The 138776-nt window shown below is 41.3% G+C and overlaps 9 protein-coding genes across 13 annotated transcripts; 2 read left to right on the forward strand and 7 right to left on the reverse strand.

Moving 5' to 3' along the window:
- Positions 1 to 5401: 5401 nt before the first annotated feature.
- On the reverse strand, positions 5402 to 6561 carry LOC108074402 (probable pseudouridine-5'-phosphatase). Its single transcript, XM_017166429.3, has 2 exons — positions 6357 to 6561; positions 5402 to 6286 (listed from the first exon to the last, which is right to left on the reverse strand). The coding sequence occupies exons 1-2, from the start codon at positions 6472 to 6474 to the stop codon at positions 5505 to 5507; spliced, it is 900 nt and encodes a 299-aa protein (XP_017021918.1). The 5' UTR covers positions 6475 to 6561; the 3' UTR covers positions 5402 to 5504.
- A 163-nt stretch (positions 6562 to 6724) lies between these two features.
- LOC108074399 (probable pseudouridine-5'-phosphatase) lies at positions 6725 to 7514 on the reverse strand. Its single transcript, XM_017166426.3, has one exon. The coding sequence runs from the start codon at positions 7512 to 7514 to the stop codon at positions 6780 to 6782; it is 735 nt and encodes a 244-aa protein (XP_017021915.1). The 3' UTR covers positions 6725 to 6779.
- LOC108074400 (pseudouridine-5'-phosphatase) lies at positions 7483 to 8595 on the reverse strand. The gene is made up of 2 exons (XM_017166427.3): positions 8355 to 8595; positions 7483 to 8232 (listed from the first exon to the last, which is right to left on the reverse strand). The coding sequence occupies exons 1-2, from the start codon at positions 8416 to 8418 to the stop codon at positions 7577 to 7579; spliced, it is 720 nt and encodes a 239-aa protein (XP_017021916.1). The 5' UTR covers positions 8419 to 8595; the 3' UTR covers positions 7483 to 7576.
- Positions 8596 to 10128: 1533 nt separating this feature from the next.
- On the reverse strand, positions 10129 to 12586 carry LOC108074396 (insecticyanin-B). Of its 3 annotated transcripts, none has more exons than XM_017166423.3 (6): positions 12451 to 12586; positions 12172 to 12399; positions 12032 to 12117; positions 11893 to 11978; positions 11741 to 11821; positions 10129 to 11097 (listed from the first exon to the last, which is right to left on the reverse strand). In XM_017166423.3, exons 1-6 carry the CDS (start codon positions 12468 to 12470, stop codon positions 10798 to 10800), a joined length of 801 nt encoding a protein of 266 aa, XP_017021912.2. In that variant the 5' UTR covers positions 12471 to 12586; the 3' UTR covers positions 10129 to 10797. The 3 variants fall into 3 exon arrangements, with proteins under 3 accessions (XP_017021912.2, XP_070140283.1, XP_017021911.1); XM_070284182.1 differs by having other exon boundaries at positions 11015 to 11097; positions 11880 to 11978; XM_017166422.3 differs by lacking the exon at positions 10129 to 11097 and having other exon boundaries at positions 11626 to 11821; positions 11880 to 11978.
- Positions 12587 to 12772: 186 nt separating this feature from the next.
- Positions 12773 to 14638, reverse strand: NLaz (Neural Lazarillo). The gene is made up of 6 exons (XM_017166424.3): positions 14515 to 14638; positions 14327 to 14447; positions 13572 to 13702; positions 13431 to 13510; positions 13263 to 13361; positions 12773 to 13168 (listed from the first exon to the last, which is right to left on the reverse strand). Exons 1-6 carry the CDS (start codon positions 14613 to 14615, stop codon positions 12942 to 12944), a joined length of 759 nt encoding a protein of 252 aa, XP_017021913.2. The 5' UTR covers positions 14616 to 14638; the 3' UTR covers positions 12773 to 12941.
- Positions 14639 to 22867: 8229 nt separating this feature from the next.
- LOC108074410 (uncharacterized) lies at positions 22868 to 23790 on the forward strand. Its single transcript, XM_017166438.3, has 3 exons — positions 22868 to 23027; positions 23105 to 23218; positions 23273 to 23790. Exons 1-3 carry the CDS (start codon positions 22956 to 22958, stop codon positions 23714 to 23716), a joined length of 630 nt encoding a protein of 209 aa, XP_017021927.1. The 5' UTR covers positions 22868 to 22955; the 3' UTR covers positions 23717 to 23790.
- A 7854-nt stretch (positions 23791 to 31644) lies between these two features.
- On the forward strand, positions 31645 to 33446 carry LOC108074401 (uncharacterized). Its single transcript, XM_070284604.1, has 2 exons — positions 31645 to 31707; positions 31775 to 33446. Exon 2 carries the CDS (start codon positions 31886 to 31888, stop codon positions 33320 to 33322), a length of 1437 nt encoding a protein of 478 aa, XP_070140705.1. The 5' UTR covers positions 31645 to 31707; positions 31775 to 31885; the 3' UTR covers positions 33323 to 33446.
- Positions 33447 to 36971: 3525 nt separating this feature from the next.
- robo2 (roundabout 2) lies at positions 36972 to 81575 on the reverse strand. 3 transcript variants are annotated; one of them, XM_017166443.3, is made up of 14 exons: positions 81081 to 81575; positions 55012 to 55202; positions 53776 to 53878; positions 52407 to 52691; positions 52136 to 52276; positions 50497 to 50628; positions 49354 to 50291; positions 49131 to 49250; positions 48628 to 49045; positions 44959 to 45054; positions 44635 to 44881; positions 44379 to 44542; positions 42060 to 42351; positions 36972 to 39566 (listed from the first exon to the last, which is right to left on the reverse strand). In XM_017166443.3, the coding sequence occupies exons 1-14, from the start codon at positions 81322 to 81324 to the stop codon at positions 38537 to 38539; spliced, it is 4401 nt and encodes a 1466-aa protein (XP_017021932.1). In that variant the 5' UTR covers positions 81325 to 81575; the 3' UTR covers positions 36972 to 38536. The 3 variants fall into 3 exon arrangements, with proteins under 3 accessions (XP_017021932.1, XP_070140323.1, XP_070140321.1); XM_070284222.1 differs by lacking the exons at positions 55012 to 55202; positions 81081 to 81575 and adding an exon at positions 54254 to 54460; XM_070284220.1 differs by lacking the exons at positions 55012 to 55202; positions 81081 to 81575 and adding an exon at positions 54224 to 54460.
- A 28819-nt stretch (positions 81576 to 110394) lies between these two features.
- Positions 110395 to 113352, reverse strand: LOC108077980 (larval serum protein 1 gamma chain-like). Its single transcript, XM_017171523.2, has 2 exons — positions 112657 to 113352; positions 110395 to 112588 (listed from the first exon to the last, which is right to left on the reverse strand). The coding sequence occupies exons 1-2, from the start codon at positions 112861 to 112863 to the stop codon at positions 110477 to 110479; spliced, it is 2319 nt and encodes a 772-aa protein (XP_017027012.1). The 5' UTR covers positions 112864 to 113352; the 3' UTR covers positions 110395 to 110476.
- Positions 113353 to 138776: the final 25424 nt, after the last annotated feature.

Raw genomic sequence — 138776 nt, forward strand, 5'->3', positions numbered from 1 at the left:
CCCAAACCAACCACAGAAACATACGCACATGGTCATGTAAACTTTTTGTGACCTCAGCTATAATTATTGCCATTTTTTTTTGCTGTTAAGGCACACGGACCACATGTATCCATATGCATATATGAGCCAGCAAAACGGGTCAGTCCAAAGTCAACATTAGTTTTATCACAGTCCGGAGTCGAGAGGAGCAAATTCTCGACAATGACAAAAAATCTTAATGAAACACAAACAAGACAGGAAGCGGAGGGCGTTGGTGGCGTAGGGAAAGGCCAACACACAACAGGCAAACAATAAAAACTGCTCGGTAAAAAAAAGACAGAAAAATCCTCATTAAGCAAAAAATAAATGTCACGAATTTGTACCGAAAATTAAAATGAAAGAAATAATGTTATACCCTCTCAACAGAAATGGGGTTTTACGCTGTAAAATAAATAGTGTAAGAAAATATTTTTAATATAAATAAATACATTTTAAAGTAAAATAATTTATTCAGACTTCAGTCGAAACTATATTTAATCTTATATTAATTTTAGATAATTTTAAAAATAATCCAAAGTCACTAACAACGGCTTTGTTTTTAGATTTTTAATTCATGAATTCCTAATTCCCTATCCTAAGCCCCAATACCTTCATTTTGACAAGGGTATTTTACCGACACACAATCTAATTTGACCTTTTTACTGGCCTTGCGGTATTGTTGATTGGTACAAACAAAATCTTTTTGGAGCCTTTTCGAAGCCTTTCACGCATGAATATTGTGTAGGCGTGGTCAGTATAATTCCACGTAACCATTGTACCGGATAATCTACCCACATAAAGAAAAAGAATCGCAAGACTAAAAGAGGAGAACCTCGGACATCCCCACTGATGAAAGTAGAACCGTTTTTTTTTTCGTGGAGTGTGACGAATGTGGCTGCAAGGAGTCGGAAGGACACATGAAGAATGCACCCACTTGGGAGCCGATTTTTCATTTGGCTTACGAATCATCAACCAGAGCTCTTTCAGTTTCCTTTCTCGTCTTCTTTTCTCACTATCTACAGCTTCAACGCTGGGCTTTCATCACTTTTTACCACTTTTGGTACTTTACCACTTCTAAGTCCTTGTCCTGGCTTGGTCTCGGATTTGTGCGTCTATCAGTAACTAGCGTTGCTTCCCTTTATCCCTTTGAAACTGTTACTGTTAAAGATGTGTCTTAATTTCTTCTATTTAACTTATGATGTTCAATACTGTAATAGTTTTCCTATTTAAGATGTAAACTATACTTTCTATACGTCTTCTCTCTAGGTAGTCTCTCTAGGTAGTCTTTCCAGGTAGACTTCTCTAGTTAGTGATCGCTCCTCTTCGATCATGCACAGTTCCTTATCGACATTTACATTCGATAGTTTCTTATATATTATTTATACTATTTACAAAAATATAGTTACATTAATCTAGAATTTATATAAAAAGTATCTCAAAGCCGGAAACTGCTTTCTGGTTTCTTTTATTGTTGCCTTCATTGTTTCCTCTTCAGATCTCTGTGCTTTTGCTGGTTTTATTTTGGCTATTGTTGCCTTTGATAAATTGTGCGCTTTTCGTTTTGACACATGTCGGCGTTTGTCTGCCCAATGCGGCTGAGTCTGGGAAGGAAAGGGGGGTCCTTGTCTAGGCTGGTCTGAATAGCCTCAGAGGTTATCGCACTTTTTTAATATCCGCATGCTTTTTCTTACATTAAATTCGGTCCGAACCTTTAACCTTTGCCTGATCTTTGGCTTGCGAAATGTTTTTCCTGCCGCCCGTTGCAACTAAACTTGTTGACATTTTCAGGCCTGTCACATGACTCTGAAGGCCTGCGACTGAGAACCCGAACCTGTGTCCTCCTGTCAGTCTCCGGGTCCCGAGTCCTGTGTGCTCCTAGTGCCGTGTCCTGCGTCCATGTTCGTGTCCGTGTCAGGCGTCACTTTATGTCCCTGACAGCGGCAACAATTTTATTTACTTAATTTGGCTTTAGTTTGTCATTTATTTACTTGTTTGCCACAACAGCAGTTGGTCAAAGTGTCCACCTCACGTGTCCCGCCTCCGATTCCAGGGCCACATCTCCAGGGCTCGGATGGATCTGGGCAGAGTTTTTCGTGTGCGTCTGTTGTTGTCACTTTGACGCTGACGTTGATGTTTTCCTACTTTGGGTTTCAGCTAACCTTGGAGTATGGAGAAATTACTATAAGCTTGGCAGCAGTTGTTATATATTTCCTAAAAAACAGATCCTGCAATGCAGATTATTTGTATCTATCCATAATATGCAAATCTCATTTATTATCTAAAATTAAATAGAATTACTCGTATACAATTTATTATGAATTCCGTAAGTGCTTTTGATACACTTACTTTATATTCTATAGAAGTTTTTTTACAAGTCAATTTTCTGTTATATTTATTAATTTTTTTTAACTCGAATATATGTTTGTATAACCTTTCTTAAAGGTACAATGTTTACATAAACTTAGTAATACTGAAATTAACAATAACTGCATGCTTTTCGCAAGAGTATCTTTTGTTCGTATAATATCATCACCTTACCATTTGGTTTTATTTGTAACACGGTGACACATTTTCCTGCCCGCACTTTATTGCATATCGTTGTCGGAACGTGGCATTGAATTTTTTATGAAAATTTAGAGCAAAGTTGCTGTTTTTCTTTGTTTTGGCTGCCGCTGATGCTGCTGCTGTTGCACTTTGGTACCTTAATTAAATATTTATTTCAATCATTTTCGGCAAATGGATGGACACCGTGCCAGAGAGGCACGAAAATCCATTCAACGCCGAAGTGAGATCTCACACAGGGACGACGGGGCAGGCGCGCCAGAAAGGGGGGCACTAACATTTGTCATTACACATTAATAGCGCACCATTAATCTTTTTCGTGAGCCGGGAGCGTGAGGGTCAGAATGAATGCCAGGCTGGGTCCTGGACCTGAATCTGAACCTGGATCTGGACCCGAGTCGTCGTCTGTCGCACAAAACCGTTAATTAATGTATGCCATTTAGCTGGAAAATTGCAAAAGGGACTCACACACGTACACAAATCGGTATAAGAGGTAGAGATGGCAGCGTGAATTAGGGAAAAGTCGGGAAAATATCGTATAAACTTGATCAACGTCAAGGAACCTCGAAGGAAACCTTATCAAACAAATTTCAATATATTTATAAACTATTTTACATATATAGATTCACCTCTATTATCACCTAAAGCTCCTACAAATAGTTACTTCTTGTACATTTTTTATAATTAACATCTACGTAGAGGATATACATATATATTGTGAATGCAGGGAATTCTCTTAACTTTAAATCCACTTAGAAATAGGAATTGTTTTTGTATAAAGAAAACCTTTTTGGAAATTTTATTTTATTATTATTAGTATTCTTAATAATTAGCAACTTTCTCCAAAAGCACGATCTCACCACTCTCGCATATGTGTTTTGCCAGCCCATCATAATGAGCGGCAATTTAGTGCCCTTTTGAATGGTGCCGGTCGGTGGGTGGCTGAGCCACTGGACGGGTGGTTGGTGGGGCGGTTACGTGGCTAGATGGGTCGCCGTTGTCGCCACCGCAAACAAGCAAAGGCAGCGGCCACAGCAGCAGGGGGAAGGGATTGGGACTTGTCTGGGACTGGGGGTGGGGCTGGGTCTCGGGATTGGGCTTGCCCAGCAGGTATGCTTGATTAATGCTTTATAACAAGGCTCGCACAAAGCGCGCTCTGAATGCACACCCACGCCCACACAAACCACCAACTGGCGGTCCACACACACACACACACACACCCTCATTCATGTGTCGCCTTCGTCCTTGCATTTTAACATTAATTTAGTGGAATGCCGCCGAGGACTATGGAAAGCCTTTCAGCATACGTTGACACACGTTAATCCATGTTTTTGTAATTGCTTTGCTTGTTTCCAGGAGAAGTTCTGGAAAACACTAGTACTTAGAAATAATGGAACTGCTTCGATAGAGCCTAGAGCCAGCCATCAAATATAAGAAAACTAGATTTCAAATTCAACAAAACTTTTCCTATGTAAGATGCCTTTGGGGCCATTAGTGGGCCTAATTAAATTAGGAAATTAATCGCGGCCAGATCTCGTTTGGGCATTGTGCTTCTGACATGGCCAACTATTATTACTTCTAGTCCGTTTCGCTGCACTTTCCCTTTTTCATAATTAATTAATTCTTTTTTGATATTTTTTCTTTACTTTTCCATTTCTGCAGAGCTTTTTGCGCGTGAGTGCTTCCTGTGGCGTTCGTTCATTAGGCAAAGGCGGAAGAAAAGCCAGTGGAAAAGTTGAGAAAAAAAATTAAATAAAATAAAATGATGCTAAAAAATGTGTCTAAAGAGTTAAAAGGTTTATTCACTTTGCGCCATCCGACGGGTTTCAGGCAGGGGTGTGTGGGTGGGAGTGTTAAACCGAGTTTCGGGGTTGGAGACACATTTTCCGAGTTGAACATTAAGTAATTATAAGTTGCCCAGGAGTTGGCTGAAAGTTGCAAGTTGGCATCTGCAGCTAGGCAAACATATTGCATGTCTACGCCCTTGTAGACACACATTCACACTGTTAGAGCCGGCGCACACTGCGTATGCGTAATGTGTTGAATAATTAAATTGTCAAACAATTGGCTTTTGGCAGAGAGACAGTGCAGAGATGACGCCAAGAAAATGTTGAAAGTAACTGGGATTTATTGTCTAGCAGTTGCCTCATCCTGCGTACGGAAAACGCTTAATCATCTTTAATTGAAAGCACTTGATGAGCTAGCCAAATGCCAATGAACAATGGCGGAGTCGAGCGCACAATCGGCATTATTTATAATGCTTTTTAATCTCCATCTGAATTTGCATTTGGTTTTTGCTGTGCTAGAAGAGGAGGAATGTGTGCTGTCAAATTCATTTGCTGGCTGATAGGATTCAATTTCCTTGTCATCATCAAAACGTTTTCAATTAAAATGTATTTATTATTCAGCAGATAAAGCAACAACAAAATCAAATAATGCTAAGTCGGCTTATCACTGCCTAAAGTTCTCGGGATCAATGTCGGTTCGAGCGAATGTGTCAAGAACTAAGATCAAATTAAAACGAAACTCAAATAAATGTAATTAAATAAATAAAATAATGAAGTCTGTGAATATATGTATATGTGACTTTATAGTAGTTCATATTGTTTTGTTTGCCTGCGAATTGCTCTGTTTCCATTTTGCCATGAATGAAATTCAGTTGTAAAAGCTTTTAGGCTGATTGCCAGGATTTGCCATTGAGTAGTTGAAATATTTAACCGCAAATCTGTTGAGTTGTTAAATACGAATGAAAATCGATAGAAAGACCCTCATCATACAAAAATGGATGGACATGAGAACAAGAAATAGTATTGCTGTGAAGTTTTGTAAAGTAAAATTGGATTTATTTTCGTTGTAATTTAAATTTTGGTAAAATTCCAATGATATTGACAACACGAATGCCCTTGTTACCTGGACAATGTCACCTAGGCCGCTTCCTCGCCCTCCTCCGCCTCCTCTTCCTCATCGGCCGCCGCCTTCTCTTCCGCTTCTCTTTGCAGTGCCGAGCTCCTTCGGCTAGCACCAGACTTCTGGGAGCTTCGGCGACTCGATCGCTGTGACTTACGAGGCTCCGGTGACTCGGTTCTGCTGTACGGCGGCATATCGAACTCCTCCGGATTGAATTCCTCCAGCGTCTCCAGGCGCAGAGTGGCCAATTCCGACCAGCAGCACGGCAGCTCTGGTTCGGCCAGCATCACGACGGGAAGACGGGCATCCCTGGCCGCTTGAACGCCCTTGGCGGTGCCATCGAAAACGAGGGTGCAGTCGGGGCCAGCGTCTCCCAGTCGAGCCATGGCAATCAAGTACACATCCGGTTCCGGCTTGAAGGCCCGCAACTCCGTATCATCCGCACAGAGAACGGTGCAGAAGGTCTCGAAAAACTGCTCCCGACCGCGGATCTTGGAGCAGTACAGTGACTCGGAGCAGGAGGTGACCAGTCCCAGTCCCACGCAGCACTTACTCAGGTGGGTCACCAATCGCTCCACTCCCGGCATCAAAGGTGGATTCGCGATCAGTTCGGAGGTTCGTTCATTTAGCTCAGAGCGAAACTGTTCCCAGCCGATGGGAAGTTTACATTTTCGGCAAATCAACTCGGCCATCTCTCCCGTTTCCATTGGTCCGCTTTGGATCAGCAAATGCTCTGGGACTATTCTATTATAGCTCGAAGCGAGTTCCAGGAGGGCCCTCCTGTATATGTGACGGGTATCTGTTGGAGGAGCGTAGATGGATCAGCACGGAACGCTCGACTCTTTTGCTTCTAAAGGTCAAAACCTCACCGAAGACGGCACTCTCCAGATCAAAGATGCAGAAGCTGATTCCCGGACTGCAGCACATGGGTGGACATCGGGCGCATTCCGGTGGAGTTTTAGGTATGTTACAGGGAGGGCTGCACATTCTCAGGACTTGTCAAAGAACTTTTTAATGAATTTTTACCTGAACTCTCCTAAAATTTTGAGTTTTTGTCATTACAAGCAATGTCAACGTGTCTATTTACAAATTCTTTTAAATTGGATTTTTCACAGCTTAGAAACAGGATACCATGACGCCAGGAGTGCCTAAAGTTATCAAGATCTGATTAAACCACCACACTCCCTAAAAATATGCGCGTAAATACAGCTACACAAGAAAATTATTTTACCAAACTATATTCATTTAATTTGTTGTATTTTCTTCCCTGCATTTTTGTCACAAATCAATTTCTAAGAAGACCCTAATAATGGCGGCAGTCCAAAATACTGGGGTCTGAAGGCCTCCAAAGATCTCAGCCTCAAAGTGGCCGGAGCACTCGTCCGGATGGAGACCAGGGGATCGGGAACGAGAACCACTTGCATACCTGCGGCCAGAGCAGCCTCCATTCCCAACAGTGATGACTCGAAAACGAGGCACTTGGCGGGCTCTGGTCTCTCATCAAATCGTGAGGCCGTTGTGAGGAAGATGTCTGGGGCGGGCTTTCCCCTCTTAACCTCTTCGTCGGACCCACTGAGAACCACGTGGTGGAAGACGTCAAACAGTTTGGGGTGGCGAAGTGTCTTAGCATTAAATGAGTTCCGACAGCTGCTACTCCCGATGGCCATAGGGATATTAAAGTCATGTAGATGCTTCAAGAGGCGCTCTACGCCAGGCAGCACCTTGATGCGCCCGAGGTCGCCGCGACTCAACAGCTTGAGCCGATGCTCAAACTCTGTGCGATTCAGGGGCAGGTTATAGTTGGCCACAATGAGGTCGGCCTGTTGGGACAACGGCTTGCCCATGCAGCGCATCTTCAGATCGAAGCCAAAGGTGTGCCCAAAGGGATCGAGGATCTTCTGGATGGACTCACTTCGCAATCTTTCGCTGTTTATCAACAAGCCATCCAATTCGAAGATGCAGTGGGTTACCGGCTGAAATAAACAGTGCCTCGAATTCGGCTTTATACTCTGGTCTTCGAGAGACATTTCAGAATTATTTATTTTGGAAAACTGTGAAAATTGGGAGAGATAAATTTGGGGTGCTTATGTCAGCCAAACTCGAATTTTGAGCACTTGCCAAAGGCTGGCAGTCCGAAAAGCTGTGGCCTGAACTCTGCCATCGATTCGAGCACTAAAGTGGCGCCTTTTCTTTGTTGCTCGGTCACATCATCCTCGGGTATCATAACCACCTGCATGCCAGCCGCTACGCCGGCCTTCAGTCCATTCGGAGAATCCTCGAAAACCAGGCAAGACTTGGGATCTGCTGGGGGATTGAAACGAGAGGCAGCCAGGAGGAAGATGTCCGGCATCGGCTTCCCTCTGTCCGGCTTTAGGCTAGGATCATTTCCGCACACGACATGATGGAAGGCCAGCATGATATCCTTATGAGCCGATGCCTTCAAATCGAATACTTTTTTGCCAGAACTAGTGGCAATGCAGAAGGGTATTCGGAACTCGTGAAGGTGGAGAATCAGCTCCCTGACCCCCGGTAGCAGGGCGCAGTGGGTCATATGTTTTGCGGCAGCTGCCTCGTAAGCGTTACACAAATCTTCGGTCTTCACTGTAAGGTTGAATTCCTTGATAAGGACAGCACACGCTTGTAAGGCCGGCATGCCCATATGCCGCCTCTGACACTCCCGGGTGTAACTTTTTCCATATGAAGCCAATATTTCTAGCATAGATTGGAAGTATATCTTCTCAGTATCTTAAATCGAAAGAAATGTTATATAGGTAAGTTTAGGTTAAAAAATTTGATCTTAATATGAGGAAAAGTAAAACAGATCTGATATCAAATATGGCTTTAAGCAGTTTCCGATTTTTAACTACCCAGTAAGGTTCCATCGAGGTCGAAGATGACATGGGTGACTGGACAATAGCATTTGGGAGCCATTTTTAATACGGTCTCTTCATGCGAATCAAGATCAGTGCATATTCATAATTTTGCGTAATTAATTTTGAGCTTAAAACGAGAAAAGTCTGAAAAGAAAGTTACAAATGTGTTCCGAAATATATAAATGATTTTCTAATTTTGAAACTGGGGAGAAAAGCCTGACATGATGAACAGAATATGATGCTTTGATCATACAATACTTGATGAAATTTAATATATCGTCCATATTTTGGTTCTTTGATGCCAAGCACCCAAACTTTGAGCAGCTGCATTGCTCGTGTTCAGCTGTCATTTCCGTTTCCGTTTTATATATTTGGCTAAGTCTAATGCATGCGGTGCACGGCTTTCAGCCAAGACCCCGCCGCCTTTCGCCAGTTGTTGCAAAGTTGCGTAATTGATTAAGCAGTTGCCAGGCCAGGCCACCAGAGACGTTTTCAGCAACGCGTCGCCCAAAGTTTTACTTTGGCCAAAACGTGCCCCACGCTTCGGATGGAGGGGGCGTGTGGGTGACGGTAGTTCCAGGATGTGGCGTTGCGGAACAAAAGCTTCCACGGTGGGTTTGGAGCACGGCATGTCAAAGGTGAGTGCATCGCGATGCTTGATCTTGGGTGGAGTTTAACAGCCAAGCGCTCAGGGCTCACAGCAAAAGAGATTTCGGAAGAACTTGGCTATACCTATGCGATATCTGATGGTCTAGTATGGTAAATTCCTAGTATGGTAAATTCCTTTCAAGATTAAACTTAATATACTTTTTCAATGGATAATTGATGCTTGTCCCTTCAGAAAAGTACAACTAAGCCAACCCCATAGTCTATCCAACGAAGTGTGCACTTTTATTACCTTTTATTGGCACCATCTCCCTCTGCAGTCAGAACCATTGACCGTAACGCATTAATGTCGTCCTGTGGTGGCCAAAAACGAACCAGAAGTTGGTTCGATGGCTGCTTCGGTGACTGAATGGCTAACTGGTTCGCTGAGCTTGCATATTTTATGGCCAAGTCCAACTTTAATTGGAACAATACCAATAAATGCCAAATGCAGATGGCCAAAGGGGAGCCAAAAAGTTTGATGTGCATTGACCGGGATATCGGAGGACCCCGCACAAATCGCCGCTGTCCGCAACGGTGGAAATCAGCTCAAGGCAACACATGCACACACACAGACACAGACAAACCGCGACCGCAAGGATAACAACGGCTTTGGCCGCCGCAACGCGTCGTCGTCGCTGCAAGTTTGCGGTTTTTGCGGACTAAAATTCAGGGAGCAGGCTAGCAGACCGGTTAACAATTCAATGAACGCAATTACTGCACCCAGATTTGAGGCAGGTGGACACCCAACGTTGCCACGACAGCGATTAGAGACGCGCTCAAATTAAGCGTTTACAACATGCTGTTGTTGGTCAACGAAGTGGGGATTCCCCTCATTCAACGTGCAGAAAAATTATAAAAGTCGAGTATTTGGAACGACAGATCACTCATTACATTACAAATAGCACCTAAGGAAGGTTCGTGGATATAAAAAAATATTTATCCGACTTTATGGCAAACCAAACACAGTTCGTTTTTGTTAAAAGATTGGAAATTTTATGAAATTTTCGTGAGAAAATTGCAAGGCAAAAGGACCCCTTAACGGGACACTAAGTAGCCTTGCCTTTCTATTACAGGGTAACAAAAAATGAAACAGTAAAAGCATTAGGGGATCCCAAATGGTTGGCTGCATAATTTATGCGCACAATTCGTCGCTGCATGAATGTCCTCTTCTCGAGTCCCGTTCTCAGTTGGCTGCCACAATGCACAGCTGACGCACAGCGTCCGGACAAGTGTCCGTCCGACCAAGCGTCCTGTCCGATTAATTAAAAGGCATTTTATTGACTGGGAGGAGGAGGAAGAGGAGGGCGGTGGGTGGCACATGGAACGGCGTGGGTCACTTTTATTGCCAGTACCTTGGTGCGAGGCTGATTGCTCTAGCTGATTTGGCATTTTCCATTGAGTCAATAGGAAATGAAAATGCGACTGCATGAGTCGGCCATTGTTAAGTTAGAACAAAGTAAAGTCAATTTCGATCGGAACAAGAAGGAATCCGCAAGGTGGCCAGAAGGAGCGGTGGTACGGAAGGTCGTAAAGCATGTCTTGATATAGATGTTGTAATGAAATTACTCCCATTAAATTGTTACAAAATAACGGGCCAAAAGGGCTATCAGTTGCCCCTGGGTTCGTCTCAAAGAAGACCATCAAATTGAATAAATAGTATATTCCGTATAATCTGGCAAAGAGTAACCCAATAGCTGGCGGGCAAGCCGCAAAATCTACCAAGCGAATTCAGCCTTTCGGCACTCAATAAAGGCTATCCATCTATGGACAGAGAGGGCTCAAGTGTCAGTCACATATTCCTACAATCCTCACGGCGCTCTCTTGAGCGATTTCCCCAAGGATCGCAGTGCAACAATGTGTGCCGGAGAGGGGAGGCTTGGGGAGCAAACATGGGCACAAAGTCCAATTTGTTTGTAATGGCATTACTTTGTTTACAAAACAAATTTTGTATGCATAGCGAGTAGTCTTCGGCGGAGCCTCCAACTCCGAGAAAAGAGGTGGGAGTCGCTGGTTGGGGATTCCTACGATTTCTCGACCCTTGCAGCAAGCGTTGCACACCCAACTCGAACTGCCGCGCAGTCTGGGAGAACTGGAAAACAAAAATAGAAGGACGGACAAATAAAATATAGACATAGATATAGATATATATATACTTTTGTATTTGTGTGCAGCTTCTAAAAATCGTTGTACCATAAAATTTCCCCAATGGACCCTCAGAGTTTTCAGTTTCGAAGGACTCTCCGTGCTGCCCTTTCGCTGTTTAATTTTACAATTGTCCCTTTTCTTTATTTCTGCCGAGGGAATGAGGTGGTGGGGCAGGGTTTATCTATGCCCATCCGTTCCAAGTGCGGTTTTGTGATTTATGTCAGTTTCTGTTGGCCAACATTTGTTTTGCTAACAGAGAACAAACACCAAGGCCAAGCAAATGGAGGAGTTTTTGGTAAAAGCAGGCTAATATGGCTTCCTGGCATTTCAGGCTCTATTCCTACAGGTGTCGTATATTTGGAATTTGATATTATTTCTGGCTATTAATGTGAAACCTGGTTTTAAAATAAGTGAAATATAAATTTACCCGAATATTAAACAGCAGCTTACAATTAAATTAAATTATTCATGGTTGTCAAAGCATTACAAATCAATTTTTAATGCTTACAGTCTTACAGATACAGTTCCTCAGGTATCAGGGGGACAGGCAAGCTGCTGTATTTTCTCGAAATTACCTATCTTAATACCTTTGTCTCTGGCTGCTTTCTGTGCATCGTATACAACTTCAGCATTGGGAACACGCTGGCGAAACTGAAGGACTGCCCAATCTGAAAAAACCGTAGGAAGATAATATCTTATTGATTTCACAGGTAAATCAGCACTCACGAAAGCTAATTACTTTGTTGGTTTCGAAACACATAAAGCGGATGGCAAAGTTCTCGTAATCCGTATCCAGTATATAAATCTGAATGCCTTCAGGAAATACTAAAATAAAAACTAAACTAGTGATTTTGCCAATGATTTTATCCCTTTTCTACCTTTAATTTTTGTATCTTGAACATAGCTTCCTGCTGCGACATCCACATGTTTAATTTGAGCTTTTCTGAACACCACTGTATCGGTTCTGTGAGCAAGATAATTGTAGATCGAAATAGTATATATATTTGCATATGCTTACTGGCTGCTTAACTTTCGCTTCTCAACGTATAGTTTTGTGCCGATCTGTTTGAAATCCACCGACTGACATCTGGCAACCTTTTCCGGTATTGGTGGGTATTTTGAGTGTATGTACCACTTTCCCTTAAATTTTTCCATGTCAAAATCTTTTAAGCCCGTTACATTTTGAGGACAACGTGCCCGAAAAAACTTCACCGCTCCTGCCAGTTGAAGCGTGAGCAGTGAAAATCTATTAAAAGATGTTAATTGAATGACTTTAGGTATTGAATGTTTTACTTACACAAAAAACATACACTTCATTATGCTAGATAAACTAAAGGCAAAACTCTGGCTTTGTTCATTTGCAGCTTGAGAGAGTTTAACAAAAACTAATCAACAATATGCGGTGGCGGTTAACAATTAAAAGTGTGAAAAATATAGGGAAACTAAAGTATTTAGCTGCACTCATTACTTATTTTATTTTATTCACAAGCCTTGTGAAGAGAATTTCTGCTACTTAATTATGGATTTATTTCTGTAGCTGTAGAGACTAGAATTATATTTCATTTCAGACTAAGAAGATTAGGGTCGAGGACAATTTTGACTGTGATTCTAAAGGTATATTCTTTTTACATGATCGTCATCTTCGATTTTATTTCTCGCAATAACAAGCTAATTAACAATGGTATAATAACTATAAAAACATTCCAATGATAATCTTTTTATGGATTAGTAGTTAAAAAAGTTCATGAATATGTCGTAGAGACGCTCATAGAAGCGTCGCAGCCATTCTCATGCCTTCTCAATGGCATTTGGCACTGCCGTGGTTACAAAGTCATCCAAATCAAGGTCATCTTCATTAGCAAATTCTGTGCCATTACCACCCAGTTGAGGGCACTTGGTCTGGATCGTATCGATGAGGAATGCCTGGGTTATGTTATTGTCTTCCAAAATGTTTTTGGCATCCTCAATGGTCTTTGCCGAAGGTTGGCGCTCTCTTGTTAATATCCAAACGATTTCTGTAATTTAAATTTAAATTTACTGCTTAGTTCAACTCTTATTCTGTCAACAATAGGTGCCACAGTTCGGGCGTGGACTTTTTTAATGACTTACTGAAATTCGCCAAGGGGGTTACGCTGGTGCAGCTATAGACAACGGCATAAGATTCATAGTCGGTGCCCAAAACCTGGTAGTTGGCCTTGGTTAATTGCTCTGCAAGGTGTGAGATACACAAATAAGAAACATAGTTAAGATATAACACCAAATTTGTAAGCTACTTACGGCTGGGGTAAAAGGCCACGGCCAACTGAGCAGGTGCGATCACCTTTGCCTTTCCAGTTACATTAGTGGGGAGTCCAGTGCTATTTGGATTTTACATTTATAATTATTATTTTAAAGAATATAGAGTAGTATATTACTTACAATCGATTGATGGCCGCATTAACAACTGATATAGTGCTATTATCTATGATACTATAGTTGGCATATATGCATTTTTTGCCGATCTCAAAGGCAAATGGATATTTGGAGTACTCGTACCAGATGCCCATATACTAGAGGGTTAGAGATATGAATTAATTAACAATATTTGTATTGATGTTATATATATTTAGTTTATAATAAACTTAAATTAAATAAGCTGCTTCAAGTGTTTACTTATCATATGCATTCTTTACGTAAATAACATAAGTTTTATAGTAAACATTACGTTACAAGTGCTGAGAGTGTTTACTTATTGGATGAGTTCTTTAACAAACAATGGGTAAATATAAACATGATTAGATTTCTTTTTAATTAAGATAAGGTTTGATTACAAAATATTAATAGGAAAAAGTTATGAATGGATGACAATTAAATGCCTACTGATGTACAAATTAGTTAAGTATATAGTATTTTAATAACTTTTTAACATTTACAACTTTAGATTGTCATTACTCTTAGCTTAACTTATCTGAGATCACAAAATCAATACACTACAATATCGTTTTCTTAAAAAAAAATTATTATTTATAAACATTTTAATACAATTCCCCAAAACCAGCACTTAAGTTTAACAAATCTTATTACATATTGTTACTAACTTAAAGATGACTATTAATCCGTATTATTAAAATAATTCGCTTCTATACCTTCGCCCAATATTCTATTTGTCATGATCATTTAGAGGAACTACTCACCGCCTCCGCATCGAAGCTATCCATTACTTTGACATCCGGACACTTGCCGGGAAATGGCACCTGAGCGTTTCCCAGATAAACTCCATTAGCCGCCAGCAAGACAAGCAGCGCCAGATGCGAACTGTAACGATGATGGAGTAGAATGCAAATAATTGCTCGGAGCTCAAGAACTACTAAGTGGAGCCCACCTCGACCGATGATTCATTGCAGAATAGAACTGATGATAGATACTCTCCCACTGATTCTGTCGTACTTCTGGCCTAGAACTGCTGTTCGAGTGCAGCTGCATCGCAACTTATATATGCGAGTCGAGAGAGCTTTATTGTTATAGCTCGGAGCTTTTCCAGTGCGCCGACTCCGGTCGCCAATGTAAACAAAAGTGAAATGCAGACGATCTGGATGAAAGTTCAATGTGGAGGGGCGACACCCGGGGGGTGGCTTGGGTGGCGAGGGCACTTCTCCCTATATGACCGCCGCTCCTCTCGTCACAATCACTAGACACAAATGAAAAGCAAATGGAATATGTGCAGCGAAATTATAATTACATTATTTACATAATTTTAGCATGCACTTGGCGATAAGTCGACATCGATAAGGGCTTCCGCATGCTAAGCGGAACGATTTGGTTTGTAATCGACTGAGATCGCGGCGGGAATCAGTTCAATGTCCTAAGTATTGCATTATATATCCAGAAATATGTCACGATTGCAGGGTGGAATTTCAAGTTATGGTAACCGGAAGTATCCGAAAATGTAAAACAAATCTATTTATACCTTTGGCTAACTCTTATAAGTATTAATATTAGATGTTCCTGTGATTTGTTTTATTAAAATCATTGAAAAAGTAAGAAAAAATAAAATCAAATAGCAATAAAAATATAAAATAAACAAAACCTAAAACGTTATTTTATATGATGAAACTTACATTTATTCCCTTAACTTCATTTTGATTAGCAATTTCTTACAAATACAAAAATTATGCACATCATGGTGTTGAAAATACATAATAAATTAAGACAATGTACTTGTTAAGGCTTAGGATAAGTTTCGCTTAGCAAATACAACATAGTTATTCGAGAAAGAAAATCTATATAAAACTTATTGCTTAAGGTGGTGTTTATAATTTTAAATGTATATTTTGCTGCACCTATTCGATTTAAGATATATTTATCTGTATTTTGCCCCAAGTTGCAACTCGTTAATAACTAAAAAATAATTATGTTAGCTTAGTAATAATTTTCCAGCAAGGGGAAGAGCTTAGTTCCACACTGTGGATTGTATTTGTGGCGCCACCTATACAGTGTGTGTAACCAACGCCATCTATTGAGCGCTTTGCCGTTCGCCTGCTAACCAGATACAATTTTCGTATCTCAAGGATTTCGGCAGCTCTTAACCTTTATGTCGGGAAATCCCGTTGACAGAGTCCAGATTTCTGTGGGATTTCCTCTTTGCTGCGGAGAAGTAGAGAAATTACATTTCCCCACATATATGCATAATTAAATTAATTAAATGTAAACCACAAATTGAGTTAAATGTGCAAAAATGTCCGCAGGACCATCGTCTGCAGGTGGAAACGAAGCGGTATTCAAGTGAAATATGTTCCAGCAAGGGTTGATTTTAAAGTTTGAGGGAAATGAAGAAGAACATTGTAACCAGGATTTAAAGTTAAACCTGAAACCACTTTTAGGAAATTTAAATTTTCAATATTATAACGAATTACCATGCTCCTATAATATTATAACTATTTTTGAAATCTTTATGTTTAACCCTCTCTGAAACACACATATTTTTTTAACCATATGCGGCTAGCGCAGATTCTGAATGGCCAGCCAACTATTTGGGAACGGGGATTTATGGCGCATTGCCCCGTGAAAGGACTGTGCCTGCCAGGTTCGGATGGATGGATGGATGGCTTCTGCTTGGATTTGCTGTGGCTGCCACTGTTTGTTGCATGCAGGGTGTAGTAATTAAATTTAAAATATGTACGCATTTGCCGGACATCTGAGCTTAAAAACAGGTGCAAGGCTTGAGGGCCGCCAGTGGAGTGGGCCCGGGATAATTTGATCAAAGGCAACCATAAGCCGGTAGCTGGTGAGTTGAGAGCCGGTAGTCTGAGCCGACTGGTTATTACAGGCCGTAAATGCAGCCTTATGGACATATCCACAACAGGAGACAGGACAGAGGCGCACTTTGGGCATATTTCTCCGGGGTCATGCACAATACCTTAAGGAGATTTTCTGGCTATAGCTCTTAAACACATTTAAATTAATTTATTACATTTTATATCACCAAGTTCCCAATTAGATTCTGGCGGGGTTTGGGTATTTAATATTTTGTGCGGTTGGTCCCCATTGGTGCCTGTCACTGTTTTGCGAATGCGGTTCCAGTGCATTAAATGTCAGAGATGTTTCCGTGTTTTTAAACAGGATAACATACTAGTTATATGCCTTATGATAAGTTGATACAACAGCCTTAAAGAAACTCATTTAATAACAAATATAATGCAGTAGTTGTGCGACTTAAATGTTTCCTTTTGAAAATATATTTTATACTTACAAAAATATATTAATCTTCGTGTCACGATTCCATCTCTGAAACGGTCGCACACAGCTCAATCACTTTGCCATTTTAAGTGCTTGGATATTTTGCGGTTATTCATTCGCTTTATGCGAATTTTGTTGAATGTAATTTGATTTAAACTGAATTTTGTCCGATATATAAAAATCAGTGCCGTGTCCAGGCCACAGGATATGCATGTATTTATGGGAGAGAATGCATGTGGCTATTTAATTAAGTGGCTACCTTTAAAGCCAGCCACCAAAATTGAATTAATTCTGATTATTGTTGCAGTTCAGTTGCGTTTGGCCCTCGTTCGGGGTTTTTGGCGACTGCTGCAATCAACAGTTGACATAAAAAAGGACTCGCACTAAACTGTCGGCTAAATAACATCCCAGCGAGGACAGCTGGAGCAGCAACATCAAGTGGGTGGAGACACACTCCGGCGACCTTTAACCCGAGCCTGGCAATCGCCTGGTGGGGGCTGCAGGCTGGCAGGAGTGTGAGGATGCTCCGCCGAATGCGTGGGAATTGCAAAACATGACGCAATTTGTGCTCGCTTTTGTTGCTTGTCCCTTTTGCATGCCACTCTCCTAGGATATTACCAACTGCTCGTGTTCTCCTACACACGCAAAGCGTCATATATTAGGATGTTGGAGGGGGGATACTGCTGCCATTAAACAGAGATATGGCTAAGAACTCCAAGAAAATGGCCACAGCTATAAGCTTCTGAGAAAGGTTACATGAAAAGAAAATCCCGAAAATATAAATTGATATCTCTTCTACAAAGTGTTTAAATTTCAACACCATTTCAAGTTAATAATAGAAAAATTAACTTAAATTATTTTAAACCTAATTTTAATTTATTAAAATTGCAAAATGGTTCTTATATTGAGTAAGTATTTCCAAGAGTCATGCTCATGTGTCGCGTATGATACATTCATATATTTATCATCGAAAATGTTATTTCATTCATAACTTTCACCTGATCACCTGCCACATCGTAAAAGCTTACGACTCACACAATCATAGCACAAGTTTTTCCACCTCCATTTGATGTTGCAATCTTGGACAAATTTATTTATTTAGCACATTGTTTTTCGCATCGCTCCTTTGGGCATCAGTTGCGCCCGCACCAAAAATAAAAAAGAAAACGCGGAAAACTCTGGCACACAAGAAGCCAACATCAAGGACAATAACAATAACAACTCGTGGCAGACAACAAAGGATAGGGGAATAGGGGTTAGAACAAAAAGGACAAGGACAGGGGCGAACCCTCGAAAGTATTTTGATTTGTGAAATGCTCGTAAGTATTGTCGTTTTTGGCGCTGGCGCTGGTAGCAATTTCTTAAATTTTTTATAGCGCATAACCTGTCTGGCACACATGTGCCACCTCCTCCCCTGAAATCGCAGCCCGCTTTCGCAGGACCACCCACAAAACGCAGTTCGCAGGACGAAGACGTTGGGCGCTTGTTGGCAACGCTTATTGCATTATCCTCGGCTAGAGTCAGTCAGTTCGGGATATATGTACATGTACATGTATAGGTGTGGGAAGATATATCCGCGCCAACTGCCGCAGCTGATGCCACTTTTGGCTCGTGGCAGCCGCGAGCTGTTTGCCTGTTTGTTGTTATCCTGGTTATGGCCAAAGCCAAGGCAAACTCCCAGGCAGTGGGCACCAAGCTGCGATTTCTACCAAGGATTCCCAACGAATACTTGGTACACTCCATGGGGAGATCTCGCAGACTAATGGCCTTTAGGGTTTTATAAAGGAAAGATCCTTTAATAATCTTGGCAAAGAAAAATTTTAAAAACACTTTAAGGAGTTCTTTTTTAAATGCGTTGCACACTTAATTTGGCATAATTAAATTAAGTAATAATAAAAATTGTGGTCAAAAGTAAAATGTTCCTTTTTATTTTGATTCCTAAGCTTCCTACAAGAACTCTCAGTTATGTCATATTCCCATCGAAAAAATAAAGGAATTATGAAAATTGGCACGGCTACAGCTGGGCTCCTTGCAATCCCCGTCTCATAGACACCTCATACCCCAAGCTCCACCAATCCCCGCTCTAATGCCTGCCGAGAAATGTTAATACCGAAAAAAGCGAACCATTTGCCGCAATGAAAATCGCGTAAATTTCATACTGATTGTAAGTGTCGCCGTTTTCTTGACGTTGCCATGAAGGCAAAAGCTAGACGGACAATGCACTGGAAAAAAATCAAAGGTTTTATTAACTCAAGCAATTTTTGAACTCTATTTTTATGGTATCCAAAATATAATGAATAATAAAACGTACACAATGTATGTATATTGAGATCATACATTTTTTAAATGCTCACATGGAAATACCCTATTTTTCTGTGCATTGAGGAGAAAATAGGAGATGCAGACGGAACTGCCATTGCCGTCTGTTTCCCCTCATCCTTCAGATTCCCGTTTTCCCCGTCTACCGCCTGGGCTCTGGTGTTGGCTGTCGCCTGCAGATTGTCAGCATTGTCACAATTGCAATTTTTAGGATGGCATGGGGACTCGCTGATTTGGTTGCCATTTCACTATTTGAGCGTTTCAAACATTTTGCGGGCATTTACCATAAAGAGGGAAGCGAATCGAAGTCGGAATCCGAGCCAAGAACGTCATTCGATTGCGTTAATAGCCGAGAGTGGCGACCAATGCCAGCTGCAGATCTTTGAAATTGCAAAAGTTTTCTTTAGCATTTTCTTCGGTTGCCTTTCTTTGTCGTTTTTATGTTTTATGAGTGTCGATGTGCTCTTTACATGTATAGTTGTCATTTCCTTTTTTTTTGTGAGAGAAGCTGACAATGTATTTAGCATAGTAGAATTAAACAAGGTAGTCCAGTCTGGTCCCAAATGTTCGAGTTTTAGGGCTTATTTTGACAGCTCGTGTTTATTCATTGAGATAAACTCAATGGGTTGAGTAGATTGTGTGCACAAATATTATTCCTGTCAATCTGAGTAAATAAAAAAATAAAATAAAATGTCTTACTGCAATTTTTTTCTTTAAGACAAGAATATATTTTAGAATTTAGAACTTAAACAAAAGACTAGCCATACATAAACAAAAACAACGCATTATGTCAAACACAAAATTATTAAAATTTAAGTTATAAAAAAGACAACTGGTTTAATGAAATGGAAAACGTTTAATTTGGGACCTTTATTTATAAAACTCCACTTCAGCAACAACTTTAAAGAGATTGAACAATTTAAGCCCCAATGTACAATCTTATAAACATAGTGTGTTTAACACACATACTATTGACATTTCACTCAAACTTTGAGACTATACCCGTCTCACGCATACTTTGATGAGTCGAACTAGGGCTTATTTTTTTCGACTGGACTACCTTGTATAATTCTACTATGGTATTTAGTAACTTGATTTTTACAATTGTTTATAGTTTATGGTAATGATTAGATTTTCATACCTTCAACTCTTCATCGAATATATTCACAGTAATAACGAACACCTGTTTTCAGTTGATAATATATGAAAAAAAATCGCGACGCCAATATTTTCAGTAATATTTTATCCAAACACTAAAGTAAATACATAAATATGTATGACAATTTATTATAAATTACCCATAAAAAGCTTCAAAAAAATAAAGGAAATTACCTTACAATTTCTATTTGCACATCCAATTGGGCTTCTATCTCTTCTTTTACGGTCAACATTTGGTTGGCTTCTGTCGAAACTATGATTAAAAAACAATTTTGCAAAAATATTGAATCACGTCGCGCTTTTTGGCAGCTACTCGCAGTCGAAGGAAACGAATTCGTGAAGACGGATGGCGCTTTTTGATGGCCGAAAATCAAGTTTGTTTTTACGTGCCATGTAGTTGGCCCTCGAACGTGGCCGACTTGGGCCTGGGGGATGTCAAAGGTCGCAGCTGCTGCAAATGGCTGGTGCTTTGGCGAAATGAGCGGCCCCCGACCAAAACTCACTTTTGGCTATGAGAAATCGCTCGTCATCATCGACGCCTGCGAAAATCCGACGGCGGCTCAGACACCCACCCACCGACAGGCGAAGGCGCCATAAATTATGCTCCTTCCCATACGTATATGTAGATACATATATAGATGTGTATATAGACATCTGGAGCTGTGAAAAATCGTGCCCCAAAAACTTTGACCCAACCCCAGGAACACGAACAGAACTCGCAACTTATTGAAAATCACTTAGACACACATGTGACGCTCTCTAGTTCGTGAGCATGAAAATGAAGCTCGAACCGAAGGAATTTTCGGGGCTATAATTTATGTCTTAGAATTTCGCAGGATATAGAGGGTGGGGGTTGAGCCACCAAAAGGAGCACCTCCTCATACACACATATGTAGTAGGTAAGGTAAACAATTTTGGCTAACAAAGCGGTGACCAAACGCTGCCTCAAAAATGCACTTGATAAAGGCCGAGATGTCCGGCCAAGGGATTGGGAAATAAGCCCCAGTTGAGTCTAAAACTGGACAGGAACAGAGTCGGTGGCTTCAAAGGCTACTTAATAGACATGACCACCGGCTAAGACCGCCAGCATGTGACGACAAACTCATAATTTATGGCCACATCCCGGCCAGACGCCGAATGCTATCTCTTCCTGATCCACCACTCCGGCTCTACTTCGGCCACTAGGATGTGTCCGGACGGCATCTCAGTTTCGGTCTGCATTTTGGGCCTGTCAGTGTCGTCTGTAATTGTTTTCCTAATGGTGGGTAGCCGGAGCTAGAGCTGAACCCCAAAAACATGACCGCACTTAAGTTGTCAGCCCAGTTATGGGCGTGGACGAATTTATGGGGCTCGGGGCAAACAAGATAATCGCCTTGGAAATGGACAGAGTCCCCTTAGTAGATTTAAATGGAGCTCTTGGTCCTTGCACTATCAATTGCGAAATGCAACCTTGAAGTTCAAGTGCAGGAATCAAGGAATTTTTAAATGAAGAAAATATAGAAAAGCAATTATTACTTAACCATTTACTGGGACACATCCAAGTGGCCAGATTTTTTTGAATCTGTTCCCATCCATTCCAGATTTCCGTTTCCTGTAAGCCTACAAAATAATCAAATCAATTGGCAGACAGGAAAAGTGCGGACACTTGGCCCAGCCAACTGCGACTAATGCGTCGCCATCAGATATGCAAACAATCGTCGAGCCAGACGAATAATTGAGAGTCCAAAGTTTATTAACCGGACTATGCACTTGAGGGAACTCCAGATCTCCTTAATTTTTCTCGGCTAATCTCGTCGTCAACGGAAAACCCAGAGTGTGACTCTTTCAAAGTAGAGCTGGGAAAGTATTGATAGTGGCACCTTTCGATGTTTTCAGAGCGAAATGTCGACACGACCGATAGAAGCGTTTCTATTAGGAATTCTAAGAAAAATGAAATTCCTGGAATAGCGAAATATGTCGCTATGCTTTTTCTCCTGAAGTTTTCGTGCAAACAATATAGACACTCCAGAAGTATTGATCCAATTATAGTCTTTTGCCTTTATTATTTCTTTATTAGCACTGAACTTGGTTCTTTTTAAACTTCTAGATTTACAAAACACGACCACTCCGTTTTGTTGGTAGAAAGAAGAGAGCGGAAACGAGCGAAACGCTAATAATAGTGTTATATAATACGAATATATTGTTTTGCTTAATATCGATGTTTATAACGATATTTATATCGATATCTTAACAGTTTCCACTACAATCCTTTAAATTAACAGCTTTAACTATAACTTTACCAACTTAAACTTCAAAGCAAACTAGCAGTGTGAAAAATTTGTGGACAAATAAAACATGCCGATTTGATCAAATGGAAAGGACGAATTCTGTGATTATGTGCATTGGTTGAAATTTGCAACAATGTGAAAAGATAATTAAGTGAATTGTATGGTGTAAGCCGTCCATTAATCACGTAAAGTTAAAAGTTATCGAAAGTTACCAACGCCAACTTAACACTATACTTCTCAATGCAAGTGTGCTTTAAAATTTATGTCACACTAGCAAGTGCAAAATTTTAATTGAAGTGGAAATTGGCGGAAGGCAGCCAAAAGTTAAAAAAAAAAACTAGACATGTTTCTGGATGCTTTTGGAAACCCAAAGGAGGTGACACCCGACAATCTTCACGAATATTCATATGATCTGGTGAGAAATCCTTGCACTTGAAATTTGTATATGAATTTCAAATACATTTGTACATCAATGAAATGTAATTTATGTAGCATGAGACTATGCTGCTGACATCGGCTGACCACGAGGTTTACATTCCGCCCAAATGGCACGGCACCATTTACAGCACTGAAGAGCTGCTGCAAAATTACAAAAAGCGATATAATGTGAGTAGAAATTAAGTTTGGTAGAATGTCATTATAATTCTGATGTTTTGCTAGCCGGATCCCACCCTGCTGACCTTCCACGCCCTTCAACCGTATGAACCGGAGTTCATTTGCTGCGAGAATGTCGTCGTGGAGCTGACAGCTTTGCCGGCTGGGCAGAGCCTCTTTAGCGAAATGGAGATAGTGGTTTTCCTGGTCAAGCTGACGGCAAGTGGGTCTAACATGCTGATCACAAAGGAGCTGGGCAGCGACTTGAACTTCTTTCCGCACAACCATCACTACCATGCCCGGATCTTGAACGAGGGCATAGATGTGGTCTACGTGGACGATAAGATCTATTCTGGTGCTGGTGGCTCGCCCGCCAACTATCAGCACCAGCGTCTGTTCAGTTTGCTGAGCAACATCCAGCCCGGCATGGTGAAGAGTCTTTCGGGTGGTCCCCTGCCCGAGGTCCTCCGCATGGCTTGCAGGAAACCCGTCACCGTTGAGAAAAACTAAAAAGATCTGGAGTTCCCCCAAGTGCATAGTCCGGTTAATAAACTTTGCGACTCTCGGATGTTCGTCTAGCTCGACGATTGTTTGCATATCTGATGGCGGCACATTAGTCGCAGTTGGCTGGGCCAAGTGTCCGCACTTTTCCTGTCTGCCAATTGATTTGATTATTTTGTAGGCTTACAGGAAACGGAAAACTCGAAGAAGGTTCGACTGTTACTAATAATCTGGACAACGAAAAAAACATAACTCCCTAAATCCTCTCAAGAGAAGGGAACCTCGTCTCCTTTCCACAACCCAATATCGAGTAAATATGTATATTTGTGGACTATGCAAAGCAGTCTTTGGCATAAACTTTTAAGTTACCCCATCGGATGGTAAGCCGAGAGGACCCTGCCCCGGTCCAGTTCACATTAGTATTCATAACCAAATGTCATATATAATATTTTTGGGTGTACCAATGGCCAAATCCCCTTGGGCAACGCACTGCGTGACATCTTTGTTTGTGGTCTGACCTCCTGTGCGGCCAAAAAATAATCTCCTTCCTTTCTTGATCCCTTCCTCTTCGAATACGGCCTTCAGCTATTTGATGGCTTTGCAATCGCTCCACTCTTTTGTTTTGTGCTCGGAATATCTAATGGATGCGTGCAACTAATTGAGTTGCCAGCAAAGGGATTTGGCTCTGCTCCTTGAATTGCAAATCCTTTTGCCAGGGATAAATGGTTTTGGTTGCCCTTGTTCCCCAGGACTTAATGAATCGGATCTTGAGGATTTTGTAAAATTCAAAAAACAAATTTCAAGCAAGCAAGCCAGGCGATGTGTGCATACCCGAGGCTTAGATGTGGTCTTAATATGTACAATTTTATTTGTTTATAATATTATGGAAGAAATATTTCTTTAAGTGAAGTAATTAAGTATCACAATAAATGTTTTGTTGGAATATTATTAATAAACATTCTAAGCCATTTCATAGTTGCTTTCTCATGTGATTATACCTTCTTTTGTGGATTTTGTTATTCAGTTTTAATCTTAAATAACTTTACTATGAAAAGTGGTAAATAGTAATGCACATTATTTGCTTGTTGTTGTTTAATAAATGCCAACATTTTATAGAATATTTTGCCAATTCAATCTCATCTGCACTGCTTTCCAACCCCGAGCAACATGTTACCTGCACCTGTTCAATAATTGATGTAAATCTGTCAGCACTGAGAAGTGTCACACTCGTTTTAACCAGTCCGGACTGCTGGTGCTGAGTGCCTTGTTGATCCCTTTTATTCCTGTTCCTGTTGTTGTTTCAAACCGGCAACTTGTTCACAACTTTTGATGGCACTTGCAAAAAAGGAAACAAAACTCCATGGAAACTCCGCAGATGTTGGGTGAAAGGCAGATGAGGAGGGGGACTCACCTGGTAACCCAGGACTACGAAATGCAGAGGCCTATGGGCAGACTTAAACTTATGTATAAGCTCTTGGGAATGATAAATAGCCGGGCTCAAGTGGCCGCCCAGGCACAAAGCGACCTGCAGGCCAAAAGAGCTTCTCACCTTTTGGCACAAGACGGAGGGAATCCTGGAGAAAAGCAAGCCCGGAAAGGCGGCAGGGATAAGCCCGAAACCGTAATGAAAATGAGATGAAAATTATTGCAACGTAAATCAGGCGCCCAGCTGGGAATATCCCCCAGTGTCTGGCTTCTGGTTATCCAGCATCGCCAACTCCCCACATTATCCCCCGTTTTCCACTGCTTAATTTGGCTTTCATTGCTTTGGTTCGTTTCTTCCCATTTTTTCCCTCCATTTTCCGATTTGCGAGCGGCCTGACATGAATTATTTAACGATCTCCAGCTGTGTTGATGCGATTTTCGCCGAGGATGCCTCTAAATTAAAGCCCTAACCAGCTTAATGCAATGACAACCGCAAAGGGGAAGAGCGAATATAGGAGCGCAAAAAAAGAATCCTTCATTTAATACAACAATGTGTGGGTCAGAACAATAAGCGATTCCCCCTCAGGAGTCCCTTTCACTTCTCGGTCTGCCAGGACTTAACTCTTTGTGCCGACGTCGACTTTCCAATTTCTAGTGAAAAATCCCGCGAATGAACCTGTAAACAACACACTAGGTGGACCTATGAAAGCCTGCACAGGAGGGACTACGGCAGCCAAGAGAGAGACAGACAGGAAAAACAAAGGGAAAACCCAAAAATGCAAAGAAAAATCGACTAAGAATGATGGCGGTTAGGGAGAGTATACCCTCGAATAAATGATGACCTGGAATCATGTCAAAAAAAAAACATTGTAGATTTAAGTATTACAAAAGCTTATTGGTTTTTAATAAAGCTAAACATTTCAATGAGGAAATGAAAAGCTTAAAATTGTAGATTTTCAAGAAAGTTACCGTATACATATATAAATCTTAAGTTATTTAAATTTAGGTTCACAATAATATATATTTAATAATGAAATATACTGTAATCTATATATTTTTAATACATTTATACATTCTTTGCAATGGAAATTGTTCTGTTCTAATATTCCCCTCAATTCCGAATAACAAACTTTCCCTGATGGAATTCTCACTCGGCCAAAAACCAAATGAAATCTTCTCTGCGGGAGGTCGAGGAAAGCTAGTATCTGTATCTGCGGATGCAAACTGCAATGGCCCCAATGTATCTATATCCGCAGTGCCAATGTGTCTGCGAGGCCATGTGAGTGTGTGTCCGAAACAGTTTGCAACAAACTCGTGTGCATTGCCGGGCGAAAAATCCTAAAACCAAATAAAATCCGCTCCGCAGTTGAACCCACTTGAAATATATATATTTTTGGCAATGAAAATAACCCCCACAACGCAGGAGAAATGGAATAAAAAAGTTGTTATAATAAATGGAATGAAGAGCCAAAGCGTGTTGGGCGGCGAGGGAATGTTGCAACAGCGGCAGTGGCAGCAGCACCAACAAAGTGCAGTCAGAGCATCCTAGCAGATAATCCCTGGGAAATTTGTCTAACTTTCCTATTTCCCCCGAGCCCGCTTCGAGTTTCCCCACACCCGCTAAGGCTGATGAATGACGCCGCTGCTGTGCAAATTATAAGAGCAATTTGCATTATGTGGGTGGCGCTCGTCTTTAGCGCCCTGATCCCCCAAATTTCCATCGCCCTTTTCCGCTGCGGATTAAGCATCGCACATTGTTACCAGCTGCGTGGCGAATGAAATTTTAGATTGCCGAGTTAGTTATGGCGGTTAAGTGGGGCACAATATATTAGGAGGCCACTCGGCTAATGATGGCAGCTTTAAAACCTTACAAAATTTATGATAAAAAATAAGCTAATGTACCTACTTTATGATTAATATTTTGCTTTGCAATTTCAATTCAAACCTTTTTTTTCGAATCCATTGAAATGCTTCTGCTTTGATCTCTGCTCATAAATGTAAGCGCAAAGTTCGACCTAAAACAATTCTCCCCCATTGAGCAGTTCCGCTGACATCATCGCTTTTCCAACTTGTTTCCCCCATAAAAATATCCTCACATCCCGGCAATCATCTAATTGAAATCGAGATGAGATCAACCGTACTAACTCTCACACCGAGCCCACTACGAAAACCATTCAATAGTAGACTTGGAACGAAATCCGCTTCCACCCCCGTGATGGAATAATTGCAAATACATAAATAAGTTGATGGTGGATCGGGCTTTAAAGCGTAATAAATTTTGAATGCGCCATTAGCATGATTTATGCCCATTTAATTTTTCATAACAATGAAAAAAGCACAACGGCAACACACAGGACACACGGGATGACAAACAGGACAGGCCGGCATTAGCAGGACAATAGAGCAGGAAGTTCGAGCGAGGGGAACTCTCATCATAAACAAGAGTGCATAAAAAATGCTGCGAACGAGGCGACAAGCGGCAACATAATTGAATAGTAAAAGCGTTGCACTGAAATTAACCACCACAAAATGACGCAAATAATGTTAAAAGGTTGGGTGGAGTGGGCAGGAGGTTGGCATGGTCACTGCCATGTACGGACGATTAAGTTTCATTGAAATTGAATTACATTAAAAAAGAGGAAATGGCAAAGGCGAGAAGGAAAGTGCAAAAGGCAAACGTTTCATTCAGCGGGTCCTGCCAGGACAATAGTGCACAAATTAACTTACAAAAGCTAAATAAAAATTGCCAACGCGGCAGCCAACGTGTGGACGTTCTGACTGGACGCATTTCCCTTTTATCCTTGCAGCCTGCCATCTGCCTTAATTTCAGTCCTGCCTCGCCCTCTGTAGTTTACGGCTTTGGGCTTGTTTATGCCAAGTTCTTATCGCGCTTATTGTCATCCAACCAACCAGACCGGGCCACCCCGAGCAAACAAAATAAGCAGCCCGAAAACGAGTTGCTTATAAAGTAATTTGCGGATTTATTAAAAGTTTTCAGCGCCTCCAGACGCACTCTTTGTCTGACTGGAAAAGGCTGTTTTCCCTTAGCCACTGCCATCATCTCCTTGGCTCCCAGCGACTGCGGCCAATTAGTTTGCCTAATTCCTGAGGTGAAACGCAAAACGCTTTAATTGAATTCTGCGGTTCACGGCGGGAAACCCCACTTGAGAGGTATTTAATCAGTTGAAAAAGTTTTAGCAACTAAATGGAACCTCTTAGATGGCATTTTTTAAAGTATTGATATAAGAGTCCAATGTATTTTCATCTCCTTAACTTTATTATCTTCCCTACTTCAAAATCCAAAACTCGTTAGACCTACATTTTTCCTCTTTCAACTTTAGTCTATGATTTAAATATTATCCCAGCAGATGTTTCATTTTTCCCCGGGTGGGTTAACGGCACTTCCTTTGTCTAAGTTTTCTTCGCACAAATAAATCAAAAAGGAACTCATCACCACACGACAAAATAGCAGCAGCCACATAAATCTACTTGACGCAGCAAGACCCCAACTTCGTACAGACCCCCCTGGCAGTGGGTGAGATTTATGAAACAGTCAAGTATTTTCTATTTAAGTTAATAACAATCATAATAATGGCAACGGCAAAATTGATGCAGCCCAAGCTGTGAGGGCGCAGGAAACGTTGCAGGGGGAAGTACGGGAGTGGAGCACACACACAACCTGATGATAGATGATAGATGATGTGCATATAAGCGCAAATAAACACAAGATTCGCTCTTGTCTACGAAAATAAGTTCCATTTTTCCTGCGGGGAGTCCTTGAAGCGGGGCCAGGAACCTTCTTGGCAGAGCGAACGTAATAAGCCATAAGGTGTCCTGCATGTCGGCGTCTGCTTGGGGTAAAAGTCTTTGCATATTTGAGCAGCTTGTTGTTTCATTGTACTTTGTGCATTTCTGTGACATTCGCTTAAAAATTCCATTACACTAAGCTCGAATTACAAACATCAGCATTGGATACGAAGCTGTTAGCAAGGAAAATGTCTTAAAAAGGAGGAGGCTCGATACCCTGCATTCATAAAACTGGCTTGTATATTTCTTGTTTACTTGTTTGAAACCCAATTATTGATGTATTTATATTCATAACAAATATATTACTTTGACAGTCTTATAGAACTCTGACCTAAACCCCAGCACCCCCTTCAAAGGGTATCGCAAATCTCATTTCAGGCAGCGTTGAACACACAAAATATGAAATATATCAGACTGGCAGTGGAAAATATTTGGCTTTTAGGGAGAGTCCTGGCCTGGGCTTTCTCCTTTCACCCAGAAATATCATTTCACTTTTCATTAGGCTGCAGAGAGCACTCGAGCAGCTGTCGGGCTTGTGATTTTCAGTAGCCTGCGGCTGCACTTACCCAACACCTTGAGATATTCTCAAATTCGGCGAAAACTTTGCACAAAATACGTTCTAATGCCGTTCCAGGAACTTTGTAATCAAATTAAATTTGTGTATTTAGCAACAAGTTAAACAACAAATTTCCATAGTTCCCCAGGCAGCAGCCAGAACTACGACGAGGGTCAAATAAAAATGCCCGCCGGCAGTCAAATATCTTTGATTTTTCTCTGAACTCTGGCAAAAGTACGGCACTGATGGATTGTGGTTAGCCCCCAGGAAATGGCCCAACCAATCCTCCCCCTCAGACTCATTAAATTTTTAATCATCCTGTTGTTTGTAGCCTAACCATAACTGTCAATAGCAATTAGTGGAGGGGCCAAAATGAATGTGTCTCCGCAGCACTTGGGTTAAGTGTATGGTTCTCGTCTCGTGGATGCCGGGTCAGGATTTTGAGGTCAAGAGAAGTCAATTATGCCGGAGGCGTGACTGTGCGTACATCAATTTAATTATAACTTCTAAGCTGCCTTTTTGCCAGCGCTCTATATATCTGAGGTATATCTAAAGATATATTGTTTCTATTCAGTTTAAATTTCACTTTATAGATATATAGTTATACCACATTTCTTCAACTGTTAGTGACTAGCCTAAGATCTTGCAAATATCCTTAAACAAGACAATGCCAATTTCAACGCTTAATTAGGCAAAGACTGCAGTAAGTTCCACGCCTTGTTGAAATAAGCTGGGAAGCCTTTAAGCGGCTCCCAGACAGACAATGGCCAAAACAAGAAAACTATTTATGTCTGTCCAGGTATTCGCCATTCAGGGGTAATTTCCCTAATGCGATTTGGGCCCAGAACGAAACGAAACTCGCCCCAGCTCGAGTCTCCGCACAGATGGTCATAATTAACACACGTTGTCAGTCGTCAGTCTGGCAGGAGGAAAAGCAGAGGAGCTGGAAAGATGAGTGCCAGACAGACGGCAAACCAAACCGAAAACCCAAACGAAAGTTTCCCAGTGCCGCCAGATGATAGTGGGGAGAAGTTTTCTGGGAAGCAAAATACACACATGACAATAATAATTATTGTCTTGATTATGCTCCCGTGCATGTTTTACTTGGCCAAGTTTGCCATTTAGCCAAATTGCCAGACATTTGTCTTCCTCTCGGCTTGGTCTGGTTATCCTGCTTATATCCCATTTATCTCTGGCATTTTTATGCTCCATCTTCACCTTGAGCGGCGCCTGGAGCTCCTCGCTTAAGAGCTTTTCATTTAGCTTAATTAACTTATAACAATTTTTATGCTGGTTTATCGTCTTAATTAATAACCGCCAGGCATAAATCGTGAGAGGGATTACACTTTAAGTGTATTTTGTGACAGTTTTGTTGATGATTTGGTGAGGTTCTTTAAACCTTAAACTTGCTTGGAATATTATAATGATGTTTTATGCAATGAAACAATATTTCCTTTGATTTAATTTTCTGTTTATAAGATTCTGAAAATATATGACCAATTTCTTACAGAGCTTGTACGATTCGCATTTAATTTTCTTCAAGTGTTCGCTTTGATTTATAGTGAGCTAATCAAAGGACTCAATCAGGCCAAAAGAAATGCGTCTCGAATACAACTAATTTATTTAAAATGCTCATTCATGTCATGCCGAATTCTTGGCCATTCATCAAAAGTCAAACGCAAGGGAAGGACACGGGTCAGTCGACGCGTCGCGTCCTTTGTGCTGGTTCGACTTGACCTGACCCCAGACCCACCGCCATCTTATCCGTCTTCGTCTGCCCTCCGAAGCTCCGCAATTAATATTGAAAAGCTCAAGAACTCCGGCACCGGCATCAACATAAGGATCGGGATAAGGGTAACGAATGGTTGAATGAATGGCCGTCCAAATCAAGATGATGATGGAGCTGGTGAAAGCGAGCGTGTGACAAATGTCCTGCTGCCAGTTCTGAAAAGATTTTCTTGAATTCTGACAAAACATTTTGGACGTTGGTACGGTGGGTGTGGGTAATTAATTGAACTCCTAGCAGATAGTTACTGCCCGAAGGCTTCTTTGAAGTCAAATGAAGTTTTGGGACAATGACGAGGGTCGAAAAAAATGTTTCCTCACCATTTTAGTTCTGTTAACTATAAATTGAGTTAGCACAAACTGTTGTTAGTTCTATTAAAACAAAGTAGGAATGATGCTGCACTCAAAACAATAAAAGTTCAAAAATGTAAGCCTGATAATGACAGTCATAATCGATATATGAGATCATAGACTCAGCTGATACAACTACTCAGCTTCGGCGAGGACAACAACAGCTGCCACATCCTGGCCATCGCCATCGAGAAGAACGAAAGCGAGGCGGCAGTTCTGGTTCCCCAACAGATTCAGACATCAGTGAAGCCGACATGGACACCGCGAGTACATCAAAGTCTTCGAAGTCGTCGAAGGGGTTAAAGTCTTCGAAGTCTTCCTTAAAGCGCTCGTCGCTTTCTTGCAGTGACAACGACAGCAAAGCCAAAAAATTTATGAAAGGGGTTACCTGCTCGTCCAGTCCCAAGGATGTCACCCGGAGCGGTCGTGTGGTACGAAGGCGCCTGGAAAAACAGTTTGACTACTTATCCTCGCAGTCGGAGGACTCTTTGAGTTTATCATCGCTGGACAGTGACGATGAGTTCCAGTTGAACTCCTGCAACAAGGAGCCGAATTGGTCAAGTCGCAAGCGACGCCGCTCCACTCACAGAAGCAGCGGCAAGCTGATCACTAAACTTATCTACCTAGATATGGAGCCACCATTGGCAACTATTATGCATGAACCATTCGCCGATTTAGACCTGAACAATGATGCCGATCTTAAGACCCGGATTCACAAGTTCCTGGGCCTGATACCACCTCGGCGCAAGTTGTACAATCTTGAGGATCAAGATTACCTGGAGCCAGATGGGCGCAAGGACAAGACGCAGGACGATACGATGACGCTCGTCAATGCTTTTACAATGGAGACCGACACACCAGACTACATCAAGGCCCCGATCGATCTGACTCACCTGCCCAGCGAGAAGTGGCGGGCAAACAACTGTCGCCGGCACAAGGGCTGCCTCAGCTGCCTGGAGGAGCATCCGCTCTCCTACAGCTTCCTAGATTCGTTTAACCCCGCATCTTCTATCAAACTGTGCCATCCTCAGGCGCTGGAATATCGCAAGAGCGACTTCAAGAGCTGCAAGCGGGAGCTGGCTAAGCTCCTGTTCAACGTTTTCAATCATGCCGTCTTCCACTGCGCCCTGCAGCCGGACATAGTTTGGAAGCGCAGTTTGAAAAAGCCCTGTTCTTGCGAAATGTCCATTGATTCGACCGGTCGGCGCTCGGCCCGCCTGCTTTTGTGGGAGAATATCAAGCATCCGGGCAATCTGATCAAACCCCTTCTCCACGAAATGTGCCATGCCGCAGCCTTTGTCTTAAACCGTGAGACGGGTCATGGCAAGGCTTGTCGCCAGTGGGCCTACAAGGCCTATCAACAGCTGATGGAGCTGCCGCTAATAGAGGTTTGCAGTGCCCGGTTCAAGTACCTGTGCTCCATGTGCGGTCGCAGGTCCTACGGCCTCATGGACTTTGCTGGGGCCAAGGAGATGCTGCGCTGTCACTACTGCCAGTTCGAGGTGGTAGTGGAGCCGTGGAGCGTACACGACGGCATCCATAAGGTCACGACAATGACGGAGTTCAAGACTTTTGTTTTGGGTAAATACCAGCAGTTGGAGAAGCAGGAAGGGAGCAGCTCGCATAGCTCCAAGATGGGATGCTTGAACCAACAGTATCTGGAGACGAAACTAAAGGCGGCCTGTGATTAATCCAAAGTCCAATACCTTTCTATTCATATTTTCTTTCTTTGTTTTAGTTTTTCTTTTAAGTGTTGCATATTTATAAATTTGTTCTGTTGCTTAATGTAGTTATATTCAATAGCTAAATATTAACATCAATTCTTAGGTTAAACACAAGTTGGTTGATATTTTATATAAAACTGAACTCAAACTTCTTTAAAACAATTGTAAAAGCTGTCCATTATAGTTTCTTTCAAGCTGGCAAATTCCCTCGTCTTCAAGGCAAAATATCCCCCAAGCTAATTGAACTTTTCAGCCGAGTTTAATAAGCGTTGAGCTGTGAAAATTTGTCAGTCAGTCAGTCGGTCCGCAGCGGCTTAGCCATTATGTGGGCGTGGCGTGACTGGGCAATTATTTTGGGCCCGATGCCAGGGTGCCATGCTTAATGAGCTATAAGTATCTGAAAACTGTCGAGGCATTTGCATGATGATGTGGCAATATCTCCGGCTTGTATATCGCATGTATATCTGGCTGCCACTAAGTATGCAACAAAGTTTTTGACAAACGACGCCGACTGTCGCGGGGGCGGCGCTGGCAATTAATTGCCCAACTTGATGAGACAGCACAGTGAGAGCGATCCATGAGTGGCCAACTGAGAAATGAGAACGCAGAATCATTCCCGTCATGGCCATCGCATTACGTCTCATTAATGTTTTGAATGCATCGCGGAAATCAGTCATTTCCACCCGCAAAACGAGAATGAGCACAATTTTTGTTGAACTCTGTAAACTTTCCAAGTGATTTTTCAGCTAACAAAAAAGCACCGATGACATCGCAGACTAGCCAAAAAAAAAAAAAAAAGAAAAAACACAGAGCAAAAGTCAACCCTCACAAAAAAAAAAAGGAAGAGAGTGGGAAAAACAGGAGAGGAAAATGTTTTTCAATTGAATTGATTTTGAATGCGCTCCGTCTGACTTGTGTCTGTATTTGGTCCATTGAAAAGTGCGTACTTTACTACAACTGAACACAACCACCCACTACACTGAGGGAAAAATAAGGTTAAACTGAAATAGATTTGGAAAAAATTGGATTAAAATTGCAGTGAGCTATTAAAATTTAAAATGTAACATTAAGAAGAGATTTCTTATTTACAAAACATTTATTAAGAACTGAAAAATACCCCTTCAAAATTAAAAAAAATTGTATTAAAAATTTATTTCAAGTGCATCCTCCCTGGCTTTTGTCTGGTCTCGTGTCTGCCACGCCTACAGCAGCATCCTCCTCCCCTGGGGACAAAGTCCCACCCCTGACTCCACTCATCTGCTCAGCATCCAATGCATTGATTGACTTTTGCGTTGACATTTGCGCCGGGTTATCACTTCTTTGGGGGATTCCCCAGCTGGTGCCCCTCCCCAATTCGACATTGTGTCCCCCACAATAAACGCATTATGTTGCCATTAGTTGAGTGCCAGAAGAGCCTTCCGCTTGTTTGCCAGCTTCCGCTTTTGTCCTGCGTCTGTCGTGCGTTTGTTCGCTTGTTTATTTGTTTGTTTGTTTGCCTTTCCACCTAACAATAAAAAATTTCCACTCAATGGGGGCGGCTCGAAGGAAAAACTTGAAAAGTTTTCATGCCTCGGATTGTTAATTTAGTTAAACAGTTCTCAAGTTGAACATCGCGGTGCTGCACATTAAAGTTGATTGAATGGGGAATATCGTTTAGTTAAGCTTTAAAATTTAAAAAACCTTCCAAGGCAGTCATAAAGATATATAGGTTCTATATTTAATTTACGTAGACACACCTTCAAATATATTTAATGTACTGTAGAATTAATAGCCTTATAATAGGGTGCATAAAGTCAATAAGTTTGAAGTGCCATATGACTCTCTCGCAAGCTTAAAGTTAAACTAGAATAGAATATATATGTTATTCATCTAGTGGGTTCTGTCAAACTTTCCCACTTTTCATACTCCCTTGAGCTTAATTTAAGCCACTTCAATTATGTAAACGATCAAACATAAATGGCTTCACTGTCCATTAAAAGTTGCGATTAACATGTAAACAATCATGGGCAATTGCTGGCTGAGCAGGAGCCCTGCGAGTCCCCTTATGCGTATCCTTCCGCTGACAGCATAAAAATAACACATAATCATTTTATTAGCTCAAGGAGAACGGTGCAGTGAAGCATGGGAGTCGTTACGCCGGATGGTCCATCCTGTTGCTATATCGCCAGTTCGCCGGAATCAAGTCGACTGAAAGGAGCCCAGCCCTGCGTCGTCCTCGATGTCCTCGATGCTGTTGTTACAGTTGCTCCTGCTACTTGGGTTAACATGCTGCATTGGTGGCTCCGCTCCAATCATGGGCCATGTGTGTGCGTGGGCCGAGCAAGCCAGTGGAAGTTTTCTCGTTAGCGAAACTAATTATCCGTTGTCGCTGTCAGCAAATTTATCGTTAAACGCTAGGTGACAAGTTGAAGCCGAACGCATCTGTTACCCCAACAAAGCCCCATCTGTCTGCCAAAACCCCATGCGAGAGTTCTTTAAGAGGACATTGCCTGACTTGGCGATTTGCTTTGCTAAGAACACAAGATAAACAATGACTATGGCTATTGCCTCTTGAGCTATCAAATGATAATACATTTGGGCAAGAGACGAGGTCGCCTTGTTTCTCTCCTCAAATTTGTTACTTAATTCTTTGGTGTTCGATTTTAAATGAATCAAAAAGGATTTAAATTTTTAGTTAGTTTAATTTTCATTTAAATACCATTTTTACTTACTTTCTCCTTCTCCTCTAGATAATTAAATTATAATTTAACATTGCGATGGTTTCTTTTTCCCATTAAAAAACCGCAACTCACAAATGTTGTTCCGCTTTCCTTACTCACTCTCCAGCCGCCTCACTCTCCATTATTTTGTGCACCGGAAATGGTTGTCGATTTGCAACAAATGGCCTCCGGATGTTGCCACATGGCGCACGTGGAAGCTTGGAGCGGGAAAAAATTTGCGGGATTTTTGTAACTCTAACCCCTTGGGGCCATTAATTGCCTAGCACGTAATTATTTTGTAGTTAAAACGGGCGCGGTCTCCCCGTTTTAACCCTTCCTCTGCCGAAAAGCACACTCGGTTGCATGGAGGAGTCATGCATAATTTGGGTCTCGGAGTTTGCAGCTAATTAAAAGCGCGTCGCCCGTCTGAAATTAGTTGGGCGAAAGGGGTGAGCAGATGGGGGATGGGGTTGTAAATGGATTGGGGATGCGTGGCCGAGCATTCACAGGTGGCAACTTGTGACATTTCAATTAGCGGAGCCAGAGTAAAGGCGATACTGGAAATTGTATGTTTGCCGTTGTGTTTTCTTCGGATTTTCTCTTTAAAATATATAAATTTAGATTTTAAATTAATTAAAAAGGTTTTCTGCAAGACCACAAGCGATTTCAAATCACATAAAAAGATGCCTAAAAATATGCAACACTTTATGCCTGCAACTTTAATATTAATTTCGTGAGAAATATTCAACGATTATTAAAACCCCATCCCAAGAGATAAATTCAATTGCAATAAAACAGCAACAGATCAAATCAGTTTCCATCATTCCAGCTGTGGAATATTTACCGAAGAAAATCAACAAAAGCCAAACCGTAAATAGCAGTAAAAAAACAAAGCTTTCGCAAACGTTTTTGCTTGTTTTAATTTCATAATTATGGCATTTTTATTTTCGCTTTTGTAATTGCTACATTGTAAATACGTATTCAATATCAATAATTACAATTACGCATAGACACACATACGAAACGCACTTAATTACCATCATTTTGGGTGCGATAAACAACATGCTAAATGAACTTGTGTGTGCTGAACGTCCTTTCAGCCGAGATTTCGGCACAAATCGTTGGATATATCTATAAATAATTGTCTGCGTTTGAGTACAGTTCATTAGTGCGAACCAAAGAAGTCAACAAAATGCTTTTTGTTTTGCTTTCTGGCTCGAAATTGAAGGATTTTTTTTGTATATATGCCTTGGTGGTATTTTTTTTAATGCAGTTTCTATTACTATGCTGGTTATATAGGTCTATATGTATGTATGTATGTATAGGGTAGTTAAACAACAACTAATTAATGGGGTTGGGGGGTGAGGGGCTGCTATGATTATTACATTTTAAATTACTATATGCACAATTTATTCACTTGTCTGTAATTCTTTATGTTTATATATTATTTGTTATGTCTACTCATTTGTGTTCACATTTGCATAATTGGATTGAATAATTCATTTGATATTTATAGAGATATATATACGTATAATTACCTACAGCTAGGGCATTACAATATGTACACTTAGCGGATAAACATTCACGGGCATCTGTCCGTATGCTTAGCCTAATTACGAACCCCTTAAGTAGCTAACAAATGCGGCCCCATCGATCTATCTAAATCGGTTTACATATCCTAGAGCTAAAGCAGAGTTTTGGCTATCATCGTCTGCATACTTGGAGGAACTTATCATACGTTCGTTATAAACATTTACAGTGATCTGGCTACAGCTATCCTTAGTCTACGGTGTAACGAAAGCAGTTTCTTAGTCAGAGATTTAGCGCGAGATAGAGATAGATAGAGCAGGAGAGATGTCGAAGGGGGTAATATGTCTATCACTAGCATAGGGCCGAAGGCTCATAGATAAGTGAGCTCGGCTTTTCTTTAAATAGAAAAGAAATCTTGTAATACTAATCAAACTATAAGTAAACTCATGCAATCCTCGCACTCTGTCAGTCTCAGTCTTGGTCACAAATTCAACATGTGACAAATGCAGCAAAAGGAACGAGCGAACATGTGACTTCTTCCAAGAGTAAACTCCTTTCAAATTTTACATTTTATAAGAAATAAATATGCAGTATCCTCTTTTACTTAAATCAAGATTACTGATAATAATAATCAAAGTAATGGCCTCAATCGATAACCGAAAAGGGTAAAGTCGTTCACTGCTTCGCTCGTTCCAATGTCGCTCCTTACTCTTAACTCTCCAACCCTTTCCCAGCAAAAATCCTTTCCTTTCGCCTTTCCCATATCCTGTTTCCCTTTCTACTCAAAATTCTCCACTCCTCCGTTGTTGAAGCGTTCGCACCAAGCCAGCAACTCCCGCACCTCCCTGGCATAGAGCTGCTCCTGGGAGGGAGACTCCAGCTGGCTCTGCGATTGGGATCGGGACTTGGATTGAGATTGAGATTGGCCCAGGGATGAACCGCCGGGCAGGGGTCAGACATTGTGGCAAGCTGGCTGACTGCTGCTGCCGCTTCCCGAGTTGCTGAGCAGGCTCCTCTCGCTGGCCACACTGCCGGGGGCATAGATCAGCTCGTTGGGCTCCTTGCTGGACTCCTGGCCATTCTTCCGACTGCCTCGAGTGCTCTGGTTCCGCCAGGATTGGAGGTGCGGCGAGGGTTGCATCAGTTCTGCCGGATGCTGTGGCACCAGGGGAAGCAACTGCTGCTGCTGTTGCTGCTGCAAGGGCGGCTGTTGCTCGTCCACCTTAACGTACAGTCTCTCCATATCATCCAGATCCCCATCCGCCGTGTGGTACAGAGCGTGCTCATCCTCGTGTGACATCAACATGGCCATGGGAGAAGGCGATCCGCCGCAACCGGAATCGGCGAGGCCGTTGTAGCACAAGGAGGAGCCATCCAAGTCGAGCAGATTCTGCTGGTTCTTACCCTGGTCCGTGTTGAGGACCTTGAAGCGAGCACTGTCCCTGCCGATACTGCAATTTGGCGGCAACTGCTGACGCCTCACACTGGCAAACTGCGAGGATATCGGCGAGGATTGCTTGGCTCCGGGGGCAGCCTCGTACGTGTGGCAGTTGCTCAACTTGTTCTCGGTGATGTGAATGTGCCGCTGCTTGTCCTTCGGGTAATAATACTGCTCGGAGTACACGGAGCGCGGGGCTCCCGAATTGCTGGGGTAGATCTCGCTGGTGGTGGACATCTGCTGATAGATGTTACCCGGAGGCAGTTGCTGCTGCTGCTGGTGAGCCTGATGTTGCTGGAGTTGCTGCTGCTGCTGCTGCTGCTGGTAGTGGGGATGCATTGGCCTTTGGAGGCCATAACCGGGAACTGGTCGCTGTTGATAACGCGGCTGCTGCTGCTGCTGTTGCTGGTGGGGATTCACGATCGAGGAGGTGGCGTATGGGGCGGGCGAGGCATTGCCATGACGGCCGTACTCGCTGGGCGCTTTGCCGAAACTGGACACTTCCGCGTAGTCCGTGGGAATGTTGGAATACTCGCCCACGTACCTGCAAATGAACAGATAAAAACAAACACAGAGTTGAAAAAAGGCAGACTCGGTTATTACTCGGCTTGTTTATTACAATATTTCTGACCCGGTGGTTCTCCCACTTTGGTTATAAATTTGTGCGATTTATGGCGCGGCGGAAATTTGCATTTTTGGTCCTGCTGCTAGCTGCTGGATGCTGGCTGCTGGTGCGTGTTTTTCCAAGCGGAAAAATGTGAATTTAGTTGGGATTTCCCGTACATTCATATATCTCATGCACTCCCCCCCAAACACACACACACATGGCCAAGATCAGGTGAGAAAATAGTGCTAGAGACGGTTATCCTTACATCCATTAAATAAATTACCAGCTTAAAACAAAAGGCGAAAACGTTGGCGGGAATTCCCAAAAGCATCCCCAATTTCCGTACCCCCAGCCACGGCTCCCCCTCATTCTCACATTTTTAGCATTATTTTCGTATTTAAATACTGAAAGCGGATTAACCTGGCGGAGCCATCGCGAACCGAACTCACAAACCGCCCAACAAAAAAAGGAAGAGAACGAGAACATTTTTAAAACTCTGAAATGCTTGTAAAAATATACGGCGCATTGATGGAGTTGCCATGGCGAAGGGGATAAAGCGAGGGCACTCCACATAGAAGGCTTTTAATGCCCTTAATGAGTGGCGCTGTGGAATGAAAGTTGGTCCTGTACATGGAATAGTAATGAGCTTGTCAATGTCCGCCTGAGCGTGGCATAAAAAACATTTAAACTTATTAAACGAATTAATTCTGATAAATCTAAAGACAGCTCCACTTAATCCCTAAAAAAAGGAGTCATAGTCAAGTGTAAAATTCTCCGTTCCTGTATAATATTCTCCAAAATTGGTCAGAGAGTAAACCCAGTTTCCCTTGCACATATGACACTCATTATTGTGCGATTACTTTTATTGTTATGGTTATTATTATTTTGTTGCAATACTTATTAAAATTTCTGTTAAATTGCAACTGAAATTGCAGGGGGGAAAGCAGGGAAAGATGAGACTCATTTTCAATTTGCGTTTTAATGGCTAATTAAGTGTGCAAAAATAATTATAATTATCTGGGCGCCGTATTTATTTACAGTAGTCGCTTGGAAAAACATTCTCGTTTAATATTCGAGCAGGCCAGCGCATTTTTAAATTAAATAATTTCGGTTTTGCCTTCCTCAACTTTTTAAAAATATTTTTTTTAGCATGACTCTTTGGCTTTTGATGCCTGATTGGCATTTAATTGCCATCGGATGGACAGCAGCTGGGCTGCCGGGACACACAATAAATATATATTTTTTTATTAAGTAGATTTTTCATAATATTTTTCCGGTAAAGCGATTATGTTTTAAGAGGTTTGCGAATTTACCAAAGTGAGGGTCAAATTGCATTTTAATAATTGAATAGACTAACAATTGTTAGCGCACAATTGTTGTGCACAATTTTTCTTAAATTTAAAGAGTTTGGCTTTCGTTTTTCACACCACTTAAAACAATTTGGTATAATTTGTGGCCAACGCAATATTAGCCGCAAATAAATAACAATTACAATTCGATGCCAGAAACATTGCGCCAAAACATTTTCGAGCCTAAACAATATTTTTTCAGCCCCATTCGCTGGCTCTCCTGCATTTGCCAGGGGCCAGACAAATAAATTAGATCGCCCTAGGCCAGATTCTGGCCGCTAAATGGATTTAGCTTTGATTTGCCATCTACCGCAAAACTAATTGCAAATGCGTGGCCAAAATTATGCATAGCATATTTTATTCCAGCCCTGAAACCCTTCCCGTTTCCTAACAAACTTAAAGCTGCCTTAAAGCCGACCCTCTGAGCCATTGGTAATTGCATTGCTCTTTTTTGGCGGCGCAAACTCAACTGGGCATTGGCCAAAAATCAACATAAATAGCGTGGCCAACATTTCTATTCCTAACTTGATTTTGCCTATGACCCAGGGGAGAGCGAAAGAAAAACTCGACTGAAAAGTGAGCTTTTTGGTGTGTTTTCCTTTTTTGAGTTTCCTTTTTTTGTTCTTTGTGTTTTCGGAATTTTCTTCCTTTCTTTTTTTTGGTAGTCGCCGCGGCAGAAAAATGCAATTTCACAGTTTGGTGAATTTTTATTGTCGTCGCTTTGAGCTGTCAGGTTGTAAGAATACTCTATACTCTACTCGACTCAAAAGGTGGTTGGTTGGGTTTTATGACTAAATTAGAAAACTAAGGACAGTAAAAACAATTAAAGCAAATACAGGAGTTTGAAAATAAGATTGTTTTATATATTCCTAAATGTTTTTAAGCTTAAGAAAACATTTGTACAATTAATATATTTGCTACAAAAGCAATTCTTTCTTATTTTTTGTTTCAAGAATTAAAAAATTAAAAACAAGGGAGTCCTTACAATGATTTTCTCAAGAGCATTCCAAACCGAGTATTTATTTTAGTCTCTTCCTCCCCCCACTTATTGTTGGATTGGTTTTTTCGGGGTAAAACTTACCGCTGCTGATTGCGTTCACTGCCGTGTCCTCCATGAATGTCATCGACGCCACTGGCACCGCTGCCCGCACCGCCAGAGCCACCGGAACCGGCACCACCACCACCGCCGGCCGGTGAGCCCGGGGCACCGCACACCGGCGCGTAGTCCGCTATGTGATCCTTTTGCATCTCCAGCGAGTCGCCGCTGGGCGAGGGACGCCACACCATTCCGCCGGTGGAGGAGTCCAGCCAGTAGCCATTCCCGTTGCGAGTCGATAGGTTCGGCATTTTGAGCACGTCGTTCGTGTGATTGCCTGCAGGTGAGACGAGGAGAGAGGGACAAATGGGAGACAGTCAGTCAGAGCAATTAAATGTGGTGCAACAAATTGTGAGCCGAATAAATTGCATTCCGGAAATTAAACAAAAACATACAAAAGAGAGTTCAGTTCAACTGAGCAGCCTAGACAGACGGGTGTTCCCACAAAGGGATTCGCTGGATGAAATCGAAGAGATTTCTGGTGGTATTTGCAATCAAGTAACTTGTATAATACACTAAAATAATCAATGAATGTTGACTAAGTTGTAAAGAAAGCTTTATAATTTTATATTCTAAGATATTCTAAGGAATGCTAGTTTTTAAAAAGAATCCTTAGTAAAAAGTATACTGAAAAGATCACGTTCATTTACACATTTATATAGTATTCAGTTTTTAACGACCATTTTCATTGCTGGAATCAAAAAATTCCCCCTTCTATAAACTGAACGCATTAAAACAATATTATCTCCATCCAGCAAAGTCGCGGATGAAATTTTCCCAGTCTCTGCGGCAACCAAATCAAATAAATTATTGTCAATTTTCCACTTGCATTGCCTGCTCACAAAACGCATCAGCACAGCAGCACAGCAACTGCAACTGCAACAAAATGGGCTGCATAAAAAATGCAACCAATTAAACTGTCCCCGGGTTATAACTGAGCATCAAGCAAGTGTTTTATAGCCCGCCACCTCCTGTCTACTGTTCTCGTATATTTTTGCATTTTTTTTTCAGTTGGTTGCAGGTATTTCTGAACCCCTTTTCCCATTCTTTGTTCTCCCTCTCTGCTGCTTAGTTTATGGTAAATGGCGCCCATGAATATGCAACGCGTTTTTGTTGCCTTTTTTCAGGCCATTTTGGATTTTTTGGCTTTGACTTGTCTGCGCAATTGTTGAGCGCTGAGTTGTGACAGCACAATGTGTTGCTTCACTGGCAATATTTTAGGATTAAAGTAGTAGCTATCTGATGGTAAAATTCGTTAGAAATAAATAAATATATATATATAGCATTTGCCGTCGCATCGAAGCTTAGGATTCCCAACGGGTTTAAGCTTAGATCGAAGGGTAAGATAATGAAACGATCTATTAACAAGTTCTTTTTGTTGTTTTTGGCTCCAGTTTTTGGTGTTCATTAAATCGAAGCCGACTGAGACCTCAAGTCCTGCAATTACGAATGTTATATCACTTTAAGTTAGGCCCATTTGATTTCATTTCACTTTCCATTTCCACTCTATTTCTATTCCCTTTTCGAAAGCTTAGTATGCCCAAAAAATCTCCACAATTTCCCAGGCCCCCATGACAACCATTTGGGGTAATCGTCTAAGCCAAAATGCCCAATTCCCCAGTCAACAGGCCACTACCTGCTCTCCTCACTTTACCGCTCACCTCGTAATGCTGCTAATTTCAATTAGACCACAAGGTGTCCCCTATAGCCCTCCCTTCTCCATTTGCACATATGTATATGTATCTATGCATAGTTATGTATACTGGTAGGTAGCTGGCCGGCACACACAACTTGTTGGTTAATAATGCACACAAAACTAAATGCATAATTGCAATGGCAGCCATTAGGGGGTTGAGCCGAGGAATTCCGGAGGGCGAGCGGAAGGGGAAGTCAACTAGGGAAAGTCGGCGCCGTCACGTGCAAAATGTTAATTTCTATTATGTGTGCGGCATGTCAGCGTTAGTGTGTGTGTATGTGCCTGGTGCTCTGCTTCCTCCCTGCCTGCTAAAATATTTATTCGCACCTATTTTGGACTTTTTATTTCAGCCCGTGCCTGTTGTTGTTGTTGTTGTTGTGTCCAGCAATGGGAAATTAGCGTTATTTATATATGCAAATGTGTGTGTGGCATGTCTGGCGAGGAAGGAAACGAAAACTAGCAGCTCGCAACGGATGCAGAGCTCGAGGGCTGCAGCAACTCCCTATCACTATACGGAGCATGTACAGTAAAAGAAATGAAAATATATTCAGCCTATCCTAGCAGAAGCTATTTATAATCTAACAATTAACATTTTGCAGTGTACTTACCACGCATGGTATTCAGGGCCGACTGCTTCATCATCATGTGCTTGCGCTTCACAAAGACCATTGCGCCAAAGGACAGCATAAGGATGGCCAGAATGGCGCCCAGGAGTATTATGAACCAGGGCTGTGTCAGCACATCGTTAACATGGTCCTGATTGATGGGATAGCTAAGGGACGAGACCAAAAATTTATAAATAGAAAGTAAGTATTTTCTATTAAAGACCTAAAATAGACAGGCCGTGCAGGTCCTTAAACTTACCGCTGATTGATGAACGGATCCAGGCGCTTCGTGATGGGATCCAAACGCAATGTGGCCGGGACACAATAGGGACCGATTCCGGCATTGTTTCCCGCTGCCACGCCCACCGTGTACATGACTCCCTCGGTGAGATTGGCCAAAACCAAGGTCGGTGAAGCAGCATCGATGGTGACATTGGTCAGAATTCTGGAGAAATTATGAGCGGTGTCAATGCCCCGCACTATGACGTGGTAGTTCAAGAGAATGCCTGAAAAAGTGCATCGAATTTATGTTAATTACACTATTTTGCAATATCTTAGTGTTGGTTTAAACTCTTAAACTCACCATGCCGATCCTTCAGCTCAGGTGCCTTCCATTTCAAAAACACCGCCGAGGAATTGAGCAGCAGTGCCTCCATTCCATATGGCGCTTCATTGGGAACTGCAAAGGAAAACGAATTGGTGCGGGTTAGATTGGGATTCGTGCCTGGGTAGAGATTGAGAAGCAAAGTTAAATGGCTTTTTGATTGTGGTGCGTGATGTCACCCAACTGACGTCCGCTCTAATGAGATTTGGTGGCCGTAATTAATTAGCATTTAGTGTGTGGGACCTGGCTGGGAAAGCTCTGGAAACACCGGCCACTAGTTCCGGGTGTTGACTCCAGGGGCTCAGACACATCCTGCCTGCACATTCGAGTGCGTATAAAAAGGGGGAGCTAAAGAGTTGAATACCAACAATGCTATCCTTTCCATTCTCACAGTTGCAGCTCACTTCACTCATAGTACTGGCATCCCTTCTTCATTTGTTTATTTATTTCCTGCTGTCGCTTTTTACAAGTGGCTACACCTAAAACAACGGGATGTTTTTAATCGTTCTTTACGATAAACTAAACTAAACTTTGTAGAAAATCTATGGACTTCCCAAACCTTTAGTGAGGCTCTTTCTTGAGTTTGAAAATTAATTTAACTCATTTTCATTATTGTAAATTTGTTGTATAATTTCCTAGATTTTCCAGCATTTTCCCAAGTGCAACCCTTATCGCCTTCATGCTCCTTTCCATTCCTTTCCCTTCCCCAGACCCGGTATCTTTTTGTGTGTGCGACTGAGTGAAGCAATTTCTTTAAATAAACACACACGTGCAAAATTCTCAACGAGACAAAAGTGGGAGACCGGGAAAACAAAGCGGAGAATGAGCGAAATCTCTAAATAGGCAACGTCTAGCGAATCTAGCGGAGTGTGAAGTGGAGTGCAGTTCTTCTTCTGTGTTTTTTTTTTTTGGCTTTGTTGTCACCCAAACCCTCTACTGTCCTCCAAGTCCCCTTCCTCCAGGGACATTGCGACATGCTAAAGTGCTTGTCGTGCTTTTGTCTATGCGGGCGCTGTTTTTTTCTCCTTCTTGTACCCCTCTTTGCTTTCTTCCTGGTGCTTTCTACTCCTGGATTCGCCGTCGCCGTCGTCTTCGCCTTTTCTTCCGCTGATGAGGCACCGCGATGCTTAACACGTAGCTGCCATTGTGTGGCATAAATGACCCCCGGGCGCTCGAGATTCAGGAATTGTCTCAGACACACACGGGCAAGCAATTGAAAAGCTCCAAATTGGCTATGTGATCACTTGGAGTGCAGCTGCAACCAACGACAGCTTATCTAAATGCTGCTTCGGAGGCTTTATTCTATAGTCTGTGCTAAAAATATGACTCATCTCGTTTCGGGGGTTAATTTGATAGTGGCAAAGTGACTCAGATTGGGTTGCATGTGACTGAAGGGATAAGTGACCACTCCTTATTCGCCATTTTTGTGTCGGTGTGCAATATATCAAATTGAAATTCTCCTGAACGGACAGCGTACAACGGACAAACTGGAATGTATTTCATTTTTTATATAAGCAGTGAAACGCTTCAAGAGGGGAAATGTTAGCATACTCTAAAGAAAAGTTAAACTCAACTTAGTTGATTGTCATTTAAAATCCTTCAAGGGTTCCCTTAAACCCAAAGCTCCTGCAGAGCATTCCCCAGTCGCCAAGTCCCCGTAGAAACTTTTACTGTAGAGTATACCTTCTAACATTCACCAGGCGGAGTAAAGCACACCTTTATTTGCCAACTTCCGACGTGGGTAAAAATGTTTCCTGTCGCCCGGGAAAAAGGACTCGCTGGGACTGCCTGTTCTCCCCGTTTAAGGCAAACGCGCATCAAATTTGCATTGCCAGCACTGCACATTTTTGTGGCTCACTGTAGGGGCGGAGGAGCAGGCACTGAGTGCTTCATATAGCAGCAATAATTGTTGTTTATCTTTACACAATTGCGTTGGCAATTTCTTTGAGTTGCTCCCACCGCCGAGCAGCAGTGTTGCCTTGGATGTTGTTGTCAGCAAAAGTCAGACGACGCTCAAGTGAAAATGTGATGCATACGAAATGAGTTTTGATTTGACGACAGCAGGGAGCAGAAAGGGACTAGCAGGTGGACCTGGACCGGCAGAGAGCGCAACGTTTGTGCATTTTATATTGCTGCGGTTGCTGCTACGTCTGTTGACTTATTTGCGGCACTGTGAGAGGTCTCCCAGAGTCTCCTTCTCCCACTGCTTACCCTTTGCAGCTTGCAGCTTAGCGTGGCTTTTGTTTTTAATTATTTTCTTTTCAATTTTGCTCCTTTTTCGGGTCCTTTTCTCATTGAGACTTGTTCACTTTTTGGTGCACTTTCGGTGGTGCTGCTGCCGGAAGTTTTTATATCTCAACAGCTTCACCGGTGATGGAATGAAGTGATAAACCTGTCTGGAAAGTTTCCTTCCTTTTTTTTCTCGTCGAGTTTGCATTTTTCCTGGCTGGCAGCAAGTTTTCCGTTTCCGTTTAAAACAATCTTATCTGACATACTCCCCGACTGTCAATGATATTTTTGGATGGCCTAATCCTTTGGATTCGCTCCGCGGAATCCTCTAACCGCCCCGCAATACAACACATGTAAATCGCCAACATCAAGTATTCCGCACACAAACCGCATTTGATTTGGAACTCTTTTTGATTCCCCAACTGGAAATGTTATCCACGTGGATTTGACATCCTTACCTTGCTGCGGATATCGCCGGTTGGGCGCTCCCGACATTGTTCGGGATTTAAGTACGCATGATTTGCTTTTTGTCGGTGCTCAGTGATTGACATACATACTTTCCATTATTCGCCCTATAACGTGACCCCCTAAAAAAATAAGTAACCAAAAAACCTACCGAGCTGCCTACGCCCTTTTTTTCGCTTATGCGACCCAGGCAAAAATAATTTGCGATTATGCGGCCCGCATTGAGCGCAGCTGATGTCCGCCAAGGATAAAGGCTCCCTCCCTCTCGCTTTATGTTCTGACATTTTCCTTTTACCGCTCATATCCTTTTATTGAATTTAGGTTATTGTTGCAATGCAAAAAGTGCCCTGTAACCCGCCGCCTTCTGCATTTGTCACATGAGGCTCAGGCTCAGGCTTGGGGTTGGGTTGGGGGTTGCTCTGGCACACAGCTACAAGGGGTAGTTTGTTGTAAAGGTATTTTTACGGTTTGTTGGATTGCGCTGGATTTGATGCACATGCTTCATTAGATCTGGCGGGAGAAGGTCCCGCGACTACAGTGCAGACAATTGGATATAAATCCTGAGTGACAGAACGTAGCAACAGTCTATATAAAGCTGGAAATGGAATTTCATAAGTCCGACTGCGAAGATAGCAATCGAAAGATATCCTATATGTTTAGTAAAGATCTAATCTTAAGCTATATGTATTATTTCCTATTTCTAAAAGTTTTGTTTAACTGTAAATGTTTCCAAGACTTCTAAATTTAGTTTTGAATGACTTAATTGAAGGAAGACTGATAGAACTTGACTTGACTGAACAATCCGTGTTTCCCTTAGCGAGAGCTCACTGCTATTCGGCACTGTACTTTACTGTAAGGAGTGTTTACAAATTCAAATATCCAAATCCCATATCAAAGTGGCTAAGAATCAGTGTAAGAACCCTCTGTGTATCCCTTAAATGTTGTTCAACTTACCATCTTCAAGGGTGCGGGCGATGCGCGAGTTCGACGGCTTGCCCTCGACGGATTTGTAAAATGGCACAATGAAAAATTCATACAGCGTGTACTGGACGAGACCGGTGATGGTGCAGGATGAGGCTCCACCTCCATTCAGAATCGTCAGCATGCGGTATTTGGTGCTCAGTGCGGCCGGGGTTGATGAGGACGATGATGCCGGGGAAGCTCCTCCACCCTGGCTGGTGTCCCCATCACGTTTGCCGGCAGCGGCAATATTTGGTTTTGTCGAAATCAATGCGGATGCCGAGGCGGACGCGGAGGCGGAGCCCAGCAACGGATTGGTATTGGCCGTAACAGGCGCCGGATTGTTGACTATTGGATTTGGCAACTGTCTAGCGTAGACATAGAAGCCCTCGACGTATTTGCCATTGATGATCTGCATGAATAAGGCAGGCGGCGCATGAGGTGACGATGAGCAATGGGATGAGGGGGACACAGAGGCCCGTGAGTCGATTACTTACCTGCCAGGTGAGCTTCATGCTGGTGGAGTCCACCACGCTGGCGTTGCTCAGCTCGACAACATCTCCGGACAGGAGGCTGGCACGAGCCTCGCTCAGATCCAGGCCACTGTTGAAGTATCGCTGTAAAACCGAAGTATAGAAAATAATAAATAATAATTGGGAATTTATTATGAAGATATACACTAATTGGTGTAAAATCTCTTTTGTAGCATTCTCAACTTACCGTTCCCACAGTTATGGGCTCCGACATCGGACTGGGCAATGAGAGGCCATGGGAGTTCTCCGCTCGGATCAGGAAGAAGTAATTTACGCCCGGCAGCAGGCCTGTTTGGGTAAATGTCGTGTTCTGCACCCTGGTGCCCACAGCCACCCAGCCGTCCGTTTCGTTTTTGCCAAACATCTCGATTACATAGCCCACCAGGCTGGAGCCACCCACTTTGTTGCTCCTCGTCCAGCTGAGCGTCACTGAGTTTTCGCCCTTCTCCACCATCTGTGGTTTCCCCGGGGGCCCGGGATAGGTGGAAAGCTCCGCAGCTCGGTAGAATTTAATATTCGGATTGGTGGGCGTGTCCAGGCGAAGGTAGCCGCTCCAGGAGGATTTGCCATTTCGATTGCTGGCCACACAGGTGTATAAGCCCTCGTCCTCGTGCCGCTGAAGATCGGAAATGGTCAGGGCACCAGCATCCGAGAGATTCCTGCGCTCGTGCTCCTGCACATCGATGGGTATGCCATCTAGGTACCACGAGACTTGTGGCACAGGCGTGCCCAGCGTCCGGCAAGGCAGCACCACAATTGACTTAACGGGCAACGTCTGATTCACGGGGCCCTGTTCAATAATCGGCGGCGGGAGCTCGAATTGCGTATCGACATTGACCACAGTCCTGCTGCTGACACTGCCGACGGCGTTCAGGGCATTGCAGGTGACCACCTTGCCAGAATCCTCGCGGGCAAATCGAGCTATCGAGAGCACTGAGCGACCCTCGGGCGTGAGGGTAACTTCCATGCGTCCGTCCCGGTAGCCGGGCAGGAGCAGGGAGCTATTGCCCTCCACCGACCAGTAGAGGGTCGGCCTGGGGTGTCCATTCGCCTGGCATTCGAACAGCACTTCATCACCGATCTCCACTAGTTGATTCTTGGGGCGTATCACAAATTTGGGGGGCGCTGAAAGAAGCGGGTTAATGTTAGCACAGGGAGAAATAATGCGAAATTATGAAGAAAACCAAGCAATATAAAAAGCAGTATATCTTTTCTTAATATTCGCAACTATTTACAACATGAAATTATTTGGATTTTATGTTTGCTTGACCGGTTTTTCTATCAGTGCACTCCTTGAGCAGTTGGCGCTGCTTTCAGGCAATTAACTTACCGTGAACGGTGAGGATGCCCGTGGCAGTGATGCCGCCCACCGCATTGTCCGCCTCGCAACTGTACTCGCCCATGTCCTCCAGCGTGACGTCGTCCAGCTTGAGACTCCGGTCCTCAAGTACGTGCACACGACCTGTCGAATCAACGTAGAAATAGGGGAAATGAATCTCATGTGTGTGTGTGGGTGGGAGGCTTCTCTATCCCGCCCAGACTCGACTCCATTCGAAAGAAAAACAAACTTTGTGGCTGTCTGTCCCTGTGCTTCTGAGCTCTGGGTTCTGGGTTCTGGGCTCTGCTTCTACTTCGTTAGTAGTTCAAGTGGCGTAAAAATGGCCAAGCCGTATTCTCCGCAGCCGGAGAGCCAAATAACCGCAGCAAAGTAAGCCAAGACAAGATACGACTACGACATACAAAAGTACCTCTCTTTCCGCCGCCTTCCTTCCCAGGAGTAGCACCTTTTGTGGTTTTTCCTCACAATAAACAGAAAGAAAAGACAACGGAGGGGGTCGGCCGACTGCCTCTGCTTGTGCTTTCTTTTTGGTTGGTTGACTGCGAAATAGGTTTTAAATGTGGGTGCCAGTGCTACTCCACCTTATCCCTGCTCACCTCGCCTGGCCACTGTGCCAATTGTTTGCTTAACAAAAGTTTAGGACAACAACCGAGGCAGCCAGCTCGCTCTCCGGTGGAATCTTTTCTGCTGCTACTATTTTCTTTGAGGTCTTTAAAGAAGCGTAAACTAGGTAGGGGTTGGCTGGTGGTGATGTCTCCCCGAGTGAGGGGTTAGTTGCACTTCCCCCGGGGTTGCCAACTGACTCTGTCTGAAGGACAACATTGCAACAGTCGAGTGTTGTGCAAGCAAAATTGTTGATTGCTGCCAACAGAGATTGGCAATTAACGGAATTAAAAGTTACAGTTGTGTTTGCCCAGCTAGGGCGGAGTGAGAGGGCGTGGCCAGGGGTCGAGTCTGGGGTGGTGGCTATAAGGGGGTGTGCCCGCAAACCGCACCACCCAAACTAACAACAACAAGCGAAATTGGTGGGGAGACCTGGGATGTTTTTGAGGTGTTTGCTCCACTGAAAATATTTTATATTTATTGAGAATTAAGGGTTGGTTGTTTCTCTATTAATTTAGCAAGTTTTTAAATATTTTAATCCCTTTTATTACAAGAAAATTAAGCTATTAATGAAGAATTCAATAAGAAAATTGGTATCAAAAGTTTTTTTCTTTTTTTTTTTAGCAAACTGGGAAACTGAACTAATGGTTAAATTAATTAATAAAATAGTGTATTTATTTAACTAAAAATATATTTTTCTATATTCCCTAAGCTAATACTTCCCAGTGCATCCCGTAAACACTGCCAATTGGCAACACGAAAAGCCACAGGCCAAAGCAACCGCATAAACTAACTTTTTGTTTTGTTTTCTTTATTTTTTCCCTGTGCTACATGTGTGTGTGTGTGTGTAACGAACCCTCGACTCTACTTGAGCCATGGGTAAACAAAGAGCTTTAATTTCATTTGAAATTGCGGCCTCTGTATGTGTGAATAACTGCCCCAGTAAGAGAGCCACTAACGGCGGCAACATGGCTGCCCGGGCATTTCCGGTTAATTGAAGCTGAATGACGAAGCCAAGGAAACTTACGCAGTGGCATATTGCCGCCGGAGGCAGTGCGTCGCCACAAGACATCTGGCAGGGGATCGCCTCCGATGCGACACTGGAAAACCACCGAGCTGCCCACGACAGCCGTCTGGTTCTGGGGTCCACGGATTAGGAAGGGGCGAACTGGAATAAGAAAAAAATATATATTTAAAAAAAATACACAAAAATTACTTCAAGTTTATTGTTTAAAACTATGTAAACTATACTTCATACATATTTATCCTTTAGAAATCATTATTTTTTGTTTACTTACCATGCACTTTGAGGAAGGCCGTCGCCGATTCCCTGGTGCCAACGACATTCTTGACCACACACTGATACCGGCCATCGTCGGACTGACGGGCATCCTGGATGGCCAGATTGCCGCCATCGACAATGCGAATGCGCTTGTTTCCACCCAGATTCAGGGTCTGTCCGTTTTTGCGCCACGAGATTTGCGGATCCGGGGATCCTCGGGGGGCCCCGCATTCCATCAGGGCCACTTCGCCCTGGGCCACACGGGTATTTGCCGGCTCCAAACGGAATTCGTCGCGGAGAACTAGCGGGGAGGGCGGGAGAAACGGTGAGAAATGTCAGTGAGAATGAGACGAGTGGGTGGGGGAAAATGGCCCGCAGTAAGAGCTTTGATTGATTCAATATTAATAACTGTCAGGTGTACAGGCAACGTCCACTTTGCCCGGCTAGAGCTATACTCCTCCATATTTTATAAGCCAGTCCCCGGCACCCGGACCCTCCACCTCCTTCTATCCCAGCTATCCCTGCTATACCTGCTTCAATATGCCAATAAAAGCTCGGTAATGATGCCCGGGTTTAAGGCTTTGAACGGACAACTCTCTCGGACACGGCCAACAGAAATATTAATAAGCTTTGGCATTTGCAATGCTTATTTTTATTTATTCGCCCGCGTTTCTTGCATCTCCTTCGCCTCACTTTTTATGGAGCGAAAATGCAAAATGCCCGGCGTATACAAAATGTAAAATGCGAAATGCAAAATGCACTTCAATAAACGCATAATGCGCTCCACTGAACGCCAAAGGCACCGAAATAAAAACAGACAGAGCCTGACTTCTCTTTGCCAACTCGGTTATCAGGCAGAATACGTAAGTGGGATAGGATGCCAGCGTATGGTCAAGCTTTTATGGCTTTAAGCGGCGCTGAAATGGAATCCTTCATGCTAAACCCGATTAATTAATACCACCTCAAATCTGGGCACCTCTCATGAGCTGGCTATCGATTACAAAGCAAGGGGATTTCTATAATTACTCGTTATTTTATTAATTAGAAGAACTCTTGTCAGAGAAATCGAGAACTGGACGAGGTAGATGCAGCTGCCCAGCTTGGGGTAAATTTCACGAAATGCAACCCTCCAATTAGCAGAATATTTGCCGCTGGACCCATCGATCAATGTCGTATCCGTGACTGGCTTTCCCATTTAAAGCATGAATGAAATAAATTAAAACTAATTTTTGAATAAGAAACAGTTCCCTTTCTCTATACATACTAAGAACACTATTTTTAATCTCTTTAGCCTGTTATTAAATTGAATCCATTAAGCACTTTTTAGTAATAATTGAGCCAATATAAAAGTAAATGGCATTTTAGCCAAATAGGGAGATACTTACATGCCACTTGCAACGTTGCATTTCTGGAGCGAGCCACTCCAAACTCGTTTTTGGCCTGGCACCAATAGGTGCCCGCATCGCTCTCTCTACGTGAGTGGATGACCTGGACGGAGGGAGGGCGGTAGATGTGGGGAAAAAGAGATTATTAGATACAAGAGTTAAAAGATTTAAGTAGTTTTTGGACGGCTTAGGCCGGGTCACGTGTCAGATCAAAAAGTCTCAAAATTGCTCATCCGAAATCAAATAAAAGGGAAACGTGCCTTGGCCGTTCCCCCACTCGCTGCGCTGTTGTCCAGCCTGCGTATACGCAATTTAATTTAATTAAAAAATACATTCAAGCCCAAGGGGTAGCATCCTCCGCATGAGTCTGCCCGGGCCTTAATCACTCGGCCACTTCAGTTTTAATTGGCAACAAACCGAGTATCGCCCTTGGATGGGGTTGACTTACCCCCAAAGGCGGACCCGAAAAAATACATACAAATTGGAGAAGAAATTGTTATGGACAATAATAAAAGTAAATTGTTGGACTTGAGCTTCTGCACCGCGGGGCTCAACTTGAAAATTCGTGTGGAATGACTTAAGAGTGTCTGGCTTTCGCCGCTGGCCACCACCCCGCTTTATTTCTGTATTTTTTTAACATTTCAATTTAAATTTTTTTAACACAAATCCAGGGCTCACTGAGCCATTAATAATTTGCGGAAAAACAATAACAAAAGGAGCGAATTTGTTGCATTTAATGAAAATAACAGGGAGTTTGGAAAAACGACCAGGAATTTAATATAAACAAGGTCCGAGGATATTGCAATGTCTGACAGACGACGACACCCCTTTCCTCGGTGGAGTTTGGGGACTTTGAGGAGTCTCGTTAGCTGAAATTGCGAAATGTGCACGCACGAAATGATATAGGGGTTGCTCGGAGTTCTAACCCCAAACAACATCTCTTTTTTGTTCATCAGGTTGTTTTCCCTATCAACTAAAATGCAACCAGACGGAAGCCCATAAAATAATATGGGCAGGCCGAAAAAACAAAGAAAAAATGAAGATACGGAATTGCTTATGCACAAATGTTGCGTTTCACATGGCGCAGGAGGCGAAGAACCGCTGGGCCTGGGAACCCAAATAAAGGAATTCTACGCCTCCGTTCGCGTTCGCGTTCGCCATCGTCCTCATCGACAGCTGTAAAACCCATAATGATGGAGTTGGAATCGGAATGAGTTGATTGGCTATGATGTGTACCTTGAGAAAGAATAAACCACCGGCGGGCAGCATTATGCGATGCGAGCCCGTATCCGTCTTCAGTTCGCGCCCGTCCTTAAACCATTGTATGCTTGGTGTTGGATTGCCCTCGGCTTGGCAATTAAACGTAAATGGATCATTTTTTGGCACCGTCGTGTCCATGGGATGTTCGATGATGCGTGGATTTTCACCTGGAAAGAGAGCAAAGGAAGCGTTTTTTATTATTTCATTCATTTTGGCGTGTATTCCTTTATTCTTCTTCCTCCTCCTGTGGGGCATGTAAGAGTAACCCTACACTGAGACAGCCACTTGAGTGCGTGTTCTATTTCATTTCGGCCAAAGGGGAATAGGAAAAGGATCCTTCATCCCACACACACACACAGACAATATAAATATGTGCCGCCAATGATCGTCTCCGGGGACTTCCCTAAAACGAAATTCATCTTTGACGGCTAAACAAGTTTTGTCACTTAATGCAGCGGCAATTAAGAGGCCATTAAGTAGTCTGGTGCAGGAGGAGGACCCCCGCGGAAGGGAAATCCAGGCAGAAATTATGCTAAGCAGCAACGAAATTCTACTTGGGGCGGCTGCTCCTCTCAAATTCAATTAACTTCATGAAAATATTTGCCCGCCCACGGCTCCGCGCACAAAGGCAGAGACGCGAGCAAGGACCAAGGACTAAACATAAATTTAGCGCATGTCGATAAGGATGAAACAAAGGACAACGCTAGATAAACTTTATTAAAAGCAACAGCGGAGCCGGAGTTGGAGTCGGAGCCAGGGCAAAGCGAGATTTGCGGAGAAAGCAGTTGGAACGGCAGTGCGAACAGTTGGGAAACAACTGAAATGTAATTACAAAAAGCGCTTAAAGGTGAAAAATGTGTGTTTGTGTGTGTGTGTGTGTGTGTGCCGGCCACAGAGAGGGCGAGAGACGGAACGAGGATGTAAATCGCTGGACAGAGATGGGAAGCCTTTGGTTAGTAACATCATTCAGCCGGAAATTAAGTTTTCCAGATTTATTGAAAGCGGATAGTAATGAGAGCTCCCGGCGCAGAAGAGGAGGTACTGGAAGGCCAAAGCAGGCAGTGATAGAGATGGGCAAATATATCACTGTTTGGAAGTGTAGGGAGTACATATATCAAGGCAGGTTTTGTGAGTTTTTCAAAGTAATATTTGGGGTTCTCAACTTTAGTATGTAAGTTTATAGATAAAAGAAATAATAAATCCATTATAGCCTTAATTTATGGAGTAATAATTGAGAAACCCCTCTCCTTGAATTAAACTAAACTGCAACCTGGCTATTCAGATCCTCAAACCATCTCCTGTTTCAGCAAGGTAACCAGATCTGCTCGCAATTCGACACCCAAGGCGTGACCTCTGAACCCCTGGCAATGCGAATATGCAAATCGAATGGCATCGTGACACTGTTATCACTCTGGGAAATCACTGAATCAGCAGCATCCAGTGATTTCTATTTTAGTCCAGCAGCAGCAGCAGCAGCCGATGAACGATGACATTTGTCAAATGTGTTTAAGCAAAAAAGAGAGGGGAGAGACCGAAGGACGAACCGAGTTTGGACTGCAACTTGGACATTTGTCAAATGCTGTTGTGCTTGGCTTTTGATGTTGCTGCTGCTACCTTTGTGATTGCCACCCGGCGCCAGCAGCCTTTTGTTGTATTTGCACTGAAGTGAGAAGGAAGCTGAAAGCTTTGAGCCATTGTCTGATTTTAGCCATGTCCACAGGCTTTGTCCCTGCCCCCTTTGTTCGGCACCCGCGTCGTCATGGCTACCTCCTATTTCTATGCTTCTGTGTGCTAATTTAAATGATGAAATACTTCAATATACATAGTTTTGTCATGCCAACGCTGTTCTTATTAAGGACACCTGCCACGAAGACCACACCCCTTTGGGCTTTATCTTAAAACCCACAACTGCAGGACGAAATAAAATATTTAATTAAGCAAATTTCTTTTGCTGTTAAAAAAATGTTTTGGAATTTTGTTTGCTATCCTCAGCCAGAGAGAAAACGAAACCACACGGAAAAGCAAAGCGATATCCTAGAGTGAAAATAATAATCAGGTAAAATGTGTAAACTTTCCGGCAAGAATTTTCCACATGCACACTTGTTAGTAGAGTGGAAGAGTGGAAACTGAATTTTCTCATAATAATATGCAAAAAATTGAGAGAGAAAGCCACAGCCACAAGAAACAATAACATGAAGTAAACTCTGACTAAAATTATTTGTAAAGTTAAGGAAAATAGATTTAAATATAGAAATATTGAGGTATTTTTTAATATTACAGAATTTTAATTTTTATAGAATATTGTTATATATTTCATAACTGAAAATATGCTACAAATATGTATTATTCTTGTAAAATTTCCCAGTTTAATCACACACTTCTCCTCAGCACTTAATTACTCTCATTTGGCGTATGTGTATGTGTGTTTGGTCTTCATTTGTTGTGCGTGTGTGTGTGCGGGTGGCTTGGAAATTTATGCAGCAAAGAGCTCCAGAGAGAAATGTAAAAGAAGTTTCGAGTAAATAAACAGCCACAGGAACACCGGGGAAAAAGTGCTGCCGGCGATGAAATCATGCAAGCATGCACCTAAGCAAACAATGCGCACACACATGTGTGTGTGTGCCGTGTGGGATGGAAAGAGACGGCTAGGCTCGGGGGGAGAGAGAGATAGAACTGCAGAACTCATAATGCGCCACTAACGTGTTGTGGGGAGTTCTGCGGAGGAGCAGCAGCGGCAATAATAACAGGAAATGCATTTCGTAGTCGCTGTTAAGAAATCGCAGGGCTGCTGTCTGTTATCTTAGCTCATGTTGCTGGTGTTGTTCCCGCTGTTGTTTTTGTTTGCCGCCGTTTTTGTATGTTTGTCCAATAAAAGCATAAAAGAAATTGTGTGTAGCCCGGGAGCAAGACATGGTAACGTAAACCCATATGTAGGATCCCTCGACTGCGAGTTACCTAATATTATATTATAAGTCACAAAATATTTCTTAAGCAAACATGGCAGCCTCTTTTCGCACCATTTCAACTAATTTATTAACTCTTTTCGAAAATAAATAAACAAAAAAGATGTATTAATCAAAATATTATCCTTAGCAACTTGTAGGTATTCAATAATATAACTCCCTGTAATTATTTAAGTGATCTGAGTCTCAGTCCATTATACCTTTATGTAGGGTATCAAGGAACACAAGAAGCAACTACAACTTCAGCTGCTGTTTGAAGCTGTTGCATTTCTGCTAATTTGCTGTTGCACCGTTGTTTGACTTTCGGCCAGTAGGTGCTAAAAGAGACTCCAGACTCCGGAGGTTCTCAAGCATCTTATGCCAATATGCATCATTATTAGCATGTCAACAACATACACACCCATGCACACATACACACGGTGACAACAAAAATCACAACTTTCCCAACTGACGGCAACATTAAACGTGTATCCGAGCAGCTGCTCAAAATGCATCCATACATATATGCAAATAACTTGGCCAGTTTCCCAGCCTCTTCCATTGCCTCCCCCATATTATATCGCACCCACAAGACAGACTTGTAATCAAACAAGGAATAGCCGCAATTTGGGGAGGGAAGGCCAGTAAACAGGTGAAGTTGTCGGGAGCAGCCTGCTGGAAAACCATCATCTATGCTACATGTGTTTAGGTAATTGAAGATGTTCGAATTGCAGATTGGACATTAAAGTTGGCTTTGCTTATGGCAGAGTTAAAGAAAGGATTTGAGATATTTTCCTTTTGATTTGGTTTTACTTCCATCCAAATTTCCACTTGACTTTTAACCCAAGTGATAAATACTATCTTTCATCCTGAGCAACTTTAGTTATTTTTACTATTATTTCGCAAGCCTTCATAAATATGCAATTTTCATGCTTAAAATTCCATTATTCAAATTATTTAATTCAATTTAAATGCCACCAAATTTGGCTCGTCCCTCGTCAGAAAGTAAAAGTTTATTTTACTCGCCGGTCTCACAAATCACAGAATGTCAAACTGTGGCAGGTTGAGTACTGCTGCAGCCATTTTTTGTGTGCGCCGCTTGGCTCTTCTATTTAAAAAATGGGGGAAAGCGACAGGTTGGAAAGTCCTTGATGTGAACTGTGACGTCAGGAAGGACGGACGGACGACTAGGAGGGTCTGTTAAAAAATTAACAGCGCTTGAGCTAGTCCTTTTCCTGCTGTAGTGCCATTTTGATTTCCTCCCGCCGCCCACATCCCTTGCGCTCCTTATTGTTGCTGCTTGCTGTGGGGCTCGACAATAATTTATAAGCTTTTAGTGCAACGCGACTTCTCGAGCAACAACAAAGCCTGAAGTTTTTGATTTGCCGCCAGCTGATTGAGGTAGATGTTGTTGCTGCTATTTCAACTTTCTGCTACCATTTATTTATTTATGCTGAAATGTTAAATTTTTAATGTGCATGCAACTCGCCAACCGGCATCCGAAGGGGACGGAACGGGATTGGGGGGCTCTTATTTGGGGCGCGTTTTGTCTGAAAGCTTGAGGAGGAGTTCGTAAGCCTTTTGCACAACTTTTGCCACTTAAGCTTTTGTACAAGTAAATGGCACGGAGTGTGGGAGTGTGTTTGCATGATTCTGTGTGTTGTGTGTGTATTGCAGATTTGTGTATACCGACTGTTGTTGTTTTTTCGGTGGAGCTAAATACGCGAAGGCGCTTATAATTTTGCACCCGCTTTTTAAGCCGAATGTTGAAGGGAAAAGTGTAAATTAGGGATGCTTGGCAAAGGCTATTAGGACCGACTTTAACTTATATTTAAAAAAATAGAAATAGAAATTCATTTTTAAAATCAATTGCTATTTTCTATTATTTTAAACATTTCTTTCTTGAAACAATATAAACTCAGAGCTTAGAGAAATTCCAAGTCGGCCTTATTTTCCAAAAAGACAATGTTTCAGGAAATCTTTTACGTATTTTTGTTTTTATTTGTTTGCTTTTGTGTTTGCGCGCCTTGCCGCTGCGTCTTGGCCTCCTGCTCATTGTTGTTTTTTGTTTGCTTAGACGGTTGGGAGGGAAAACATGAGGAGGGAGGGAGTAAAAGACGAAGGGGAGGCTGAACAACAACAACAACATCCTGGAGCGGAAGTTGCCTGGTTGCCAATTATTTAAATGCTGGTATTTACCTACCAACACGGCGGATGTGGGCCAACACCGAGACACTAAGACACACAAGCGCTGAGAGTGAGAACGAAAGAAAGCCGACTTTTCTTTGGCAGCATAAATCATTATCACATTTATGTAATATGCACGGCAGGCCAGGGAAACTCGGCTGGTAATGGTAACGAAAGCCAGCCCCGACAGCCAGAAGAGCGGCCAAATATTTGCCCGAAAAAGGACCCGAGGGCAGCAATAAAAACCGCAATAAACCAACAGGGATTATGGTCCATAATGTGAGGATTTTCAACAAGCTTCGGGAAACTCATACGATATATGCACGTATGTATATCCCTCTGCCTTCATTCCCCCTTCGATGACTTTGACTTTTATTGTTTTGTATTATTACCAGCGACAGCCACAAAAAGTGCGCAAGAAATCAAAAAATCAAATAAATTATTCAAAATGTTGTTTGGGCTACACGCATATTAATAGAACAGAAACATATTGCCTATTCCTGGACCGGTCCAGAACAAGAACCCTCAAGAACCTTTGCGCTCTTCCCATCTGGAGTCAATCCCGTTGGGCTAACCATTTGATTAGGCAAAACAAGAGACGAGAAACCGCAGGCGCCTCCCCTGCCGAGAGCTCTGGAGATACATATAAGAGGAAGGCCCACAGTGGGCAAAACATGACTCAAGTACTGGGAAAATATCACGTAGTACATAGCTTAGTAAAAATAAGTTTGGAAGATCTGGTATTGGGAATATATTAAAATAAATGTTGGTTGAATGTACATTTTATAGATGATGCAGCGCAATAAATCTAGAAAACTAAGAAATAAATCGTAGGAAATGATTTAAAAATTACTAATCATTTTTTAAAATTCAATTCAAAATATAATTGAATACTGTACTTATTGACTTGTCATGACATTTAAAGTTATTTCCCATTTTCTTGTCAATATATTCATTCAGTTTTGTGTATAAAATCGAACATATTTCCCATTTTTCATGTACAAACTTTCACCACTGTTTCTAGATCCATTCGTCTAGTCCAGAGCATTTTCCTCTCGCATTTTCAATGTCAAATTTATGCCAGAGCACGCCGCCGACTCGAGTCTGGCAGAGTCGCTAATGAGCCAAATCGCCCGAAGGTGCCAAAGAAAATGCTTCAGACTGAGACTCAGACAGTCGGTCTTTATGTCTGTTCCATCTTGGGTTTTGGTCTTGGCTCTGCGATTTTTTTTTTCGCACATTGTACGCATATTGTTAATTTGGCGCCACAGGGTACAAAATTCCCAGACCGCCAACCCCCCGGAGCCCCTCTTTCTTTTTTTTTTTTTGGTTTGGTTTTCCGCCCAACCCTCGCCAGAAGAACTTTTCCATTGCACTATGGTCCAGAATCCGTTTTTTTTGGCATAAAGTCGAAAAATGGAGCTACAGGGTTTAAACTTCGCAGATTTTATTGTTGTGGCATTAACAACTTGTGTACAAAAAATTTTGCCAGTACGACCACGCCCACTCTTGCCGCCCTTGCAAACTGATTGATATTTAATTTATAATTTTTATATATGTACATAATTACCATTTATTATATACATAATTAACGCATATATAATGAAAAAGTTGTTAAAAAAAAAAGAGATATTTTTCCGAATTTATAATTAGAATTATTGGAAGAAATTAACCGTTCAAGAACGTATTTACATTTGGGAAGATATTTATGAATATCACTATAAAAATTACTGCATTTTTAATCTATTTCCTTCATTTTCTTGGATTTCACAGTGTCTTTATTAATTTTGGTGCATAGTCACTTCGATACAGATTGAATTTTTCGATTGTTGCTGCTCCATAATTTAAAAAGTTCGCTGTGAATAAACTATGTATATTACCAAAATATTAGAAAAGGGGGACGAACGGGGATGAGTTTTTTGTTTGTGGTTAAAGACAACATCCAGGAGTACAATCTGGACCAATTAGTTGCTGTCAGCATGGAGAAGCTTATTAGTTATACTCCACGAAACATGGAGAACGCATGATAGTTTTCTAAAAACATACACATAAATTTGACATTACACAACACTAAATACGTAGAACTACACAAAAAATTACAATATACATTAAATAGTGCATACCTTGAAGATTATTTTCCATATTTTAGTTGATTTTTTTGAACCAAAATAACACGTCTGACACAACATAAAGTAACTAAATATTTTGGCGCGAATTTCTATTCGGAAATGAGCTGATCGCAATCGCATTTTTAAAAGCTCTCAATAGGCTTTGGTGGCACATTTAAAGCTTTTAGTTAACATTTTTATAACGTATGATGAATTTACTTTAAGATTAAAATAAGAAAACAACGATATATTAACATAAAAAAATCGACTTTATGCCAAAACAAGAAAGGAAGCTAACTTCGGCACGCCGAAGTTTGTATACCCTTGCAGATTGGTTTCGATGTTTATATTATAGATTTAAATGCTGAAAAGACTCACAAAACAGTGTTTCATTACATTTTACCTATACTTATTATGTTTACAGTTTGACAGTTATAGTTTTACATTCCCAGCTTTACATATTTTATACATTTACCGATCGCTTCTATGGCAGCTATAAGATATAGTTGTCCGATTTTTATAAAATTTATACCAAAATTCTAGAATAATAAAAAAAGCTTATATCTCAGAGTAGATAAACATACGTTGAAAAACAACGAAGCAATAATTTTTTCCCTATTAATTTCCCGATCGTTCCTATGGCAGCTATATCATATAGTCGTCCGATTTTCATAAAATTTTTACCAAAATTCAGAAATAATATATAATGGCCATATCTAAAAAATGGTGTAAAAATATTGAAAAACAGCAAAGTTATAATTTTTTTTCGAAAAATATATCGAACATTTGTATGGCAGCTATACGATATAGTCGTCCGATCCGGCCCGTTCCGACATATATAGCAGTGAGAGCATATAGAAGACTATAAGCAAAGTTTCATTCAGATAGCTTTAAAACTGAGGGACTAGTTTGCGTAGAAACAGACAGACAGACAGACGGACAGACGGACAGACGGACAGACAGACAGACGGACAGACGGACAGACGGACAGACGGACATGGCTAGATCGACTCGGCTGTTGATGCTGATCAAGAATATATATAATTTATAGGGTCGGAAACGTCTCCTTCACTGCGTTGCAAACTTCTGACTGAAATTATAATACCCTGCAAGGGTATAAAAAACGGATTCTGGACCATAGTGCATTGTCTGAAGGGGTTCTTCGTCCGCTTTGTTTCCTTTTTGCTCGGATCCATTTTTGTGCGACTTTTGCGCTGTTAATTAAATTCGACATTCAAGTCTCATGTGTGAGAGGAGGGATGGAAACCACTTTCCGCCAAAGGGATTTTGGGATCCAAGTTTCCTCTCACTCGCTTCGCTTATCAGCAAAATATGCATTTTGCTAAAGAAAAAGAGCGCCGCCACAAAAACGTCGCCAGTTCGCCCCGGCTCTTATCAATAATTTCATAAATGAAAAAACACTGAAATCCTTTTAAAGGTTCCACCAGAATATGTGTACAATCCAGTCCCCAGTCATAAATATATATGAGAGGTGCTTGCTGCACGCAAAAAAGGGACACATATGGCTGGAAAAGGCGGCTATCAATGTCATATTTTTTACACAGCTTTTTTATCAACTCTTTTATAGTTTATATCTTTGTTTTCTATCTGCTCCATCCTTTCGGGCTCCATTTAAGCGAACGGAAAGGGGTCTAAGTGGGGAAACTGTCGGGTTTATTGGGAACTTGCATTGGCCAAGGAGAATGTTTATCTGGACTGCTGATGTAACCAAAAGTTCGGTCTTTTATGAAGTCAGCTAAGAGCTATGCTAATCCGAAATCTGCATTATAATGTGAGATCATTTGTCAAAAGATGAAGCGATAAAGATGATATATGATGAATACTGTGCATAATGAAGGTGCGAATGGTAAAAGGAGATACTCTACAGATGAAGACATTATGGTTTTGAAGAGAAGATTTTATATTAATAAAATAAACGTACTTTAATTTAATTTTCGCATCTGTTTCTAAACCAACAAGATCCCTCTGAGTGCCACACCCTCACCAATTATAATATATTTTCGTTTGAAACCCTCGACTCAGTAAAGTGCCTCATCATCCCACCCTCGATAAAAATAAATAATCCCATCAAGTCTGTCATTATCACCTGCCAAAAGTTCATTTCATTTATCGAAACCCATATGCCCGGCTCTCAACAAAAGTAGAGTATATGCATTGTGACAACTAAATAATAGATGGAAAAATGGCTGCGCGGAAAAAAGAAGTTTGGAACCAAAGCCAAAATCCAATTAATCATTCAGCCTAATCTCTTAATTGTATTTTATGTAGATTTTAATTTGCTTATTTCATAAGCCGATTTGAACAATTTCACAGTTTGCACAAAGTGGTAAACGAAACCCGAAACCAAACCCAAACCGAAACCAGAATAAATTCATTTGGATGATGTAAAAGCCCCCAAAGTTCATAATTTGTCTATTTTTCTTGTGGCTTCAAATTAATTACATTTGTCATGCCCATTGACATTTCGACAAGTTTTCTATTAATTATTTTTGATAGATGTTGGAACTGTTAAAAATACAAGGCGCACAACAAAAATGCTTTAAAGCTCGAGGAAATGTGTCAATGGCTCGTCTGATTTATGACACAGTTTCCAAAACGAAAATGCTCCACATTATTTTTTCGTCTCGGAAAGTTTTGGAATTCGGCTGTTAGGTAGCCCCATCTTTTCGCTCCGATCGTTTTGGAATTTTTGCTTACCTAGAAAGAGAAAAGAGAAATATAAAATTTATTAGTGAATCATGTGGTGCATGGAAAATAAGGTAGCAGGGCCAGATTTTTCGGGGAAATCTTGTGAAGAACGAGAAAACGGTAGCGCCGAGAAAAGACTGAAAACCAGGCCTATAAACAATTGCACATAAACCTCGTTTATGGGACGGACTGTCGCATGTGCAGCATAAATTATGTTTTGTCGTTTTGACATCCCTGACAGATATGCATCTGTAACCCCTGGCTCCGGGATAGCCAAGCCAGCCAGCTGCCTGCCTCTCATTCCCCCTCCCCATCCTGGCAGGCAGGCCAACAAAGAGATCATTATCGAGCAGGGTAAGGGTCGACTTGGAGCAACAAAAACCCGACAAGCCAGAGAAGCAGAGCTCGAAAAAATGCTCACAGATGTCGTTTATTGAATATCGATTTACGCCGACTTCGTTAGAGAAAAACGCATGTTAAATGTAAATATGAATAAATGAGCTGAAAAACGGCAGCAATAGCCGTCGACTACGATCATAAATAAAGGCAGCGAGGGTTCCGACATACCGACTTGAAGTGCCTACTAATAAAAGCAGACTTGGAGTCGAAGCGAGCGGCTCTCAATGTCACATGTTGCATGTCCTGCGGCCAGACGAGAAATCCAGATCCGCATCCAGATCCAGGGCCACTCGAAGCGCGAAACTCAACACTGACCCAAGGAAAGGGGGCTTGGAAAAGGATGCTGGATTGACTGAAGTCGAAGGGCCAATACCCTTAGTATGGGGATGGTATTGAAGCCATATTTAATTGTCTACAGATTTTTCTAGCCGACTGGGTTTCGGTGATAAAGTTGTATTGTTATTCGTCCTTTCAATAACTTAATGTTTTGCCAGCGCATCATTTCAAAAGATAAAATTGCAGGGCTTTCATGACTTGGTATTTTTTAAGCAAAGAACGATTTAAAGTAATTACTAATAGTACACTCTTGAGTAATTTTCATAATACCCTTCATTTAGGGTATCCATTTAGCGATGGAACACAGAGCGAAAAAATAAACAGCCTCATCGGCCCTGGGCAAAGATTTTCAAAACGGATAAGCGAGAGGCAGGACAACGGCGAGACTTGAACCAAAAAATGGGAAAAAATATAGCAGGAGAAGAAAGAAGGGTTGCCGTCTCCTGCGATGATTGATTTCATGCCAAAGTTGATTTCAATCAGCAATGTTTATGCAGTTTTTTTTTTATTCGCTCGCCGCGTTTTTCTGTCGTCGTCGTCGTCGTCGTCTGTGGACTTTAGTCGCTTGGGGGTTGGCTTTTGACAAGAATTATGACACTAGCCATATTTGGAGTCAGTGCCAGAGAAGGGCAGCCAGGCAGGGGGCGGGGAGGCTGTCGTTTAATTGCCAAAAGCGCATAATTATCGGGCGGACAAGAAGCGTTCAGTGAACCTCCGTCGGAGCCCCGGGCCGAGAGAAGAAAAGAGGAAATCAAAAAGCTAATAGGCTTTTTGGCACTGGCCCATTGTCCAAAGCTGAAACCGAAACCGAGACCGAAAATTGGAGTACCAGCAGCTAAAGCGACACAAAACCAACCAGAAACAACGTTAATCAAGAGCCATGAAATCGCATTGAAAGAGAAAACGAGAAGGAAGGAAGGCATCAACGCAATAAGCAGAAGCAAATCAACAAATTCTAAGCGTTATTATTGGAGTCCAGAGAGCAGACTTGATGATGATACAAATTGCTGTTATTATGGCGCGAGCGGAAGGAGATACAAAGTAAGGAGATTGACCAGCAGCGAGATAGTGAGATACTTTTTAAATGATATGAGATGCCTTGAGGGGAGATCTGAGAGTAAGCTTGAGAGCTTGGATGCCTTCCATAATTATGCTTGTAAATGGTTTTAAAAAGGCATATCTTTAATTTTTAAATGAAGGAAAATTGTTATTTTTTATTTGAAATAAAAAATGTTGTGCCCAAAATAATATTACCAAAAAGTAAAACCTGTTAGCCAACAGAACCCTAAAAACTCTTCTACCCTTGGGCTGCCTTTCGGGGGCGCAAAAAGCCATTAAAACGAACCCTTATTATCCTCAACTAATGTCCATCTCAGTGCCCTGGCCCATGGCAAACTGATTTAAGCTTCTCTGGCACACACAGCACACACACACACAACATTTAATAAACGTTAAAAGTAAATGTCATTAGAGAGATGCCTTCTCCTTGGCCGTCCGCAGCATTCTGCGCTGACACTTGATGAGCTGTCATAACATTAGATCATGGAGGTCTCCCACTCTCGGCCCTCATTAGTCTTGGCAGCGACTGTTTACTCTGCTTATTATGATAAACACTAAGAGTCCGGCGCTGGGCGAAGACTTTAATGCACTTTAACTTGGCTTTTCCCCAAAAGAAAACGCCTCTAATTGATTGATGGATGGACGAATTGGGTGATTGACTGGCTGGCCATATGCCGGAGTCGAAGGTGTCAAGCGATGCTTTTATTTTTCCTCCTTTGAGTAAACAGATGATATATTTATTTAACTTGCTGAAATATTTCTAGCTTTTTTGAGTTTATTTTGGGAAAATTGTGTTTAATATTTCTAATAGCAGCTGCTGTCATCGCGAGAGGGGAAATTCGATGCGCTTAATAGAAGTGACACTCGGGAAAACTGAGACTGGGAAATGCTCGACTTTTCTTGTACTCGTTGCCTGACTAATCAAAAAATTATGAGACGATTTGTTACAGAAAAATACATGCATATGCAGCTTCTATGGGGTCTAATGAGTGCGATTGCTAGGGGGACAAGGGAAAATCTCCAAGAATAAGCACTTGATTGAGATGTGGGTTGTCATAAAGCCTGAGCGTGAATGATTTTCGAATGGAATAAGGAGGATTTAATGGAGGCGTATATAGTATCTGCCATATCCCAAAGGCTTTGCTCTAGCCCAGGCGATGCTCTTTGATTGCCCGTTTCTGTTGCAGTTTTTTCTTTAGTCCCACAAATGACTTCCGCCACAGACACAAATTATAATGTAAATCGATGCAACATGAACATGAAATATAATTGAATTGAAAATGTTGCCACACACAGCAGCAACAGCAACCACTGACAGGCGACAGGAGCAACATCAGCAGCAGCAAGTAAAGGGCAAAATGCTAATAAATGCAAACAAAAAATTCAAGTCGCTGCTGAGCCACTCTAAGCACACAGCAGCAACATCAGCAGAGACAACAGCAACATCAGAGGCCGGGAGACAACGAGTTGTGGACAGAGCCACGTCATGTAACTTGTAACTTGTAACTGGGCATCAAATATGGCCAGGCAAACGGGGGAAAAGAATGTTACTTGGGCGGCAATATATCATCAAAGTGGATGGTAGTCGACGGATCATGAGCGCCGGGAAGGAGGCCCAGCTCGGTATACAACAACCCCCGGCCAGCAGCAGCCTCAAATCAATGCAATTTCCATTTGTAAATGACCAAAATGAGCAACAACAAACGAATGTTTCGTTTTTTCTTCTCTTTTTTTTTTTGGCTGGCTGGGGGACAAGCAGCATGTTGCTCATGGGGACCACCTGGAAGAGCCACTGATAGAGTTCTTAGAGCCGCTCCGCCACCTCCTCTGGATCCCTTCTCCATGCCCGATCTGACATTCCATTTTCGCTATAATTAATAAACACATGGCAAAACAATTTATCAGTTGCTGCTGGCGCCCAAGTCATGGCAAATCGATTAAGCAATCTCTCGCTAAAAAAAAAAATGAATTAAAAATTACAACAAAAAATGGGCAGTAAAACTGCGACTCATGTGAGTGCAGAAAATATGAAAAACGACGCCGACTTTGGTGATGCATGTTGCCAAAGGGCAGCAGCAGCCACTGCGAGTCCGCCAGAGACTTGCCCCCCAGGCAACTATCGTTGGCAGGAAAAGGGGGGGAAAAACCTCAAGAAAACTTGTCTGCTCTTTGGGCAGATTTGTTTGCTTTTGCTTTACTTTGGCGGCAACGGACAGGAAAAAAATTCAATTTAAAAATTATTGCTGCACTTTGCTTGTTGCACGGCAGCAACATGTGCCTCTGCTGCTGCCTCCGCTGGAAATGCCTCGCCTCTCGCGGTCTTGGCCCCCAAAAAGATGTTGATTATTTTAAAAGGCACACATGGGAAAAGTTTTACACTTTTGTGTTGTATTTTAAAACCTAAAAGGTTGCTTTTAAACCTTGATTGATTTATAATAGATGACTTTTTAAGTCCTAAATATAAGGCTACTTAAAAATTTTAATTTCTAGCTTGAACATTTTTAAAGAATAGAATTTTTCGAGTGGTATAATAATGGTAATTTTTTAGAGCACTCATCCGTATTGTTTTCTTTAAGTGTATCAAGAAAAATGGGATTCCAGAGGAGCTGCCTGGAAAGAAGTAGAGGCAGCAACATAATTTGTTGCCAGCAACATGTCCAAGTTCCTGTGTTCGCGATGGCAGCCTAAAAGTTTAATTTCGCATTTCGCATTTGGCATTCGGCTCATTTGCATTTTACTGTCAAATTAATCCAATTTAACACAAGCTCCGCGACTGCGGGGAATTTCAATCCATTCGAGGGCTACGCAAAATGCGGCCTGCCAAAACGAACAACATAATTACCGTTAAGAATTGCGAGCAGCAACATCAGCGGCAACAGCAACAGCAGCAACAATAACAGACATGCCTCGGACAGGCAGCAACACAGAACGTTTTGGGCTCCTTAATTGCCATTGGGAGACTCCATTTGGCATGGCAAAGGAGTCGGAGTCGGAGTTGGAGTCTCCACAGAGTCCGAGTTCCAAGGCAGCTGCCCGTGGCCAAGAGCACGATTTTCTGCCCGGATCCTCGCATTAGCAATATGGGAAACGAATCGCGTTGACCACAGGTAAACGCAGGCATAGGCAGCAGCAGCAGCAACTAAAGCAGCAGCAGCAGCAACATTGCGGCATGTGCAACATGTTGCTGCCTGCTCCCTGTTGCACGTATCGATCGCATTCCGCGTTCCTAATTCGCTAGCATTTTACCAAAGCTTCTTTACCATATTCAGCAGCAACAGGAGGAAAAGGCAGCAGATAGCGCGACTTGACTTGACTTGACTGTCGCAAATCAGATACAAGCAGAGGTCTTGACTGAAGAGGGGCACGGAGAGGAGACTGCGCTGGCACTGGGAGAGACAATGCCGGACCCTGTGTTTAGCATATGCAGATAGATGGGTCTGCAGCTCCCATCTAGGCACTGAGAACAAAATATCACGCTCGGGGCAAGGGATATCTGAAGCACATAGTATTATTACTATTATATTGAGGGGAAACGTGACTTGATGGAGGTGAAATTGGCAAAGTTTTCTAAAGATAGTATACTCCGATCACTGGTAACTTTAATTCGCAATTTATTTCTCAGTGTACCATCTCCTGTCTCTCCCTGGTTACGCACGCTGGATTTGCAGCTTAAAATATTTGCATACGTTAGCGCTCCGTGGCACTCTACCTCAATCTCCCCGCTCCTCCACAGGTACGAAATATATTAAATTTAAAACGGACCTCGAAACGAAACGAAAATATGTTAAACGCGTGACTAATGTGAGAACGTTCCATGAGATACATTTGGTTCGTTAGCCTTGGCTCTGGCCTGGCTCTCAGTGCTGATCAATGATCAAACACCGACAACGGGAACGGCAACTCCGGTGCTGAAGTTGGCTAATTAGCTATGCAAACTATGAGATACACAGCACAAGATACCATGTATCTCAAAATGCCTCGGGCCTCATGCGTGCAATTCGCGGCGTTTTTTTTTCGGCTTAGCGAAAGAAAGTTTAACTCGATTTACTTCCAATTAGCTGCCATTTTCGGCTATTTGTGTCTGTGTATCTGTGTGGGCGCCAAATTTGTAGCTCAAAATTGCACAGATACGGATTCGAGATCGGGGAGAATGGGAACGGCTTAGCCGAGTCCCCAGCTCCAGCTCCAGCTCCAAATCCGCATCCCAAAGAGTCTGTAATTTGACTAAAGACTGAAATTTGAATGATCGCTTTGGCTAAGTGGAGTCTGCAGTCTGGAGTTTTGGGCTCGGGGTTTTCGCAGAGGAAGTATCTCTTTGAGGAGCCTGCGAATTAATACGGTTCGGGGCTGGTCGAATGCGTTCGTTTAGCGATCGTTTAAGTGCCTGGCCACAAAGTGTATTAAGTCTCGGCTGTAGCATTTTGAATGCCGTTCGCTTTGAATGAACGTATATATACGGAAGTATGTGCTGAATACTGTGTGGGTTTTAATTTTATTAAAGGGGAGTTATAAGAAACTGTCGGGAGTGAGAAAGTTGCCAAAGTTTATTGTAATTTAAATTGCATTTTCAACTACACAAACTTACAAATAATAATAATTCCAACAGAAAAAACACACTTGTTACTCTTACCTAAAAGTATATAATATATAAACAATAGGTTTTCCGGTTAGTTGCACCTTCCAGAAATTAGTTTTCAAAAACCTTTTCCTTTCTTCCATCTATATAAAGGATCTTAAGACCCTGTCAGATCCTCAAATATCTTATCCTAATACAGTCTCCTTTCCCATTTCCTCCAGCATATGTTTTTTGTGTCTTTCGTTCCGAGCCAATCTTTCGAATAAATACTATGCCCCGATTGTCCCTGCGGCCAAATGACACCTGCATACTTCTACCTAGGCCAGAAACCTACTTAAGATACTTTAGATACTTGCCCGGCCCACGAGTGCAGTTATCTATCCATCGAATAGTGCTGCCTGCCGCCTACCTACGATGCACACTCTTCTGATTCCCTGCCTCCGGAGGAACCTTTTCAGGCTCTTTATTTCTGAGTTCTTGGACTATTTGCTTTTCAATGCTGCTTCGATTCGTGTTCTCCTTTTGTTGGGCTCGTTTTTATTGTTTTTCTGGGTTTTTTTTCGGGGAAAATTTATGACTTGCTGGCTGTTCTCTCATGTCGGGAATGCGTTTCTTGTTTTTCCTTTGTTTGACTTGGTTCGGTTCGGCTCGATTTTCTTTTCTTTGAGCTGTGAGATGCTGCCATTGCTGCTGCACCATCGGAATTCTCTACCTACGCAGTTTTCCAGCGGCGGGGAAAAAGAAAAACAGAAACAGACACCGACACTGACTTTCCTCCGCTCCTTGAGAGCGGCTCGAATTGCCTCTGACCTTGTGTTTGCGGCCATTTTCTGGCAAATAGATTTTTCCCGCCACAATTAGGCAACTTCTTGGTCTCGCATTAAACGAAATTGTAAATGGAAATTGTTGCTCCGGCGAGTCAGTCCTCCAGAAAGTAGAGATAATCATAAAAACTGTAGCGGGGAATTGTTAAATTTTATTGCCAAAACTTTGGCGCCCAACCCAAAGCCCAAATTTAATTTGTTCAAAAAGAAAACATCAAAAGCAGCTGGTTTTTGGCCAACGAAAGGAATAACAAAAATATATATAATAATCATAAATACTTTTGGTCCCTCACTCTTCTGGTCTCCCCAGGTCTTCTGGGGGATTTAGGTGTGCGATTGTGTGTGGGTTCCTACCTGGTGGTGGTGGGATTAGACCTGCCAATGCGAAATTATACAACTTTTATGTCTGGTCTTTGTTTCGCTTACTTATTGCTTTTCCAAGTCTTACTCTCGTGCGCTGTGTGTGGGAGAGCGTGAAAATTTCGCTAAGCCAAGTTAAGGCAACTTCTTTATTGGCAATTCTTGTTATTGCTACGTCTCCCCTACGCATTGGGGGTCTTGACCTCTCTTGTACGTATCGTACCAGCATCGCCACTAATAGAGATACGAGTGTGTAAGCCTGGCCTTGCGAGTGCAAAAATTTAATTTATACATTAACCCTTTGGGGCATCGTGTCACACGATTTGCATTGCATGTTGTCACGTCATGCTGTCAACAGTCACCCAGCAGCAACATAGACAGCAGCAGCAGCAGCAGCATCAGTCGCAGCAGCAGCAACACAAACTGTCGCGCGCAAGTTTGCACCTTGAATGGTATAAACTCCCCTCTGGCCAAGACAACAGGAGAAAAAAAAAAAAGAGGGAAAAGATATTTTCTGCCTTCTGGCTACTGTGAGTAATTAAGCCGCATGCCTTTTGCCTGTCGTTGTCCCTTTGGGCCAGCTTCAAACATCCCGCTGGCCGCCCAATTAAAGCCCTATAAAATCACTTAAGGGCCAAGCATTTGACAATCAACTTTAATAATAACACAAGAAATTATGCCGCCGCCGCCCTTGTTGCCCCCTTTTACTCACTCAACCTTGACCTGGCCAGAAAGTCGGGATACATTTTCACAAAACATTGCCAAGTCAATGGCGGCGTCAGGAGGGGAAAACGATGGCGAACAAGTTGCGATAACAACAACAGCAGCAGCAGCAGCAAAAAAGGGGCGCAAAAAAATTATGAAAAATTAATTTCTGCCCGACGGCAGATTTTCGCTTTTTTTTCGTGTTTTTTTTTTTCTGTGTGGCAGACAGACAGAAAATTGATGCCGGTTCGAGGGGGGATCAGGGAGGTTGCATTGAGGTTTATGCGTTGGATGAAAAAGGATTCGTTAATAAAAATGAAAGGCATAAAGATATGGAAGGAGATGCGTAGGATTAAAGGCTGATGTTCAGAGGGGATTAACTTTTCTTAGCACTAAGCAAAAATGTTATGGATTGATTTGGGATAAAATATAACTTAAAGATTGAGTAAAATTCAGTTTTTAAAACAATTAATATTTTAAATTGAATACAAAACTGTGATTATTAATTTTCATAAAGTTGTACTTGGCTTCGTGACTTTGCATCTACGCATAAACATGATTATCACACATTCCTCAAATACAAATTCTCCCATCATCGCCATTGGGAATCGTTTTTTACCCTCACTTAGCTGCAATTGCTGCTGTTCATTGCCGTTCCATGTGCTTGCTCTTTTGTGCGGATGTTTTACAATGTGCTCCACTGTGTTGTGGTAACGATGACGATTGCTGTCGATTGCGAAAGCGACAGGGAGCAGCAGCAGCACCAGGAGCAACAACAACCACCAACAAGCAACAGCGGTGGCAAGTTTGGCCTGCAGCCTGGACCTGCGAAGCCTTCGATTTGTTGGTCTGTCATCATGCCTCATCATTGTCAGGCAACAGCGGCTCATCCTGGTTCCCCGGCATGTGCAACATTTTCATCATCATTATTTTATGTTGCAGAAGGCCAACCCCAAAGGCCTGTGTCTACTCTCCACCTTTCGTTCCCATGTTCCTTTAATTTTTCCTCCTTTTTTAGTTTGTTTCCCCGTATTTATGCATTATTGAATTTTTGTTTATAACACAAAACGACATGTTTGGGTGTCTGCTGTCTCAAAAGCCTGAGAATGTTTACAGAACAACTATGTTTACTATCCGAAAGGAGAGGCTCCCGCAACGATATCCGTTGAGATTCATCAAATGAAGTTATCACATCGGCCAGGCAATTGGCAATTGTCACAGTGGAACCGAATCAGAGCCAAGTCGAGTGCCAAACACTGTCACTCAATCCTCGCAGTTGATCCTCGTGTTGATTTCAGCCATCTCCAAGAGAAAAGGAGATATTTTCCTCCTCCTCCTGATGCTGTCCGTCTCCCGCCTCGTTTCCCCAGAACGCTGACTTGGCAGATCCCCGATCGCAGATCGCTGGACGTTGATGCCTATTGACAGCTCACAGCGGTTTATTAATGATCATGCTGCGGCTGCCCAGAGATCGCGATATGGTCCCTGTGGATCGGATCTGTGGCTGAATGTTTTTCCCTGCACGCGATGCGCATCAATCTCAGATAAAGAAAGATCACTCAGCCGTCAGATGATCACTTTGCGATCGCCGAACGCCGAACGTTCTATGCAAATTCCATGCCCTCGTCCTTCTCTCACTTGATTAATTGCCGCTGCAATTTTAATTAATTTTTTTTAAGACAGCGCAGATTCCTTTGCTCCCTTCAGCGGTTAATAATTGTTGGAAATTCTGGCTAACTCTGGCCTGGCGTTGGGTTTTTAGCATTTCCCAGAAATCCGAGAGACCCACACACTCCAAATCATTTCCCACAAGGTGCGTCTGCTAATTAAATATTTACTCCCCCGGCCACACCCGCTCCGCCCCGGTCTAACCCAGTTCTAAATTCTGATTGCAATGTTTACCAACTTCTCTGGCGTTTCCCAAAACTGTAAACAATTCCACAGACAAATGTCAGAGTTGGAGTTGGAGTTCTGTAATTCGAAACGATCCCTGGGATAGACAGAAGAAAAAACGAATGCAGGCCGCTCGCTTGATGTCTTTCGAGAGTCTTCAAAATGTAAATAATGCCATGCTAAAAAACAAAGAAGAATCGGCTCGAGTTGAAGTGGAAATACCGAAAGGCGACAAGTGAGGCCTTATCTTAAATGCATGCCCCGCCGATGGGAAGACACACGCAGTGAAATGCGGAGAGCTGGGAAAGTGTCGCCGCACTCTCGAGTGATTGGCATATCGCATTTCCCCATTTGCCGTCGTCGCAAAAGTGCAATAAATTAGCTTGGTGAAAAGAAAGAAAAACCAAAAGCAAAATCAACAACGCACGGGGCAAATGTAGAGGGAAAACCAGTAAAGATCTCAGTCCACACAGCAGAGCAGGTTGCCCAGGCTGAGGACCATCATCCTCATCAGCAGCTAGCCAACTAAAAACCAAATTAATTTTATGACAAACTTGTTGAATGGCAAAAGCTACCAAATCTTCAGACGAACGTGGGCAGCCTACCAGCCCACTCCCAAACGACTGAGGAGAACAAACTAACAAAAAAAAAGGAATTATAAAAATAATACGATACGGCGATACCTGGAATTAAAAGTGTCTAACTTTAGTGGGACAACGACGGCTTTGGTTACCCAAGAAACCTCGTTGGAAATTTATGCGTAATTTGTTCGAGAGGTTTATGGAAAATGGATTGAAATGAAGTTGTTGAATATTTGATATGGCCTCATCAAACTTAGGGGAATCAATGTTATACAATTCTATTCACTTGGAATTAAAATAGGCATACAAATTAAGTGGTTAAGTTTGTAAAAAGCCTTAACATTTTATTTATTTTATGTAGTTGAATAAATAAAATACTCAAAACTGAATTAGTTCAATCAGTATTTTGTTATTCTCTATTCAGTTATAAATTTAAAAAGTCTCATCTCATATTTAATAACAAAATTCAATGAAAAGACACTTAAAAGTCAAAGGCGTTTTGACATTTATTTGACAGTTTAAAAATGAATTGAAAATATGGTTCCTGTCTCGATTGCATATTATTACTTTAAGGACGTGCTTACATCTTTTCCTAATTTTTATTACGACGGCATTTGCCATAATTTAGCAACCACTCTGCAACCCCGCACCGCCGTCTGAATTCCTTCTATGATCCCTAACTAAATGCTTTTTTGCTTTATGGCACTGGCAATGCCACCGCAATATCAATATCAAGTTTATTTTAGCTTTTTAGCATATTTTAGTGTCTTATCAGCGGCCCGCCAATGGCAGCAAATGAGTCTGGGTCTCCGCCGTGGCGGAGGAGGGGCGGCGGCGAGTCCAGGAGAACTGAGTGCCGGAGCGGTTGGATGGCTGGCAACATGTTGCTGCTGCAAGAACAAGACTCCATTGTAGGTTTCGCCTGGGTTGACAGTCATTTAGATTTATGGCTGATTGTCTGCAACGGCAGCGCCTTTTTATAGCCAACTTGAGCTGGTTGTTGTTGCCTTATTTGCACGCAGAGTCAGCAATCCAATTTTTGCATGTTTGTTGTCGTTGTTGCTGCTGTTGTTGTTGCTGTTGTCGTCGTACGCAGGTGAGTACAAGCCACAAAAGCAACAACCGCGAAACTTGTTTAGCAACATTGGCCAATTTGCATGTGTCGCACTCGCTGGCAAAGACTTGAAACACGGCACTTGGACTTGGTCTCGGCGCGACTGGAACTCCAAGTCGCAGTCCCAGTCCCAGTCCAAGTCCTCATCCGATATTAGATATCCCGAATGCGATAAACGTCCAGGCGATCGACGAGACTCGCTGCTTTATTGATTTAAATGCCGGGCGTCTCATCTTCTGTGATTCGAAGATCGCACAGCAAGTCCCCGATTGAGATTAAGCCGTTTGTCAACTTGTCATAATTGCCCGGACTCAGCGGCGCCGATCTCTTTGGGCTTGTTAACAAATTATAAAGTTTTCCCTCCTCCTACCCCTTCCCCCAATCGCAGAGAGACAGAGAGACAAAAATGCAACGCCAACGTTGTGGCAACTGACTGCAAACGATGACTCAAGGCGATTCTTTGAAAATTTTTCATAATTTCCTCGCCGCGCGTAGGCAGCCGCGGAGCCAAACTCAAAGCCAAACTCAAATGGCGATTGCTGGCGGGTATGTCTGCAACAGCAGCAACTTGCAACGTGCAACTTGCAACCAGGCTCAGCTTCAACATCATCAAGTGCAAATATGCAAATCTCTGCCGACGACTTGCTTAAGGATAAATGACAATGACAAAGACAAACCTCTTTTCGGGGCAGCCGGAAATTTCAGATTTGTGTAATTAAATACATATTAGCCACGGAGACTTGTTGATCTTCCAGCTAACTCATTTCGCTTAACTGTAAAATGTGTATGCTGCAGCATAAGGTTTAGAATCTGGTGTAGATGGTAAGTAAATTAATTTAAAACTAATAACTTTCAAAATGCTGCCTCTTAGAGCCTGTTTCTAATAAATATCAAAAGATAAGCCAGGCCAATCTCCCTCACGGCTTTTCCCATAACTTGTGAATCAAATTTCCATGTTGATTGACCTCTCCAGAATTGCATATCCTCCTCCGGTTACAGTTACACCCCTCCGTTGGCTCCTTTCTCCCATTTCTCGCCGTGCGATTCCCCACCCCTTCACACATAGCATTTCCAATGCAATTTGCAAACCTTTTTCTCACCAAGCTCAGATTTGCTCCGAGCTAACCACCACGAACGAATATAAACGGGCAGCAAGCAACACAACCCAAAAAAAAAAAAAAAAACGCTTTTCGGAAAATCCAGTAACGCCTTCTCAAAAAAGAAATAACCATTTTCCAGGCGCATTGCATGCAAAAATGTGGCCAGAAACTGCAACAAAAACGGCAACAGCAACAGTAACAACGGCTTTAAACGCCAACTGGCATAACTGCAACATTTCGGATGCAAGTTTGCATTTTACGCGGCTGCCAGGCTTAATTTTCCTTTATTTTTAATATCACAACCAAAGCAACGGCTACAAAATGTACATAAAACCCACGGCTATATCAAGTACGGCCCGACTCCAGCTCGGCCCCGGCTCCAGCATGGCGATTTGGACTGGCTGTCAAGCTGGGTCCCAGATCTCCAGGAAGCAAGAAATAACAAAAATCTTTGCGTAGGCAAAACTTGGCTCAGACCACGTCGCTGTGCTGTGCTGACCATGTCCAGCTCGCCGCCTCTCAGCCTTTCTTTGGCCATGTTGCTGCTGTTGCTGCTGTGTTCTGTGTTGCCCAGCCCGGATTGTTGTTTTAAATAATTAATTATTGTTTGGTTGGCAAATAGCCGACCCAAGATCGAATGGCCGCAGCAAGAAGAGCTACAGCTATGGTTAGTAGCAATTAGTAGTCAAATGATTTTCCCAGTGGAGGGAGGGCATATTTGCTTTGCTATAAGAAGCTTTGGGATCATCTATGGAAGTTAGAAATGTATCTCCCTTACAGGATAAATATTGTTTGAGATGCTAATCATAATTTAGGGTATTTATTTTAATTTTATTTACTTCTTTATCAATAATACCTTTAGCATGTTTTATATTCACTGTATTGTTATAATGTACTGCATTACATTATGTTTTAATTTGTATGTCCTGCTTAGTTTTCTACGAACAGTATATGAAAGATATATCTTCATATTTAATACCTTTTCCCAGTTGAAAACCCCATTTTCCACCCACATCGGCCCGCCTTTCAATCACAATCCTGCCCCCAAACTCTATGCCAACATATCGGTGCAAGACCGAGACAGAGACCCCCCTCATTATGTAGCCTGCAGCTGGGAGCAAATGGGAGATCTTGTTGAGTGCCGGGCGATTGGTAGGGCAATCATGTGATTGAACAAATAACATACTACGGAGCTGCCACAGCACTTGACTCCATTTCTATCGCCCGGGAAAGGAAAGTAAGCCGGAGACCGCTACTTAGCCCAATTTTCGCATAATGCACATGAGAAAATTGCACAAGAGCCGAGAGGCAGCAGCAGCAGGCACACAAAAAACAGAAAAATGCTAACAGAAATTGCCAAGACAAAGGCGAAACCCAAACCTAGAGAGCCCTGCCACCCCCGGAGACACAAAAAAAAAAAAACAAAAAGGAGAAAAAGTGCAGTGAGTCCAGTTAGCTGGAAAAACGCTCCCCAGAGTGGCATTAGAAGGTTGCTGCTGGCTGCCTCCTCACTGTCAACCCTGCAACTTTGTTGAGGGCGATAATTTTTATGACCCCGACAGATTCTCAAGCCGACTGCGATTGACCCACCACCACCCAAAAGCAAGAGTCGCTGGTCACACACCACCAGAACCCGTTGCTCCTTGACTGGGGCAGGGAAAAATCCTGTCGTGTGCCAGTGCAGATAATTTTATACAATTTATTATATGAAACGAGCGACGTCGCCAAGCGTCGCGTGCAACACTTGCCACATCACATGGGAGGAGCGGAGAAGAACTGGGATACAGATACTCGTCTTGCCCGCTCTACAGCCTCAGGTTGCGTGCTAAATGTTTACTGAAATCCGAAATCCAACTTCAAAAATCCGAATTGCGTGTGTCCACGCCGATATCGGTGGAATGGGAATCGTTGGTTTGGCATTAAAAAGCGTTTAATAAGCATTAGATTACAACATTCTCAGCGTAGCAGCGTTGCAAAGGGGTGTGACGGCTTAAGCTCATTTAGATATATGTTTTATCTGAGGATTTGTCGAGCCATGAAATCGCCGAAGGGAGCATTGCTTTTAACCTCAAGCTCAAACCATTTTGCTTTAGTTTTCTCTCCAAACTTCCATTTCAAAACCACAAAAGCCGCAAACTCTATTCTTTGTTTGATTTTCTTGTAATCAGCTGTAAGATTGGTTGGGGAAACCTATCTCTGTGTATACGCGCTTGATTAGTCTTTCGTGGCGAACGAACGAACTGCAAACTCATTACTCATTTATCTAAAGTTCGGTTTCTGGTGAGTGATCTTTCCCGTGATCCTCCCTTAGGGGTATACAGTTTTTTCTGTTTCGAGTTACCCTCATCTGTCTATGTTTTCTACATGTCTTTCTACACATGCATTTAGGTTCGTTTCAGTCCGGACTCTGGAGTTCGATTTGTAATTCGATCCGTGTATTCTTTGGAAATTGTATTTAGTTTGCCCAAATGCGATCCCTAAGTGGGTTCACTGGGTTAACATTATCTTTGTTTTCTTTTTTGTTGATTATGATAAAGAAATATCATTTGGGTGGGCCTAAGGGCTAAATTATAAGTTAGTAAATGTGTAGTAAATAGAGTTTTGGGAAGCTGCTTCAGGTTTATGAAAACAAAGCTCACATACTCTCTCTACCTCAATGATTTGACACTCGGTGCCCCGACCCTGCTTTAAGAGATACGTCCGAATCGGCTATATCTGCCCATAATGTTCATCTCTAATGAGAATGAGAGAATAGGAAGCACTATCATAGAGAGAGAGGCATGAATAATGGGTCTATGAACAGAGTCGATGTCGCGTTGTCTATAAAGCGGCCTTAAAATCCATTAGCGAACGTTGCAGGCATAAATAAACCGCAGTGCCTTAATTTCACTTCGTTGCTGGTGTGTTGTTGCAACCAAAAATAGCCAGAAAGATGGAGACGAAAAAACGTAAATGGAAACAAATGAGGCTAATAAATAAACGGGGGAGTGCATTGTAGACTCGGGCGGAGGAAGTCATATGCATAGGCATAGTCACAAAGGATTTTCGCTTTGGCTCCGAGAGGAAATAGTTTGTCATAATGCCCTTCAAATGGTGTCTTTGTAGCTTTTATGCATGCAGCTCTAGTTGCAGAGGCATCTGTTGACACTTACCCTTGAGCGCTCCAACTTGTGTTAATCCATTTAATCCCGCGAGGAGCAGCGGGAGCAGTGGGAAAATCGGGAAATTCACCAGCGGCCGACTCCTGCGATCGAGTTTGATTATTTTTAGACTGTCGCCAAGAGCTCCTCGATTGTTTCTATTTTTGTTTTTATTTCTGATTTTTATTTCGCTTTCATTAGATAAACGGTGAGGCTGCAACCGCCGCGGCATGCCACGCATCTCGCACGAATGCATTTTGTCAAGTATTTTTCTTCCCCTTCCCCTAATTGCACACCATTTAAAATAGATTTGCACTCATTTCGCGATTTTCGGTTAGCACACACCGCCTGAGACTAGGCTGTTTCGTTTGAATTCTTCTATTCACCAGAATATCTGAGTCCACGGCGCCACTTTGATCCGCTACCCGGAACGAACGAACCATCCACATCCACCGAAGAACACAAACGTCCACCGGTACGGTACGGTACGACCTAGCACATGCGACCCGACCGACGAAAAAATCGCGACTGAACACGAATTCTTGTTTCGTTTCCGCTTGCCCGAAGTCCACTTCGGCGGCGGGTTCGGCTGCGCTTCGTGCGGCTGCTTCGGGTGTTCCGTTTCTCACTCGTCACCGCTTGTTGCATGCTGTGGAACGCATTGGCGTTTGTTTACGCGCCGCCTCGGTTTGTTGTGGTCCAATTCCGCCCGTTTTGAGTGTAGACCGGGAACGGCACGGAATTTGTTGATGCATCTTCTTTATCAACATTTAAGATCATACTTTTATTAACAAAAAATTATTGACAAAAAATCATCATATTTATATTCATCAACATCTATTTATCGCCATTTCATCAAGGCAAAGCAAATTTTGTTTTGTTTCTTAGTTTATGTTTTACATTGAATACAAATATTAGCTGTTAACTGGATTCTTTAGTTTGTAATTATTAATATTAATTATTAATAAAAATCTTTATTTCTTTGTATAGTATTTACTTGTGAATTGGAACGTTTAAGTTGAAACACAAATGACAAAATTAGCATATTCACACATTGCACCATAAATAATGCTACTTCTGTCTTGAAAAGAAATGCACATTTAATAAAGGGTATTTTTCAATTAATGAATAATTAAAATATTAAATTTAGAATAATCGAAGAAAGTTTAAGGTAAAAGCCTGCTTATCAGTTATGTAAACAAAAATTTAAAACCAACACACTACAATAAGTTAATATTGAAAACTAACAAATGTTTTTAAGCTGACTGATAGTTTTTCTAACGACAAAGTCACATCATTTGGATTAGTGAAAAATGAGCTTAAATTCGGGCTGCGCTTTATTGACACAAAAAGTCTCCAATCGAATCGATATAAAACCGAATCGCAGTCCATTTTCTATGTTCAAAATGTTTATCCACCAACTCTTCTTAATGTTGCTTTATTTGTCCATAATTTAAGCTCTTTTTCAGGTTGTCAAGCCAACAAATTGCCAACCTTTGTGCTGCTTAGCTCGGATAGTTTCCATTGGAACTTGAAAACATCTCGAGCCCCAGATAATCCCTACTTGTTGCATCTGATTGCCCCCTTGGATCCATTGTACCCTCCAACTCCCTCGGATGCCTAGAAGGGGACGACGACCATTTGCTATCTAATCTGCTCGAGTGCCGCACTCACTCTCCAGCTGTTAGCTCATCTATTTCCAAACTGCAATAAAGCCAGACACAGTTCTGGGCCAAGAATAAAAAAAAAAAGAATAGAAATGGGAATATGCGTTTCCCAATGCGATGAATAGAAATCAAAGTGGAGACCCCGATATTGGACACTGTCCCTATATCATAGACGCCTCCGTTGCTCCGCTAGTCCGTTACCGGCGCGCTAATGAATTTCGAAATCAATTGAATGGCCAGCCCAGACGATATTGTATTAATTTATCAAAGTGCATATCCGAAAGGGCTTTCCTCTATAAATCGCTGCCTAATTTCCCAGCGTTTGTTAAATAATCAATAACTTTTCTACCCCAGGTAGTTTTTCGAGTGTGAAGTCGGTTCATTAATGCCGGTGCTCAGAAAAGATATACATTCGGGAAGTGTAAAATAAAGGTGTGTATCTTTTTTTTCTATAAAGGAATTGTGCGTGCATTTAGGAGCGGGCAGGTGTGGACGCTGCATCTCTCTCCCACTTGCAGACAATGTGCATTGTCTTTGCCAGCAAAGGAAAGGTCAAAGTGCGTTTGTCGCTGGATATATATACATATATATGTATATTTATGTGTATATATATGTGTTGCCTTCTCAAGTCCCGATTCTCGATGCCGCTTGCTCACCGCTGGCTCACCTTTTATGGCCAAGGAATGCAGGTAGAGGAGAAGGGAGAATTGTGGCAGGTAAACCATATTTCAAATGCTGATAATTGGCCAATTTACAGTCGGGGCGAGTTGCTCTGCTTGAGAGGTGAGATATCCGTCCATTGCCCGGTTGCCACGCTTCATTAGCACTCTGAGTGAAGTGCGGCAACTGCGCAGGGTTTCTAAATGGGACTAGTAATGGGTCAAATTAAACCAGGCTCTAAATTACATATATTAAATTAAATAAATGAGCACCAAAGAATGTAATTATCAAGTATTCTTTGTACAAATTCATGTAATTTATAGTGGCGAAAAGTTAATTTCTAAATACCATCAATAACCTGAAAACTATGTGACCCATACTCATTGATCCACATATTGTTTACCCAAATTGTTTACTATTTTACAACTTAAGCTGGCCTGATTAAAGATGCCGAGCCGAGTTCACATTACTGGCCACCTCAAGAAGTTTGGCAACCTTGCAGTGCATTCGGCATTATCTAGGCGGGAATGTTGACATTGGCTTTGTCGATTCCTGGCCCTATCTCCCTCTACCGCCCCACCCACACCCCCTCTCTGTCACTCACGACTGACTGACTGCCTGTTTGACTGTCATGTCGTTTGGCTTAAGCCTTGTTAATGACATGTAAGTTGCGTCTCAATTGCGGATTTGCGAGCTTCCCAAACGAAATGAAATGACATTTTGATTGTCAAGCCAAAGCCGAAAAAGATGAGGAGGCCAAGGGAATCACGAAACTTATAAATGCACTTTAATGTACGTGTTTAACTTTATTGGAAGGATGCGGATGCGTTGCCCTTGCCTTCTTTTCACTCGCTTCGCCGGGACGATTGTGCGCTCAAAAGTAAACAAATTACGTATACGTGCACACTCAAGATAATTGAAATTAGCGACTGTGACAGCATGATTACCTTCCCCAACATCTCCAGGGATCCGGATCCGCCCAGGCCACAAATCTCATGGACAAACACATGGAGGCACAGATACGGCGCTCAGATACAGAAACACACGCAGTTATCCAAAGACCCAAGACGCCCACTCACCGAAGTACCAAACCCCTATATTGAGTGGGTTTTTTGGACAGGCCACGAGTGTGGATGCTTCTGCCTTCCCCGCTGTCTATCCTCCACACTGGGAAAAATAATGTTTAATAAAAACAACTTCATTAACTTAAATCAAGCTAAATAATCCCATAAACTTTTTGTAAAACTACTAAATAGACTTTTAGTAACAATATTTTTAATTATAAATAATATTTTGAATGTAGTTAGCATTATACTGAATGCATAAGTTCTGTTATTATAATATTTTGCAGTATTTCTTTTTTTAATGCCCTTCTTTCAGTGCATCCTTATGCTTGAGGTTCCCCAAAACTTCAAAAACCCAACCCAGAACGCATTGGGTTTGGGCCTGGGGTTTTTGTACAATTGCTGGGATATATGATAATGAGCAGGAAATGAGTTGAGTGTGAAATTTATGAGCAGGAGTGCTGTCCTATGATTCCACAATGACTTATGATTGTAATTAAAAAATTTCCAGCGTTTGTAAATAAAATATTATGCCTTTCAAAGGTGTCGGGTTGAAAGTGTAAATCCATCCCTTTCACACATCATCTATCACCACGCACGGCACACTCTAATCCAGTCGGTCCTAAAAATATGCACAGATGGCACTCGAATTGGAAAAGCCACAACTCTCCCATAAAATTGTAATCCCATTAGCATAAACTAAATACGGCAAATGAAATTAAAAGTCAATAAAAGTTTAACTAGCGCAAACAATAAAAATCAATGGCTACTACATTCCAATGATCGTGAAATAAATCAGGACAGGGAACAAAAAACAAAAATATTTATAAAATGGCAAGCGATATAATTACGTTACTGGGATATGGCCAGCATAATTACCACACAAATACAAAATGTTTGTGTTTCAAATTACCAAATTAAATATTCTAATTTAGTGAAGTGTAATGAAGAAAAATCTAGATAAATATAAACTATCACAGGGTTAATAAAAATGATGAATAAAATAAAAAGGAAATATTTAAGCATTGCGTAAAATAAAACAAGCAAAGAGAAAACTATTTACATCCGTGAAGGGTATTATAATTTCAGTGAAGGAGACATTTGCGACCCTATAAAGTATATATTATTGATTGGCATCAACAGCCGAGTTGATCTAGAAATGTTCGTCTCTACGCAAACTAGTCTCTCAGTTTTAAAGCTATCTGAATGAAACTTTGCATATAAGTCTTATAAATACTCTCAATGCTATAGAAGTTTAGGTTTATAATCTAGACGATTTAATTAGGTTTTTCTTAATATTAATTACTATCTGGGTAAAGCAAACGACCTAACATTATTCCCCAAAATTTGGAGCTCACCTTTTAGCAAATTCTTCGTAAAATTTGCATTTGCTTTAATTTTCATTTGAATTTCGAGTTGAAAATGCACGGGATGGTAGCTGCTTATTAACATTTTGTTGGGTTTATGGCTTTTAATTAATATTTTCAGTAGTTTGCCGACGAAACGACCACCAGGCGAGACGGCAGCAGACGACAGAGATAGGGATAGCGATAACTCTTCATGCATTCATGCATTTATATATGCTTTTGTTATTGTTTTTATATTTGTTGTTAGCTATGGGCTGAGTGGGCGTGAGTATATCATTTGAATGGTTTATTTGTGTGGCGCTTTTTTTTTGGGAACTATTTCGTAATCAAGATAATCATAGAGTGGATTCATTAAAATCGAAATATGAGCAGCAACAAAAAAACGAAAAACACAAAAAAGCGACGCTTTTCAAGCTGCTGGCGGTCCCCTCAGCCCCCAAAACTCCAAACTTCGCCTCTGCCAGTGTGTGGCAAATAGTTTTGTAGATTTCTATCGAAAAAATGTTTGTTGTTTTTCGGTTTTTGGTTTTCGGCTTTCGTTTTTTGTTCGATGTTGTTGTTGTTTTCTGGTAGCAGAAAAATAAACAGCAGGCGACCACCGCCTATGGGCATAATTAATTACATATTTCAATTGTGCGACATTCGGGGATTACGAAACGGTTCGAATTGTCATTTGTTTGTTTTATGCCTGCCCTTTTCATATGGGGATTTTCTCGAGTACTACCATTGGGTATGGAAAATGAAAAGTTCATCGAATTTAGCTGTGGCTAATCCCATAACAAGCCACTTCGATCGATTCGTTGAGTCCCCTCTCTATCTAATCACTTAATGCCCGCCAGTAAGCCATTGTTTAAGATCCAGACGGGTCAGTCAATTTAACAGCCATCTATCATTAAATAATTTGTTAAATTTTTTACCAAACCAAAAGCGCCATGAAGACCCTCGGGAACCGCTGTTTAGTCTCTTTTCGATGTTCTTTTTCACTTTTAATTAGCTGTGCAGTCGATAAAAATGCGCTAAAAATGAACCGAAGCGGCTCCGGCCTCAAATACAACAATGGGAACTCTTCGGGGGCAGCAAACGATGGGGTTAAAGGCGGCAGGGGGGATCACGGACACACTAAGCCGGCCAAGAGATTCGCACGCAGGCGAATTGGAGAGACGGGGACAGCAAGGGGTTAACACAGAAATGGCAACGGAAATAGAAAAGAAACAGGGATCACTGCTCAGATTAACGAATCAATTCAAAATCAAATCCGAAATAAGAAGGTTTTCCTTTAAACGAAATCGTCTCAATAAAAGCGTTATGATTCCCAAAGGGTTTTGGCAAGTCTGCTTGATAAAAAATTATGTTTAAGCCTTAAGAAATTCGATTTACGGTAGTTTAATTTCCTAGAATATTATTGATTTGCAATATTACATTCACTTTTAATTTTATTTAACAAAGAAATCAATAACTTACTGTAGCCAAAGTTTCCTTTAAACGAGTGCTCACTGTAGCATCTGAGAATGAGGGACAGATTTTTAGCAGAGCCGTTGGCATTGGCAGAGGCGCTGGCGAAATGATCGCGTCTGAATGGTTAGTACGTGATCGGTTCATAAAACTAAAGGCGGCCATAAACTGATAATTTGAGAATTTATAAAAAAAAAAAAATTCGAAATGGGGATGCAGACATTGGGGTCTTATGGGTTTCGGACGATTGATCGACTCGAGTAGCCCAAACGAAGGCAGGAAGCCCCGACAATCATTAGTGATCCGAGTGATGATGATCTTCATGGAGACCTCTATGTTTTCTTGGAAGTTTTGATTAGGAAGCTTATAAGCCACCCAAGTAAACAGTGAATATTTTAAAATAGAAAGATTAATCATCTACTTCAAACTGAGTAAATAAAACTAAGAATCAAATACAAATAAAGACAAATATTATTAAATTCTATTTATTTCTTAAAAGGGAACAAAAGACCAAAATAACAAGAAAGGAAGCTAACTTCGGCACGCCGAAGTTTGTATACCCTTGCAGATTGTTTTTGATGTTTATATTATAGATTATAATACTGAAAACACTCACAAAACAGAGTTTCATTACATTTTACATATACTTATTATGTTTACAGTTTGACAGTTACAGTTTTACATTCCCAGCTATACATTTTCTCTACATTTACTGATCGTTTATATGGCAGCTGTATGATATAGTTGTCCGATTTTCATAAAACTTTTACCACAATTCTGAAATAATAAAAGAAGCTCATTTCTAAAAGTAGATAAGAATATGTCGAAAAACAACGAAGTTATAATTTTTTTCCTACTCATTTTCCGATCGTTCCTATGGCAGCTATAAGATATAGTCGTCCGATTTTCATAAAGCTTTTACCAAAATTCTGGAATAATATAAAATGGCCAAATCCCAAAAATGATGCAAAAATTTTGAAAAACAGCCAAGTTATAATTTTTTTTCTACAAATTTATCGAACATTTGTATGGCAGCTATATGATATAGTCGTCCGATCCGGCCCGTTCCGACATATATAGCAGTGAGAGTATATAGAAGACTATATGCAAAGTTTCATTCAGATAGCTTTAAAACTGAGGGACTAGTTTGCGTAGAAACGGACAGGTAGACAGACGGACAGACGGACATGGCTAGATCGACTCGGCTGTTGATGCTGATCAAGAATATATATACTTTATAGGGTCGGAAACGTCTCCTTCACTGCGTTGCAAACTTCTGACTGAAATTATAATACCCTGCAAGGGTATAAAAATGGGATACTTACCTACGAGAACTCAAATCACCTCCCCCTTGTTTTAGGTCCTCTGACTTTTACCGCTTTCTATTGATTTAAAACCTATTTGCAAAGAGCTCAAAGGCAAAAACTCTCCACAAAAAGTAGTAAACCTGAAATGTTTGTTGACTAATCTCTTTGCAGTCCTAAAAGAATGTGTTTCGAATTTCATTGCCGAACTTGATCCGTGATCCCTGTTTATGTTCCAGTTAGGCGAGAGCGAGTTCATGATTAAAATTTAATGCGTTTTCGTTTTAAGGCCTTCCATTGTGCAAACTCTTTCGACACAAGAACACAACTACAACAAACACACTACTACTGCCGAGTGGAGCTGCTGCTTCTGGCAGATCGTAAAACGACACAGTTTCCCCTCCCGGGTTTTATGATCGTCGAAGCTAATTAAAATATTTAGCTGGGGCGTTGCAACGGAACCGCGCTGCAAATGCACACACAAATGAAATTCGTGTTAATTTTTTTACGGCCCCGATTTGCAATTTGCCATAATTAAGCATTAGCTTTTGTGGCGTGTCATAAGTCGGGACAGACTGCGGGGAGAACGAATCGTTATCTTGCACCCAGCGGCAGGTCAAGAGTGCTGGCGACCCAAGACGACGACTATAAAAATTGAAAAAATTACCAACGCAACGAGATCGGCGCTCAGATAGAGATACGGGGATGCACAGATACAGATACTAGAAACCAACAAATACAAGTGAAGCATCTCGAATCGCAGCCATGAATGAAATGCGTACTGAATGAAATGGGTCTGGGAATTGTGTATCCCGGCGATCTCAGCTCGACTCATTGCCATGGCAAATTCGAGCTAAAAGATACAAAAAACAAAAAAAGAGAACTCTGCTCTTCCTCTCGCCCCATTATCATTATTATATAGTTTTTGTTTAGCTGTGACATCGCCGGATTCCCGTGTCTTTCATACGTATTTCAATCGTCGAAGAAGGGAGAAAACCGAATCAGGGTTGTGTGTCGCAGAGGCGTCGATAAAACCGCAGGGGGTCATAAATTTTTCGAGCTTCTTGCGTTTTGTTTGCCTGAGATATCAATTGAAGAAGCCGCCGCCGGGCAGTCCAGTCCAAAGTTATCGCCAAAAAAAGAGAAAGAATGCTCCACAGGGAGATACAAGTTCTGTTTCTGTTCTCTGTTTGGTTGCTGCAACCTTTTCGACTGCATTTCTGGGGTACGTTGTTTTTTTTATATATTATGGTATGTAAGAGTGTAAGAGTGGAATTATCGGTGAAGGGTATTTCCGATGGGGGCTTAATGGTATGACAACTGCAGCTGAAGGGCTTTGGAGACTTGAAATAATACAAATAACATTTCTATATAATTTAAGAGGTAGGTAAAAGTAACTTTACGCATACTTAGTTTGAGATACAAGGACCCTGATGAGTATCTTTCGAAAATATTAGTTTTCTTCATAACAAAGAGCTCTTCGTTTATACTTTAAGGAATCTGGGATTACGAATTTTCGAAAATATATCCCGAAATTATAGGAAATTTCTTCGTGTACCCCTTTTCATTTCTTGGATCTTACTTGCTGCTATCGCATACGATTTAGTGTCGTCTTTGCTGCTTATCTGCGGTGGCTTTCTTTCAGCGGACGAGGCCGTCAGATCCACCTCTCCGGCTATCTCTTCCAGTTCCCTGTATACCCCTCTCCTGGAAGACGTCTTGGGAGCGTGTGTCATCGCAGTTAAGTGGCGCGGCAAAGAGTTAATCTCGTCGATAATTATAATTTATGGCTCGCTGTGGGTTCACCTTCTTCAAAAATACTCCAACTAAGTCTGGATGCAGTCCTCTCTTTTCGTTTTATTTTTCTTTGATTTTGTTTGGGCGCTTCTTTGCCGTCTTTGCTGTGCTTCATCATAATCACAATTTTAATTGGAGTTTCGGCATAAAGGAAAAATTCAACGCATTGAGTCGTTGTTTATTTTCTGTTGTACTCTTTTTTTTTCTGCTGCCGTCAAACTGACAATATTTATGATTCAGATTGCTCATTGTAATTGATCATTGTCTGTGGCGATCATAAACTATGAGGTGTGCGTGTGTGCGCCTTTATGGTGCGCCCAATTATGTCAATCACAGTCAGGGGCTACTGTGCTTTTTCGTTGACCGCAGTTGTTACCCCCGTCACTGGCTCACTCACCTAGATAGATACTGGAACTGCCATTGTATCTATATCGTAATTTATCAAGTTGATAAGGGCCCGGGAGAAGGAGATAGCGTCTCCGCGATGTCTGGAGGTGGAATGATCAATGGCTGCCTATGATCGCAGCTAGTCCTTAATCTCGGCCGCATTAACTCAATTTGCGTGATAAATAATAAGCGCAGTTCAACGAGCAAATCGTCTGCCCAGCCACAATCATAATTTATCAGTTTTACGTTAGCACAGTGGTTGGAAACATTACTAAAACTAAGTTATCAAATATAAAAATTGGGTTTATTTTAAGTATTTTTATAAATAAAATGCAGCTTGATTTTATAAATAAATTTGTAGATATGTCAAGTGAAATTCCCTAGGTGATATACATAGATTTATACCACAGTCACAGCTTCAAAGCCTGGACAGAACGAATCTATTTAAAGACCCACTCAGCGGCATATAGTACCTCCCATTTGTGGGTCCCACCTCCAATTCCCAGTTCACAGCCACATCCAGCACCACGACCCCCAACCTCCGCCTCCTCCCGAGTGCGAACAGGCCCAGAGCACTTAATCATGCGAGTCTTGTTGCAGATTAACTCATTACTTAACACTTTTCCACCGCCGAAGATGAAGACGAAGGCGACGACGACTGACGGATGTTGATGAGCATAATTGTGTGGCCACAGTGTAAATCGGAAAGGCCAGCTAAACGGGCGAGATGAAGACGACAACACCTACAAATCAGCACAGGGCCCGGTTGGGTTGGATTTGGATTGCTTTTACATTCAAAAAAAAAACCTACGCCTTGAAATGATTAAAATGTACAGACCAAACAGGCAATAAATAAGCAATTAGTAATTATATGGAATCAATGTTGTTATATTTAAATTTCTGCAAATTAAATCTCCATTTTAACTTACTTTTTTCTCTGTGTATATGACCAGTGGGGGCGTGCCGCTCGGCATCGATTTGGACTGCTGCGTGCGTGGAGGAAAATGTTTCAAAATTGATGTTCACCTTCTGCCATGTTTGCCAACCCTCCCCCTTTGAAACGCGGAGGAGAGAGCTCTGCTAATGACTCGGAATATGTTTGTTGTATTTGCAGCATTAACATTCCTTTGGAGCCAAAATAACTTACACCCAAAGATTGCGCAAAACAGGCTTAAGTAGAACTCATCCAACAAAGTAGCTGCTCATCGATGTCACTGGGAAATGTTTTGTGCTGATCGGCTTGGAGTGCATTTGTGGTAAATTATACTCGTAAAGATTTTGAATGGCATATTTGGAATTAAGATTAATGATCTGCGATGAAAATAAACCGAGAGCTGGGATTCATTTGCATAAGGAAGTGCATATCTGCAATGAAATCATCAATTGAAAGGAATTGAAAAGAAGGAAGTGTCAAGACAAAGTTATAGGGGAAGAGAAAACAGTTCAGTTTATTGTTAAAACTTTTATTATTAATTTTAATAAGAAATACATCAGCAGAAAGAGGAATCTGGCCAACAAAAATTACATTTAAATTAAGTCAAACATCATGAGGAAATTTGTATTCAGTTTCCATATTTACTTGAGCATTTCCCGTTTTTATTATTCAAAATTATAGTTTTAATTATTTATTACACCTCAATTTTTCAACAAATTTATTCGAGGTAAGGGAAACTGTGAATACTTTCCGTTTATTATTTATTAAATTCATAATTCAAGTGAGTTTCTATTTCAACAGAAGGATTTATGTGATTTCTAGGCAAGCGTACTTGAGGAAAACTCTCACGAACACATCGAGCCACATAAAATGCGGCTGACAGACGTCAGAATCGAGAGAAATGCGTAGATAACTACTGAGAAATCAAAGCGAACCACTCCCAAAATCCCCCATTCCTCCTCTGGAGTATTTCATTTCATTTCATTTGTTTTCCGAATTTTCCCTACTGTCCAGAGCCATAACCAATTATTTACCAACACTCTCATGTCCCCGGCACATCCTGAACAATCGGAAATGCAGTCCAAGAATGCGAGTACAACCCTCTGCCACAGTTTCCATGGCCATTGCCGTAATTACAGACACTTTTGCGAACAATTGTGCCACAAATTTAATGGCTGCTTCTCTACCTGGATTGCATATGCAAAAAGCGAAATTTATGGCTGCCACGTTTGTGAAATCTTTTTCCAATTTTGTGGTTTTGTCCAGCTCTGTGATCATTCAACCAAATGATTCCGATCTTTCCCACCCTCCCCGACCAACAATAATCCCCCCCAGATCAACGGCAGCCATGTAGCTTAGATAGGCAAACGAAGAGATTGAAGAACTTTGGCCAGAGGAGCACCGCATTTGTAATCCTTTAATGGCCAACTATAAATGCACAAGCTTACAAGTCAACTGATAAATTCCCGCTCATTATATACCCTCTACGCCTAATCCATTGTGTTGGCCGATGACTAATACCTCGCATTTGTTGTGGCAGCAACGAAAATAAGACGATGGTCTCTGTGGATGTCTCTATCCAAAATTAGCATTAATAAGTGAGATCAAGAGATGTAAGGAAAACATAATACTAATTGATTAAGTTATCATACTTAGTAATCTTGTACTCCTCAAGTAGGTAATAATTTTTTATTATACAGTTCACGTTTTATAATTTTATATATTTTGGCCAACTAATACTAAGATCTATCTTGCCAGATCCAAACTTTCCCATGTCAAAGTTAGTTTTTTCTTTAACAAAACATCAACAGCATCGCCGAGGAGTATCTTTTCTTGTTGACTTGCTAATGAAAGCAAATGCATATGATTAATTACAAGGGAGTCTCTCTCCCTGTGACAGCAACAACAAATGAACATTTTTATGTTGCCTCAACCCCTCGACTTCGAGGCCCCGCAAGCCCCTTTTTTAAAAATAACATCAAAGCAAACAAAGGCCAGGGAAAATATGAACTGCAAACTGCAGGCGATTTTGGGGATGTACAAGAGCTGAGAGGGAAACTAGGGAAGTGGCGAGTGGAAAAACCAAAAACCCAGATGAAAATCTTGGCGACAGTTGAAAAGTTGAATGGTTGTTGTTGTTGTTGGTGTTATTATTGCCTTTGGGTAGATCCTCATTGGCATGGGCCAACTTACTGCAGCCTCCTCTTAGCATCTTCGTCTCCATCTGACGACTGTCTGGCTGACAGGCGACTCCACGCTTGACGTTTGACAGTCGACACTGTCCAGGAAACCTCAGGGGGAAGAGTCAAGGTGCAGCGATTTTCTCTGGCGATGGAAGCGTGATAAATTATTTAATTAAATGAAATAGGAAACTATTTAAAGTATTTAAAAACTTGAAGATTACATTTATTCTAAATATATTGAGTACAATTACTACTTTAAAAAATAATACAAATCGCAGAAGTTGCTAAACCAAAATGAACAATTATATGTTGTATACTTTTAACCTTTTTATCTATTTATCTCTGTAAATCTTAATAACAAACTTCAAAGAAAAGAAATCGAATTTCTGGACATCCAATTAATTAGCTGTCGCACACATCCTTACGATATGTCAATCAATTTCTAGCGTGAGTCACGCTCCCATTCCCACCGACAGGCAGACGACACTTTTGCTTCCTTCTCAACATTTAACATTACTTTTTTTTCTGTGTTTTTTTGTCAGCGGCTGCCAAATTCCGATGGCGAGATGTCGGGAGATGGCGATGGTGAGATGGCAGCATGCAAATTGCGAATTGCAAGGGGGCCAACGCACAAATCGAGTTGTCGTAAAATTAGCACTTAATGCTTTAATTAATTACTGAGACGTGCGATGCGCGGGAATCGAGCCGAAGTTTGCTCCGGCCGATTGTTGTTGCTGGTTTGGAGTTGCTGCCTCAGCCCGATTGTTGGCTGTTGTTGGTGGTTGTGTGCGGGGCATTTAATGCATTTCGCATTTATTTATGGCCATTGGATGCGCGTAACTCAGCGACACCCATCCCGCCTGCTGTCCCATGTTCGGCCACGTCAAGTGTCAGGCCATTTCGCCGGAAAGCCAAGGAATACAAAATGCAAAATGCAAAAGTGCTCGCATGCCCGCAGAATTCATTGGGCATCTCTCGCAAATATTTCACACTTTCACAAAGGGCAAAGTCGCACTCTGCTTGTCTTCATGAATGGACTTTGTTGGCCAGGGACAGGGACTGTTGTTTTCATGGGATCACAGGGTACGCAAAAAATATTGCGGTTTCAGTCTTTATATTTTGGGTTCAGTGAGTGTGTCGACTTTGTCTTATCTGGTGGCTTGAACAAGATGCAATTTGGTTAACTGAAAGTCTTGCTTTGACCTAAAAAGAATTCTTTTGAAAAGTCATTCACATTACAGGTAAAGAGGAACCAGGCACAATTTTATACTGTTGTATGTAATATGTTTAATAATATGTTTAAAATATTTTTCAGTATTTCTATAAATATGATAATGAAATATAAGTGAAACGATCATCATTTGTCTTAATTTTTGTCAGTGTATTTCAAATTATAAATTATTTTAAATGAGTTATTATTATACAAAAATTATTCTAATGCTCTTTTCTATATTTCATACACAGAAAAAAATGTATGCAGTAAATTCCACCAATTTCACAGTGCCCCAACCCAAAATCATGGGTTGATTTTACTGTAAGCTACAGCATAACGATGTAACGCGTTACATCTTATGACTGCTCTACAGTAAATCCAACCACGATTTTGCAATAAAAAACCCCAAGCTACGAAAATGGTGAAATGCTATATTTCACAGATTCACTGTAAAAAACTGAGCTACGTAAAACTAACAGTATCTTGACTGCAGCTAACAGTAATTTACAAAGACACATTACTTTGAACGTAAGGGTAACTGTAATTGGCTGTCAGAACAGTTTCGTACAGTCGAAAATCCAACAACAAACTACATTGACTGTACTTTACTGTAATTCAACCCACAAAAATAGTATATTCAACCAACGAAAGTTTTTTCTGTGTTCGCATACAAAATAAAACTGTTGCACAGTAAAATCCTTTTGATTTATGGATATTTGTTTACCCTAAATATTGAGATCTTCATCCTTAAATCGATTACAATTTAAACTCATCAACCTTTGATAAGAAAAACGCATCTCATCTCGTCTATCAGCGCAATTGTCACATGATTAAAGCCAACGAGCGATATATGAATACCTTTTCAGGCGCAGTCCACGCCCTTTTAGCCGTGAATTAATGAATGACCACATGACCGAATGATGGATGAATTGATAAAGGCAAATGGCGAAATTGTGTATTTGGTGTGGCCATTGTGCGGTCCACTCATCTGCGATATGGAAAGCAGGTTCCGTCTTATCTCGGCCTTGTCTTGACCCCAAGTTATTGTCAACATTGTTGATGGCCGGTATTGTTATTGTCGGCTGTGCGGATGCCAAGGCATGTGATTCATTCATTTGCCACAGTAATGCCACCGAAATACAATTTATCTGGCTTGGGGGATTTATATACAAACGCTGGCCAGACAGAAGATACAGATACAAAACCGCATCCGCACCCAACGAAATCCTTTTTGGCCACTTGACTCATTAGGTCCGTATTGATACCGGGCCCACTGCATCATCATCATCATCATCGTCGTCGTTGTGGCCGAGTATCATCCTCATTGGCATCCGTTGGATCTTCTGGTGTTTGCATGATTTGCATTAATTTGGCAAATGTTGTCGATACCGGACGCCGACGATAAGCGCTGACATGCCCAGATCCATTTGGTCATTAATTAGCCCACCAGCTTTCCACCAGCTTTCCCTCATCCTCGGCTCCCTTCTGCCCACATGAAAGCCATGACATTGCATAATAAATTACCAATTCATTTCAGATTTCGCACGTTCTTCGGCTGCTGCTTTGGTTATACATTTGATTTGCTTTCTCCAAGAAAAAAAAAACTGGGAAGAGAAACCTGTGAAGGGTTTGGCGTTCAACAAGTAAAAGGCATTTCAGGTAATGTTTATTATTAAAAATTCATCAGTTGAAAACTGATGTAAAGTACATGTGTGAAGTTGAGATGTAGAGTTTTCAGATACACTTTTTTAATCATCTTTTAGTGCCAACAGCAAAAAATGCTTTTAATTATTCGTAATTACAGCACTCAGAAACTTTTAAAAGCTTTTAATGGGCAAGATTAAAAATTAAAAATGTATTTTTATTTGAATTTTCCTGTTAATATATTATATAAAGAAAGGTATATAAAGTTAACAACTATTCCAATGTCCTATAAACCATTAATATCACAATTCATAAGTATTAATTAAATACAAGTCACTTGATTAAGGCACAAATTACGTAAAAAACATGTTTCCCACCCACAAAAAACCAACTTCCCCTCCCTTGGAAATGAATATAAACGATCTGTACAATGAAATAAATGCTGGCCAATCGAATAAAACAAATTGTGATTCATTAGAATACCAAAGAGAAGCAGAACATTCCCTGCAATCGCTGACTATTTATGTCAAGTTAATCGGGGCACAGAAAATAAAACGAACCCAGAAGAAATGAAATTTTTGCTAATTAAAGTTAATATTGACAAATGATGGGGCGTTGGCGAATGGACAATGCCAAGATGTCATGTGGACCCCACCATTTCGCCCTCGTTCCCAACTCCCAGTCCCTTTCTCCAGCCTCCGATGCGCCGCCAAGTGGTGACAGATCTATGGGTTTGGATACTGGGAACTGATGGAGATTGTGCACTGTAAAAATATTTAAGAGCTTTTAGATTAAAACAAATAAATAAAGCTACCACTTTCTAGAATATTTTATAAGATAATAGAATACTATTGGTAAGCAATGGTTTATGTAAGCAGATGTCTTATTATTTTACCCAAGCCATTATTAAATAGTATTAACATTTAGAAAACTAGAACTAGAAACTACACATAAATATTTTAATATTTTTAAAATTCGAATTTTCTCAATTTTTAAAATGTTTTGAAATGGAAACATCTCTTTTTTTAGAGCCTTAAGGAAGGTTTTAAAGTCATAAAACCTCCGCCCAGGTAGTATAATATGGGCATTTCCACAGAAAGGTCCACCGCGGCCAAAACACTAAAACTTCTCTAAAATGTTTTTTTTCCAACATAGTAACATAAGGAAAAGGCCAATTGATTAAATTTGAAGGGCTTTATCATATTCTAAAACAAATTTCGAAATATTCGAATGCATATTCGCGCAAACACGATTTTTCATTATTTTGATGAAAAACATCATAAAAATGGGCCTGTTTTCTTTTGTTAATTACATCCAAACCGAGGCACTTACTGTTGACTGTTGTTTACTAACATCACTAGAAGACTGCAAAAAGTCGAAATAAAATAGATATATGCTCTTCCAATTTACTTATAATAGTAAAAAATACATGCAAAGTATGATAAAAAAATATGTCGCATGCGACATGTCGCGTGCGAATATGATTAAAATTAAATAAAAAATAAACTACGCTATATTTCTGCTTGTAAATTAAAGCATATGAAAGTGACATTATTGCATCATATTTTAAAATTTGTTTCATTAAAATAGTCCCTGCCGTTTCGTTGAAATCAGTGTTTAAACAGCTCGCCGCGAAAGTGACTTCTGTTTTTGTCGCGTGCGAATCCTTCATTTTTTTTAATTTTCTTAAAATTGAGCAAATACTCAAAATCAACATTTGCACCATTATAGTCCTAGGCAAGAGTTATAAGTTAACATTTATAAAAATAAAAAAAATTAAATGTACCATCCTTTTTTTTTAGCTTTGAATGCTTACGAATGTCGCGTGCGACATTATGGAAATGCCCATATATTTTTCCATTTTTCTTTGTTTATCTTTTCTTACAGTGTATAGGGGTCTGGGCGGCAAGCTCGTGTCGATGTTGCCGCCTCCGCTGTTGCGCCGGCGAATGTTGAACGTCGAATCATGTCGATGTCGCTCGCGTTCAGATGCGAACGTAAATGATGCATGTTTAATTGCCGGCGCATAAATTAAATTTTTGGACACTGCGTGCGAGTGGGTGCGACCAGTCCCCACATTCGCATTGTTTATGGTGTTTTTTTTGGGGGGTCGGGGTCCCTTCTACAGCTGGTTGAGGCCTTTCCATGCTGATATGCCTAATCAGCTGGTTCGGCTCGATCTGTTTAAGCAGACAGATCAAGGCTTTGGCGGCAACTTCACAAAATTGAAGACTTTAGACCCAAAGCTTTGATTGCGAGCTCATTAAATCTGTAAAAATAATAATGGAAGAAGAAATTAGTAATAAATGTAATCCCTTTAAATAAATTGATGAATTTTTAAAGAAAAATCTAAACAATCATTTACTTTTTATTAACTTTACTTAATTCAAGACATTTTAGTCTAAAAAGTGCATCTTAAAAGCTTTTTAAACTAACAAAACCCCCATTAAATTGCATCTGCGCCCTAGTGATCGATTACGCAACTTTGAGTCCTCATTAAACCTTTCAGCATTTAGCCATCAATTTCAGATATTCGTGCCTATGTTGGCTCTCCAGTTGAACAGAGAAAAATCATAAGAAATGCACTGCAATTGACACTCGAATGCATTTTTAATTGTTGTTTTATTATTTTGCCAAATTAGCACGTCGTTGAGTGGATGGAAAAAAGCAGGGAGAGCAGCGCATAAGATAAAGTGAGAGGAGCACTTCAAAGGCCCTTTTGGGGCTGAACCGTGCTAATGTGCCGCTATAGGGCGATCGGTCTGGCTAGATATCTGGCATAAATCATAAAATAAATGCCAGAAAAAAAAGTAAAAACCATTTCCACTCTGGGCAAATGCAAATAGAAACGAGACAGAGCAGCAGAAGTTTTCCGTAAATGTAAAAGAAAACATTTTTGGGAAGCGCCAAGCTGCCAAGTGGGTGGCAACTGAATTAATTTCGGTTTTTTTCCCCCCATCTTCTACTGCTGGGCGCTGCTTTCATCAATTTTATTATTTTTCTTCTTTTGGGTTTTATGTTTGCGTGTCGAGCTGAGAGAGACGCAAAATAAATAAAAACTTTAAGTACTTTTTCGAAATTTGTTGTTGTGTAATCTTAAGTAGTGCGGCGTGCACACTCATAAACACTCACACTGATTCACAAAAGCACTCGCACGAACACTCACACTAGCACTCCCACCCAAACAGTCAGTCGTGTTTGTATGTTGACATATTAATGCAATTAGTTTTTGGGTCGGGCTGTGTGCTAATTTTATAGTTTTCCCTCAATATCTAGTATATGCACTTCTGTCTGGGGGAATAGGTGGCAAGTTGCAGCTGTTAGTGGCAGTAACGATCCTATAATGAGTTTTAAAATCGATGTATTACAAGAAACTCCCCAAGAGAAGCCTTTCTAACCTACAACACATTACCCACACACTTTGTATTAAATTATAAACGCTAAAGTTTCAATATTGCCCGGGCATAAAACATACTTCATGTTGGTTGGGGGATCACCCACTGGAAAAATCAACCTTTGGCCATTGTTGCCACGCAAACACAATTATCCTGCGCAGTTTGTTATTCCATGATTATGAACCCCCGACAGCGTTGGCCATGCTAAACCAAATTACATGGATCGCAACAAAGGAATGGACCCAATTCGGTGCCATAATTTATGGGATGTACGCTCTAAAAAAAAAAAAAAAACTGGGTATAGAGAAAGGGGACACTAGGCCAACCCATTTCCGCAATGCTGCGCAGAAGGCTAATCAACATGAAACAACCCCCGGAAGAGATGCTAAAAAACTGAAAGAACCACCCGTGGCTATGTCGGAACTCTCAGCATCCCGAGCTGTAATCCCAGCTGTAATTTTGACGCTGATCCCGCAACTCTTAAATCATGTTTCTATTTATGTTGTCGCAAGAGATTTGCGTGTTTCTCCTCGCTCCTCCCCATACATATATCTTTAATGAAAGTCCCTCCAAGAAACCCGAATAGTTTTGAGCTGAGCTTGGAGAGGTGTTGGTAAGCCGGCTTAAGGATAATACCAAGCGTTACTTTTGGCACCCTCTGCCGTAACTGGTTCTCAAGGGCGGTTTTGTTTTTTGTTCCTTTTAATGGAAGCCACCCCATTTCCTTTCCGATCGATCATCCATTTTAATTAGCAACAGCGTGTCGATAGCATTCACAAACTATCAATTTCACTCACCCTTCCCTGTACCGTCTTTGGCTATTTACATAAGTTTGGATCACACGTGACGAATCCTGAAGTGCCCTTGCCAGTCCTGCTCTTGCTCCTTTCTACTCTCGGAAAGGGGGCGTGTCCCCGGTTGAGAGGACACTTCGATATGGTTTTGTCACTGCCACTGATAGACACACTCTTCTCCTTTCCAATCACTCGACAGTCGAGAGAGATCCTGCGACAGCTGCACGAGTAGGTGGCCTGCAATTGATAAATGTGAAAAGTGCTACATATGGTTAACCCAGAACGAGAAAGAGAGAGTTCCTCGGGGAATTTGTATCCACTTAATGGATATTTGGTCTTTGGTGATTAAGTAACTGTGGGAAAGAGCAATAACCTAGAGTGTATACATAGGAAACTATACAAATTTTGATAATATAAGGCTATTAAGAAGTGATTAGAAGATTTATTAGTCAGCTAATAATTTACATTGAATAGCACACATATAAAAAATGTATATACTTACAATTTAAAACCAATTTGTTGACATTAACTTGGCAATTCATTCTCCTGAAAAGTATTTTCCCTTAATGTTACTTTTTTTGTTTGGCACAAATGGTTACAAATATCCCATGCCAACCTGTCTTAGAAGTTGTATTCTCCATAAAGCAGTTTTCAATCATCGGCTCCATTGATGATGATTCATCGCTCACCGCTGGATGCACTCGAAAAAAACTCTAAAAGGCACTCCACAGGATTAACCTCTTCCATGACATCGCGTCGCGTTGTTCCCGATGATGAGTTTCAATTTTGAGCCGGGTTCGGCTTGAAGATCGATTCTGAATAATTATTGATCATATTGTTATCCACTCTAAAGACTTTTCAATTAATGTGTGCCAGGTTCTTTTTGTCTTGCTTTTGGTTAGGCATTTTTTTGTTGTAATTTTTTGAGGCTAACCAAATGCCGTTTTGGCCTGGCTTGGTGCCCTGCAGTTTGGTTTGCCGCCACAGCGGCTGTCTCTGTTATTGCATTTTGTAAAGTAAACATTAAACATGCCAAGTGCTGCTGTCGCCCGTTTGCCACCCACAAATTACACACATACATGGATGCGGTGGGGAAGGGGCAGGGAGGGTGCGGCACACACAGCTGCACATTATGCAAATATTTACTTTGCGTTGATGAGGCTGATGAACAGGACACCGATGACGACGGTCCATTGATGATGCCACTCGTCGTCGTGGCCCGTTGGCAAAAAAATAAAAGGCCGAAGCGAAAGGAAATAAAGCCAGGGCGAGATCGAGATGGGTGGTGAATTGAATGGCAAAAAGTGCTGCACAAATAATGTCATACGGCTGCCTCATTTGCTTTAACCCACCAACTGCCACCCACTCCTCGGTCGCATTGCCAGTCGCCACCCCATAAGGACAACCCCTTGGCAACCTGCTGCTTCAACTGAGAAGCTCCGGCTATATGCGTTTTATCCTTTGGTTGAAGTACCCTTCAATGAAGGGGGGTATATTAGCTAGATACCTCTTAAAGTCAGGAGGTATTTCGAGGATACCTTTGACTTCGTTATAGTTTCTGAGTGACCATAACCCAGAGAAATACAAATTTCAAAAAATAAATTACTTCCATTTAATTTTTAAAGGGTATTTCCAAGTCCCAAGACATGTCCTGTGATTCCCCACTTGTTTGCCCTAAGAGATGAGGCTGAGTTTCTCAAACTGCTGTTAGCATAAATTTCAAAATTAAAATCGCAACGAGGCGACATATGTAGGCAGGCGCACAGGGGGCGTGGTTGAAGGGGTGGTGGTCCTGGCAGGGGGTTGCAGTGGGAGGAGTTGCAGGGCTGTGCGTTCACGTTCGAAAAGTAATTATTTCAAGCAAAGGCAAGGCGCCAGGGTTTTTGTTTAGCCCTTCTTTACCGCTCGGTTTTTTGTTTTTCATTTTCTATTTTGCAGCTGTCACTACGGTTTGTCATTTTGCTGGAATTAGCTTAGTTTTCCCTCTCTCTGGGCCTCTCAATATTCCACATTTCTCACCTTCTCCAGTTGGCTTGTTTACATGGACAATAATTATAAAATTTACGTTTCATTGTAATTGTTGAAATAAATCAATGTCAATGCAATCCATCTCTCTCCAACCCTCTCCCTCGCGGAGTTCTCCCCTGGAAAACCCTAAGGGGGTGGCTCCTGCCTGCGTTTTTGTTTCGATTTAATTGCTTGTTAAAGTTGAATTGTGCTGCGATTGCACGTTGCACTTTGAATGCTGCACATCGCCGGGACTTAATGATGCAGGAATTTGCTGACTTTGCCGGAAAAAATCAGTGAACTGAAAAGGGGCGGAAACTTCCTTCTTTTCCCATTTGAATCCTACGAAATCAACTTGGACTTTGGGCCGCAGACAATTTGCTGGCGGCATATGAGGACAACACATTACAGAAATCATTCGAAGTAAAATCCCAATTCATATAATGTTCATTTTTGCATTCCACTCGGACAAAAGCAGCCCAAATGGAGCTTCATTAAATGTTGGACTCGAGCCGAGAGCAAGCCCAAATTGCGCTCCAAAAAATGATGATATCCGCCCTTTCCTTCCATTTATATATGTGCGGTGTTGCACCCAAAGACTCCAACCGATTGTAAAATGTTTGCCATCGTTTGGCCAGGCCAAAAAACAGGGGGAGGGGACAGACATTTGAAGTATTAAATAATTTGGCGCCATTGTGTTCACACCACAGCCAACAAGCCAACAGTGGAAGTCCTGCCATGTTTGAGTGCATTCATGGGTTTGTGTGTTTTCAAATTATTTCTTCATTTTCTGCACAAATATGCACAAATAAAAAACAAGCAGTTGTGAGAGTAGGAGAAAAAGGCGGAGCAGAGAGCGGAAAATGGCACAAGGCATTGTTGGTTTGGCTTCCTTGTGATCTAAGGATAGATTTTTCACAATATTAGAAGGGTATTTGGGTGAGGGAATAAATATGGAAAATATTTTATAAAAGCAAATGGAATGTTTTTTATATTAAATTTGATTATTTTAAGAAAACTGCTGTAAAATTCTTTATATTTTTAAAAATTTAGATATATTTTATTGGGACTCAATTCACACTTATCGTTGGCCAGAAGACTAGAGGAAAAACAGAACTCGATCGGACCTTAATACTTCATTGCGTGGTTGTATTCTAGCGGTCACCGATTTTTGAGCTTATTAAAAACAAATATTATTATTTTAAAATATTTATAAAGCCCTAAAACTCATTCTTAACTTGAATCCTTTTTCTTTACTTGAAAAAGGAAAGTGTTTATGTTCTCACTTTCCAACTATAGAACATTGCCTCTTCGTCTATTACAACTGACTTGCGGTTATTTTTCTTTAGTTTTTCAGTGTTATCCGTTGTCATTATGTAGTTGTCTGCATTATTTGCCGTTTGATTCTTACAATTTCTGAAGCATGTCTGCATGTTTGCATGCGATGACAAAAGGATGAGGATAATAATGATGCTGCTGCCAAGCTCCTTTGGCATGTTTTTATTTCTAGCTAGCATTCAGTTCAGTTCAGTTCAGATCCCGTCCCATTTGGGCCCTTGTCGTCTAGAATAAACAACGTAATTGCGAGTTTGTGTGGGCGACACAACAGCAACATCCACATGAACATCAACATCAACTAGAACACCAGCAACACGACAAACTGCAACTGCTGGCAGCGCCACAGGAAGATGAAAAATACATCTAAGCTGGCGACAAATAATCCCAAATGGGAAATGGAAATTCTCTTAGCCCAGCGATGCTGGAGACACCAAAGATGCCCATTTAACCAGGCGGCGGTCCATCCTCTGCATCTATCATAAATGTCAGCTGCTTTACGATCAGTTGCCCTTTGACTGTTGCTGGTGAGGCGCTTCAAAAGAAGGCCGGAAAGGCCTGATGCAGGCAACTTATACAAACGCACACAACACGCATACAATAATAAAATTTATAGCATGCCGTGTATTAAACGGCACGCGGCTCATTCCCGGAACACATGTTGCATCTCCTCCAAGCAGCCATCGAATGTTTGCAGGGGGCAACGAAAAAAGGGGGGAAACTTATAGGCACAGTGGGTTGACTCAGCAAGGATTTGGGATACTTAATTACACCATATAATTGTAAAATTTATATAAAAATAAATTTTAAAAAAATCTATAAAAAGTTATGGAGATTCATAACATCTAACTTTCACCTTTTCCCTATTTTATATGTATTTATTTATATTTTATATAATCCAAGAGCTAAGTTGAACCATTCTCTAACAATTAACAACTTAATTAAATCCCTGCTGATCTCAGGACACTGTTGCCCAGACCTTTGTATGACATGTATTCAGCTTTGTTTACTTCATAATTTGTTTTCTGCGTTGTTGTTTTCATCTTTTCAGTTTCGACCGCAGAAAAACCTTTCATTTTTTTCCAGCTTACTTTTTGTCTTTTAGTTGGCACCGCTCGTTTTACGAGCCTATCTGCCAGATTGCTGTTTGCTCTCCGCCGCCGTTTGGGTCACATTTTATTTTTGCTAGTCCTCTTCCGCCGGCATCGCCTGTCATTTCCACCAAAATGGGGAAAAAATAAACATTGTTTTTTCTGCCTTGGTTGGGCAATTAAACTGCAGTTTGGTTGTTAAACATTTATGCCATGCTCTCGCCTCTCGACTCTTTGACTCGTCTTGACTCTCGGGCTGAGTGATTTGTTTTATGTAGTCGTGTGTAAGTGGGCGGACTGCGGTGCTGGGGCGTGGCCAGAGTGAAAAGAAATAAATTTGTTGTACGTGGCGACCAGTGATCAAGTTGTCAGCATTTTACCCTCCATTATCCGCCACTCGAAAAGTTGAAAATAGCATGTACAAATTCCATTAGAATTGTTTGCAAATTTCATTTGCAACCAAGCGGCTTCTGTGTGTGTGGGGTGGAAGGGAAGGGAAAAGGTAATAGACAGCTGGCCACCATAGCGGACATCCGGCTAATGCGACCCTATTCCATTTCTGGTTCCGGAGAATACGCTTGCGCACCATTTTCGCAAACTCTCGCACTCGAGTGCGTCGAAGTGCGAAGTGCTCAAAAATTTTCCCAAAATGAACTGTGAAAACTCGGTGCGTGGTTGCATGTCCAGTGCCCCTATTTCACATGGGTCAGCGGCTGGTCCCCTTCCCGGGGATTACACGAAATAATGGCGCATAAATCCGGCAGTGGCAAATGCAATTCAATGGCCACTGATTGCCTGGTTTCCACAGATTTTGCCGAGTGTCCTTGTGAAAAGTGGCGGAGGGGGTGGAATGAATCGACTGGGGTGGAGTGGCCAGGGGGATGACAATGGCAAGGCTGCCATAGGTGATCATGGATGCGTAATTGTTTATTGGTTTTGCGTTAAGAATTTGTTGTGAGGAAAACTGAGATTGTTATTCACAATATGGGTCGGGAGAGATTACTTCTTGGGGATGGGAGTGCATGGGGTAAAAGGTGTTACATAATATATGGGTGGATTCAGAAGGAAATGAACATATAAAAAGTATGCTAATTAAGAATTAAGTTATCTGTTATTTACCAACATTATCTTTTAGAATTATACATTTTATAAATTAGGCAAATGCCAAAAATCCTTTCGAAGCCCATCCCAGCTAACTAGAACTTTATCAAATTTCCTAAAAAACCTTCAACATAAATCAGAGCCCGGCATAAGTTTCCCGACTGACTGCCACTGCAGCAGGCTAATTTGTGATTTTAATTTAGTTTATTGCCGCATAGACAGTGCAGAGATGCCAAGAAAAAATGGAACAGGGAAAAGCGAAAAGCCGTCGAAATAATGGAGAAGGAGCAGCCGCAGACAGGCGAAAGGCTTTGGCTTTGGCAAATATATATTTTTCCCTTTTATGCGCTTGCCAGAAAAGTGCGGCAGCTGCTTTGAAGAGGCGCAGTCTAACCCTCTGAACCCCGAGTCTTCCCGAATCTCTCCCCTGTCCTGGAAGCGACAATTTTAGAAATTCAAGAGGTTGCCGCATGTTGCAAAATGTCGCACTCTCGCCGTTGCCAAGGTCGCGTGCGGCACGTGATGGGAAAAAGGAGCGCACACGTCGATCGGATCACAACATAATCCGGCCCTGAACCTGGGTTATCACTTTGGTAAATACGAGTATCTCTGGCTCCCTCTCGGGATCGAATATCAATCAATTGGCTGCCAGTGACATTCGAGCCAGCGACTGTGTGTCACAGCTCTAATCACCCAAAAGATGCTCAACACATTTTGCAAATTGCTTTCAGTTCTCAAATTGTGGGAATCGAACAGGGGACGGTATTCATTCGGCGGGGGTTACTTGAAGTGCGGGCCTTAAAATCGAATGTGGAAAAAAGTACAATTACAATTTCTATATTTCTCTTTGTTCTATACACCCAGACTTGTGAAGGTTATCAGCTGGAACGGCGCTCTCGTTGCGATAAGAACTGCAGTTGGAAAAAAAGAGGAAAAGAATACAAAAAAACTTAAGCCTCATATTCTTTAGAAATGTTTAGTGGATCATATTTCTACTTGATACAGAAATCTAGCATCAAATTCCAAATGAAATTCACCATTAAATTCTCAGAAAAAATACTTATATAAAGTGATTATTGTTGATTAATAAATTAATAAGTTTAATGATTTGCCTACATAACTACATACTTCGTGTGTATATAAAATAACATACATAATTTCGTTTCGAATCAAAACGTGAGCGATAATTAAATTATTTAACTTCAGAGCACCGAATCGTCAACAACATTTATTTTGGGGTCCGAACGCGGCATTAAAATGAGAAAATATATTCTTCTCCTGGAACTTTTGGTGATCTTACACGGAACTGTCTGCTCTTTTGAAGATGAAGACTACCAGACTGAAATCCAGAAAATCGATGCAGAAATTTTGGTAAAGGAGAAAGAGTTGCAAAAACTGGAAGCAGAGCTCGATGCATCTTTGGAAGAGTTAAGCAAGAATAATTTAACTAAAGAGAGAAATTATGCGAATGATGTGGATAATTTAAGTAAAAACAATTCAGAGATATACGAAAACAAAGATCTTGAGCAAAAACTTCAGGCCTGTCAAGCAAATCTTGAAAAATGTAATGATAATAATCCAAACTGTCCTGGATTGGTTAAAAATATGGAATTGAAAATAAAAAATGTAGGAAATAAAATTTCCAATTTTTTTATTACAAAATTAAAGTTTTAAAATAAAAATAAATAAAGAATGCCATCATTTCCATTTAAGCACAAGTTTTCTTATTTTTTTGCAGCATTGGTAATTACTAAAAAGGTTTGTTCGAACATAATTTTTTGTAAATAACTTGTATAGCATTACCTTTGCCCTCGATTTCTTTTCCACTCAACTAAAATGGTTCGAGTTGAATGATATGCATATCAAAAGCTATACAAACTGCAAAATCTTCTTTTTTAACCTAAGTGTCTCAATATTTTCTTTAAGCTATATCTTGTATTCGGTACATAAATATAAAATTAGACTTTCGTAAGCTGATTTTCAAATCCAAGTGTATATAGTTTTCTACTTCGTAGAATGAGATTGAACACGTCATTGTTTGTATATATATATATTAGACTTCTGCATGAATGCATCCAAAACGACAAATGAATCACTTATTCTAGAAACGGGAACACACTTTTTACTGCACAGTATACTTGGGTGTGAGTGAGTAGGGTAGTATTGTATATTTTGACAGACAGTGTTCTCACTCATTCCATAGCTGTACAGCTGTTTATGAGTACAGCAAAAATGGTGTGCAGTAGTCAGGCACTGTACAGTGTTTTGGTGTGCAGTTGACTTATTGTACAGTGAGTGAAACTTCATGACTGGTACATGCACACATATAGAGTTCTCGTGTGTACTATGTATTTCTTATAAAGAATTTTATTTTATTAAAGAATTTATATTTAAATTTTTAATATTAGAATGGAGAAACATTATTTTATGTACCATTTTTATGCACTTATTGAAGAATACTGAACTCATCTGCACAGTTGTACACATACAACTAACAAGCTGTACAACTAAAAAGCTGTACAGCAAATATAGTACTCACTCCCGAAGGGTACAACCATATACTGCACTCACGTAAAGTGGGCACACTAAAAATGTTGTGCTATCTACTTCTGGCCTATAGAGTATACTGTACAGAAAGGATTGGGTGCAGTATTTTTAAGAACTCTACACTACTGTACAGATCTGTTATGCTACAAATGAGTACATTCATGCAGAAGTCTAATATATATATACATAATCTGTCGTATAAATTTAATAGAAAATACTTTGTACTATATTCTATACGTATTTAAAATGAGCGATGATTAAATCCATTTAAGTACAGAGTACCGAGTCGTCAACAACATTACACAGTTCTGAACGTGGAATAAAAATGTGGAAAAAATATATTTGCCTCTTTGAACTTCTTCTGATTATAAACGGAAGTGTTTGTTCGTCTAACGGGAATATAAGAAAGACCATCGAGAACTACAAAGAACAAATTAAGGCCAAAGAGCTGGAATTGCAAATACTGCATTCAAAATACGAAAACTTTTTAACCGAGTTGAGCGAAAATATATTAACAAAAGTGAGAACAGATGTGGATAATTTAAGTGAAGTCAAAAAGGAGGTGGCTCGCCTTAGAGTCAGCCTCGGACGTAAAGAGGAAAGTCTTCGGACCTGTGAAATGAACCTCGGACGTGTGGAGGATGAATCAAGTGAAAGAAGCAGTCGAGAAAATATTTCGTCATTTTGGAACCAAATAACTGAAATGAAGAATCAAGACGGACACAATTCATCCAGTTGGGAAAAATTTAAACAAATATCTCAGCAAATTACACAGTTTTTCACTGAAAATTAAAAATTTTTAAATAAAAATAAACAAAGAAAGCTATAATTTCTATTAAAGATAAAGGTTTTTTACTTATTTTAATATTGGTTATGTTAGGTTTATCCGGACGGCCCTCGTGGCTCCTAGCTATCCGGGGAAATACCTGGATGGACCTGGAGACTATTTATGTGGGTTTCAAGATGCTTAAAGATCAAGGTGTTTTTCGCAAAGGTAAGGAGTTCCTGGAGGCATCTTCTAGCGATCCAGAACCAGAGAGGAGTAATTGGTAGTCACAAAAAAAGATTTGGTTTTAAAATATTTTGTATAAATAATTTATTTTTTAAGAAAAGCGGACTCCGGCTATAAATATAGGATTTGATTGCGAGAATGTATATATCAGAAAATGAAGATCATTTGTATAAAGTTTTCTTTTTTCTCTGATAAAATTTGGGCCATTGTATATTTTCTAAAAATTATTCAATATTCAATAATTCTGACTTATTTGCTTCGAGGGATACTTTCAAAAGGGCAATCTATGTTTAAATTTAAAGACCATGTATGTGTTTGAATAAAACAAGCAAATTGTTAATTATTTAATTGTTTTTATTATTTTCAGTTCGTTTTCATAATTTTTTTGGTTTTGGTTTTTTTGCCTTTGGCATTGCAAATCGTTAAGACTAAAGCTGCTGCAGCCAACCACTGACTAGTACTCGATCGAGTAGTCGAAGGTGCCGAAGTGTTCGTACTTCTTCTCAAAGTACTTGGCGAAGGTATCCACGTAGTAGACCTTGACGTCCTTGAAGTAGCCGTTGGGCACGAAGAAGGTGTACTCATCGATCTCGCGGTCGAAGGGATAGCCGAAGGGCTTGCTGTCCACGAACCGGGTGCCGGAGCCAACTCCCGAGGAGTAGGTGTAGTCGAAGTTGGAGAACTGCTCGTACTCCTCGGCGAAGGGCGAGACGAAGAAGTAGAACTGCATGGGGAAACCGTGCTCCCAGCCCTTGGGCAGAACCAGGCGGTCGGGGAAGGCGTTGTGGGGCTCGCTGATGTCCAGAGGGAAATCGTACTTGCCCTCGCTGGCCAGCATCACATACTTGTACAGTTCGGAGTAGGTGATCCTGTCCTCGGCGGTCCAGGTGAACTCCTTGGAGCTGCGCTTGATGGTGTTGCTTCCGGCAACGAAGGGGTACACAAAGCTGTCGATCTGCACGAAGTTCTTGCGGTTGTATTCCAGAGGGATGACGCGACCGAACTCGTCGAACTTGGGGCCCAAGAAGACGCGGACGACGCCCTTCTGGGCGACCTTGGACTCAATGGTGAAGTCGAACTCGAAGGGCTTGTGGTTGAGGCGAGCCTGACGGGCCAACAGAGCCTTGTCCCAGACGAACTCACCATCGACGAAGGTCATCTTGTCGTTCAGCAGGTTGGTCACATCGAAGTCCACGATATCGTAGTAGGTCACCAGTTTGCTCACGGTCACATCCTTGATGGTGATGCCATCGTAGAAGAGATCGCTCTTGGTGTATGGCTTCAGGAAGTACTTGAAGTTGTAGAAGACATCGGTGAACTTCTTGTAGAAGGTGTAGAAGAAGGGATCGCGCAGCATGGTCTCAAAGTTGAGGAAGACATTGGGGAACACCTCCACGTCGGAGTAGTCCACATCGGCGAAGTACATATGGGCCAGCAAGTAGTAGTAGTTGAAGAAGTACTTGTCGAAGGTATCGGCATTGCCCTGCAGGTAGTTGCCAATGAACTTGACAGCCTCCGGCTTGTGCAGATCGATCACCTGGCCGTCGGCGGTCTTGTAGAATCCGGACTCCAGAGACTTGTAGACGCGGGTGAAGAAGTTCTGGATCTGGCTGTACATCTCGAAGTTGCCGTAGGTGTAGAAGTCGTAGTAGTTCTTGCGGTAGCTGTAGCCGATTCCGTTGTAGTAGATCAGCTGGGGATCGTAGCCGTACTCGATCTGTTTGTACCAGAAGAATTCGGGGATATCGCCGTAGCCGTTGGTCAGGCGCTCCTGATAGTAACGGGCCAGGATCTGCTGCACGTTGTAGATCCAGAACTCGCCGCGACGGTCCTTGTCCAAACCGAACTGCTTGCCGTTAAGGAAGAAGGCGTAGTCCATGTTCAGGTAGTACCAGTAGGCGTTCCAGCCCAGATCCTCCGTGAAGTAGGAGAGCTTGGACTCCTCGTTGAAGAACTCGATGTCACGGGTGTAGTCCACTGGCATATAGAACCTCTGGAAGCCCTTCATTGCCTCGACGTACTTGGGGTCCTTGGCGAATTCGGCGTAGTTCTCGCGCAGGAAGTACTTGTCCTCGACGTACCACTCCTGGTCCAGACCCATCATTTTGTACCACTGCCAGGTCTTCCAGTCCTTGGTGTAGAAGTAGAAGTTGTCGGAGAATTCGCTGTAGTCCTTGTAAAGGATGTCGTTGTATTCCTTCTCGTACATGATGTACTTGCTGAACACCTCGTAGTCGAACTTCTCGGCCTCGTACACGAACTTGCTGTTGAAGAAGTACTGCGGGAAGATCTCGTAGATCTGGGGCAGGATCAGACCCTCAAACTCGGGCTTGTGGATGACGGCAAGGGTCAGAGCGTAGACGAACATGCCCTCGTTCACATGGATACGAGCCCAGGCGACGTTACGGACGAAGGTCTCCCAGTCCTTGGCGTAGTAGAAGAAGTTGAACAGACCGTAAGCCTGCTTGTGGTGGGTCTTCACCAGAGCGCCGAAGAACTCGCCCTTGGGCAGGAGGGCTCCCAGCTTGTAGGACTCCCAGAATTTCTCCATGTAGAAGTCGAATGTCTGGGGGAAGAAGCGGAAACCATGTCATGGGAGGATTCTCTCAAAAGGAGTCCCATCTTAGAGCTCACCTCATACTGAGTCTTGTCAAAGGTGTACTTCTGGCCAATCTTGATCCACTCCTCGAACATCAAAGGGTCCTCGACGCGGTAGAAGATCTCGAACAGGAACTTCTGCTTCTCGAGGAAGTCCTTGTCGGCAACCTTCACCTTCTGCGTGGGCACACTGAATGCGGCCACGCAGCCCACTAGGGCCAGTATCACCAGGGTCAGCTTCATCCTTGGCTCCTGTCAGTCCTTGTTCCTTTCTGATTCTTCAACTGCTCCGGAATTGGTTCGCTCAACGACCAACACCTAAAGTCTGTTGTCTCCATGGTCCCCAGTCTGAGCTTATATAGCCCTCCATATCAGCGGAAGGTGCGTCCACCGCCAGCATAGGTCTCCGCATAGGTCCAGGCCCAAAAATAGCCACTCCGGGTCTTATCATTATCCGTGCCAATTCGCCAGCCAGGTGACGATAAGACGGTGCGAGACTGCAATGTGTTCCTGTTCGCCATCGGCAGACGGTGACGCTGCCATTATTCTCGCTGCAGCGCGATAATATTCGAATAGCTATTTTCTGTTGTCGAACTGTCCGACGCACTGGACTGTGGCTCACCCCACTGATATGATTTATGCAAGGTTCAAGTTTGCTTCTAGGTCTTTTTATGATCTCATTAAATGCTTGTGGAATTTTTTGCATTGCCATCCGGATCTTCATAAAAAAAGCTTTATTAAAAATATATATAACATATGAAATATATATAAAGAAATTGTTAGCAAGCAACGATATTAAATAGGGAAGAAGAGGGACATGTAATTATAAAATTGATTTACAATATTAAGCAAGGCATTTTATATATTAAAATTATTTCTTATAGAACTTATTTCCCCAACTTAACTATCATTATCCCTAAGTGACCTTAATAGTATCCAAATTGCCCCCATCTTAAGGTTTCATCTTTGGATGATTTAACGGATTTCTCCAGGTTCCGGCAATACAAACGATTTCTTATCTAAGGTCCAGCATGTTTATGGACCGAATCGCATCATCATAAACGCCGTTCCCAGATCGACCAGCAGCCAAAACAAAACCAACCAATATACATGGCATACGGGAATGGGCGGTCGTCGTAGTTCTATGCAATTAGAGACAGCGCCCTGATAGATAAAAAAACGAACGAAAAAAAAAACCCAAAAGATGCGCTCAAACTGTAACAAATATAAATAACAAAGAAAATACGTATTTTGTTCAGATTTTTTCAGTTTTCTTTTATGGCCGCACCATAAAAGCCACACACATATAACGCAACCAGCGCCCCTGGATTGATACCATCATCTCCACCCAAAGAAACACTTGGCGACACTGACGCCGTGTGGTCCAAGTGAGGAATTGGACAGAGGGATTGGGAACTGGCGATTGGGGGCTGGGCCGGGGAAATGGGAATCTGAATCCGCATCGGAATCGGAGTCAGACTCCGGCTCTGAATTATGAAACACTTTCCGCATTTAAGAAGGAGAAAACTCCGGCGAGAGGAAAAAGTCGTGCAATAAATAAAACACTTCAAAAGTGCACTTAAGATAAAAACAAAAAACCCATATGAGGCTGGAGAAAATGAGACAAAAGACAAAAGAGCCCCAAGAAGTGTGAGAGATGAGCTGAGATTCGTCTCAAAGTCTGGGTAATATTCGTATGTGGGTCAAGTCGGTCTCGACCATTTCGCCCGAGGCAAGCGTCTGCGAACGATTACAGAGAATCCATCTATCTATTTTGACCAAGAAGAAGTGGAAATTTGGTGTTAATTTGGATAGTTAAAAAGTTAATGGTTTAAGAAATTCAGTTTAAATTGAAAATTAGTTATTTACTGAAGGTGATATAGAATATATAATGATACTTGTTGATAAAAATGAAACCGACAGAGTCACATTTGTATGAATTTGTTGTTAAATATACCTTTAAATATTAATTAAATAAACTAGTATTTGTTTTTTACTCGCATGTATTTTTAAATCATTCGAGTTTCCCTGGAGTTGTCCTTAAAAATTAATTTATCGCCCGTTGGACGTTGTCGACCAAATGCAGACATCAAACTCAGGTTTCAATGTCAGACAGAATCAATAAATTGCAGAAAACGCTGTCATTGTTTTCGGTCTTTCCAGCAGCCGCTAGGAGATACTACCGATGGGTATTACTTCCAGGTGATTTGCTGTGTGTGTCCATGCCTTACACTCCAGTGAATCCCGCTCGAACCCTTCGCATTCAGTGGCGAACAGGAGAGCATGGAGCATATTTTCCACGTGCAATCGAACCTGAAAACGCTATCCCAAAAATATATACCGGGCGCACTTACGCCTGACTGACTTTTCACACGTTCTCGGACATCCTTGGCCTGGGTTTTGGCAATCGGCCCGAAAAGCAGGCCCCGGGCCAAAGTCGAGACTGGGATCATAAAGCAAATTACCCAGGTCGTGGCTTCGGATACATATGGTTACCGCCTGCGATGGGGAGGGGACGGGGGCTCCCGCTCCCATTCCCGATCCCCAAAAATAGCTGTCAATTGGCCAATGCCAAAAGTTCTCCTGGGCACGTTTTACCCTCACCTCCACCCCCTCCCCGTTTCCACAGCAGGCATAATTTATAATTCAATGAGTTGGAGTTGAATGCAGCACGGCGTTTAACCCGCCATCATTAGCAGGGGCGCAGCGGATCGAGCGGGGAACGTGGGTTAAGGAAGAGAAGAGACCCAAACACATTGGGCTTTTGGCCCTCGGGCGCATGCCATACAATTCACCTTGAAGCCAAACTCAGAAGCGAAGATTAATTGCCGCTGCCTTTTGTTCGGCGACTATCTTGGGCCTCTCACTGTGGCTCAGACGTACAGACACATATCTGAGCTATGCATCTCCAAGTTAGGGATGATACAAAATCACGATGGAAATATTAACCCTTTTAGAAATCACAAGTCTGAACTGTAGCTGTTAAGAGCACTTTTGGGTTTATGATCCATATCTCAGAGATATTTTTAAAGTCTAAAATAAATATTGAATATTATGAACACAGTCTGCATAATATAACATATTTTATTTCAAACATTACCGATATAGTAGCCAGTATCCGATGTTTCTCCTCGCTGCCATCCCAAATATCCCTGCCTTCACATATGCAGCTCGCTTGGCGATAAGGAATTTTATTCAGTGCTAGGTGCCCCTACTCAATGCCCCCTGAAACCCCCCTCTCCTCCTGGGAACTCAAAAGGGCAGGCAGCACACGTAATTGCTTTTTGTTTGGCGTCTCATTTTAGTTACGGTCTGGCAACTGATGATGCTCATACGCACGGATGTGACTGTGGGTCTAAAATGCGGCGGATTCGAGTGGAGTGGAGTGGATGTCGCGCCTACGAAAATAGGTGTCGCCAAGGCGATTAGGCCGGGCCAAGAGTAGAGGAAGACCAGGCCAGTGGCCAAGGGCCATGAATCAAAACTAGAGGCCAGTCGGGCTTCGTTCGTTAGCTCCGCCGACTGTCAGGCACACACACAACACACAAATCGCTTTGAGTAATGCTGCTCCCATTTGAATTATTGCTGTCGCCATGACCCAAACTCATCCCTCACCGTTGTTAATTTTTTAAGGCCAGTTAGCCAAAAAAAAAAAAGGGTTCTCATTTACTTAGAATTTGTGCGTCCTAACACCATTTGTCCGCAGCGAACGATGATGGTGATGCTGATAATGATGATGTGTCGAGTGATCTATTTGAAGGCTTTCAGGTTTGATAAGAAATTGGGATTGTACTTAAGTTTATATATGATTGAATTGGGTTATTTGGGAGGTGTTTCTAAGCAGCATAAACTCTACTAACTTATTTTTAATTAGTTAAATTTATTTCATTATTCACTAGCAAGTCTCTCTTAATATTTCGCTAATAAGTAGGAAATATTCTAAACCTTTAGCTTGCTTTTTCCTCGGTACTTTGTTTGATATTAAGTGAAAATTTGCTAGCGATCTGAATGTCTTTATATAAATAAATACAAAAATCATAAACTCCAAAAGTGTCGAAACAAAATTTACACCAACATTAAGATCCCCCACTTCATTAACGACCGACTTCCAATTGAATCAGTCCCTCGTAAAAGTATAAACTTCATGTAATTCTGTCTGTCCCCGGGATTATGAAATCCACTTTGGGCATACATCATTGTGACATGTTTTATGGTCACACTTTAATTGACAAACAAGATCCATTTGTTTCAACATTTTGCATTACATTTCCGCCTCATTGCGCATTCCAATCCAATTACAATTTCACACCATTTCCCCCACTACCACGGAATCAGAATATACGCGAAGGGCTGGGCCCCACCCAAGACATTCAGACTTTTGTTGTCTTCGACGTCTAGCCGGCTCATTAGGCATAATTTATAGATGCGTAGTAGCTAATAAAATATCCGAGTGCGGGAAGGTGTGGCATTTTTCGGGGGGGGGACAACTTTCTAAAATTTCAAAATCGTAGCTTCCTAGGCATGCGCACAAATTTATAATGCAATAAATCAGCTCCAAATGGCTTTTACCACGAACAACAATCGAAGAATCGTCGCTGGCCAATTATTTTAATCGCTTTTGTCAAGCCACTGGCCTCTCGGCCACATTAAAAGAATGCGCTTATGGATCCAAATACTATAAGATATGCAGGCGACGGATAGAAGAAAGAACCACTCTGATTAAGCAATTCGGTGTGAAGTGCTTGGGGCGACAGACAAGAGAGCTTTCAACACTCCAGCGCCGAAGAAATGGAATGCAACATTAATGGCATCTGTCCCCAGCCCCAATGGATATCCATAAAAATACCAAAAATTTACTTTCACTTAGCCCCAAATAACCTGATGGCTCTCCACTCCACTCAGATTTGAGTGGCGCTTTTCGATGCATTCGTCAAGAGGTCGTAACGATCAACTAGCGATACAAACAAATTATAAAATGTATCTGTTTTATGGATCGAGTCCAGGAGAACAGCTGAGTTTAACATGAACAGAGGCGCCAATGGAAATGGTTTGTGTAAAACAAGGTTCGATTTTTACTATGAAGGAAGACTCATAGGGGTTTGGTCTTGTAGGAAATTGTACAGTATCAAAAGTAGTAGCAAATATCTATAATATGAACTATTTTGGAAGTATTCAAAAGGCCTCAATGGAATATATCTTTAGGGCCTAACCTGATATCTTTGAGTACATTTCCAGCTGTTCCGGGAATAACTTCTTCCGACTCTCACCGTTTGCTTAGCATATCTGAAAGGAAAGTTACCTCCATAAAGGTAAAAAATACAATCAGCTGCTCATTGCACAATTTGCAGGCAAACACAAAAAAAAGGAAAGAAATAATACCTTATTCGAGCAAACAAATTTCCTTCGTTTTGTTTGATTGCTCTCTGGCAATTACCAAATCTTTAGATAACTCTCCCCAAGAGAGTTTTAAATTCTCCCCAGCATTTGGCAAATATTTACTGAAAATAAAAGTAAAGGAGAAGCATTTCAAAAAAAATTCTGATCAAAAGACAAGGGCCGACGGAGCGCGTGCTGCGTTCTGGTTATTAATCAAAACAACTTTTAATGATGTTGGCATGCGACAATCGCAATTGTTGCCACATCCCCCCTTTTGTTGCACGTTGCACGCTGGCGATAATATTTGGATTAGTTCAAGTCAATTGCATTCGGGGCAGTGGAAAGCTGAGAGCTTGAGAGCACAACAAATGCGACGCGTGTTTGGCGACGAATCTAATGTGGCACACGTGGCCGGGAAAATGTTGCACTCACGGTGGGTGGTGCCCGAGTGGGTGGCTTGGGGGTGGTTGGGTTGGCAACTCGGAGTGGGCGGCTGGAGATAGCCACAAGGCAGAGTTAAATGTTGTGTTAAGATTAAAAACAGCCGGCCACAGAAAGCAGCTTATCGGGTTTCCCTGGCAAGGAGAATGGGAGGAAATAACTTAACCTGGACTTTTGGGGGGAGAAGGGTTTTCCACACCATCGACGTGCCAGGCATTAATAATAACGCTCAGAAAAAAAGAAAAGGATATCCCCCATATATCCCTCGACCACCACCCCCCTCATATCGTGGGGTTAATGCGGGCGACAAAAAATTCGAATTTCTTTTCGGTTGCTTTTCCTTTTTTCCTTGTTTTTCCCTATGCCTGTGGACTGCTAATGATGCCCCAGGAAGTGGGAGAGCAGGTGCTGCTGGCACAGAATCGAACGAGGCAGGCGGAGAGGGACATCAAATATGCTCACACTCTGCATAATTTATGGCACATAATGCCGGGCCAAGTAAGAACCGAAAAAAAGCGAGAAGAGAGTGTTAAATGCTATGTAAACCTGGCTGGAAAAAAACTCTGTCAACTTATCAGTGTTTTTTTTTTTCTTTTCTGTGACTCTCCGCTGGGCAAACGAAGTTGAAGGAAATGGCAGGGAAATCGAGGGGCATGTTTAACACCTTGATGGCAACGTGGGTGGCCGTCGGGGGGATCACAGATAACGAGAAAGGTAAAGAGGTCATAGAAGTGAGCGATGGATTGCCATTAAATTACACTTTAATTTATAATTCAGATTATAAAGAATTTTTTTAAAGTAAAGAACAATTTACTAGTGAACTTTTTCCACGTTTAAATTCAATAATTATTTTTCACAATTATAATTCTTAAATATTCCATCCACTGATGATAAACAAACATTGCCAAACACTCCCATAATATTTCGAATTTTTTTTTAACATTTCCTTAAACTGTAACAAACACAATTAACTTGAAAATCGGACGTATTCCTCGGCAATTTGGGGCCACTGACATACATCATACTCGTAACCAAGTTGCACACCTGAGCACGTTCAGTGGGACCACACAAACACCTTGCCCAGCCTTGTCCCGCCACATCCCTGGGTCCAGATCCCCTTCATGTCCAGCGGGCAAATTGAATGGCAAATTTGTCTGCACGCAGCAGCTCAGCAGCAGCAGCAGCAGCAGCAGCAGCAGAAACATAAACTTTTTAATTGAAAAACAATTTTTTCTCTTGCAATTTTTTTCCTTGATTTTCTTTTTGGGGGAATTTCTCTTTTTTTCGGAGGGAGGGTGCGACGAGGCCGAGGCAGAGAAGTTCGCTCAAGTTTCATATTTGTTATTGAGTTTTTCCAGCAATTTGTGTAACTAGTTTTCAGCTGCAGGAGGGGGTGGAAAAATCAGGGTCTGTAGATTGGACAGGAGTGGAAAGCTTCGCCATTTATTGACTTGACTTCCGTGCGTATGTCGCAATTTCCGGTTTACGGCAAACGAAATAAAAACGTAATTTAATGGCACATGAGCCAACGGCTGAAATTGTGATGGGCTATGACCCCTCCACACCTCAGCTAACCCACACCCCCTGATCGAACGTTAATTGAAATCGTAAGATTTGTCACTTTATGCGCAAAGGGAAGGGAAAAAGTGATTGGGGAGGAGGCAGCTCACAGCTCACAGCCTGGCAATTAGGTGAAATCAAATTCCATCACACGGAGACAACTTTATTGAATTCAATTATAATTTTCACACCCGAGTGTGAGATGTGCGAATGGATTTCCAGTTGCCAGTTCTTCGCCAACTTGCTCATGGGATGAGATTTGTGTGCAATGCAAATGCATTCGGTCATATTAGTGGATTTTACGGGCGTCTTTGATAAACCAGAATCCGACTCTCCGGCGGAAGATGAGTGGCTTGAAAGGCACTGAAATGATGAGTGAGCTTTGTGCGAGGTTTGTGGAAGAAGTTTGTTTTAAATTGGGATTAAAAGTTAAATTATATATAATAAAATAAATAGTAAAGTATGCAGATGATATTTTATGGTATATTGTCTTTGGAAGGTTTTTACTTAATGTGTTCACTAATGTTCACAGGAATTTAACCTTCAACTCTTCCTTAGACCTCACCAAACTCCTTGAACTCTCCACAATGAATCCATAACACTTAAGATATGCCTTCTTAGCGAAATGTGACTTTACCATAACCATAACTCATCGATCGCACCGCGTTGAACTTATCGCAAACGTGCGCTTTTGCAGGTTACCACACCTGCTGCCCCATCACCTGGCCCGCCCCCCTCGGCCCTCCTGAGAGACCACACTCCCCGCTGCGAGGGCGACTACCAACTATCAACTGCCAAGTGGCAACTGCAAAGTGCCAACAGTAAAGTCACCTTGTTTATAGCGCCTTGGAACTGCGGGTGCTCCTCTTAATCGAGCATTCAAGACTCCCAGATGCGGGCTGGATTAACGCTAAGGCGGCTCGGATCGGATCGGATCAATCGCCGCAAATTCCGGCGAGTTCAACAAACCGAACAATGCAAGCAGCTTTAATTGAATTACCATTGACCGCGGTCGCAGTCGCAGAATCGAATCGAATTGACTGCCAATCGGGAAATGGGAAAATGCGCCCGGGAGGGAAATCGCCTGAGAGTCGTGTGTATATATATATGTATACTTATATGCTGACACATTAGTGCATAATTTCGGTACGCCCCCGATGCCTCTGTCTGGTCTCTTAATTAACCGCCTCGCTTAGAACAGAAATTAACTCGATTGCGCCTTAATTAGCCAGCCGGCCGGCGTTTAATGAACTTGGATGCATCACAGAAGCAGCCACAGAAATTGTGTGGGAGTTGAAAAGATTTTTTCTGAATTACTCGGTCAGCCAAGGGAAGAGCGGGGTCCAAAGGTTGCAAGGTCAAAGTAGTGGATTACAAAAGGTCAAACCATAATTCAACGGGCAATCAGAATCATTTGAATATTGATATTAGTACAATAAAACATGAATGTATAATTAGATGCTACTTGAATACCTTTGCAAGTCCATTAAATAACTCCAAAAAGAGCAACTGATTTAGAACAAAATCATTAAAATAAACCTAGTTAATTAGGAACCACTTTATCAATTATTTTTATATTGGCCTTGGCCTGTGTGCACTCATCGGTTCACTTGACTTTTCAACTTCTAATCAATGCTTAGCCAGAGCATCGGTAACCGCATAATCGATGGACCTGCAGTGGCCAAAACGGCACGCGTGCCGCCCTTCATCCCCTCGCCCCCCGCACACACTCACCTCACGGCCCATTGAGTGTGCAAATAAATGCGCTTAATTAATTGCATTTTTGCACTTTCAAGTGGCGGCCCGTCCCTTGGAGAGGCCGCCCACAATCGAATCGAATTCGAATGGAGAAGGAGGCCAACTTCAAATATGCATCAATAAACTCAATTAAACGTAAACGAGAGTGCGCTTCAAGCGAAATGCACAACCTGAGGAGCTCGGTTGGGGGATGAGTGGAAAGGGGAAATGCATTGTTGAACCATGTGGGTGCTCCGACGACGATGATGAGCATATTTTTCTTCAATTTCTATATATTTATCTGCACATCTGCAGACTTGTCGGGGGCATTAGTTTCATGTAGGAAGCTGGGGATTTGCCAAGTGTGAAGCGGCTTAAGTTCTTTCCCTTTTTTTATTATTTTTTCAAGTTTTTTTTTTCGCCACTGAAGAAGTTTTTCGAGCCATCGGAGGAGTGTTGTTTGCTCTGATCTAGCACTTCCTGTCAGAGCGAAGTTCTCAGTTTATGCCGACATCTCTCAGCGGACATGCAACTTCATTTGTTAAAGACTAAAACAACATTTGGACACTGAATCAATCTCAATCATGGTGGGCGTTGATTGAAGGGTGGACTGAGCACTGAAAATTGAAGGGAGGGGAAGGGAGCTTTCACCAAATTAGCCAAAAACAAACAAATAATAGCAAGAAGTAAATACGTCAGAGTAAAAAAAGGGTGAATGCTATTTGGAGATGGCAATATGTTTTTAAATATTATCTAAACTTCTATAATATTATCTCTATAAATATATTATCTTAAATTTTAAAGTTTAGCTCAACTAAAAATTATATTCAAAAAATAAATAAAACTGTAAAAATGTCAAAATAGTTCTTTTTTATGCATGTTTTGTTATTACCAAAATTATTAAACATTTTATTTCTCTCCAAGCACGATCACTTTTCTCATTTTCACGCTGCCACCTCTAACCTAAACGACTTCTCCTCGTTTTTCCAAGTATTTCATTTACTAAAATTTCACTTTGAAATGCAAACCAGACAAAAGCGTGGCGCTCAACGCATCCGCTAATTACGCACTGCTACCACACCCCTGCCACCTTCCCGTTTCCCATTTCCCAACTCCCACGCACAGTCACACACACACACCCCGTGGAAAGTGTAAACAAATTTTGGAAACATTTCCCCAAACAGAAATATAAACTTAAGCGGCCAAGTTGGCAACCCTTTTTAGCTTGAAAGTTTTCAACCGCCGACTGATGCGCTGGGCAGCTGCAGTGCCCGGGGTGGGTGGAAAACTGTGGGAAAGCGGCGGGGAGGGTGGGTTGGAGAGCTTTACAGATCAAAGTGATATTTTTTGCTGCTGCAGCTCTCGGCTTCTTGCCGCTTTGACGGAACCAACAAACATGTTCGGCACTTTATTTACATTGGCTTCCGGTTGAGTTCGGTTTTCCCACTCTTTTTCTCCTCTTTTCTTTTTTAACCCCCTGCCCCTTGGCTTTATTTTGGTTTTCCACATTCAATCGGTATTTTCAGCATTTATTTGTTGTTCTAGCGAAATAAAAAGCAAAAAATATGCTTTAGCTTTCGTTTGTAAACAAAACTTGGGAAAATTTAAATTTTGGACAAAAATATAAAAACCAAAGAGGAGCAAATCGAGTAAGGAAAACATCAAAGGGATTTGGGATAAATGTAAATAATAGTTGACCCATCGCATTGAAAGCTTTTTTGGCCTTAAAGATTATCTAAAGATATCAGTGGGTCAGGCCCAAGTCCAGGCGAAGTCATTCGATTTCCCAAGCACGTTTTTAGCTGCTTATTAGAAGAGGGCCCGGAGACAAAAATATTATCTGCACCGTTTATCGGAAAGCCATAAAGTTTTCATTATTACACGGCAGCCCCGCCTTTTACCGTTGCCCCGCGTTTAATTACGTTTTATATTAAGCCCGAAAAGGGGCCAGAGCCCAAATGAAAACAATGCCAGTGACAGGGACGCGACAATCACGTGCCATGCGCAACGTTCTAAATTTCAATTGAATCCAATTTAATTAGCCGAAAGCGTTAGAAAAAGAACCATTCGGAGGCGACTTTACCTTGTCGTCGTGTCTTTCGATAATTGTTAATTTGTATGCCGTGGGAGTAGAGGTATAGGGTAGGGAAGATGTCGGGGGAGGAGCCTCTCGTCACTGATGAAACTGACATAATTTGCATTTAATAGTTCTCCTTTCCTTTTAAATGATTATTTTCTTATTTTGGACTCTGTGTCGTGATTCAGTGGGGACATTTCAAAGGAAATCGCACGAATAAAAAAGAATTTGTTTTGATGTGCCACTGGATTCGAGCGAGTGTGCGTGTGTAATGTAATAACAAACATATGCACAGACATCTGATTTTTTACTCCCACAATGGGACTGCAATAATCTCATTTCATTTATTCAGTCCCCAGTCCCCTTCAACCGCATTCGTGTTTATTTAAGCTCAACTTTTGAGGGCGCTATAAATAGCCAAAAGTCTCGGGAAATAAATGTGACTCACAGGAGTGGAATTGTTGTAGAGCTAAATATTATTTTTCAATTGTTATACAATAAGTAAATTTACAAAATTATATATTATATTCTTTTTAACATTTTTACTACACAGATAGAATTTAAATTTGATTAAAGATAAGTACTCTAAATTTGAGATTTTAGTTCCTTTTTAAGGATTTTGTCTATTCCTGTACAATAATATTTACTGCCCTTGAAAAAAAGATCTTCAAATTATTTTTATATCCTTAGATTTAGTTATTTTTCCTCTCTCCCAATATATATTTATATATTTTTAATATTTTAGGTTAAGGATAGTATAGATGTATCGATTAAAAATCGCGAAGGTCTGCATGCTCCATTAATAAATACATCCTCTATTAAATATTTTGATACTATTTCGGAATGGTTATTCCATTAAAAAATATATTATTAATGTAAGTTATCTTGTTCAAGTAATAGCCAAAACCTAAAAAAAATCGATTAGATCGATATTGTATGCACTACACTGGATATTTTAAGGGCTTTTCCTATCGGTAACGCTTTTTATATTCTATAATATTAATTGATATACCTGCTAATATAAATATATTCGAAATATTAAATTAAAGTAATAAATTTACACTCCAATAATTGTCGCTTTAATTAACCGACTGAATATATAAATTTCTCACTCTCGCAACAAAGCAATGAATTTTCTTTACATAAACTTCCTCCGACAAAGTTCACTTAATTGCCCAGCAGTTTGGGGAAACAAGACGCCTTAAATATGACAAATAAAATAGCAAACTTTTAATTAAATGATGACAAATTACAAAGTAATTCAAATACAGACCGATGGGTTGCGAGCCTATTGGGTTACCTCATTGCCGTTTGAACAGAACATAGAGATGTGTATTTAATTTCTAACCATAATTTGCTATACAGTACGACCATGTAAATGAGTTTTCGGTTCGGTCTTTTGCGGTCTGCTCTGGAAATTCAATCAGTGACCAGGAACCGACGAGTGGGAAGCTGGGAAATTGGGAAAACGGGAAAGCGGGGGCTTATCAATGGTCTACGCATTTCAAAGCAAACATTTTAGGCAGATTTGTGCACACAACGCAAAACCGAGGGGGGAATCGGATGGAGTAAGTTTATCTTTTGGCATGTTCAAGGACAATACAATCGTCCTGGGTGAGTGCATTCCATTCGGTCCCTGCCCAGGACACGGACCCGCTCGCTCGTCTGCATTGCTTATACATATTTATTAATTTGTTTATTTGTATTTACACGCTGCTAACATATTCATAGACAATTGGCAAATGTAATTAAATACGCTTACAAAAGCTCTGCCTGCTCGGGTGGTTTCCTCCCCCGCATTTTGGGTTTTCGGTTTTTGGCTCTCGGTTTTGTATTGGCTTGTGTTTCCATATTTTAACCTCAGTGTGTGAGTTTTCCCCCATTTGCATTCGGTTTGGTTGTGTGACAACATGACAATCATTGCTAAATGCGAGACACATTTCCTCTGCGGCATAAATAATAGCTAACAAGTCAGAAATCTGGCTGACGGAGGCAAACTGGCTTTCCCTTATTGAAATTAAAGGAGAACAATGGCTAATCAGCTAATTAGGATTGTTAGATAGAAATGTACGATTTAATTTACCGATTACATAGCATATTCTGAGCTTAGAAATGTTCAAAATCATTACAAGTGAAGTGCAGATAAGATGAAGAGTGTTTAAGAGAAGGAGGATTATTGTTAGTTTTATCTCCACTAAGAAAAATATTTTGTTATATGGTATACATACTTACTCACTTACTCATTAACCCGAAAGTCTCCGTGTTTTTATTTTGAGTGTATTTCAGCTTAAAGCCACACCCTTCCAAAACATTGGTCCTTCGAGCCGGATAGGTTTCGTTTAATAAATAATACATTTCAAAGATTCTTGATTGAAAATTGTCAGGATTGTGTCAGTGGAATACGCATTTTAAGATGTAATACATATTATTTAAAAAATACCTCTCAACTTTGGTTGTTACTGTGCCATAAAAGTCAAAACTTTGCAAGTGACATTACCACATCCCTTCAACCTTTGGCATTTTCTATAGATTTCTAGGACATTTTTAACCAGCCAGAGATTCCCATCTGGGCCATTTGTCCCAGCACACATCAACTGTCGACTTTATGCAAACGTTCAGGAATATCTATATTCAAGTCAGTCTAAACAATTGCCGGGGAAACTTTCTGTGCGATTCGAAAGTAAAACTTTCTGCCTGTTGACAATTCTTTGTTGGCGCAGCTGAGCCTCCTTTCCACCCCGTGCCTTGCCCCGTATAAACTAAATCCAAATCAAATGGCGCAAAACTTTTCCGCTCCAATGGGGTTGACACAATCGAAATCGGACTTTGCCGAGGACTCAGGCTGTAAGCGGGTCTTAAGCGAGATTAGCAAAGAGAAAAAGTGTGGAAAAAAGCGGATTCTAGGATTCCAAATTTATAAATTGGCGTCAAATGTTGAAACTCTGGAGAGGGAGGGAAGTTCTTTATTCTTCTCCTCGAAGCCAGACTTACATTTGTCATGTTGTTCTCACACACGCAGACCGAATTCCGTGCAATTAGTTAATGTCATTTGATAAGCAACAACTTAATCAGCAGACCGAGTCCCTGTCCCGAGGAAAAGGTCAAGTATTTGTAACTTCTGCTAATTTGTTGTTCCCTGGGAACGTGTGTGTCAAGTGTTGTGACTTTGTCACGTAGCGAAAACTTGTCTGTGCTGTAACCCCGATCCCTGTTTTTCCCTCCCCGACCATCCCCTCTGGTTCCACTACGCCGGCTAATGAGACCAAGAGCCTCGGGCCGAGTTTCAGACTCTCGGAGTTCCGAGACTCCCCCAGCCAGAAAATTGACGGCAGCTGCAAAGACACAGATACTGTGGACCAACGGCAGGAGGAATATGCTGTGCGAAGGGGTTGGGGTAAGACAGGGGGCGGATATGGCAATTTTTGTGCCTTGAAATCGATATGGCATCAAAGGCACAGGCACATTATGCCATTATCCAGGGACGCGGACCGAGGAAAGGCCGCCAGCCACAGAAAACAAAAACATTTTGCAGATATATTTTTATTATGCTAAAATAATCGTACATAGGCCAATGGAAGTGGAATGAATATATGCAAATGTGTAATGAAATTTATGAAAATTTGAAAACTATAAAAGGTACATGGAAAATTGTTAAATATAAATATTATAAAATATGAAGCCTAAATAATAATTATTACAGTATGCCACAGGACACATAATACTTAATATAATAATTAGTTCGATGTAAACTTAATAAGAAGACTTTACTTAGCTAAGAATCTATATTTTTTATTGGAATAACTCTATTGGTTTAACCACTGTTAAACTGGGTGGGTGGTGGAGTCGCGGATGTGGTTGTTGGTTGTAGGGGACCGATTCCGAACGCGAAACCGAGGCTAAGTTACCTTTTCGGTTAGCAAAGCAACAAATTATCTGCGAGATGCATCTGAATATTGCAAACAAAAGATAAAAGCCGAAATGCAACGACAACCGACTCATAGTTGGCTGCCAGAGCCGCAACATGCCACGGATGCTGTCCGCCCCTGCCCGCCATTCCCAGCCATCGCCATCTCCATCTCTATGTCCATGTCCGTAGCGGTTCGCCTTTCGCTTGCAGCCACGCAAAAGGTGATTTATTTGAACATGGTTATCAACTTAGTAGAATAACAGGAGCAGCCAAAGCGCCGCACCGCCAACAACAGCAACAACAAAAGCGCCAAACAGGGCATCGGATCCCCCGAATAAAAAGAGCTCGGAAAAAAGTAAACGATTGGGAAACATTCTGGAGGGTTTCCCGACATTGGGATACCCGGTTTTGTTACATCTTCTTTAAGTATTTTTGTAAAGAAAAATATAAACTATAATTCAAATAGGTTAAAAGGGAGTAACCTTATTTCCTAGGGATACTTCCAGAATGATATTTTTATTATTTAACAGGATTAGGATATTTCACAAAATGGGTTTTCAAAGTTTTAATTTATGACAACCATGTTAGTTCTAATTGAAATTCGACTTCAAATCTTAGTAGGTATACGAATATACCCTTTAAAAACTTATTCCCACCGGGTATCAAAACAACAATGAAGAGCAAACAATGCCAGATGGAGAGCAGCAACGTGCAACGTGCAACTTGAACTTGTGCTCTGACTTTGGATCTGGGCTCTGGATTTGGCTCTGGACTCGGCTAGAAAGTGCACAGCCGTAAGATACGATTGCATTTACATGCATCCCATATCAGCGCCTGCATCGGGGCGTGTGTATGTGTCTGTCCCTGTCTCTGACTCTGTCTTCCAGTCTGCCCCTCTCTCTCTCTCTCTATCGCTATCTGTCCGTCTCTATCTCGCCGTCTGTCCTCTGTGCGCACCCAAGACACACACCCACAGCTGCAGCAGAAGGCACGAAGCGAGAGACCCAAACCCTGACTCAAATACACGTAAAAAAACGATGCTATGGTTTAGAAAATAATATTGAAAAAAATATATATATATTTAAATAAAGAGTAATGTTTAATATCAAGTTAATCAGTGATTGTTAAATTCTTAACTCACGGAGATGGGAAAGATCAAAGAGAAGTGGCTTCGGCATGCCTCTATTATAAGTATTACTAGTATTTTTTTTAATTATAAATATCATTAAAACCAAGAATATATTTTTAACAATATTTTTTAACGTGCCTTAATACCCATCCCAATGCCCCACACCCATGAACCGACAACTATCCCGAAAAGAGCAACCGGCATACAATTTGGCCGGCAGCGAAATTTATTTGAAATCAATGCTTCTTGTTGCATTCTTCAGTTTTCAGTTGCAGCGGCATCGACGGCAGCAGCCACAACTTTTTGACTCTGGTTGCAGCCGCTGCCGTTGCCGCCGGTAGTAGAAAAGGGTTCTACATTGCCACTGACAGGGCATATGGGTTCGCAATAGATATAAAGGCGTGACTGTGGATGGAATAATGGTATGGGTAGAATTGTTATTCAATTAGAATCCTAAAATAACAGATTGAAACTCTTTTAATTGGTATACATGAAATATTAATTGTATATACCAACAAAATCTTGTTCTTTGTGTAAATTTATAATGTTTTTTTATATTATTTATTATATAACTAAATGTGTATTTTCCTAGAATTCCAAACTTTTATAGTTAGTTTTATTCAAAAAACGTTGTATTTGCTGTCTACGGTTCTAGAACTAGTCCCCAAATGTTAAGAAAACTCGAATTAGACTTAAAATTCCTATTTAATTATGCAAAATACCTTATTATTATGTCTTTTGTTTAGCTTCCTTACTAATTTAAAATATAAAAAATAAATTTAATACCTTACTTAGTATTACAGCTCATTATTTCGCCTACCAATCCCGAAGGAGTCCAATATCTGAAAAACTTTCCTTGCACTTGCCATTAGTCCCCCGACACTCCCTCACTCCCATCACACCAACCCGGCGAGGAAACAGCAGAAAGACAATAATTGAATATATAGGAATTGGAATTGTTAGAACCGATATGCTGCCGTTCAAATATATGTATATCGTATGATGATTTCAGGCAGTCCCAAAAGCTGGCAGAGCACTTTGTCCGCCTTTTCCACCGGTCGCTGGTCACGAGTTTGGGGCGATGTTAACACCGCCTTGACTAAAGATTTCAGATTCAAACTGAAACTGCCGAATGCCGAATGCCAACTGCAACTGCAATATTATTCGGCCATTGAAAGGCCGTTCTCAACTGGCGGCATAGAGGAGAGTTGGCCCGAGAATGATAATGAAGTCCAGAACGGTAAACGTTGCTATGGGCCAGAATAATCCAACAGCAGGTTTAACGGAAAAAAGAAACTGAATAATTTCATGAACTATTTTCATACATAATGCGAATAGCAAAGAGGTTAAAAGAGGTTTCTAGATGACACACAATGTCTTTGGTAATAATAAACATTTGAGATGGCTTATAATCCCTCAAAACCTGTAGCAGATAAATTCTTAAGCTCTCCCAATTTCTATAAAAATGTTTAATAATAAAATATTGCTCGAAACTAATAGAAATTCGCACGGTAAAGGTTTTCCTTTCACTTAATGATCCCACCCTGCCCAGGTAAACATTTCGCTTAAAATTTAATTTACAAAGCAAAGTTTACGCTTTCCCAAAAAAATAAAAATACACAAAAAACGAAAACCTCCTTCATGAAAAGACAGACAAAAAAAATGGGGGAAAGATTGTTTAAATCAATAGGCGCTGACTGGGCGGTCGACTGGCTGCCTCTCGGCTGTAAAAGTGTGAAATGCCAAATGCCTTTTGCCTTTCTGTTTGCCAATGCATTTAGACGGTCTCCGTCCGGCCTCCGTCCGCCTGATCTCCGTGTCCGCTGGTCAGCTCAGGGGCCTATTTCATTTTCTTATATTTGGTCATTACGAGATGGCGACTCTGTCGGCGAGTGCGCTTTGATTAATGCCACAAAACTGCACACACACAATATTCAATGCAACCGGTGTTGCTGGAGGGGGAGTTGAATCGGAGGGGCGGGCGGGGATATGCAGTAAAGAGATCTTCGGTAGATCTGCACAGGTTTCGGCCCGCGATTCACACACATTATTCATGTGCATTGTTCGGGCAAAATAAACACAAAATCTAGACGCAAGAATCTGCAACCATTCTTTAGTCAATTCCCCTCCAAACTCCGAGCTCCGACCTCCTCCCGCGATTGGCACTGCAAATTCAATGGCTCTTTGCATACATTTGCGTTTAGGCAGCCATGCGTAGCCCGCTCATTCTCTGCCAACCGAATCACAATCAAAACAAGAAAACAGAGGACATATTTCAAAGTCAAAATATCGAATGTGGGATGCCCTTTTTTGAATAAACAATAACATGTGTATGTACATTCGAAAATATACTCGAATGTGGGGCTGGAAGAGGTGGATTTCATGCGATTTTTTCGAAGAATAAAATTCTCGTATCATGTTTATTAATGTGAACTATTTTTAATTGTAACAAATAATATTCTTTATTAATCTTTAATCATGACTTTTGATTTTAGTTAGAAATTTTCAATCATACTTTAGATATTTTTCAATACTTTATGAAATTTAGATACTTAAAATTCTTTACAAATTTAGGATATTTCTGATATTTTAGAATATGGAAGTAACTATATGAAGAATATGACAAAATATTTATTTGATTTTTTAAACATTATATCCGTTTAGTTTAATGAAACTTTGTTAACCAAAGTAAACGTTTTTGAAAGAAAAATAATAATATAAATATTATATGTATTGTTTAGCCAACTTTAAGGATTATTTTTAAGAGTCCACAACACCAAAAAAACCTTTACTTATAAAGAAAACTGTATTATTTAAAGAAAATACAACTATTAATGAGATAGAAAAATTTTTAAATATTTTAATTTAAATTAGTCTTATATTAAAAATATTTTAACCAAGTTCTTGGACCTTTTGCAATACCCTGAGATCTATCAGAAGTCGGGCTAGTCTGCGCTAAAGTCTTTGTAAGAGTCGCCAGCGGCGTCGGCGCACCACCACCAACAAAACCCACAAAAATAGCAACAACAACAACAGCAGCTGAAACGAGGACGGAGAGCTGCAACAATGGCCATTGAGCTGCTGCCGCTGCTGCTGCAGTCTGGCCAAAAAAACAAAGGCCAAAATAACAACAATGCAAAAAAAGAAGCAGGAGAAGGAAAAAAGCGGAGAGAAATATGTATATCAGATTTAAAATAAATGTAACTGCGCGGCTCATTATGCCGCGCTTACACAGAGTCGTCGGGGCCAAGGGGGGCCAAGTGGTCGCGTGGAGGGGGGCGGCAAGTAACCCCCCAGCAAATGGAGCGAAGGCTGCGCATGCTCAGCAGTTTGGCTGCACTTAATGGCCTGGGCAATCAACTTGGATGTGGATGTGGATGTGAATGTGGCTGGGGAAGCGGATGGAGCCTTTTGGCTGGCTGGCTGGCTGCGACTTTTGAGGCTCGGTGGGTCCAACATGTTGGCTAGTTAGGCGGCAGGTAAACACACAGTGAAGCCTCAGAATGTATGTAAATATTATAGATAATTAGGAGATTTTGTATAGAATTAAATTTAATAATTTTGTTTTGGTTTCGAACCTCTAAAATATTATTTGTAGAGACTAGGGTTTTAAGTTAAATAATAAAAAGATGCATAACGCTCATACATTATACTGTCTTTACCCATAGTAAATGCTTAACAAATTTCAAACTTTTTATATAAAATATAAATTAAACCTACATTTCAACCCAATATATCCTTATAACTAACATATGCTAAAAGTTCTTAAAAAGTATTTCATTAATACAAGTTATTATATCTGACTTAACTAGTTTCCACACTCAAGCTTCTACTGTACTTCTAGTTGGGGATCCACAACGCATTTTGCGCATTTAAATAAACATTTCTCAGTCAAATGGAGGCACCGATGTCGGGGGATCCGAGGATGGAGCATTGTTTGCTGGAAAAGTTGCAAATAGAAGAAAGATCCACGGTCGCAGACAGCCAACTTGGAGTTGCTGCAACCAGGGGGTAGGTGGGGCATTGGATAAGAGGCGGAAGATACCGCCGAGCTGCAGATTCAAGTACTTTCACTCCATAGAACAAAGCTAATGTGTTGTCTTTCAGCACGTGCATGCTAACCTGCCACAGCCCCGACCCCCCCCGTCCCTCTCATATTTGCATGATCATTTCATATTTCCCCCCGGCCGGCCGCTTGCTTCTCTCCTCCTAGAAAGAGAGGTAGAACAGAGCAAACAACTTAATCGATTTGCGTTCATTTGCAATTTGTAATCGAAATGCATTGCCCCCTCTGCCAGCTGCTCGGCGCTGCATTCGTGCAACGTGTGCTGCACACATGCCGCAATTTGTTGCAACGATTAGTGGAAAAAATTGCATTTCCATGGCTTATTAATTACCCACGATAGCAGCCACCAAGTGCAGTGTTTCTGCAACGAATTTTGTTCCTTTTCTTTTTGCGTCTCCAACATGATTTCCACGTACTCGGGGGAACGTTCTTTGCATTCACCGCTCCTGGCGGAACATTTTTTGAGTCATTTTGTTTGTTAATTATATTGAGAAGCTAATTTATGGAAAACCACGTTTGGACTGTCACCCTTGGGGAGTTGAACATATTTTAAATAACGAACTCGCTTCTACCAAAGGAATGAAAACACCTAACTGGTTTCCAAAGATAGAAAAAGGCGAACGTCTATTCTTTTGGAGATTTTTTATAAAGGTCCTATAAACCCAAGATAGCCAAAACATTCTCATAGCATAATAAAGATAATAATAATAAAAATCAATCAAATAAAAAGCTGGTTTTATTTTTATATAATATGAAATAAATTATCAATGTCTACAATTTTTTTTTTTTAATGAATAAAGGTTTGAAAAAAGTAGACAAGGAATCTTGCTGACCCATTAAATGAAGATAAGCATTTACTTTAGTCTGCGATTTTCGATACCTCAAAACCTTGAGACAAACGATAATCATCCACAAATAACCAAGGAAAACTTAGAGGTGAATAGGCTGGTCGCCAAGAAACATTGTGATTCTGATCTTGAACCCATTCTAACCCTTCGACTTGGGGTCAAATGTAAGCGGTATTTTTATCTCCATGGATACCTATAAGCAGGACAATGGCCGCCTGGACGCAGTTACCAGCCAGTTCAAGGATCGTAAAAGCCAGAATTCTCAGAAATCATTTTCCAAATTAAAAAATACTTGAATGCCTTTAAATAAAAGCAATAAAGCACGTTAAAGCTATGCACATACCTAATATAAAACAAAAATATTAAATATGTACATACATAAGTACATACATCAGCTCTATATGTAAAATTATGCATCTAATGTTTCAATTCATATGATTATTGGTATGCCAAAACAGATTTCGCAGCAGAGTGTTTGTAAACATCTTTATTAATCCCTTTAAATTTTATAAACAATAAATATTCTGCCCTCGGACATTGTCCTTCTTTGGCAATAATCGAGCATTTAGCAGTTTTAACGCCTTTTAAGCCGAATGCGGCGATAAGCAACAGCAGACACGCAATGGCAATGACCAGATCCCAGACACCAAAGTGTGTTGCATGTGGGGGAATCCCCTTTAACTGTCACGCCATTTTACCGGGGCTTAAAGGATGCTCTCTGGGTGTCAACAGTGCCAGGTCGTATCATTATCACGCACAAGGTGGGAGTTACAGGAGCGGAGACGAGGGGACGGCAGTGCAGATCGTATGAGGAGCAACTGAAGTGTCTGCTGTGTGTCATTAGGCGCACATACCGCCCTGTCCTTGCCGCCCACTGTTTGTCGCCTCGCTTCAAGTGTCCGGTAATGAAGTCAACTGAGACAGAGGCTAAAACTGAGCCACCCTGAGCACCTGGACTTCATCTGTATCACCTGAACATTGCCCCTCCACCACACCTCCCCTTGCAGCGAATGAACAAACAAAAAAAATGAAGCGGACTGTATGTGGAACTTGTTTCACTTTCAATTCGTTCCTCTTGTTGCTGCCACGTGAGCCGGCTGCAACATGTTGCCAGCGCAACATTCGGGCAACAGGTTTTGCAGCAACATAAGCAGCTGATTATATTGAATTTCAAGATTGCTGTCACATTTCAGTCAATTAATTCAAATAAAAATTTAAAAAATTGCAGTAAATTCTACACATTATACACATTATCTTATGTTTATAAATACAAATTAAACTCCTTATCCTGGATGGATGTCTTCATAATAATTCCCCAAAATTGAAGTTTTCCTCTCTGTAACTACACATTACCTAGACATTATATTCAAATTTCAGCGAATCCAATTTAAAGTTGTCAGTTCTACTTTTCAAGCAAAATCATTCCCATTCCACACAGAGAATCTCATTATGTTCAACCCAATTCCGTTCTCGAGAAGGCTTTGATTACTTTATTAAATGCGGACAAGATCTGATCCGAAAAGAATAATAATTATGGAAATTCCTTGGCGGAGTCTGTTGTTTTCCGTTTTCAGTTTACATTTACTTTATGTCGAGTCACTGGGAATGCCACCCACGGCTTGAGCACACACAGTCAAATATGCGAGCGGGTGAGCCTCGTATGGATATTGTTTGCTATATGATCGAAAGCCAAACAACTCACGATATTCTAATTAAAACACATGCGGACTCGGCTCTGGATCATGATGATGATGATCATATGATCATGTGTGTGTTGCCCTTTCCCCATGCTGATGAAATTACATGGAAGTGTGATTCAGCACATTTTCGAGTGCCGTTCAAAGCTAATGTTGGATTCTTGATTTCAATGCCCCAAAGTTCGATCCAATGAATGGTGTTTCGAACTTTATTGGAGTCGCGGTTGCTGTGTCGCGATGACAATTTCCATTAGGAAGGCAGACAGGCAGATGGATTCCCGGAGGTACCTGATGTGACAGCAAATGTGGGTTCGGCACATTCAGGAGAACAAGAGCAGCTCATGCTCCGATCGAGAACCAGAATGCGACACTCCAGACATGCCCCTCACATGTGGCTCTAGCTCAGCCCAAATGGAAAACCTAAACTCGGGCGTAATAAATGAATATTGCTATAAATAGGTGAGTAAACTGATGGGAGCGTGAGTTAAAAAAAATTGGGAAAACAGCAACATTTTGATTGGAGAAGAAAGAAAGAAATTTGTATATTAAAAATATTATATCAAAAATAGAAATAGAAAACAAAGTCAGCGATTAACACATAGAATTCAGAGTTGGCAATTACTAGAAAAATCCTTATCATTTAGTTTGCGTTTAATTTTGTTTTATTTTCATAATACCTTCTAAATTTTACGGTATTATAAGTTATAATTATTAATAACCCAAGTAAATTTAGTATAAAAATTCAGAAGGAACCATCGTAACCCCTCACGAACCCATCTCTAGATAGTTTTTAAACTTGAACCTTTGTGCGTGCCTCGTTGGACATGTGTGGTTGCATATTGAGCACACACACACTCCACAGGAAAAGTGTGGCGTGGCTTCATTGGTCTTGGATCTACCTCTCCTCCTCCTCCGCCTCCGCCTGAAGGTTGCATATGCCGCTGGAGAAAGACCAAGAGAGAAATTAACGCAACGCAAGCCATAACTCAAGGGCAATGAGCTGCATAATTGCGCTGAGTAATTCTCACTTTATTTCGAGGGCAATTTCTAATGGGAAACCCTCCCAGGCCAGACAGACGATCGGCATCCGTTTTAGATTAGGTAATACGTGTGTATATTTTCAAGTTTGCTGTGGATTATATCTTTGTCTGACGTCACTTACCAGCTGGGAATCGGTTGTGAAGCATTTGAGTTTATATTTTTATTTATTTAAAGACTTCTTTAAGCTATTTGCATGCTCAAAATGTGATAAGAAAAGGAAATATGGGGGTTATTTCTTTTATTTATTTTCAGCACAACAACATTGATTGTAAGGTAAGGAGGAAGGTCTCTATTGAAAGTAAACTTAAATAGTTAGGTTAAGAAATTAAAATTCTTACATTAACTTTGTTATTTAAAAACATCAATAACCTAAGATGTTATTTTAGCTCTGCAAATTCCTGGATACTTTTAACCACATAAAAATACAAATATTTCAATAGAAAACATTTTTTTATATACCATACCTTTTATTTTCATGGTGTATACAAAAGTGTAGTTCAAAGAAACACATTTCCTGTTTCACATTTCAGTCGCGGCTTCATTTTAATCAAATTAATTCAACACATATCCCTATCTAACATTTTAATCATATTTTTCGCTGCCATTCAACTTCAATTCGCTTTGCACGTTGCCAAAAAAGGGAAATGAAAAATGCCCAAACTATTATACCCAGTAAGGAACAGATGAAATAAATGTGAACACAGATAAATGCAGGAAACTTTTATACTCATTTCGGCATTATATGTTTTTATACATCTTCCACTGGTCCTTTTTTACGTTCCCCTACGTTCCCTTACGTTTATTATCGCATATCAAATAAATGCGGGATTATGTGAATATTTCGCTTAATGAGAATTTCTCGGACCACACAAAACACAACAAAAAAACCAACAATAATATATTTAAGACCTGACATTGACCGGAGACAGAGCTGGGAGCTGGGGAAGTTGAGAGAAGCGAACCTGTAAAGTCGTGGCTTTGTCTTCGCCGGCGCTCTCTGTGGGCATTAAGAGATGCCTATCGGTGACACCTGAAAGAGAAGAAGGTGAAATGCGATCCGATACGATCCATGGCAAAAAAATAAAGAAAAGAAAAAGAATAAAAATAAAGTAAAACAACTAAAATTATTACTCCCGAAGGCAGAAGCCGGGGCACAATTTCTTCATCTTCTTTCGGGATGGTATTGAATTTCTGTCTCTGTTTCGGCTGCTGCTGCCCCTGATATTTACCTGTGTTTTCGGCTCTGCCTTACTTTATTTGTCGTCGCTTTGACATTTATCTTTTCCTTTATTGGGCTTAGGGTTTTGTGTCGTCGGCATATCTCTATCTCTCTATCTGGCTTATTTTGTTAACTTCCTTTTTCCGTTGCTGTCTCTCGCTTTACGCTCTATATAGATGGCATTGTGCCGATATGCCAGTGTAATTTATGCTCGCTCCCATTTAAATAAATTGAAATGAAATATTCCCAGTCGAGTGGTTTTTAGTTGTGAAAGTTTGACATTGAGACGAGAGCTCACTAATTGCTCCGGCAGCAGACAGTGGTGGGTGGCTCTGTTTTCCCATCTCTAGTATCCTGTATCCTGTATCCCATTTCCATTGCAATTTCTTCACCTTCGACACGTTGCAGCCAGACAAAAGTTGTCAAATTAGCGCAATCATATGGAGGGGTGCATGCAACAAAGTATGCAACATGCAACATCTCAACCACAGCCGAACGTGATGCGGTTTCTATTTCCTGTACTTATTTTTCCGAACTTTCCGTGAGACAGCGCTTATGGTTTATATTTTTTGTCAAGGGTTGGGGAAGTTTGGCATCTTAAAAATGGAAAAAAACGAAACGGGAGAAGTCATTTAACGTCATTGAATTCCTTTCAAAACCTATAGAAAAATAATTTTAATATAAAAGTATGAAAACAAGTGAATTTTTATAAATTAATGAGCTCTTTATTGCTTTTAATAAATAGAAATAATAATTAAAAGTCTTGTAATCTCAACGAAAAACCCTATAACCATTTTGTAAGTTTCCACCATTCCTTCCTTAACTTTAATAACCGTGGGAGACTGAATTAGCGCCATAATCAATCTATATTACAAATATCCGAATAACACGAATGGATTTCATAAACCTCAAATGCTAAATACTTCCGCCTTCGGTTTAACCAACTTACAGACGATGATTGATGACATTCGGCAAGGGGCCAGAGTTTGCACAGATTCTGCTCGAGATCCCCCCGCAGGGTTATGTGTGCTTATGGTGTACTCCTCCATACTATATTC

The sequence above is a fragment of the Drosophila kikkawai genome, chromosome 2R, assembly GCF_030179895.1.
Source record: "Drosophila kikkawai strain 14028-0561.14 chromosome 2R, DkikHiC1v2, whole genome shotgun sequence".
In the NCBI taxonomy this organism is placed as follows: domain Eukaryota; kingdom Metazoa; phylum Arthropoda; class Insecta; order Diptera; family Drosophilidae; genus Drosophila; species Drosophila kikkawai.

What these genes read in the sequence shown, in the direction of transcription:
- robo2 (XM_017166443.3), bottom strand. Translation starts at nt 81,324, where the DNA reads ATGCATTCGTGCGAGATGCGTGGCATGCCGCGGCGGTTGCAGCCTCAC. An exon ending in ACAAGTTGGAGCGCTCAAGG is followed by an intron (nt 55,203 to 81,080) that starts GTAAGTGTCAAC and finishes CTCTCTTTCCAG; the next exon opens with GTGAAAATCCACGCATCATC. An exon ending in TGCAACGTTGCAAGTGGCAT is followed by an intron (nt 52,692 to 53,775) that starts GTAAGTATCTCC and finishes CCTCCCCGCTAG; the next exon opens with TTCTCCGCGACGAATTCCGT.
- LOC108074410 (XM_017166438.3), top strand. Translation starts at nt 22,956, where the DNA reads ATGTTTCTGGATGCTTTTGGAAACCCAAAGGAGGTGACACCCGACAAT. An exon ending in ACGAATATTCATATGATCTG is followed by an intron (nt 23,028 to 23,104) that starts GTGAGAAATCCT and finishes TAATTTATGTAG; the next exon opens with CATGAGACTATGCTGCTGAC. An exon ending in ATTACAAAAAGCGATATAAT is followed by an intron (nt 23,219 to 23,272) that starts GTGAGTAGAAAT and finishes ATGTTTTGCTAG; the next exon opens with CCGGATCCCACCCTGCTGAC.
- LOC108074399 (XM_017166426.3), bottom strand. Translation starts at nt 7,514, where the DNA reads ATGTCTCTCGAAGACCAGAGTATAAAGCCGAATTCGAGGCACTGTTTA.
- NLaz (XM_017166424.3), bottom strand. Translation starts at nt 14,615, where the DNA reads ATGCAGCTGCACTCGAACAGCAGTTCTAGGCCAGAAGTACGACAGAAT. An exon ending in ATAGCTTCGATGCGGAGGCG is followed by an intron (nt 13,703 to 14,326) that starts GTGAGTAGTTCC and finishes CTAACCCTCTAG; the next exon opens with TATATGGGCATCTGGTACGA. An exon ending in AATGCGGCCATCAATCGATT is followed by an intron (nt 13,511 to 13,571) that starts GTAAGTAATATA and finishes AAATCCAAATAG; the next exon opens with CACTGGACTCCCCACTAATG.
- LOC108074396 (XM_017166423.3), bottom strand. Translation starts at nt 12,470, where the DNA reads ATGAAGTGTATGTTTTTTGT. An exon ending in TGTGTTTCGAAACCAACAAA is followed by an intron (nt 11,822 to 11,892) that starts GTAATTAGCTTT and finishes CGGTTTTTTCAG; the next exon opens with ATTGGGCAGTCCTTCAGTTT. An exon ending in GAAAGCAGCCAGAGACAAAG is followed by an intron (nt 11,098 to 11,740) that starts GTATTAAGATAG and finishes TTTGTTTTCCAG; the next exon opens with TTCTCCCAGACTGCGCGGCA.
- LOC108074402 (XM_017166429.3), bottom strand. Translation starts at nt 6,474, where the DNA reads ATGTGCAGCCCTCCCTGTAACATACCTAAAACTCCACCGGAATGCGCC. An exon ending in TCTGGAGAGTGCCGTCTTCG is followed by an intron (nt 6,287 to 6,356) that starts GTGAGGTTTTGA and finishes CTCCTCCAACAG; the next exon opens with ATACCCGTCACATATACAGG.
- LOC108074401 (XM_070284604.1), top strand. Translation starts at nt 31,886, where the DNA reads ATGGACACCGCGAGTACATCAAAGTCTTCGAAGTCGTCGAAGGGGTTA.
- LOC108074400 (XM_017166427.3), bottom strand. Translation starts at nt 8,418, where the DNA reads ATGGCTCCCAAATGCTATTGTCCAGTCACCCATGTCATCTTCGACCTC. An exon ending in CCTCGATGGAACCTTACTGG is followed by an intron (nt 8,233 to 8,354) that starts GTAGTTAAAAAT and finishes TTTCGATTTAAG; the next exon opens with ATACTGAGAAGATATACTTC.
- LOC108077980 (XM_017171523.2), bottom strand. Translation starts at nt 112,863, where the DNA reads ATGAAGCTGACCCTGGTGATACTGGCCCTAGTGGGCTGCGTGGCCGCA. An exon ending in TTGACAAGACTCAGTATGAG is followed by an intron (nt 112,589 to 112,656) that starts GTGAGCTCTAAG and finishes TTCTTCCCCCAG; the next exon opens with ACATTCGACTTCTACATGGA.